The following is a 139414-nucleotide window of genomic DNA, read 5'->3' as shown; positions in this document are numbered from 1 at the left end:
TGATTGCAAGTCCAGATGGTGCAAGCTGTTTGTATCGTTATGGAAGAGAAATGTTGAACACAGAATGCTTTTTGGATCGAGCAGCTGCTTACTTCTGTCTTCTTTGTATCAGGACCACGGCGCTCTCCGCGACATTGTCATAAACGCCAACCCAGCACATCCACCTCTGACCCTGCTGGTGCTCCACAGCCTGCTGTGTAAGCGCTATCGGGTGCTGTCCACCGTCCACGTCCACTCCTCAGTGGCCGACGTCTCGTCACAGCTCCTGTCCTGCCTCGGCCCACGCCACGAAGACAGCTATGCGCGCCACCTGTTCCAGCTGGGCTTCACGCTCATATGGAAAGATGGTAAGGCCACAGTGAGAGGGAAGGTGTGTGTGTGTTAGTGGATGGACAAGAAGGGACAAAGAGATGAAGGAAACATTCTTGTAAAACTGGTATGACTGGTAGGAGATCAAAGCAGAAGGTTAACATAGTATAAATATAAAATTTGAACTCTCTGTTGCGTGGCATTTGATTGGGAACCTAATTACTCTTTAGAGCTTTGAATTCATATGAGCAGTAATAAGCATATTGACATGTGTTGGTAATGCTTCTGTCCTCGTAACAATGTGACGTCTGTGCTCTATCCACAGTCCCCAAGCTGCAAATGAAGTTTAGCATCCAGAACATGTGTCCCATCGAGGGTGAAGCCAACGTGGCACGCTTCCTCTTCAAGCTGCTGGCTCCCTACCCCAGCGATCCCGCCCTCGCCACTATGGTGGACAGCTGGGTGGACACAGCTTTCTTCCAGCTGGCAGAGGGCAGTGCCAAGGAGCAAGCTGCTGTCCTGCGGGCGCTTAACTCCGCTCTGGGCCGAAACCCCTGGCTGGCGGGGCCGGAGTTCTCCCTGGCTGACGTCGCCTGCTACTGCTGCGTGCTGCAATGTGGCTCGGCCTCCTCTACCCCCGCTAATGTCCAGCGCTGGCTCAAGTCCTGCGACAACCTGGGCCACTTCACCCCCGCCAAGGCAGTTGTGCAGTGACTGGTGCTGTCCCAGGAGCAGACACCAGAGACGGTGTCCTACATAAGCAAAGTGAGATAAAGGCATTAGAATATTAAGATATCCAAGCCATGTCTGGAAAGCTTTCTAATGCTTCCCTCCTTATTGTATTATAACACTGAACTGACAGAGACTCAGTGGAAGCAAAATGGTTTATGGGTAAAGTAACTTAAAGAGTATTTTTCTCTGCCATGCTGCTTTTATATCACAAGAGATCCTATGCTGCTTTTGCAAGGGAGGAAGCATGAGAGGACTGTAGAGACAAGGGCTTGATGATGGATTAAATCAAAGGTACTGACTACACTTTCCACCCACTTTGTGCCTAACATGATCCTGTTCTCAATGTGTGTGCATGTGTGTGTGTGTGTGTGTGTTAATGTGGTGGCGGGTATTACTGGTTTGTTTTCAAAAGTAATACTTTGTACCATTTGTTTTCCTGAAGCGATTAAAACTTCTACTTTGGATCAAAGTTTGAACTGGGGCCTGAGCTTTGTTTGAATTTTTTCATTAAAGGTATTTTCCTTGAGTAACAAAACAGGTGGCTTTCACTGAAGTTCACCTCTGTGTCCAACAGGTGGCAGGGTTGTCATAAAATCCTTCATGTAAATATTTGCTCTGAGCAGAGGTGAGAATCAGCTCAGATCAAACAAGAATCTGTTGTACTTCAGTTGTGAATCAGTCACCACTGTGTAGTTTGTCCAACAAAGACTAGAGACACATTTATGTTTTAACTTTGAAATGTCCTGCCCAGAACATTTCGAGCCCAGAATTGATTAAAAAAACAGAATATTTAGACATATTCTTTAAAATCTCAAATATCAAGACAGCCTCAAAACTCAGGCTGTATTTCATATGACAATAGTATAGACAAAAGAACTGAAAATATTGACATCCAGGGCAGATAAATGTTTATTTATATTCCAGTTGAAACCATATAACGTGTAGTTTTATAGAGTTACCAACATGACAGTCCCATTGACTCCACTAAACATTTCCTTCCGCAGCTGTTGAGTGGAACTTTGTGGATGTTTATCTTTTCTGAGCAACCAGTTGTTTGAGGTGTTTTCTCATCAGCTGAAGTGTTGCAGAATGGAATCCAGGTACCCGGTCTGTCTGGAAAAGGAATATAGAATTCGGAGCAGCTCAATTTCCGGTTTATGTAAAGTATAATCTCTTGTGATTTTCAGCTGACAGATCTTTATTGATGACTGTAACGATGCCTCTGCGTTACCGTGAGCTCCTCGTCATGAACACAAGGAGAGGTGTCGTCAATGTCTCTCTTTATTGGCTCCACACACACGTGAACAAACATGAACTTAAATCACAGAAATCGAGTAGCTCTTCAGCTTCGTGTCTCCGTTTCCGGGAGGGAACCCCATAGAGAGGAGAGCGTCATTAGCTGAACTGGAACACCTGTGTATAATCAGACTCTCTCCCTGGCACCTGGCACTGATCCCCCCCACCTCCCTCCCCCTGCAGTTCATGGCATTTAATTCCCTCTGTGGTCAAAGAGACCAAGTTGATGCTGTCAAAGTAGTCGTCGGTCAGAAAGTTCGTCTACGACGTGACCAGGATGCCCTTCTGATTGAAGAGACGCTGGGAATCACGGAGCACGTAGCTGAAGTCCTCCTCCTCGATGGTGGACGGTTTCCGGCTGGGCTTCACAGGGCACCGATATCCTGGTTTCACGGAGGAATAACACACGCAGCCGTCATCGGTGTTTACCTGAAACGGTCGATGCTGCCGAGTCTGGTCATGAGCTCCTCCCGCATCCTGGAGAAGCCCTGTTCCATCTTTTTGTTCACAAGGTCACCCTGTCCATGAAGTTGTGGATGAGGTCGTCGACCTTTGCACTACTCGCGTGTCCTCCCGTGTCGAGGCCTCGAAGCGCGTGTCGAGTAATCGAGGATGATTCTTGTGAAGCGCGTATCGAGCCTTGTGTTTGATGACGTATGTGATTCGACCTTCTATTTTCTGCGATGGAACCAGCGAGGTAGAGAAGATGTCCCCCTGTCTGGGAACTCCATGAGCTGATCGCTCCTAATAAGGTATGAACAAAGTAATAACAACTAGTGGAATATACTGTAAATAAATGTGACCACACAGGGGATCACTTGTTCTAATGTGTTTCTTGTAATTGCTGGTGTTTTAGGTGAAGTGTCTGTTGTGTTGACAAGAACTCGGATACAACTATACCACCTCGTCCATGCTGAGGCATTATAGAGCGCTGCATGAGAACATGGAGACCGACCCAGGTGGACCAAGCTCAGGTAAGCCATTTCAGGATGCAATGATATAAGACAGAGCACAAACATAAAATGGCATGGAACGTTTGTATTACACACCATTAATAAATATTCAACATGTGAGTAATTACTGAGTAAATCTATATAGCATTTTTTTTTGTGTCATCAGGTCTGAAGTATGATGTGGAGGAGGCCTTGGTGAATATGGTGATGGAGGATTCTCAGCCCTTCACTATTGTGGAGGACAAAGGGTTCAGAAAGCTTGTTCAAGCTTTCAACCCAACCTGTGTTCTCCCCACAAGGCAGGTGTGTGTGTGAGCACATGAAGCATGTCTCCTCATTTCCTCATATTTGCCATTCCTACAGTCTTCTTTTCTTTAGGTATTGAAAGCTATGGTGGAGGAGAGATATAAGGAGTCCAAGGAGAAGGCCATTGTGCCGAAGGCTTCCACAGTTGCTTTAACTTCAGACATGTGGACTTGTATCAACACAGATGCCTGTCTGGCTGTGACCTGACATTTCATAGATGACACCACCTCTTTGCATAGTGTTGATTTAGGGGCCCTTCATTTCCCTGAGGCGCATACTGCCGCAAATTTTGCAACAGTCAAATCAGCACTGATGTCACAGTGGGGTCTAACAAACAAAGTTACTTGTTTGTTGATGGTGCAGAAAATATGGGTGCTTGTGCCAGGGAGCTTTGTTTGCCTCACACAGTTTGTGTGGTGCATACTTTGCATTTCCGAATAAAAAAGGCTCTTCAGCAAAACGCTGTGTTGTCTGACATCCGGGCTAACTCTAGGACGACATTGGGCTATTTCAAGAGCAGCATCACAGCAAAGATGAATTCCTTCAGTTTTGTGTAAGTTTCTGCTTCAGTGACACTTGAATGACTCACTTTTTGTTACCAAATTTGATAGGAGAAGCTGACACAGGTGCAGGAGCGAATGGGCCGGTCGGTACTGAAGCTTTTTCAAGAGGTGGATACACGCTGGAACAGCACCTACCATATGCTCCAGTGTGTGTGTATGACCTCAGGGAACCTGTAGGAGCAGCTTTGGCCGGCCTACGCACTGATGTTGTCCCACTGTCATCAGAGCACTAGGCAATTATTGCTCAATGTCTGAAAGTGCTGGCCCCATTTAATGCTGCAACAGTTGGGCGGTCAGAGGAGAAGAGACTGTCGGGATCAAAGGTCATTCCCTTTTTATCCATGCTACACCACTCCCACGAGGAGGAGGAATGGGGAATTGTCCAGACTCCAGAGAGAACAGTAATGGCTGAGAGTCTGAGGAAACATAAGGGAGAAGCTGTACACTTTTACCGTCGAGGAGCATCGTGTCCCTGGCGACCCTGCTCGATCCAAGGTTAAAAAAGAGGCTTCTTTAGTCCTAATAAAGATGCTGTGAAAAGGCTCACTACTGGATGTGCTGCTGATAGTGGAAACAGTGCGTCCTCGTCATCATCACAACCGCACACATCAGAATCTTCTCAGCCTGTGACTCAAGGTAATGGATACTGGATACATTCTTATTGTATTTAGTCACTTACAGCCGGTTTGTCTGTCTTAGGTAGAACAAATGTCACGACTGACGCAACAGGAGAGGTCCAGCAGTTCCTGGCTGAACCGAACACAGAAAGATTGGAGAATCCCCTAGACTGTGGTAAACAAAAAAAATATATATTTCCTAACTTGTACAAATTTGCGGTATCTTTTCTTTGTACCCCAGCTTCATCTGTGCCCTGTGAGAGGATCTTGTCTAAAGCAGGTGAAATTAGTTCTAAAAAAAGAAACTGCCTGAAACCCAGCACTGTTTTAAAAGCTCTGGTTTTTAAATAAAAATGAACTGTTATCCCTATTTTACGTGTTACATTTTGTGTCCCCACACACAAGTCACAAACCAAGTAACACAAGCACATTCACATCATAACCCTCATCACCTTTCACCCACTTTGTGCCCAACATGATCCTGTTAAGGTGTGTGTTAATGTGGTGGCGGGTATTACTGGTTTGTTTTCAAAAGTTATACTTTCTACCATTTATTTTCCTGAAGCCATTAAAACTTCTACTTTGGATCAAAGTTTGAACTGGGGCCTGAGCTTTGTTTGAATTTTTTCATTAGAAGTATTTTTCTGGAGTAACCAAACAAGTGGCTTTCACTGAAGTTCACCTGTGTCCAGCAGGTGGCAGGGTTGTCACAAAGATTTTCTAAACATGTAGTCGAACCTTGTTCACCAGATGATCCTGTGGCACTTGTTCTCTTTGACACTGGATCACATCATTGAGGACATTTGAGTTAACACAGAACATGTTATGAGAATCAGCTCAGATCAAACGGGAATCTGAAATACTTGAGTTGTGAATCAGTCACCACTGTTTTAACTTTGAAGTGTCCTGCTCAGAACATTTCTTTCCCAGAATTGTTTTAAAAAAACAGAATTATGGTGATTGGTTTAATATAGAATATATTTCTAGACATATTCTTTAAACACTCATATCAAGACAGCCTCAAAACTCAGGCTGTGTTGCATAAGACAGTGGTATGGACAAAGAGAACTGAATTATTATATATTATATAAATGTTTGTTTATATTCCAGTTGAAACCATATAATTCAAGGAAGTAATTTTAAATGTAACATGTAGTTTTACCAACATGACAGTCCCATTGACTCCACTAAACATTTAGTTCCACACCTGTTGAGTGGAACTCTGTGGATGTTTATCTTTTCAGTGCAACCAGTTGTTGGAGGTGTTTTCTCCTCGTCAGCTGAAGTGTTGCAGAATGCAATCCAGGTCTGTCTGGAAAGGAATATAGAATTTGGAGCAGCTCAATTTCCGGTTTATGTAAAGCATAATCCTTTGTGAGTGCAGCAAGCAAATTCAAACAACACATACATATTTATACGTGTGTGTGTGTGTGAATACGGTCGTACAGGCATAATGTTGAAAACTAGATAAAAAAAAACTCCCCTGGTTCTTCATGCTCTCTAGAGATTAGTTTAGCATCTTCACAAGTGTCATGTTTCCGACAGTTCCGCCTGTGTGTGTGTCTGTCAGAGTGTGTATGTTTGTGTGTGTGTGTTTTGACAGTCTCCTGTTGGTCTCCAGGCAGCTGTCAGAGGACACCAAAGCTCTTAACTGACATCTGGGCACATTGCAGAGAAAATCTTTCAGTTTTCCATCAGTTATGTGATCACTTGTGATTTTCAGCTGGTGGAGGAACACGAGGTGAGACTACATTGTCACGTATATCTTTATATATGATATAAAACATACAGACAGGAGATGCATTCTCATTTAACAGCCGTAGAAAAAACTAACTGAAATGAAAGACCAAAAAAAAAAAGATCACTTCTTTTTAACCCTGTGGCTACTTCAACTCAAAACGACAGCACGCTGAAAAAGATAGCGTCAGTATATTCAGTCCTTGAATGTCACTGTCAATGATTGTCAATTCAGATTTTTTTTCTTTAGGCCATTGTGGAGTGGGAGAAATAAGCAACGCCTATTAGAGCAGGTCAGGGCTCCTTTAGAAAACACGTGATGAGATGATGAGCTCGGTGGTTTCCTGTGACGGTTTAAGCACAATGTGGTTTGATTCCGTGTCAATGAAAAGGCTGAGCGAGAGAGAGAGAGAGAGAGAAACAGAGTTCATGGCATTCAATTCACTCTATGTTCAAAGAGAGCAAGTTGCTGTTGTATCTCAAAAGTTGAATGCGCTCAAAGTAGTCGTCGGTCAGAAAGTTCCTCTGAGACGTCACCAGGTTGCCCTTCTGACTGAAGAGCCGCTGGACGGGCGCCGTGGACGGCAGGGTGGTGTTGTACTTGAGGAAGAGCTGCTTCACTCGGGGGAAGTCCTGCAGGCACTCCAGGCTCTTCCCTGTTCCTTCAATGTACTTGCGGATCTCCTCCATCACCCCCCGCTGCTGGATCTGCGCGTAAGGCTTCGCGGAGCCGTAGCTGAAGAAGTCGTCCTCCGACTTGATGGTGGACGGGTCCCGGCTGGGGCTCGCCTCGGTTTCGGTGCAGGGATCCATCAGCGACGCCTCTGTGGCCAGCAGGGAGCACATCTCCTCCCGCTCGGACGCAGCCATCCACCACAGGCGGAACTGTGGCGTTGTAGCTGTTGCGATCTTTGCCTCCGTGCTGGCAAACAGCTCCAGGAACCGCACGTCAATACCCATCGCGATGGCGTTGATGACGTCGCCGAAGTAGGTTGTGGTGTCTTTCTGCTCGTTCAGCTTGTTCTTCAGACTGAGCACGGTCGGGATGACCAGACCCAGGTAGCATTTCTGCTCGGCCTGGAAAAGTTCCAGTGCAAAAGCGAGCGGGTGGAAAACCGTCACGTATTCCTTCAGGAAGGCCATCTCCTCCGGCTGCATGCGTGGCACCTCCAGGCGGGCGCACAGCTCCGTCAGCTCGCGCTCGGTGAGGGAGACGATCTTCTGCACGGCACAGTACTCCACGTTCCAGCGGATTACTGAAGGGACCACGAGCGCCATCTTTCCTATCTCCTCCGCTGCGTCCATACCCACCTGGAGATGGTGACATTTGCTAAATATGGAAAAGACCTTGGCCATGGTGCTGTAATGCAGCTGGCACATGGGCCCCTGGGACACCGCCTGCCAAAAGTCCTCGGCCACAATCTGCTCCAGGGTGTGTGAGGCGCAGCGCTGCACCGTGGGCAGGAACAGGAGCAGGCCCTTCTCCGGCTCGCCCTGCAGCACAGCGCTCACGTTCTCAAAGAACCCAATGTCATCGTCGCTGTCATGGCTGTCCACTGCAAACTCCTTGAAGACGCTCGTGAAGGGGCTGCCGTTGTCCGTGACCGTGATCTGAACCTTGCTCTCGATGTTGAAGGCCACGTGGATGTCATGTATGCGCCCAGCGATGGTGTCGTACGTGATCTTGCCCTGCAGCCGGGCGAACCCCAGAGCGACAGACTTCCTCTCCAGAGAGAAGCTGTCGATCCAGTGGCAGGTCATCCCGAAGAAGCTCCTGTTGTTGGCTGTCCAGATGTCAGCCGTGGTGCACACGTACTGGGCGCTGCTGAGCCTGGACATGAGCTCCTCCCGCATCCTGGAGAAGCTCTGGTCCACCTTTGTAAACAAGGTCACCCTGTCCATGGACTTCAGCCCCTCAGTCAAGCCTGCGATCAGCTTCATGAAGCCCGGCTGCTCCAGCACATAAAACGACAGGCAGTCCTCCACGATGAAGTCGTAGATGAGGTCGTCGACCTTTGCCTGGGTGGTGTACTTGGAGATGATCTCTGCCTTGAGCTTCTTGAGCTGGCAGTGCCTGCTCTCCTCACCGTTGCGTTCCTCTTTCTTCCTCCCCCTCTTGACGTCAGGGCAGGCTTCGCAGCCCAAGTGTGTTCTCTGAAAGACAAAAACACCCAGAGGGTTTGTGTTACGGGTTGTGTGCGTGTCAGTTGTGTTCAAATCCGTGCGCAAACTTCAAATTGCAAAGAAAAGAGGGTTGAAAACAACACGCTGGTGGAGTTTCGTGCAGGAGTGTAACGTGAGGAGGCTCCAGCGACACGAGTGGGTACTCAGCACCATGTAACGTGGTTAATCACGGGGGGTGGGGGGGGCTGCTGTTCATTCATTGACTCTTGCAAACATTAACCGGACCTGATCGGCACAGTCACACGACTTCCTGAAACTCACGTCTAAATGCTTCTTGAGGTTGGACGTGGAGGTTTTCGACGTGGACAGCAGGTTGACCCTCGGCAGACACAGATTACACTGCACGATGATATTCTTTCCCTGATCTGCCTTGTACGTGAAATGGTGGCGAAACCGCCAAGTGTGCATGGCCGACTTGGTCTCGCCGCTGCTCTCGTGCTGATCCGCATCCATCACGGACGCGTTCCCCTGCGGTCAGCGACGCCTCGGGAAAATAAGAAAAAGTAGCGTAATCCGATGTAGTAATCGTGATTACTCGTAAAGTAACGATGGCGGCAGAGAAATCCTCATGAAAAAAGGGGCAGGCCTTTGTTCAGACGTTGTGCGCGAGACACACGGGGAGCCGACACTGACGTCATGGGACAGATTTACGCATGCGCCCTCGCAGCCAGATGAGCCCACGGCGAGGCCACAGTGGAGCTGTGCGCATGCGTAAAACACACGTGGAGGCCCTTGCTCCATCGTCACAGTCCGATCCTTGTGATGTTTCCTCCCATGCACAGGAGGATCATGGGTAGAATTCCCTCTAACTCCGGTGGAGCAGTGGTTTAGCGCCACCATCAGGTAGCGGGAGTAAAGCTCAACATGTTTTAATTGATGCATCCATTGGGTAATGTTCAGAGAAATCTGTGATCATCTGGGTTGAAGATAGAGGAAATAACCATATCAAGAAAAACAGACTGAGACAGAGATATAGAAATAAAGAGCTGAATCACCACTGATTTATAAAAAACAATCTTCAGCACATGTTTATTTCATTTACATCGAAAAGCTTCAAGCCAAAAGAAAACATTGATTTTCAAACACTTTAAACTAACACTTTTTTTTAGCTTATTTATGGTCTCAACATTACACCTGATATTATCTCAGTCTATTGTTATTGGAAAAGTTTCACAACATTTAGATAGATAGATAGAAAAATAGATAGATAGAAAAATAGATAACAAATTCTCCATTTCTCTGACTCACTCACACAAACACCTCCCACTGACTTTAATCATGCAGCTGACCATTGGTTCATAAGATGCTAAATAATAATTAAAAAAAACATATCACAATATTCATGTCAGTTTGAACAAAGACAGACCCGCCTATAATGCATCCCTGAGCCAGATGGAATCATTCACAACCAGCAGGGGAAACCAAGGGCTATGCTGCTGTGGACAGCTTCCACTCGAAAGATCCCTGCTTGATAATAATAATAAACCAGACCTGAAAACTGGCATTAGATAGTAAATAAAGATTGTCTTGGCATGTTTTGTGAAGAAAAATGTATAATCTAAATATTAAAAAGTATTGTTATGGTACCAGTGCAGACGTTTAAGAAGCTACCATGTTGGCACAATTGGAGGCCCTATTGAAACATGCTAATCTATATACCCAGCCCTACCAGGAACAGCATGTGATTAAAGAGCTTATCCCAGTAAGGCCATTAGGCCAATGACTGAAGCTTCGAACCAAAAATAACACAAACTATGTAGCTCTACATAAACAAACTATGACACAAACTATGTAGCTCTACATAATAAAAATACAAAACATTACAATTAACACTTTGAACGTGAACTCACCTCGTGTTGAAGAGCAGCTTTGTCTTTATTTGAGTTGTTTTCAACTCGATAGGGGACGTGTGTGTAGAGCAGCCACCTCAAGGGTCAAAGTCTGATCAGCTGATCTGATTTCACTTCAGGTTTTTGCTTGTCAAAATGTTTTCAAATACATCCAAACTCAAATCAACCGTCACTATTCCTGCACTCAACTGAACACTAATGCTACACTAATAAAATGTCACTTTATTTGGGCAACATGATGAATCGCACCACACGAGCTCTCGCCTCTGTGCTCTTGGCTGCAACACTGTTTACCCCTCAAACTCCAAAAGTCACCCACCCCTCCACTGGCAAAGTGGAGAGTGGATAATGAGGGAATTTCCAAATTTTTTTGTGTGAACTACCCCTTTAAGCACGTGTGTTTTTGTTCATACTGCCATGAATGTTGTGTTTTTTAATTTGATTATTTTGCATCTTTAATTATCCAATTTGTCAGCTGCATGATTGAAGTCAGAGGAAAAAGAGGGGAAGAGTTTGCCTGAGTGATTCTGAGAAAGGGATATTTTGTAAATTATTCACATGTCTTATTTATTTCTCGTTAATGAACTGATTTTTTCTCAGAATGTAAAGTGACAGTGTTATTATTGATGAATCCATCTATCTGTCTTTCCGTCTGTGTGTGTGTGTGTGTTAGTCTTGTACTGCTCTCATCAAGCATTTAATTGCTTTTTTAATAGTCGTTTCCGCAGGGAAATGGATGTTTGGCGTTAGTGCACCACAGAGAGACACACCACTGTGTCAGCCTGTCGTTAAGTCTCTCCCCCCACTCCCTCAGCCTCACCCTGACAGCTGACTCTCTGGATGTTTGGTGATAATCATATATTCTGAGACGAGACCCTGGTTTGTTTGGCTGATTAATATTTCTCCATACATTTTTTTAATTTAGAAAAGCATTCAGTTGTAAATTGAGATGTCACAGCTTTTTTAATTTCTTTATTCAACAGCACATCCCCTCCATTGGTTCGATTTGGTGAGGGTGGGGTCTCACTTAACAGCCATTGACGTAGCCCTCTCTGTGGCCATGGCTATTAACAGAGACGCAATCAGTGTGGGAACAGAGGGGAAAGTGTTTTGAGACAAAGATAAAAGAGGGAAAACAGAAGAGAAAGAAGTGGTGAGGAGATTTGAAGGCGTCTGAGTTAGTGCATGATGCTGCTGCCCTGCTGTCCTGTGCGCTTCAAACCCGTGTGGAGCTTCTGGAGTGGACACAACTGGTGTCATCACTCATCCACAGCAGCAGCCACCAGTTGGGTTTGAGCATCAGGTGCACGTGTCACTCATTCTCCAGTCCACTTTCAGCAGATTGGAAGAAATCTGTGCATACGGACCTGATCCATTATGAGCCAAGGATCCGCGCCCTGACGCGCTCTGGTGCGTGCACGCTGGACCGCTGAGAGTGTGGACTAGTATGAAGCGTCATGGCTTGGTGTGACCGCGGGGTTCAAACGCTGCTGGCCACCGTGGGGGCTTTCGCTGCCTTCAGTCTGATGACCATCGCCATCGGAACGGACTACTGGCTCTATTCGCGGGCGTACATCTGCAACGCAACCAACGCCACCTCGGATGACACCCAGTCTCAGCCCAGAACCAAGAGAGGCGATCTCACCCACTCCGGGCTGTGGAGAATCTGCTGTATTGAGGGTGAGTCTATTCTCACTTTTGATTCATATACGACATGAAACAATGTATGTATATTATATATGTGGTGATTAAACATTGACCACAACGATGTTAAAAAAACACTTTTATTTTCCCAAGGATGAATCTTTCGTTTCTGTGTGCGCACAGCCGCTCGAGCGCACGAGCCAAGCTCTCCCTTTACGCACGGCAGATGCAGGGAGATAGGCGAACTGCAAGAAACACATCACACGTGTGGAACAACTTTCAATGGCTAGAGATATCAGATGGAAAAAGTGTGGATAAAGCACGCGAGTAGGGATTTTTTATTATTCACATGGTGAAGTGGCAGATTAAGGGGAATCAAACGCACGGAGTACCACTATACGCACTCAGCTCAAGCTGTCTGTTCACTGTTCCATCGCATTGTTCAAGCCCAGACCCGCACAATACATATGGCTGAGTGAAGGATGAGGTGCCCAGCCGGCGCGTCTGAGCCCATTCACCTTTGAGTCAGGAGATGTGCGCGCTATCAGTCAACTTTCATTCATGTCTCCATTGTATCCGATGCTGTTGCTTGGCAACATCCCTGAAATTGCTATAGAAACATGCCCAGTGCTTTAAAAATAGAAGACTCCGAGTTCACGTCATGCCCATGCAAAATAGAAATTAATATTTTTTTGTTGAAGTTGAGAGAAACGTCTTTCAACTTTTCATCCTTTTGGAAAACATGTTTTGGATCATTTTTACGCAGTAGATGTTTGGAACAGAGTTGCGTTGGCTGTGACGTCTCATTCATTGACCAACCTTTTTTCCCGGCCACCACTTCACTCCTGAGCTTCAGCTCTACATGAGTGAGTAAACGTGACTGGTGGTTTTCTTCATGGCACAAACGTCTGTCGTGACGCAGAGAAAAAACCATGGAAACTGCTTCACTTACAAATAAAACCCTGCAGCATGAAAGTAAAGCAAAACAATTAAAGAAAAAAACTGCATTTTAATTTAGAGACAATCTAGAAATACATCAAAACTGACTAAATGTACCTTTAAAGTCATCACATATATAGAATGCAGAAACGCCATATGTGTGTAATTATAAACTCTCTGTCAATAAATTTACATTAGTGGTAGAGTTAAAAACTGTGTGTCCACACACTCAGGCAGGCACCACGTTATATGTACAGAGACTGAATATACAGGAGGAGGTGTGGACCATGAACAGCACATTGTGTTCCAGCAGCAGGTTGAATGGAGCTGCTCAGAGACCTGAGAATAAACCTTATTCTCTTTTCTGGAGCACTATTTTAGATACAGAAATAACATTCAGAGGCCACATTCGAAAATGTAATTTTGTGCATTCTCTGTGGATCATGTTGTTGTTTGTGTGGATGTGCAGTGAGGTGTTTTCATTCATTCATTTAAAAAGCACCTGAACCACTTTGTGCCCTTCTTCCTAGAAGCAGCTGAATATGTTGCAACCAAACGGCAAAATAAAAATTGGCGTTGCCTTTGTAAAAAACAGTTTTTGTGTAGGACCAGGTGTCTGTAGTTCACTCTGTGAATTGTTGAGTCACATTGTCCAGATTTTAAGAGACCCGCTGTCGTCTGTGATCAAACAGTTTCTTCCTCATCCTGTGCCAAAGCCGAACACTTAAGACACACACGAGTAACAACCTGACTTTCAATTCCTTGAGAGTCATGATGCTTGGCTGCACGTGAACTTCCGAGACCCCGAGAGAAGCAACAGTACATCACAAACACCGGGCAACTGTTATGTCAACCGTGATTTCCCGTCAGGAAATAACGTGGGGGAGTAACTCGTGGAAGTGGATTAAGGACAGCGGGGACTGAATCAATGGTGATGAGGCCGGGGGACAAAGGACCGGCTCCGTGCAGTGAGGCGTCTTTTTTTTGAAAAGCACAATTTGCACAAACAAAGCCACGAGTTACCATATCGTTCTCTCCTGTGTTAATAGTTTCACTTCTGTGCTTCTGCTAAAAGCTGCAAGCTGCTGGACAGTGGCTCTTGTTGTCATGGAGACTCATAAGTATAGAGGAGAAAGGAAGACCCCCCCCCAACCCACCCCACCCTACACACACACACACACACGCACATACATCCCTCTGTGCGTAATGACAAAAACACTGGCTTGTTGACGGGGGTCGGCTCTGTGCGAATCACAGCTACTGGGGAAAACATCAGCACATTTGGCCCGAACAGATTGCAGCGACTCTTTCTCTCGGCGACAACACATTGTGGTAACACTGTCCAGCACCCCCCCAACCCCCCACCCCCCTTCCTCTCTGTCTTTCACACAACCACCTAATGAATGTGTTCTAGTGTTTGTCGTCACCCCTGCTGCGATGTGTGCGTTCCCTCTTCCTCAGCAGGCGTGCTTGACCTTTAAGGGACCGGCAGGAATATGTTGAATGGAGCGACTTTACTGTGAGGTCAGCGCCGCCGTCACTCAAGCAGTGCTTTTTCATTTCTCTGGATTTTTTTGTTTTCCTCGGTTTGTCTTCCCACATGGATTCGGCGAGGCCAGGGTGGCGCCCTTCAGTGCAACTCATTTGAATGGGAGTCGGCTGCACGCCAGAGGCTGTTGCTTATGTGTGACTTTGAGGATATAAATACTAGTTCTTACAGTGAAAACTAACCTTATGAATAATCCAATTAGCAGGTACATATTTACAGTTAACATCCAGATGGAGGTGGGCTGGCGGGGGCCTTGCTCCACAAGTCTGTAATTAAAATGCGTCAATTGAGAAAGCAAAGCAGGGGCAGCAATTAACCAGCAGGTAACCGACTTCCACCTCAGTCTCTCCGTCCGTCCTCTCTTCTGCTTGATGTGCACCCTCTGTTTATTCATCCCTTATTTAACTTGAACAACTCCATCCTCATCATTCTCTCATCCGCCCCATCAAAGCTTCCCCTTCTGCTATTCTGCTTTTAACCATGAACCCTCTGTCAGAGCACAAACCCTTAGTTCCTTTCAGTCATTGGTCCATTTCATTTCACCTCCTCTCCTCAAAGGTCTTTGTAATAGCAGGCAATTCAATAGGACACTTTAGTAAATACACTTAATGACTTTCTTATTGAGAGTTAGAGATCGATGCCGCTCTCATGTGCGCACACTCAGCATGGAGCTAACTAAGCAAGCTCTGGACAGTTAGCAGGCGAGCTGTTTCTTCCCGTTCACAGTCTTTGTGTCGAGCTAAAGCTAATGGCAACTGGTGCTAACTTGATACTCAACACAAACACACACACACAAGAGTGGTACAACTAAATATATTTCCCAAAACGTCATGCTCTTCGACATCTATCATCTCCAATTTCAACAAGATCCACTGAGCAACACTCGCCATTGTTCTGAAGTAAACAGAGACCCCAGAAATGTTTTAAATATGGGAGACACTCAAAACCAGCATAGAAACTCTACCGCCAGTCGCGTTTCGGCAGTGTAATTACAGCACCACTCTCATTCATCTGAGTGCAACAATGACTACTCGGCCCCCTGTGTAGGCTACGTGCGTACACACGGGCGTAGCTTCGATGCAGGAGCATGAATCGGGCTGGAGGCTGTGGGTAGACTTGCTTGTATATGAACACATAGTGGGTGCCTCACGTATCCTGTGCCCCTTCGTGTACAATCTCAGATATTTACGCTACACATCTGTAAAATGCATTACACGCGTGAATAACAGGGGCAGTGTAGGGGCCGTGTGTGGTAGGTTCATCAGCAACAAAACTCAGGAACATGGTTGAATTCAGGGCCTCACATCCAAGCTGGTGGCGCGGCAATTGCTTTTCGGCCATCAGCTCAGAGGGAAACACAAGCTGCCCTCACCCGGGCTTTCTATTCACAGCATGCAAATCTGTGGTGTGCCCTCTAGTGGTCATTTGCAATACAGAGCAAGTAGGTGAACAATGCACGATGCATCTCGTCTTCTCAAACGCGTGGATAAGCATTTTCTACTCATCACTAGATTGATGGCTTAATCAATATATTGAGTCTCTTCTGGTTCCACAGTTGCTTTTCGTGATGGACACCTGGTTCACCACATGATGATTTGGACAGAGGAAAGACAGGAATTGCGGTTTAACAAGAATAACAATATATATTGCATTATTTAGTAGGCCTATATAAATTGTATTATACTTGCTTGCTACTATGCTTTGAGTCTCAAGTTATTAACAATGCATAACAACTTTCACAACAGAGAAGCTACATGTGCCGATAGATGTTACATTTTCTCCCTAAAATCTGGCAACACCATGCAGAGCTGTGTTGGACTAAATTGCAGCCTGTTGAAAATTTAATTAGCAAAGCGTCAGACCCATCAACACTGAATCACTGATATCTGCACCAAATTGCTTTCTCTTATTTCCCCCCTCGCTTGCACTGAAAAAAGGTTTGTTGTGATTGCACAACAGCACTTTTATATTCTGCTCTGGTGTCCCCTGTTTCCAAACTAATAAATGTGTGTGTTGCGGTGCCTGTGCGAGCTGTGCGAGCATGTCTGCGTTTGATATCAAGTCGCAGAAGCGGTGCTCTATCTGTTTACAGCTTTATAAAACCTAATCATCCCACCGCCACAGAGCGTTCTCCCTCGTCAGTGGTCGCACTCTCCGTCGCGGATCTGAAAGCAGGGAGGATATTAACAGGGAGGTGGGGGGAGCAGAACAATGTGCCACTACCCCTAATTGCTTCAGATGTGTTAGGTGTTGCTTTGCCGAGGGTGTGTCACCCACCGGAGGCAACGCGGTTCAAGTGAAATGCAATATTAAAGTCACTTTTGATTGGTTTATTCATCAATCTATTTCCGGAGCTAACGCCGAGTGAAACCGGGGGACTGGAGGCCTGTGCCACACGGAGCTCGTTGTCATGATGCACTGTACTCCTGGAATCACCGGAGTGAGCAGTTGTCGGATTCAGTGAGACAATGCTATTGGTGTATTCCCCTGAGGCGGCTCCCTTATTGGCCGGCCTAATTCAAAATAATGACGACGTGCATCATCCTGTTCTCTGTGGCACCGCCGCTTGTGACAGCTGCTCCCGACACAACGTGCGAGTCTCCGGGTTGTGTTTGTGTACTGTTAAGTGGTGACAGCTCTGTGAAGGGAAAGGGGGGGTTTGTCTCCTATTGGGCGGGTACCGAAACTACAATGAAGATGTCAAAAGCGTCCTCGGAGGATGTTTATGTAAATGAGCTTATTGAAGACCAACAGCGGTTGGCATGGTGAAGAGGAGGTGATGCTCAGCGTGGGGCTTGGCAGCTCCAGTCAGGCCCGGGGAATCCATTACTCCCCATGTAATGTGTTGACTGTGAGGGGTTAACTCACGGTTTGACACAACGATCACCATGAAAAAATTCCCCCCCGCAAATCTGCACATAAAACACTTATTTATCATCTTTGTTCATCATCCACACGTTAAAAACATGTACAACAAGCTCCAGCCTGGACTTTAACATTTGTTACTTTGCCCAACTGACCATCCAACCTTTATTGCCCTGTCCTCGTTTTGTCCATTTAACGCTCTATCTTTCCTAATCTCTCCCTCGTTGCTTCCCTGCCATCATCCTCCGGCTGAGTCTCTCTTACATGTGACCACTGTCCCCATCATTCCTCCGCTCTCTGGTGTTTCATTTCCTCGCACCCCCATCCCTTGTTTAATCTCCACTTCCTCCCTCCTCCTCCTCCTCCTCCTTCCCTCGCAGCTTGTCAGTATTCAGACCTTTTATCATTTCATGAAGAGTCCATCTGACCCTGCACACACACACAAGCTAAACATAGACATTGAGCTGATAACTGTCACTCATAAATCACAAGCCTCCAGGCCGGGGCTTATAATCAGATTCCAAATCAGTTGCAATATTGTCTTCTGTTTCTTCCAATCTATATCACACACACACACACACACACACACACACACACACACACACACACACACACACACACACACACACACACACACACACACACACACACACACACACACACACAAGACGAGGCAGAGGAGTGGCTGCTGTCTGGACTCATACCTTGTGCACAGGTCAAAATTAATCTTTGTGTTTCGGGATGAAATAAACAGACAGCTGTCGACCCCCCCCCCCCCCCGCCTACCAAACAAAAATGTGCTTCTAAATGCAGTGACAAGCAAGCGTGTGGTGTTTACACAGCAATTAGCAGGATAGCAAAGGTGTCTGTATTTCTGTTATCTTCATTCATCATGTTTATATCCAACCTTGTGAGCCGTATGTGTGTGTGTGTGTGTGTGTGTGTGTGTGTGTGTGTGTGTGTGTGTGTGTGTGTGATTTACCAGGCACACAGTCTCACGTCGCTGCCTGAAATAGCTCACAGCCCTTTTTTTGACTAGACACAGAAACGTGTCCTCCATTTCCACCGAGCGATTTGATGCTAATTAATTTGATGTCCCTTATTAGGCGGCAGACCTAGTTAATGGAAGCGAGCGTGCCCTAATCTGTCCATTAGGGATAAAAGGGGTTCTTTGTGTTCTTGAGGTGGGATAAATAAAAGTCATTGGTGCTTTGAGAGATACAGGCTAAGTTTAAATGAGGTTTAACCAGCTGACCGGTCATCATCACACCTCGGTAAAACCTGAGCTGCAGGTCTGTGGCTGGCAGGAGGAAAAGCCGAGTTATCTGCTTGAGTAAGAACCAAATGCTCGACAGGAGGAGCAACGGTAACTAAGGCTGGTGGGGTTAGCGGATGGCCAATTGCTTCCATGGACTCAGAGATACACACGAACAGACACACACAGAAAGAAAAAAGCTGATATGCTTATGTAAAACTATGCAAATGAAGCCACAGCCCAGCACACCTTTAATACCGTGGGTGTTGTTTGCAGAATGATGAAGTGTTGAGGGGGACCACAGCCCAAATGTTGAACGCATAGCCAAAGAGCTCCCAGCATTCCCACCACTGCACCGAGCACATCCATTAAACCCACCAACCCCAACCTCTTCCCCCCGAGACAAGGTGTTGTCTGTAGCCCTGCTCGATTACTGCAACAGGCTTTTTTTTACCTCTCTCACTCTCACCCTCCTGTTCCAGCTCACCTGTTGTTCAAATAGGCTTCTTGTCCTCAACCCCCCCCCCCCCCCCCCCCCCCGCCCAGCAATCAGCCGTTTACCTGAGTCTGAGCTGGACACGGGCCACGACCGATCGAATCCCTGCGGGCAGTGCAAATCTTAATCACACAACCGCCTAGGAAGCGCCAATGAACTGATCCTCGTCACACCGGCGGTGCCCCCCCTCACGTTGATGGTCCCTGTTCGAATGTGTGTGTGCACTGAGCTGTGATCCTCAGTTTCAAATCAAAGATCAAAGGTCCCATCAGCAGTTTGAAGTGAAAACCAACTGAGCGTAATGAGTCAATCCCAGAAGAAGGTGTAGCTTTTGTGAGCTACGTGCAAACATCCAAACCAAAGAGGATTTAATGAATGACTAAAACAAAAGGGAAAATGGTTTTCATAACGAAGTGTTTATTAGAAAAGGGGAACAGCTTTGAAAGGACGATCCACAAGTTATTTTCACAGTGTTGAGCAATGAATAACACTTGCCTGCCTCGTAGTGTTACTCATTGCTAACAGTAGACCAACCGAACACGGCCCAGTTAGATGAACAAGGCCGTGTTTTCCTTCTATATCCCGCTGCTCCTGTTTCCTCGCCTTAGTACGTGAAGAGTAACAAGTTGGTCTGAGGGGCGACCCCCCCCCCCCGCACTCCATCCTCCTTTGAATGAGAGAAGACAAACAGCAGGGTCTTACTCCAGTGGACACAGTCACCGGCCAAGGGGAGCAGCTGTGGCTCCGACTCGGCCGCGCACATCCTTCCAAGCCGAGAGCAACCGAACAGAGAGTGAGAAATGAACAGAGAGAGTGTGACCCTCTCCCAGAGCATCGGATAAATCCAGTTTAATTTCAGTTTGCTTGAAAAGACAATTGGTTGTGTTGTATTTAGTTGTGAGTATTTTATTGTGTTGTATTTAGTTGTTGTGTGAGTATTTGATTGTGATGTATTCGGTTGTGCTGTGAGTATTTGGTCATGTTAAGTATTTGTTTGTGTTGTGAGCACTTGCAGTGCATTTCCTGTTTCCTGCGCTTGTGTTGGGAAAAGGATGTTTTCACCATTTGCATGTTTTCTTCTGTGTCGAGTTCTCAGGTCCATGTACTCATCCCCCAGTTCCTATACGACTGCTACATCTCCTCGATGTGTACAGTCTTTGGTTTTTCACATGGAGACTCAGTCTTTCTGTCTTTCTGTCCTGCAGGTATCAACCAAGGCAGCTGTTACAGAATCAACCATTTCCCTGACGACAACGACTACGACACGGACAGCTCTGAATACCTGCTGCGTAAGTGCATGAGCGTCTCTTTAGCTTTACAGGGTAAAGGGCACACGTCTTATCACCCAGCAGTTAGAGCAGTCTCCAATCAAGTGATGCCTGTTTATACAGAGGTTGACCAAAACCAGAACTTTCTATCATATTTCAGCTGTGCCCACTACAAGAAGATTTAATCTCATTTGTCTTGAAGACTCTTTTTGCAGCAGCAGCATTAAAATTCAAGGTAAAAACAAGTAGAAACAGAAACTTGTGATTAGTCGTTAGATTCAATTGGAGATGTTGAATCAGCAGAGCACCTCTGTTTGAAGCACAGTGAACTCAGGATCTGCCTAATATGCAGAAAGTAACAAAGAAGACTTATCAGACTTTAGACAAAGTCCAACCTCAGTGCATCACGACTACTGAATAAAAGGAGGGCTTAATAAAGGACCTCACAGCTGAATACGCTCATCCATCTTTTGGAAGTTGTAAAATGGCAGAGTGATTCATTTCTGGGGAGGTGATAGTGAGTCAGCGCTCTTGTTACATCCCACAGCTGATTAGCAAAGCTTTGTCACAACAAGGCCCCAAAGTATAAATCATAATGGAGTTCTCCAAAATGGATGGAGAGGAGGCGGAACTGGAGAGATGAGGGCTCGGCAGGGTAATGGAAATTCTAATGATTTAACAGAGTCTTCTTTTTCTTTTACAACCTGTGTTACTAGAAGAATGAACAAATCCCACAGCCTGATTGGTTGTGATAAATCTTTTTATGGATCTATGGATCTGTTAAATGCCTTATAGTCGAATCTAATGATGGATGTCATTCATTTGTGTCTGTGTTTCACTAACTAGCCCCTCCGTCGTCCAATCAAATATCGGATAATGAACTTTGTTTGAAGCATTCACCGTGGCCTTCTTAACGATCCCTTTGTCTCTGCAGGTATAGTGCGTGCCTCCAGTGTGTTCCCCATCCTCAGCACCGGCCTGCTGATGCTGGGGGGGCTGTGTGTCGCCCTGGGGAGGGTCTACAACAAGACAAACAACTTCCTCCTCAGCGCAGGCATTCTCTTCGTCGCTGCAGGTGAGCTGGAGGGTTTCATTACCACACCCCCCCCCCCCGCGCGCTCCTGCTGCGGGGGGGGGGGGGGGGGGGGGTCGTGTTCGGGGGCGGGGGGGTGTGGTAATGAACAAAGGCGGCTTGATGTAGCAGAGGTGCAATCATAAAGACTGAGGGTCAGGATCTCCAATCAAGTGATGAGGAGGTCATTAAGTAGGAGTCCCGTAATCATTGGAAGATTAAAGTGGTAGCTAGAGGGTCTGATTGTTTATGCTGTTTTATCCACATCCTTATGACCTTTCTCTGAATTGTCTTTGCTCATTTCTTGTCTTTCTGTTTTGTTTTTTAAAAATCCAGGTCTGAGCAACATCATCGGAATCATCGTCTACATCTCCAGCAATGCAGGAGACCCCAGTGACAAACGTGATGACGACAAGAAGTACACCTACTCCTACGGTTGGTCCTTCTACTTCGGCGCCCTCTCCTTCATTGTGGCCGAGGCCGTGGCCGTCCTCGCCATCAACATCTACATCGAGAGGAACAAGGAGGTCCGCTGGAAGGCGAGGCGCGAGTTAATCCGCTCGCTCTCGTCCTCCTCCCCTTACTCCAGGATACCGAGCTTCCGCTACCGCCGGCGGACGTCGCGCGCCAGCTCCCACTCGACGGAGGGGTCGCGGGAGAACTCCCCAGTGGCCGGGCTGAAGGGGATGGCGTCCTCCAGTGGTGCCATGGACGAGCTCTCCATGTACGCCCTGGCGAGGGACAGCGTGACGGACAACACGTACAGCCCTGAGCACGAGGCTGCTGCCGAGTTCCTCCAGGTCCATAACTGTTTTCCCAACGATTTAAAAGACGGGGTGAATCGCAGGACCACACCCGTGTGATGGAGCATTTTGCCGGGCTCGAGGACGACCAGGAAATGATGTGAAAGTCTCAGGGCAGACCTGCTGGAGCCTGAGCGCCTGTGATAGCCTGCCATGTTCGAGGCCCAGTTCTCAGAGACTGGTTCCTCTGGAAAATGAGCAGACGGAGGCCACAGGCCAGTCAGCTGGATGGAGGAGGAGCCGTTTGAGAGAACTCGATTATTTACCTGCTTTTAGGGACCATCACAGCAGGGTAGAGCTGCCATTGTCCGTCGCCAATGCAAATTTTGTGTTATCTTTAAACTGTGTCAAAAATACTTCGTTGAACAGTGTGTGGATCACAGCCCTTGATTGTGTAATAGTTTGTGTAATGAGAAAGTGAAGCATTGAGCCAATCAGCGATACTCTACCAGTAAGTTATTTAACAAGGTGCTACATGGAATCTTCTCTGCAACTTGAAAGTGTTGGATTTATTTGTGTATGTATGTGTGTGTGTAGTTCAAAGTGTGGACCTCTCTCCAAAGCTATATTGTGTCCTCATTACCAGTTTGGTCCTGCCTTACACCCACAGGTATGAAAGAGGAACCCGGGGCTCTGTCTTTACTCTCTTTTAGGATAAAATATGGCCTTTTAAACAGATTATAAATATTTTTAAAGCATCTTTTTTCCCCGTGTTCACCGTCTAAACAAAATGTTTTGGCTTGCTGAATTGTAGCATATTGAATGTTTTGTATTTTAGCACATAGTACAAGTCAACACGTCCAGTCCTCCAAACATAAGCCGTTTTCGGATTTTCTTTCACACATGCAGCAGGAGCAACAGAAATGTCTGTAGCGTCCAGTTGAGGGCTGATGCAGCAGGCAAATCACATGTTTTTGTTCACATTGATACCGGTCTCAGCCCTCATCTCCAGAAACAGTCTTGACATCTTCGTCAGTGTCTTCTTCCTTTAATTTCTTCTGGAGATATTTGTTTTTCAATTTATTTATTTATGCGTCTGTCAGAAACATCATCAACACACCCACTCCCTTGCTGTGAATCTCCTGCTGTGTTCTCTCTTCGGCTACTGCAGACTTTCTACAAGGGGACTGGCCAGAGAAGGTCCGCAGAACATCCGGAGGCTCTCCCTCGGACATTTGCATTCACACACACACACACAGCCCCTCCTCACAATGTCTGGAGGATCTCCGGGGTTCAGTGTCTGAAAGCAGCTACACTGAAGGATCTATCTCCCCTGCTGCCTTCTCCTTAATCCTATTCTTCTCTGACATTTGTCGGTGGAACACCTCCTCTTATTTTATTCACTTTCGTATCAGTCTGCCATCCTTCTATCAAAACCTCTCGATGGATGTGACATTGTGTATGTGTCATAAAGGGGGGGGGGGGGGGGTGGTCCCCAGAGCTGTGGAAACGGTACGGGTCAGGACTTCCTCTTGCTGTGAGTGGATCCCTGGCAACCATGGTGTTAAATGGATAAGGATCAGGGTCAGGGCGGAGAACGCATGTCTGTCTATCACACTGCCCGTTGAGTCCATCCGGCTGCCTTCACCCCCCCCCCCCCCCCCCCCGCCCCCACACACACTCTCATGTCAAACTCAGACAGAGGCAGAGGGAGCTGTCTCCAACCTTGTCCCTGAAGGATTCTGCTCTAATGACAAGACATGCGATGCGTGTCTACTCTCGTCCCTGCACGTCCATCTCTGCTCTTTCTTTTAGTTCTCTCAGGAAATACTGTCTTGTTGTGGCAGGTTGAAGGCTGTCGAAGTCCTCTCCTGTGTCGGTGGCAGTGCTGCGGGGAAATGGACCAGTGACAAAGACAAACCTGGTGAAAATTACTTGAGGACCAAAAAAAAGAAGAAAACGCCATTTCTGTATGTAGAAAAAATGGCTGTGAGGGAGTGTTTGCTTCGTCTTGTTCCAGGAACCAGCTGGGGAGGGAGGGGTTTTCTTTTTTCTGAGGGCTATTCAGTTGGTTCTGGTTTGGCAAGCGAGCTCACTCAACCGCACAATAGTATTTGATTGTATTTAGTGTGTTGGATATTCCATTAGAGATACCGCCTCATGTACTACACTGGGCTCGTGTAAGAGTCAGCCGGCAGTGCGATCCATTCTGAGTGTAGACCCGACACACTCTTATACTACAGTGTAAGGGAAAATATCAAAATGTGTTTGTTTGTAATGTAAAGCTGTAAAGTTGTATATAAAAGTACAATAAAAAATATTACAAAAAATAAGACCTAAGTTAAATGTGCAAAAACATGAACAGAAGCTTCAAAGCATTGTTTCAATGAATATATTCATAATAATGTTTTAATACAATCTGGGTCATACATCAATTTAAACGTCTTATATTCAGGTTTAACGAGCTAATATCAGTCAAAAATAAATCTAACACTATTTGATATTGTTTGTGTGTGTGTGTACTTTACTGTATGTTTTCATATTGATTCATGTCTTACTCTTGTTGTGAAATAAGTGCATGGTTCATTTTTGTCTAGAAATAAACACAAATACACATTTTAGCGAATACACACAGTGTGGAAGGTTTTAATTGGATGAGATGCATAATAAAAAAAAATAACTTTACATTTTATTACTTTACAGATTTTTACAGCAACAATTGCTAGGACGCATTAAACACAAAGCACACCTGAAGCAGGTGTGACTGTTATGGTTTGTCACAGACTGAATATAAAGATGTTAGACATGACTCCTCAACCTAAAGTGAATCCAAAGCCTCTTGATCGCCCCCTGGTGGCGGGCTGCAGTATGAGTTATGGAAATCACTCCTCCTCCATGTTAGCAGATGGGACACAGACCAATCTAAAATGTCACAGTGCACGTTAAATGCATTTTCCTCAAAGGTTTCTGTTATTTTATATTTTTGTGTTTTATATTACAGTGTGTGGTGAGTCATAAACAAAAGCAGATAACAAAATGAGAGAGCTGAGGGTGGCGCTATGGCAAATGTTATGTTTTTCAGATATTTCATTCTGAAAAAAATGTGGTGGAACAATCAATGAACAGATTCCACTGCTGGAGAAATAAATACAATTATCCTTCATTCAAAAATATCTGAAATGGAATTATATAGCATATATAATGACAAATGACAAAAGCTGCATTCATCTCAGTGGGGCTTGTTTTCCATTGAAGACAGTTCTTCAGCTGTCTGCGGCTGACCTTCTATGAAATCCTCCTCATTTCCTCTGCACCAGTCGGAATCACTGTCGCCTCAGAATGAGCTATGAGCTCCTTCAGCGCCAGAGTCTCTGCTTTTTTTCCTCAGAAACTAAATCATAAGTCAGCGTCCTGCTAATGGCCGAGCGCCTAGTTCTGAATGTTAAAAAGACGTCACTCTGGCTCTGAGAGATGCTTTCCTGACAAAATGGAACCAATTTTTTAAATCCCTTTAGAATCTCAACAGTCAGCCGGCTGATTGAATCAGTGGGCACAGAGAACTTGAGAGGTGGTGGGCAGAGAAATTGGGCCGGAGGTTAATGTATTTTTTGCCACAACATGTTTTTACTTCTCAAAGGAGAATAAAAGCTTTAAACACATCAGTGTAACAACTTTGTTTCCTCTGCTTTTCATGTGTTTCCTATATATGCAGCTGTAAATGGAAAAGCAGCGTTTTCTGGTTCTTCTTATCTGGTAATTCATGTAGAACCATCAACCAGGGATACAGCGGGGTGCGATGTGGCTCATATAAGATTGATGAATAAAACTAAATTTCCCTGTCTGATGTGTGTAATTGTGCTGGTGAGATTTCACTGGAGGAATCAGAGCTCTTTATCTGGCTGGGGAAATTATCTTTTGATTGTAATATCTGATGTTGCAGTACAACAGCTACATCAGCCCCTGTAATCGTCACCTAATTAAATTTTTCTTCAATCTGCACTCATTAACTCGCAAATTCGCAGTCCGACATCACCCAACCGCCGCTGCATGCAGATCCAGGGCCAGCGCTTTAGCAACAGCCGAGCGAGGGAGGCTGGCGTCACTGAGGCGAAGGTGCACACTAACTGATCCCGTTGTTTCAGAGAAGAATATTAACGTGACCCTCATAGAAATGGCCTCAGGGCACGGGTAATCTAATTTAGCTGGAGTGATGTTGCCTGTCATTAGCAGATGAACACAGGCGGGTCTCTCTGAAGGCTTTGCAATCTATTCGGCTACGGGTAAAATTAGCCGCCAATTAAGGTTGTTTTTCAGGGAAGCTGGCAGCTGTAATTGAAGTTAATCGCTGCTGCGTTTCGACGTGTCAATCCTGATTTCAGCCAGAGTGCTTCAGTATGTTTCTGTCGTCGCAGGCGGTTGAAAGTTAGCCAGGGATATTCCTGGTGAGGTTGATAACTAGTCCTTCTTGCCAGGTGCTGTCACCCGCTTCCTGTGTTCCACCTCGCCCTTCCTCCACCAGGACACGCTGGTATCGGCTCCTAGCTGTATGTTTGCTTGGAGACTTAACAGCTGCGAGGTTCTTCATCGCTTTACGGTCTCCAGGGAACCGTGTGACAAATGAAGCAGGTCGGGGGGTCACCCAGCGAGACAGGCTGTGTTATTACACACTTAGGAGACAAGCGGTCGCTCTCACAGCCTCGGCGAGGGATTCGTCCTCTGGGAGAATAAGCAGGTTTTGCTGCAAATGCATCCAGGTGGAACGTGATAATGAACGCAACCCGTCTCTCACTTCCTCTCAACCCCTGCTGTGGGGTTTCTAGTTATTTTTACAAGTTAGTGAGAGAGATGATTTGTCTTTGATGATCAATTTCCTGGCTCAGTCAACTCCTGATGGTGTTTGAATGAGGCACTTTGATTCCCTCACACATACACACACACACACACACACAGGCATCATCATGAAACCCTGTGCCTCCACCTCTTCCTTTACACGTCCTGCCATGTAATGTGTTAGAAAGCCGGAGCTGTGTGAGCGTTGTCAGGGCGGAAAATGGGACAGAGTCCTGTCTGAAGTGGGGCACAGTGGTTTATAAAAAGCTTGTCCGTTTACTCAAGTACTTCACAGGGAGAAGGCTGACTATCCCTCTGAGAGGTATCATGTTTTTATTAAACAGAGAGAGTAAAAGAGAGAAAAAACATGAAAATGATCAGGTCAGGTGTTTTTTTTTCTTCCAGTCACGACCATCAAAAGCCTCTGAGTGCAGGATCAGAATATTGTTTCAATTTAGAGTTACAGCTCTTCTCCTTGGGCTCACACTGCATCTGCGCCTGCCTTAAAAAGTCTGTCATAAATTCCCACAACCAATAGAAGAGGCCAGATGTTGATGATCTGTCCGAGAGCAAGAAGAGCAGATCTAAGCACAAGCAGGGCTAAATCTGAATGTGAAATCAATAAGTACTGCTCTCAAACTGACCACTCTTCAATAAAGATGGGGGGGAAGGGGGGGGGGGGACTCTCAGTGGAAAAGCTATATCTCAATGCTTTAGTAAAATATGTATCGTATGAAACCAATCTGATTTAAAACACAGAAGCCAACTAAACCTCAAGTTTCAGAGCTCCATATGCCGACACCCTCTTTCACTTTCCAAATCTGGATCAACTGCTGGAATCAGGTGGGACCCAAATTGCCTCAAACCATGACTGCTGATTGGCTGAGTATGTAGATCAGCTCATTCAGACGACAACCCCCCACCACCACCACCCCAGCCCAAGGAGTCCCCTGGCACGCAGAGCCCGAGACAACTGAGCCTGGAAACGGATCAGACTGATGGAGAATGTTCTGGACAAATAAAGGATTGATCACATCCGTCTCTGGAATGTCAGAGAGATACGCATCAGGACTGTCAAATATATTGCCATTAGTTTGCAGCCGCTGTCTTTGATCGTGTCACCTGGGTATTGGATCACGTCACCGTCAAATGAAAGCGTCTGATTGTGACCCAGCTCCTCTCAAAGGTCGAGTAATAGGTGTAATAGGTGAAAGCACTTCCCGGTACCTCTTCAAACCTCGAAGCCCATATGTAACTGGGGAGGAAGAGGAGGAGCGGAGAGAGGTAGAAACTAGGGCACCGTTATCTGGCCCCTTTTTTTTTTTACCAACCACCAGGCACCAGGCAGAGAAAGAGAAGGAAAGAGCGGTAGACAGGAGAGCAGGAGAGACGAGAGGACATCAGTGTATAGAGAAGCTTCAGACAAGAAGAGGAACCTCTGGATTCAACATCTGGCAACAAGGACCAGAAGAAGAACACAACCAAAACAACCTTGACTGTCCTTACCATCACACGCACACACACACACACACACACACACACACACACACACACACACACAACCACACGCATCGGGCAGCAGCATGTTTGATGAGCAGGCGACCAAGGTCAAGATCACGTCTGTGGTGATCGTGGTGGGCATGGCGGCGATGCTGGCGGCGGTGGTGACCGACCACTGGGCCGTGCTCAGCCCCCGTGTGGAGAAGCTCAACGCCACCTGCGAGGCAGCCCACTTTGGCCTGTGGAGGCTCTGCAAGAAGAGCATCTTCATCGTGGAGGAGGACCCCATGGGCAAAGGTTGCGGCCCCATCAGCTTACCTGGAGGTAGGGAAGCATGGCAGACATGTTTGGGCTAAGCATCTCTGTTTGTTGTATAGCTGCTGCTGACTGACAAGCTCCTCAGACTCCAAACAACCGGTAAAGTCACAGAGAGGGTTTTGTTTCTTATTGAGGGAAAGTGGACTTGAAGCGGTAAAGAAATATTAATGCTGCAGTTCTGCTTCATGTACCAGTGTAAAGATGAAGGTCAAAGCAGATACAGATTTAGGTGCTGAGCAGGGTGGTCTCTGCTATCATCCGGCTGCTCATCACAGTTATAATTGAGCCTCGACATTGACGTACTCGGCCTTCATCTCCACACTTTAAAAGTTTTCTTGTAAATGCACCAGAAACAGCCAATTAAGCAAACTACGAGGGTGTAATGATGGCGTATCGCAGCCGTGCTTCTCTGTCTGCCCTCACTGGCTCTTCATGCACGTTGAGGAGCAAGCGAGGCCCTTGTTCCTTTCATTCTCTCTGCTGCACCTTCTTCTGAGCTATTCGATCACAGCAGGAGGCGTTTCACTGTTTGTCAGCAGAGTGTTGAACTAAATGATGAGATCATTAGATGTGTTTTAACGTCTATGTCTCTTGCTCGGAGTGATCCGCAGTGTCAAAGCAGACCTGAGGATTCGCTTTGATCAACAGGCTGACCAGAGAGCAGTATTCTAAGGAGGTCACTTAATTCAATCAACTTTTTATTATGCCACTGAGAATCCCTGGCTAACACAATGTTCAGAGGCCCCGTTCCTTAGCCATACTCACAAGCTAATTACAAGCCATAAAACAAAATTGATCTTCAAGTAACAATCCAGTCTTGTAAGGTTCTCTTCCTTCCTTTAATACAGTAAGAAATTAAATGAGTAAATCAAACAGGTATTCAGTCGTGCTTTTCAAAGCTCTCCACAAGAGTCTTACGGCTTTAATCCTAAGAGAGCCAGCCCTGAGGTGAACAGCATCGTGTTGGCCACTGGCTGTGTGTGCGCGTGCCTTGCAGCCTCAGACAGAGATTTCCCTCGGACTCTGTCATTGACATCGCCTCCGGCTCCTCAGGATCAGTCCAGACCTTAATGAAGTGTGGCTTCCCACACCAGCTCATGAGTTAGCGTGCACCTGGGAGACTCAGGAGGGGCTGAAGGGGATCGGGGAGAAGAAAGCTGAAATGTGAATGGATGGTTTGAGGCCGGGATGCCACGGTTGATGGGGAGAGGGGGGGGCACTTTTACAGAGTCCAAGGAGGATGAAGACAAGGGTAACCGGACTAAGTTTTATGTCTCGCATGTTGAGAAGCCACAAAGCAGCAGGACCAGTGGACAGAAGCCTTTTTCAGTCATGAACTCAGGGTGAATTGGGTCTGGATATTTTCCATAGAAGCATTTCACATATCAGCAGGAGATAGTCTGGTTCAGACACGTCCTCAACAACAGGCGAAAGTCTGAACCCAGAGAGAAGGTGTGACAGGTGCCTGTAATAGAAATAGAAAGTGTTTCCTGCAGAGCACATTCTTTGTTAAGAATGGAGACAGAAATTTAAATTTGCTTAAGAGATTTCCCCCCCCCCCCCTCAAGTCAATCACCTGTGGTAATGACAGAAGGGCATATGGTAGCTGACAGACAACTCGAATATGATGAATGATCCATTTACAATCTCCACAGTCTGACAGCCGCAGTAAAATAGTTTGCCAACATCTGTGAAGGATCGCAGCTTTGTCTCTGATATTCAAAACAGCCTGAAATGTACACAATGTCTCGACCGGAGAAAAAACTTTTGATAGACTGAAGTTCGGTTCGGTGTTCAGGGATCCACCCTCCTTAAATCTGCTGCTGCCTGTCATCTGTGCGGCAAGAAATGTCAGCTTTTTTGTCAGAGACAGCTGCAGAGATATAACCCCAATGGGGCCTGCACACTTGGATTAGGACATGTGGCTGTTTGCTACTGAACCAGGCCTAATGGTTTCTGTTATAAAAGCCCATCATTCCCCATTTGTGGCCCAGCTATTGTCAGAGATGGATCTATGAGTGTGGAGCTGGACATTTGTTGAGATTAGAGATGAAACAGTGTGAAAGTAAAAGCAGTTCAGTGAAATCTTACACTGACCCCAACATGTTATTAGCAGATTCATGCTGGGACTGTACCAACCAATCAGTAACGGAATCACCCACTGACAGCAATTTGACCACAGCATACCGAGAAACCAGTTACCTTTTCTTCCATAAGTGAGTATGGTTATGGCTCTTTTCAGCATCCTGAAAGTGAGCTGATCAGGAGGAAGTCGAGGCTTGTGGCAGGAAACGAGTAAATCCAAACTAATCTGTTCAGTGATTGTCCTCCAGTGGCAGAGAAAAGGCCTCTCAAGCCCTGGTTCTCCGAAATGTCAGGTTCAGTCTCGGCTGACCCCCCACTGGTCAATCTTCCAGGTTGGTGAGGAGAGGCTAGAGAAACACAGCCGCTCTCTGAGCTCAGCGGTTGGCCTCCACATTTGATAGAGCGCTGTTAGGAAGCTGGGCAGCCCGGCTGAGCACCGACAGCTTGGATCGGCTGCACTCTTTCATTTTTACTCTTTTAAAACAAGCCAGCAAACCTCAGGCAACAGCTTTAACACCGTGTGACAAGGTCTGAAACATGAAGTCATTTTTCACCAATGTTCAACCTGTAATGTCAATGGAGTTAAAAATAAACACTGAGATGACTCATTTAGAAACAATACAATGGGACTAAATACCCTGAACATACTCTATGTTATAGGGTCGGTTATCGTTTGAGTATTTTCTGATACCAGTGCTATATCAACACTTTCAAACAGGTACCAGTTCCTAAACAATGACAGAACCTGCAGAAAGCAGAAAACAACAGTCGACAATAAGGGCAGCAATTATTGAAATATTAACTGTCAACAATTTAAAGTATACTGAACTTAAATATATTAAAATAAATAAGTGCTAAATTATTTCACACCAAATCAGTTTGAGTGCTTAAATCAAGCAAAATACTCCAAACTCGCCCACACTGTCAACTGTGGCTGCTGAATTTGTGTTTTCCATCACCGTGCTGTGTGGGACTTCAACCCATTCAGCTTTTTGTTGTTGTGTTGAATCCAGTTTGAACTAGTAACTAGCTAACTGTCAGTACGTGCTGCCAGACACAGAAGTGTGTTGCCACCATAGTTAAGTGTAAAGTTAACTAGGGCATGTGCTCAGGCACCGAAATCTTTAGTGTGCGTTAAAAGTCAAACAAATATTTTATAGTTCACGAAAGAGCATAAACAGTGCTTTTTTTGTGTTGCATGGTTGTGTTCCTGCACATATACAGCGAGTGTGCAAGGGAGAAAAGGAGTTTATCATCGCAACATATTTTCTGGTTCTCTAGTGGAATGAGAGTAACAAGGCTGGTGGCCTCAATTCATCCCCTGAAAAGCACCTTGACCCACCACTTCTACTTTTTTCTCAAACAGCCATTTTTTTTGTTATTCTTGTCTGCCAGGTCCCTGCTCCCAAACTGTGGAGGTGTGCGGCTGTTTTAGAATTCACAAAACAAGTGCACTTTTCAAAATGTGAATGAATCACTCCCTGTTATGTAAATCGGAAATGATATTCAGAGATTACTGTTGAGATCTCTTATATAATGTGATGCTGCGATGCCATCTGGGTGACCTTGATCACGACAGTCAGTCAGACTCTAGTGTTTTGAACTTCAGGATAAGGGTCAGGCCACATACACACTCATACATGGGAAAAGCTGTCCTGGCCCAGCTATTAAAGTTCCTAGTGCAGCAGACATTCAAATAGCCCCACTCATCCAATTCACACAGCACCCCCCTTCCCTTCAACACCTAAAAAAACAACATCCAAAGTCCTGCAAAAAGTGATAGAAGCTATTTTCAAAGTGTAAAATTGTCTGAACAGCCGTCATGACATGTAAAAAAGTCTCAGCATAGTTTGGTTAAAAGTCAGCACGTTGTGGGTGCGTCCTAAAAACATCCGAGGATAAAGGGACTGTGGGCGGAGGGAGAGATGTGAGCAGGGAAACCAAAGGAAAAAAGATGGAAATGGAGAAACCAAACCAAACCGAGAGAAAAAGCTGAGGTGACAGGTTTAATGAGAGGTGGAGAAAGAGAAGAATGTGTAAAGGAGAAGCTGCATGTCAAAGAGAGGAGGTGGCAGCGGCGTCTAATGGAAAGAGGCAAAACTAAAATGACAGGCGATGCCTCGTTCTTATCACGCTGCCCCCAGAACTAAATCTTCCCATTAGCCATGACTGCGAGGTTGATGAGGCACAACCAGTCTGAATCCTCTCCATCTACATTTACGACACACTTACAAGAATATGGGATACACACAATTTACTGTTTAACCTTGTTTTAAGCATCAATGGTTTAAAAAAAGAAACCATATATGTTTTTCTAATGAATCTATTGAAATTGTAAGTAGAACCACTCCTTCTGTGTGAAATGAACAATCTGCTGTTTCATTTAATGCAGATCTTTGTAGGAAAAAAATCGAGAACCAATGGACTGCAAACTAGGAGACATGAGCTGTGTCTTAAATCAGGAGGCTGCACTTAAGACCGATTTCATCACGACGGCACGACTTGGCCGTTCCATTTTCCGAGGCTCATTCAAATGCGTCCTCCAACCCCCAGGAAACGAAGGCTCCAACAGGTGGATCGGTCCTGACCCCACCTCTCCCAGGAGTCATTGCCCTTCAGTGATGAAGCGTTTTTTCAAAGAGGTCATGGTGCCGGCAAGTGACGAGACGTCCGATGCTTCGACTCGACTGAACAGCTAATTGTAAAAAAAAAACAACGGGCGTTAAATCTTTCCTGTCATGTCCAACCACAGCTCTGTTGCCCGGCAACAGCAATAAGGGCGTGACGAGCCTCTGTAGACCCGAGCGTCTCATTCGGGTTTGGCCTTTACGCTCTCCGCGGCACATAAAGGAGGTGGTCTTTGTGGATAAACCCTGAATCGAGACACAGGGATTTCAGATAGTAGCCAAACTAAGGAGAAGCGGGCTCATTGCTTCCATCTCCATCTACATGTGTCAGGATAGGTGGAGGCAGATGGACCCAGGATGCAGAGGTTTAACAAAAATAGAATTTGAATATAACGAGAGTCTTAATCAGACAAAAACACGAAACATAAACACTAAAGGAGGGGAAAAACTGGATAACACTAAAGGGTGAATAGTGGAGAGACGAAAACACAGGGGCCTACACTGGGGATGCAGAGGCAGAGCGGCAAGGCCACAGGGAACACAAGAGATCCGGACGGGGAAACAGGACAGGACAGCAGGACACAACAACACCTTGAACAACAACTAGTACAACTAGTACTAGACAAAGGACAAAGGGAACACAGAGCATTATATAGAGACAAAGGGAAGGCAGGGGTTATTAGCCACAGGTGCAACACATGAGGACTGGGGCAGACAATCACCGAGACAGGAAGTGAACACAAACGAGAAACAGAAAACACACTCAAAGAAACGAGACTACAAAATAAACAGGAAACAGAAAAAACTCATAACAAAGAGACTGAAATCTACAAACTAAAATGACAGAGCGTGACAACATGATCCTTTCCTAATTCATTGTCCAACAGATAAACAGTGGATCAGTCTTTTAAGCTCGAAGGTTTATATGCCTCATAGATACTTTATTGTGTTATATTGCAGCAAAAATAATTTACCATCTCATCATTCTACACTTATTACACAATAACGCCAGAGTTATAAGATACAGGTTGAAGGTTCATCCTCCAACAGGACAGTGACCCTTATACCCACAGCCGAGACAGTGCTAATGAAAATTATGTATTTGCAGATAGAACCCCCCCCCCTGCTCACACACGCACACACATACACACACGCACACACACACACACACACACGCACACACACATGCTGTGATATGCCTTTACATGAGCAAATAGATAACACTAGCCAAGACCTGCAGCAGCCTGTTGCTAGGTTACCTCTTTAGTGATTCTTTCTCATCCTGGATAACAAACAGCTCCACTGTTGCCTAGTGCGCACACACACACACACACACACACACACACACACACACACACTCTCTCTCTCTCAATCACACACACAAACACACAATGGGATAGAGAGATAAATAGAGCAAGAGAGAAAACACACAAACATTGTCCCTCTCGGTGTGGACAGAGAGAGCACCTGTCTGCTTTATGGGTTTAATCTCAGTGAGAACGGATGGTGAGTGGAGGGACGAGGGGACACTCACTTGGCCTTTATGTCCTCTCAGCCCTGGTCCCCTCAGAGACAGACGGCAGACAGATGAGTGTGTGGGAAAGGACGACACCCAGGAATCGTTTTCTCTGTATCAGGCGATATTGGAGATTGTGGTCAAAGGACTAAAGTTTGGGGCCAGCAAAGAGCTGAAATTCATTATTCCTATGTGAACTGGATTTCTGAAAAGTATGAGAGCACAGCCGACAGGACAGGGATGGATTTTAGTTTGAGACATTTGCTTTAGGATGATTGCAAAGCGGCAGAAAAAGGATTTGGAGAGCGGTGCTACATGTGCACCTGATCAAACACAAACAGAGGAAGGGGAACAGTTGTGAAAGCTCATTCTTTACCGATTTAGACACAAGTATAGATGTGTGGTTCTATAACACATACTTTTTAATTTCATTTTCTACCACAATGGGCACAAAGAATGTTTTTCAAGCAGGACAGTTGAAGCTGCTAGGTTAGCCAAGAGCTCCTGGGTATGAGTTATTAATAAGATACTATTAAGAATACTTATTCATGCTTTTCCAAGGTAAAACTAAAAACACTGTGATCTCAAAAATATAAGTTAAGAGTCAATAACTTTAAATTTGTAAGTATAATGATTAGGTTTCCTTTTGCAAGCTGATAACAACACACCTACCCTGATTTCATGGGTAAAATGTATTATATATTATAACCCTAACCCTATGTAACTATACATACTTTTTAAAGGTTTCTGTAAAGACTGTAAATTGATTTTAAGAACTATTTCCAGTTGTGAGTACATTCCCATATTTCCACATCCCCATAATTGAAGGTTAAGTGAAGTATGCTGGTAGAAAGAGTTTACTGCAATAATTATGGGGTGGGTTTTTATTATTTTATTCAAAAACTAAATTCTCATTTATCCGTTTGATTCCAGCCGGAGATTTAACTTTTACATAGAAGAGTCTGAGCTATGTGTCGTCTTCCCCTCTGATTTCTCTCTATCCCTCTCTTCCTCCTCTTTCATCCTGTCTTACTCTGCAGCAAAGAACTGTTCCTACTTCAAACACTTCACATCGGGCGAAGAGGCTGAAGTTTTTGAAGTCAAGACCCAGAAAGGTGGGTGCCCTCCCTCTACTGCACAGACTATTGAAGTGAATAACGGAAACCATTTTGACTAAAGTGAAAGAAAATGGGAGTAAATCAAATTTGCTACATGTGCAGGAGCTCAAAAATCACATACCCACATTGTACAACACAGAACTTGTGTAATGCATGTATGACATGTGCGAGACCCCAATGACACACGACAACCAGGTCTTGTACACTCGTTTTCTAACCAACTGCAATAGAAAATAGATAATGCTGCCTGGATTACGTGTTGTTTTACTGCAAACCATTGTTCACATCAGACAAGTAAAGAAATCTGCTGCCCTGTCCTCTGATTTTCATCACTTTATCTCTCCTGCTGCAGCGAGATTATTATATTCAAAGTTAACGTATTTCCAGGGAATAGCTCCTCTGTTCCCTCCTCTGTTCCCTCCTCTGTTCCCTCCTCTGTTCCCTCCTCTGTTTCACGACCGACAGAACACGGTCTAAGTCCTATAGTGGTGTGTTGCTCACCACGTTAAGGTCTGTAGGTTGAAAACCAAAGAGGACAGGGCTTTATAAGGACAAACATTTAAAGTACAATGCAGAATAAGAGGCCAGAAATAAATGCAAATCTGCATGTAACCTAACAGAGAGCAAAAGTAACAGCATTCAGCACAAAGATGCACTGGTGAGGTGTCATTCGTGAAAAAACTAATAATTTATATCTCTTGTGTGAGAACCAAGTTGGGCTTCTCGAGCCGTTCCTTTTATAAATGTGCTTAAAATGTCGCAGCCTTAAACGATACGCAATTAGCTCTAAGTCAAAACCTGGAGCCGCCTGGGGTCGTAAACATGACTCCTTCCACCGCCCTGCGAGATCACAAACTTTTGTTTTAAGCTCATTGACCCCACTTATCGTTCTCAAATCTGGTTGTCTCTCCAAGTTGACATCTTATGCATCTTCTACGTGTAGTCACCTCTTTTTCATCCTGGGAGAATTATGTTTTTTCATGGGGGCTGGCCTGAAAAACCAAGGAGAATATCCGGAACATATCCCCTCTTGAGCTTAATATTAAACAGAAAAACATGCATTCGTACATGGGTTCTAACAAGGAGCCTAAGACGCTGAGACAGCTCCACAGTCTTGAGTGGAATCGGATCATTTTCATCACAGTTGGAGCGTTACAGAGAAAAAAAAGAGTAGATTATCTAAATCTGACGAACAGACAGGATGAGAGGTGGGCGGAAGGAGGAAAAGATCCTCTAATCATCTTGTTCTAAGCCTGCAGCATCTCATCCGTCATGGAGTTTATATAAATGACTGCTGCTTTTCAAGCGAGGCTAATTTAAAGGCTAATTATCCGTGTCACAACCCGCCCGAGTGCAATATCGAAACAATAATTATGTCTTCTCCATCTTGCCGTCTCCCTGGCGTCCCGCCTCTTATTGTTTTTCCTCTCTTTCCTCAGAGTACAATATCTCAGCAGCAGCCATCGCCATATTCAGCCTGTTCTTCATGACCCTGGGAACTGTCTGTGTCGTCTTCTCGTTTGGGAAGGGCCGTGACTACCTGCTCCGACCCGCCGGGATGTTCTTTGCCTTCGCAGGTCAGATGAAACACACGATGTGGATCACGAGTCAGTTTTTCTTTCTGGTTCTCTTGTGTCTCTCTCACAGCTCAATCTGAAAAGTAGTGCGTCATCGTCACACACACTTTTTTTCTTTTCTGCGATGAATAATACAGATGCAGCTAAATTAACAGAGTTGAAAGGGTAATTTGTTTTGGGGTGGTCTAGTGGCTGAAACTTGGACTATGGGCAGAGAAGGTCTCTGGTTCGTCTCTGGTTCGACTCCACTGAGAGACAACAAAAAGATGAGTAAGGTGCCCCTGAGCAAGGCACCTTACTCCCCCAACATCTGCTCCCCGAGTGCCGTACATGGTCGCTCACTGCTCTGTGTGTCCTGCACCAGATGGGTCAAAAGCAGAAGTTAAATTTCCCTACCTGCATGAGTGTGCCTTTGCATGTCTGTGCATGTGTTTGGGACTAATAAATGCATCTTAATCTTAATCTTAATCTTTGTGGGTAGATGAAAAGTAGTGATTTAGCTGATGTAGCTCTGGGGCAACATTTCCATCCAGTATCTGTATGAGGGATGAAATTAACTGTGACGAGTGTGATCTCCCAACGAAAAACACATTTACTATGCTAAAATAAATCTAAGAATCCTGCCGTTTAAATGTGGACTTGTACAATTGGTTGATTAATCTGTTTTTGCCCTTTACAATGACTTCTTTCTGTTTTGGAACCCAGGCCTCTGCATCATCATTTCCGTCGAGGTAATGCGCCAGTCTGTCAAACGTATGATCGCCAGTGACGAGACCATCTGGATTGAATACTACTACTCCTGGTCCTTCACCTGCGCCTGCGCCTCCTTCACTCTCCTCATCCTCAGCGGAGCCGCCCTGCTTCTCATCTCCATGCCCCACATGCCTCGTAATCCCTGGGAGACCTGCATGGACGCCGATCCGGACACCTTAGAATAGACACAGGGGATGTAACAGGCATAGTTGAAAAATGTAAATTCAATAAAACACATGGGATATATACGATCCCACACATTTATCAATTCTACTATACAAAGAAAACCGTTCCTCTGGTGAAGATAAGGACAAACATGCCCCTGACAAAATTCAGCTATAAAAAATATTTATATCGTTATACTATTTCACATTTCCACTCAGTTAATAACAGTGAAATCAAAGAATGCTGTTAAATGGTTTGAATTCTGACATTTCTATCTATTTCCTGTTGATAGTGGAGTATTTTGTGTACACAGTGTATTTGAGTCATATTCCACAATTGAAAACATTCCACAAAACTTACAACAACACAACCAAAATGAGAAAAAAAGGTAAAAAACAGAAAAAGACAAGAAAAGAAATCCCCAAGTTTAGCATCAGGGTTAAAGAGGTTGTAGTCTGGTTTCCCAAGGATGAAAATACAGGCATACAACAAACAGATAAGACAGGTTCGAACCTTGAACGTAAGAGAGATTAAAAGTCTGTGATCATGCGAATCACGGATAGCAGATGAGCGGAAGAACCATACACTTGTGATATCACATTTTAATTCCCTAGATCTGGATTTTCAGTGCATGACATCATGACTGCGGCTCTCTATAACTGTGGGTTATGTAGCAAACCTTCACATAAAACAAACCATAAACATCCATTTAGAATTTACTTCAAAAATATTGATGTTTGTAATTTTGTATCATTAAGTTACATTACTTTTATTCTGTTTGCCCAGAGCTATAAACATATTTAGGGTAAGTATGCTATAGACTTTATATACTTTCATTATTGCATATGATTGTAAAATAGTAGCTTGAAGATTGCTCCGTTCTGTAGACTGTACATTGTTGCTGTCAGAAGAAAATCCAATTGTATTTCTTTTTTTAATTGCAGTCGCATTCAAATCCCAGCCGACCTTTTCAGTTTTCTCATTTTATTTTTCAATCTGGTTTCACCTGACGGCTACAGGCATTTCTATTTCCTGTGTGTGCGTTACACAAAGGTTGTATATTCTTAGCTAAACAGTCGTCTTCGTCCTCACCAGGTTATATTTGAATTATTTCTCTGGCCCTGGAGTCAGTCAGCTGGTGCAGGTGCAGTGGAATTAAAGTTCCCTAAATAATGCAGCTTCACAGGGAAACAAGAAGTGATTAGATTTGGCTCTGGGGTCCGACTGAGAAGAACATTTCCATTTTTCTAACTGCCATAAAAAAAAATGGGACTTGGACGTTGTACAGGTTTATATTTTAGAAAATTGAAACAATAAGCCGCCAGTTTTCTTCTTGACTATTTTATATAATTTGCACTGTCATGATCAGCTGGACAGGAACCAGCTGTTGATTAGAGCGGAACATCGTAAAAATAAGATTTTTTTTGTTTGAAGAAATATTCACCTCATTGTTAACAAATTGTCAGACTATTTATTTTAGATTTGTGAAGTGCATGTCCGTGATTGTCTTTTTTTCCCACATGGGAACTTAAATAAATCTGTAAAGGTCATGATGGTGTGACTTTTTGTGCACAGTGCAAAGCAAAAGACTTTTATAGCATTGGTTTATGTTAAGTTAATATGAACTAAGGCACAATCTTGTTATTCTTCCCTCTGCTTTTCATTCTGTACACACAGTATAAAATCAAGTAAGGTTGCAGATTTCCTTGTTTGGCTTTTATATGTTAATCTACCGACAAAGTCAATGTATGTATTTATTCAGGAAATAAAAAATGGCTTTTTCCAGTCTTTTCTTTACCAGACGTTGGGCCATCCTTGTGTCGTTGCTCACACATTCACACACAAGACTCACACTCAGTGCAGGAACCTCTCAACCAGAAGAAGTGGTTTAATCGAGAGACAGATCCATTGGAGATGCTCCACCTTACACACTGCAGGTCAGAGCTTTCCACGAGAGGATGTAATAAATGCATAAAGTTCCTTAAATCATTCATCAGATCTTAGATCAGTGAGAAGAGCACGGGCTAGAGCGACCACTGAATCACAGCCGTATGTCCTCGCTAACAACTGCATGTGTTCAGATCCCTGGAATTGAATGTACATTTACAGAACAGGAACATTGTGTTCCGTATTCTGTGACTGAAAATAACACACAGAAAGGTTGTGCTCATGCATCACACAGTTTTTGTGGCCAGGCTGGAATAAAAGCTGGACGAGGACCCGGACGAATGGAAGCAAATGTTTTTGAAGATGATGTTGAATGTTGACTGTGCAAACTAACCTGGTAAAAACAGGATTTGCACATTGTGCACAGACGGTCCTTGCTCTGTAAATAATTCAAATTTGCTAAACAGAGAGAAAAATCAATAAAGCAGCTAAAATGGTTGTCCAGGCTGTTGAATGTGTAATTGTTGTTGTTGTGGGAAAGGTCAAGTAAATGCCTGTTTAGATTGCTTTCATAGGGAAACACCTCTTGTGTGTCTCCCCCGTGTTAGCGCCTAACTCTTATCTAATTACATGTTTACAGATGCTTGGAGTTACTGTATAGTATTGTGTGTTTTTCAACCTTACAACCTTGTGAATGTCTTTGAATGTGGCATACAGGTAAGTAGAAGTTCATCATTAGAATAACTTGAAAATAAAAAGTGAGAACAGGTTTCGGGTGATTTATTCGATGGATTTGTGAAACAATGATGTAAAAAAAAAAAACTTATTTGCTTGTAGATGTGAGTTATGTAATAAGAGTTACTCAGATATCTTCAGTGCCTTCATTACCTCTGCCAAGAAGGTTATGATGTCATTTAAATTTGTTCACATAGCCAAATTGTGTTAGGACCAGATTCGGCCCACATCCGCCCACATACTGCGATGGAATAATGGCGATGGGCCGGTCCGCTCCTGTTTGCCAGAGCTGGGTCGCAAGTTCATCATAGGATGACTGCATTTCAACCAAAGGTGCCAAAAATATGTTTGGTGCTTTACCACATGGGCGACTTTAGGTTCACATCCAGATTACACCCCACCTAGAGCACCGCGTGTTAGCCAAAAAGGCCCATATTTATTTTTGGAAATTCTGGGCACATTTACGATTTTACAAGTGGGCCATTTTAGGCTCACATCCATTCTGTCCTGGCCAGAAGTGCTGCATCATTGCCTGAAGTGGCCCACATCCCTATGCTGTGTTTGTTTGTCTGTAAGAGCGTAGGATTGTCAAAAAAGTACTTGACAGATTACCACAAAACTTGGTGGAAGGAAGCAATATCTTTTTGTCCCTTTTACATTGTGATGTTTGATTGTGGTGCAGGATTTCAGCCGCTGTATGATAACAAATAGGGCTAGAAGATGCAACCACTGATGTGTAGCTGAAAAACAGATTGTGACAATATTAAACATTCATATATGATATAGCACCTTTCAAAAAAACACAGTTACAAGGTGCGTTATGGGTTCAAACTAAAAAGTTTATACCAAACAATAGGAAACAGTTAAAAAGCTATTTGAAGATCACACAGCAATAGAGCATACAGACAGATACAATGTCCCTGCTCACATATTCTACCATTACTGGAAGTAACGCCACCATTTCAATTGTCATTGCTGCTCCCTTTATCTCAGTCAGATATTTTCTTATGTATAAGTACTTTGAACACTGACACGCCTCAATTTCTTCAAATCAATGTTGTAAAAATTGTAATTCTGTTGATTCATCGATTGCACTTCTGTCCGTCCTGGGAGAGGGTTTCCTCACATGAGTTTTAAGACAGTAAGGTCAGCGGAGAGCCGGAAGCTGCCGAAAATTAAGAAAATAACATTTTATAGTGAATTTATTAGAAGTGCACCCGGACACATGAGCCCAGCTCGGCCTGAGGTCTGCCCTGGCTCCTGCTCTCTTGTGTCACTCTGTCGATGAGGTAAGCTGAGTCACCGCTATGAATGTAAAGCCGCCGCTCCCTCTCATGACCTCTGACCTCTGACCTCTGAGTGCTGTCAAAGCTGGTCCTATCCTCCACGCACAGCAGTACAGTACAAGCATATTCCACTCAGGCGTGTCCCTCAGAGAGCGTATGACCTGGCAATGTTTTATTTTTATTTTTTCGTAAAGTCCCAGGGTTAGATTTCTCGCCAGTCTGGTGGACAGGGAAGACGAGGAACGTGAATCGAAACCGAAATGATGAGCGCGATGTGACCGACAGACAAAGCTAAACCCAAATCTGGAAAAAGTGCAGATGGACACAGGGAGTGACTGTCAGAGGCAGACATGACATGCCCAAGAGACTTCCGGCTCTGCCAGTGAGAGGCACCGACAGCAGCCAACAGACGGAGCCAAACTTTTCACCATCGACACAAAGTGCACCGTTTTACCTCTTTAACTCTCAACGTGCTCCGAGTGCCTTGTAAGATCACAGGGATTTTTTTATCAGAGGTGACGTGGATGCGCCCGAGTCTGTGTGTGTATCAGCCCGAGAGACAGAGCGAGAGAGAGTGAGAGGAGACAACAGCGAGTCACTGGGAATTCTTACTACACAATTCGATCGCACAAAAAAGGACTGATCGGATTACCATGGAACTAGGGGGCGGGGGGGGGGGGGGGGGACCGGGTCAGGGAAGAATTTGGTACTAATTTGGATCAGTGGGGGGGGGGCAGATCCAAATAAAAATCTGGATCTAGTGAAGTTAGATGTGGTTTCATGAGGGGACTCTTGGGTCTTGGCAGATCTTTTGATAATATTGACTGTATTCTCAATTCAACCTGCTCCATTTACCTTCATGCTCAAAAAGGTTTCAGTGAGTTGAAGCCAGAGAGAAATGAAACTGCTTTCAAAGAGAACCCATCCACTACTGAACACCAGCTCTTTAACTCAGGGCAACAGAGACAGTGTCACTCAAGGCTGCCTGAAGTTGTAGTTTCACCTCCACCATCTTTCTTTACACGCTGCTGTACCATATTCATCTTCCTCTCTTCTTTGTCCTCTTTCTTCTCCGACAGTCATTTTGTACCTTCCTTGTCCCGGGTTCACTCTTTTGTGTGTCTCTCTCTCTCTCTTTCTCTCTCTGTACTGCCCACACTCTGCTCCATTCACTCTGTGTCCTTCTCTCTTAAAGCAGAACTTTCCGGATTTCTTATTCTATCTCACAAATCTCCAATTCTTCAGCGGGTTCCCACCATTCTCCATCCGTCTCCTTCATTAATCCCTGCGTTACTTTGTTTTTCCTTCTTCCAAATAAACATCTCTCTATTTTCCTCCTCTCCCCCTTCATCTCTTTCCCCCTCTCTTTCCACTCTCTTTGACATTGGTTCTCCTTCTTCTTTTTATCAGCTTTTTCTGTCCTTCTCCCACCTACCTGCCCTGCCTCCCTCCCTCCCTCCCCCCCTCCGCTGTTCTGCTCTGCTGCTCTGTCAAGCAGCCACTCTGCTGTCTAATGACTTGGATCGGTGGGGACTGTTGAGTGGAGAGATAGACCCGTAATAAGTCAATCCGACCAAGCGCAAGAGCCCGACGTGCTGCCGGTGTTACATCTTAACCCTGCTGTGCTCCAGCCGGGAGGCAGACTGGAGGGAAAGGAGCTGATGGAGAACGGGTCTGGAGATGAAAAGTCCTCTGGGTTAGGATCGGATTTCTTTAAATCCCACTGTAGAGCACAGGGTCACCACCGTCGAACCTTAGCACCAACAAAAACTCTCCTTTTTCACGTGATTACAGAAAGTGGTTCTACACATGTAGGCTGTGGTGTGTCTCCACTGTGATGGTGTGTATTCAGCGACTCCTCAAACTGTTGCTGATAACCGACACATTAAACACACACATATTATACTGAACAGATCCACCCACCGTGTTCAAAGAGAAGATTGGATGGAGCGATATCAGTATCTGTCCTGTTCAGAATGCTGGAGTTTGTGTAAAACATACAATTCAAATACAACAACGCAGTCCCAGGTACACAATAAATGCTCCAAAGGACACACAGTCGATGGATGTAAACACACAAACATGCAAACACATGCTATGGTCTCGCTGCCATGGGCAACAAGAGCAGTCCAAACTCCCTTCCTGTTTTGTTGTTTTTTGTGAATTATTAATTCAAGTCTGTTTTCAGAATCAATACGGAGGAGAGGTGGTAGAAAAGGTCAGGCAATAACACACACACACATGCACGCACACACACACACACGGTCACACACGGTCACATACACACACACACACACACAAAAAGAGGAAATAATTGTTAAGAATGATGAGCATGGAGGCGTTATTCAGTCCACCCCCTGTGGAAAAATAGATTTGAACACTACCATTATGCTTGTTTTTTTTCTATTATGTAAGAGAAAGGCAGAGACAGGAAGAGAAGAAATGAATTGTCCTCGCTCTGACTAAACCAGCGGGGAGAGGACTGCATATTTCGGCAAAGTTAACAGCAACAGGGTGATAATGATTTCTTTGTTCCCTTTGTCTGAGTTTGTCTTTCTTCCATTGTGTTGTACCTGTTGTCACTAAGTCTGCTCTCTATACCAATTGTTAAGTCATCGTGGAATAACTTTCCTCTCTCCCTCTGTTTATCTTTTGTGTTTTATGTTTGTACGTCATTTCTTTTATCTGACAGATAAAAACAAAGTAAACTTTATAGAGAATGGAGATAAGGTGTATAGCACACAGCATGAGTAAGAGTATATATTCAATTCCATGCCACCTGTAGTGGCGCGAGAGCCGGTTTACATCCTGGAATATAGCCGGCCTCACAAACGATAAATCCTTATATTCTCCTGCACCTTTCCAGAGAGGGTGTATGTGCGAATGCAAATATCTGAGTCAGTGGCTCCAGACATTTTCCATAACCTTTCCTCCCAGTAAAAAACTGAGCCCATGTGAGAACACGGCAAAAAAAATCTCAGGATGGGGGAAAAAGCACAATTCATGAATAAACGTCAACGAAGATGTCAACTTGGTAAGACATGTAGATTCAAGATCTTTTGGTGATTGGAGCCATCATGTCCTGCCTCCTGCATGCTCCACTCAAGTGCCCCCCCTCACCTGATCTGGACATGTTCCCATTATAATCCAACAAACCATGTCCCTGTGAGCTGCACTTTCTTTTGATCATCAAAGGATGGTAAGCGTCTTTTTTTTCAGACACAAACAAAATGCAAGCACACATTCACATTACCTCACAGCTCATGGGCTGATTGAACCGTTGAATGACGCTGGCCGCCACCGTTTACCTCGCTTGTTTTGTAAAACGAAGGCCCATGACTCACTCGTGGGCAACGTGGGAGGAGAGCACAAAAGTACAGCCAAAGTTTTTCTCAACTTTGATTTTAATTTTTCTCATTATACTGGTATGTATGCCTTCATAGTCACCATGGAGACTGCAAGCGAGGGAGAGTGAAAGACAGAATCAGAGAGAGAGAGAAGGGGAGAGAGAGCGAGAGAGAGAGAGAGAGAGAGAGAGAGAGAGAGAGAGAGAGAGAGAGAGAGAGAGAAAGAAGGAGGGAAAGATCATGCTGTTTTTGTTGGACACGAGAAAAGGACACAATGGATTATAATGATAACGGGACGACTCTTGAAAGTTTTGTTGAACTTCCAGAATATTGACAGCATTCACTTGCATTTGCACCAATGAACAGAAGGAGTGAGTAGGAGAGAAACGTCTCCGCTCACTCGCACAGATGTTCACCTCCGATCTTACACATTCAAAACTCTCTTTCGTGGTTAAAGATGCTGCCCCCCCTCCTCCCCGCCCCCCCTCACGTCCACCAGCCGTGCCACAGCCTGATCTGGGTACGGACAAATTTCCTCTGTAACACGTGGAACTGTTTCAAGGTTGACAAAAGCTATTAGCAGCTTTGTGTCCAATACAAATCATGTGAACCGGATTAGTGCTGCCACACTTTCCCATTATGATGCTTTACCCTGCTACTGGCTGTCCACCCACCTGTGATCAGTCCTGTTTGGGTAACGCTTCTATTTTAACTTTGTTTTGATGGAACAAGAACGCGTTTTGTGCGTCAGAGCCATGAATAGTGCATGTGAGGGCCCAGCTGCTTCTCTTACATGTCTGTAATTCCATCTGACTGTCTCTCCGACGTGTGATTTCTTAAAGGTTGTCACTCTGCTCGCCGCCTTTTCACTTCTTCTTCCATCTCGACTCTCTGATCTTGAAAGGAGGAAACCACTTTCATGACATTTGGGGTTTTAAAATGTTCCCTGTCAAAAGAGCAGTTAGACCATACACTCATTTATGAGAAAAGAAAATATTATATTCACTGCAAATTTCCTTTAAAAAATGAACCGATTCACAACTTAAACATACCACAAAACAAATGACAACATAAAGCATAAAGAGTATTAACGCTGATATTTGAATTCTCAGCTTAAAGGTTCAGTGTGTAAGATTTAGGTGAAAGGGAACTATTGGCAGAAATTTTATCCAAAATAATTCTAGTGATGTTTCCTCTAAATTGTACAAATTGTTGTAGCGGGTCCAGCAGAATTTATAAATCGTGGCCGGCCTCCTGCACGCTCGACCCCGGCGCCCCTCTTCGTCTGAATGTTCCTGAAATGTTCCGGATGTTGTGGAGGAAGGAACTCATCAATTCATGGTGTGTCTTTGTCCCACTCCACAGGTGAAAGGGAGGGGGAGGGCTGAGGGGAGGCCTGTGTGTGTATGTGTGTGTGTGTGTGTGTGTCTAACGTTCATCAAAGTCTAGACAGCACCTTAGAGCGCCTCTATGATCTCATTAGCCTCCATCTGAAGGATCATTAGCTCATCTTTCTCCTCTCTTTCTTTCTCTAACCTCCCTCGTTTGAACTCTTCCTCCTCCTCCCTCTCCGTCCCCTTTGTCTCCCTCAATTCGTCCCCTCTTCACTTCCAGTTTCCTTTCAGCTGCTTCCAGTTATCGTCTGTTAAAAAGCAACCACAGTCCTCTTAACGTTCACTTGAGAAAATGCAGGTTTGTGTGCAGGGCCGGCCCTAGCACATTTGGCGCTCTAGGCAAGCTTCACTCCTGGCGCCCCCCCCCCCCCCCCACACACACACACGAAAACTTATAATAAAATTATTTATTTCTTCGTTGAAGTTGCTTGGACACACACACTCTAACCATAAGCCTCAATGTGCTAGCATGTTCTGACAACACCAAGGAGGTTCGTACCTCAATTTTTGCCTCATTTTACGCTAATGTTAGATAAAAAAATGTAATGTCAAGTATTGGTTGGAGATATATGTTATGGGTCCCAAAATTGATACCACAGCAACAAAGTATATCTGTAGAATACAGCATGAATGCAGCAGCAGTAACGACACGGAGCATTCAGTTCCACATCCAGACTGCATCTTATTCAAATTAAACACAATTTCAATTACAAGCATTTCTTTGAGTGTAACTGCATTTTTAAGTGCATAAAACACACGTTCAATTATTATGGTGTCTCTTTCCTCCAAACATCTTAATATACATCATCACTCATAAAGAAATATAAACATTTACAATATAGACCTATTGAACATTAGCTTACAACTGGTCTTTATAAGGCACAATAACAATACATGAATTACAGAGTCTGTGTGTGTCGGAGCTGTCATTTACTGATTTCTCTAATGAAACTACTTAAATTACTGTCAGAGTAATTAAATACAATAGTTTTGGCCATACCACATAGAGAATGGGAGCGCCTAAAACTCTGCCTAGCAAAAAAAAAAAATATTTTATTTTATTTTAATTTTTGCTCGGCGCAGTTTTTGGCGCCCCCCTCTGAGTGGCGCCCTAGGCAACCGCCTATGTCGCCTGTAGGAAAGACCGGCCCTGTTTGTGTGAATTCTTATGAAAGGTGAAAGTTGAACCGCAAAGTCGCACTTCATATTTAATTGAAACGTGATCGCTCCTCATGACCTTTCCTCTTAATCCGTGGACCCACACAGAATGAAACCAAGTGAAGGACCTGAAACATACCAGGGGGCCCTGAAGGGCAAATCACGTAGACAAAAATCTGTTGTGTGTTCTGATTCGCTGATCTGTTTTCCCATTTGTCGTTTCTTGAATTGCACTTCAGGGTCACCGTAGCAACCAAGCACCAAGATTAAAATAGACAGATGAGGTAATCTTTTGTTGAGCTTGAATTTTAAACTCTAACTGAAGCGGCTCTATCGCTTATTCATCAGCACTTTTCATTTTTCAAATTGAGATCCCATCCTCCGCAAAACAGCTTCTCTGCATCAAGATATCACAATATTGTAAGAAAAAGACACAATGTGACACATACACAGACAGACCAATTTCATGGGCGTAAACCCAACAACACAGGGAATCTTAAAAACGACAACTTTTCAACATCTCCCACTCTGCAGTGATTGGCTGATGTATAGCAACCAGTGTCTCCATAGTGACATGGAGGCAGCAGCTTGGCGGTGAGCGGATTGTCGGCCGGCCGAAAACGCACCGGGGCCACTCTCAAAAGAAGCTGCAATTTTACCACACACAGTCACGAGCACATCTGCACACACACACACGAGAGCACACATGCACAGGAAACAACCGCACATATCACTGCACACCTCTCCCTTCAAACGTTACACCCTACCAGCTGTGTTATTGAGCGGTTGTCGTTTAATCTTAGAGGAGAAATGCAAGCTGAGTCCCAAGATGAAAAAAAAAGATCCCACATCTCTCTCACAGCAATATCTCTGCGCTGGCAATAACTTCAGATTTCATTATACATTATGCAAGAGACAATCTTCTGCTCTAAATGAAATGTGCACGACACCTAGACGGCTGTCTGACCCGCCGGATTGGGAAATGGGAAGCCTGATATTACCTGGATAAAAAGGCACATTATGGCTCCTCGTTTATAGGACTGGCACACTTTCCCCGTCATGGTAATTCTGCTCCTGAAGTGCCACCACTCTGAAATGTTTTGGGGTTTTTTTGGAGCGGTGAGAGGGAAAGCTGAGAAATGGATTGGATCACAGGGTAGCTATGGAAACAAGTCTTGACATCGCCGCGTCAATCACGGCCTCTTAAAGGTTGCATCTGCATGATTGATAAGGACGAGTGCAGATGCTGCGAGAGAGGAGGGGCACTTGCGAGCGATGGGTTAGTGAAAATCTCACCACCCTCATTAAGTAAATTATCCACATTTAACAGCGATGCAGAGGGCGGGGGTGCTTGGCGCTGCAGCCGAGCGGGTCTCGTGGTTGTTCCTGCCGTGGCCACGTTTCCTCTCTCTGATTGTGATCAAGTGTCAACACAGACGCACTTAAGAAAACGTGTCCATTTTGGACAAATCAAGTCGGTTTTTTAAATCTATTGAATGTTTCGATTTACTCCACTGGAGACAAACAAAGGATTGTTCCCTTAATCTCTATATTAATCATAATGCAGATTGTGCAAGCTTTAAGGAGACATATTATATTCATATTCAGGTTCATCGTTCAATTTGTCTTATTACTTGAAAATGTTTACATGCTCTAATGTAAAGAAAGCGCATCTCTTTTTTTCATACCATTCATTGCTGCAGCTCCTCTGTTCAGCCTCTGTCTGAAACATTTGATTTTAGCTCCTGTCTCCTCAAGGCCGCCCTCGATTGGCCCGCTGGCTCCCTCTGTTGGGATTGGTCAAGCGCTTCCAGCACATATAGGAAATGTAGGTCTGCTCTCGCTTTACCTGGCTTTGTAAGGGGTTGGCCTAACCAGCAGCATTGGGGGGGTTCAGCAGCAGGGTAATCTATGGGGGAGAGGAGATCCCTGAACCACATATATTAGACTTTTTAACTTTGCAGAACTTTTACAAACACAAACAACCCATTTAAAACACTTTAGGGAAGCAGGGAACAGGTGCTATTGTGCAAAGTGCTGTTTTCACTCTGCCAGAGAAGCAATACAGACAGAGAGCAATTTATCTGCAGTTAAACTCCGTCACCTCACCTCGTAAAATCCCTCAAAGGTGTTCTGTCATCAAATCGCTGTCAGTGTCACCGTTAATGTCGCCTGTCAACGCTCACTGGTGTGCATCTGACAACACACCGCAGAGAGTTGGAGTGAGTGAAGTGTCTGGTGCTTCGTGTGTGTGTGTGAGAGACTTTTTGTCTTACAGCGCGGGATAAGTGTGTCCATGTTTGTATCAAATGCTGAATATCAGCAGTCTTCTCTAAGTGTGAATCTCTGTGGTGACAACACACATACAGCTGAGAGCAGCACCCTCCATGATTTCCAAATTATACTGACATAATCACCTCACACTCTGCAGCCACTTCATCAGCCAGAGTCTCCTCTCGCTAATGAACTGGCCACCATTGGCCTGCAGAGGCCTGATCGGGCGTTCATGGTGCCTAATGCCTGCTTAATGGATGATATGGAAGCAGACACAGGGAACTGTGTCTGGCATTAGGGTAGAGTGGTCGTCCTCCAATAAGAAGGTTGCCGGTTCAACCCTCACTCTTCCCCATCTGCATACCGAAGTGTCCTTGGTAAAAAAATGGCCCCTCATAGATGTTGAATGCACGCAATGTAAGTCGCTTTGGATAAAAGCGTCTGCCAAATGACATGTAATGAAATAATGTAACTTACTGTAAATAACTATACTATTTGATGAGTAAAGATTGATGAGTTTAAAGTTTATAAAGAAATCAAATCTTCTTTTCTAGGAGCAGTGGCTGATTTCATAGTTTGTGAAGGATTCTCTGATCCACAAGACAAGTAATGAACTGTTATTTTCTAGACTATAAAACGTGATTCCTTATAATATCTTAAAATATTTTTAAATGATGATGGCTTTTAAAATGTTGAATACTCTCTATGGTCCTAATGTTTGACAGCCAAGTTACAGCCTCCCTGTTAAACAAGAAGGTTACATCCAGCTTCCTCACCTGGCCGGCAGTGCTCATCCGATACCAGTGTCGGATGAGCAGGAGGCCCCCCCCTCGAACCCCTACCACTGAGCAAGCCGGGGAACCAGCTCCTCTCTTTGCAGTGACAGTGGACTGACTGGGCTCAGGGGTTAGCAGAGTGACAGTGAAGGCCGACTAATGATGCTCAGCAGCAAGAGGCGAGGAAGCCATGGTTTCTTAGCAACAGTTTCTCCTCTGTCGACAATGGTACCAGCTGGAATAAACTGATTTTGGCGCTTGTGTGTGTGTGTGTGTGTGTGTGTGTCTGTGTGTGTGTGTGTGTTTGTGTGTGTTTGCTTAACTGCTGCAGGTGTCATTAATTTGAAACTACAAACATTTCTGTATATTATTTCACTTTTAAATCCACTTACAGAGGATTTTGAGTGCTGCATGTCCAGGTATTATATCTGGAGAAAAGTGAGAGCAGGTGTCCTGACCGTCACACTTTAACTTTCAACGCACATTCAAGTGAAATCTGGAAGGAAGAGAAATCATTCAGATTAAACTAAATGCTGCTGGGCCGGACAGGAGCTTCAGGGTTCAGCTGTGTTCCACTGTGCAGCACCGACTCCCACACTGGGTCACACTGGGTCTACATGGAAACGTCATCAGACAGAAAACCTTAAACCTCCACATTACAACAATGAGCATCTGCAATCTGCAAAGCAACGAGGAAGTATTCTGGATCAATGGGCGCAGAACATTAAACAGATGAAGGTGAAGTTCAACGCATTAAATATCAGTGAATTGTGGTTAACACTCAAAAACTGTCAGGAATATAACAATTATAAAACAATTAAGAGGTGAGCCTCAAATTCCACAAGTTGTTACTTCAAGAAACACAAGCAGAAGTTTTCTGTCCCCTGAATTACACATCACTAAGAAATATACTTTACCATCAGATTTTCTGTTTTCGCACATGCATGTTTATTTGCTGTGCTCATGAATCTGAGGCAACATCCACACTACTGTGTTCTCATTAAATGTGTTTAGTCTTGTTCTCAGACACTGGCTGTGTAAGAATTTGAATTCAGATACACAACACAAGTGCACCCTCTGCAGTTGAGACGTATTCACTTCTGTTTCCTTCATTCACAACACAGAGGAAATAGTGGAATCCTCCAGCTACAATACCAACTGTCCACTGGATTGATATAAGCAAAACCAATTAACTGTCAGGTTACTCATTCATAATTCATTTTACTGTTAACATTAAGTACACGTGACTTTTTAAACAACTGCTGGTATGAAAATCTAACTCCCAGTGTCACTTTTTTTTAACTTTCGATTGTCTTCCTCTTTAAAGATTAAATCAATCTATTTTTATATAACACAGCTATTGATTTGATTCATACGTTTTATTATTTGATTACATTCATTGTCAAGTTTTCAAGTTTTCAATAACATACACACGCTGTGCACTGTACAGAACCATTTCACACTGTGAAGATCTTACAAAGAGATGCGTGATGGTTACGTTGAACACATCATTTATGTGTCTCTGGTGACATCTAGCTTCTCAAACAAGCATTGCAGATCAGATTATTAAGACTAACAACATGTATATTGAAGAGTCAATTGTAGGGTTCGGCGATATGGCCAGTGTTGTGTAAGTTTACACCTCTCATGAACTAGTTCAAATTTCAGTTCATACAAGTAAACATGAATAGTTCACGTTCATAGTGCACCATTTAAATTCTGAACTAGTTCATAGTTCAGTTCATTTCATAGTTTAACGTTGGAAAGTGAGAATGAAAGACTTCTCTTGTTAAAGAAAACCTTATTCATCATTACTCCTTGCCTTTACTGTCGGAATGTTTATCAGACAGTGTGTAAAAAATCCCTCTCATCTGTATATGAGACCGAGAGCTGTTGTGTTGCAGGTATGGCCTGCCCCTTTAAGGAAAGTTTGTAGTGTGTGACGTAGTGCACCAGGGTATTGTGGGTAAAAAACGCTAAAAGTATGTGTATAACGTGAAGTGACGAACCAACTGGAGGTGAGGAGAGTGTTGCTCCGGCTGTATATCCGAGAAATAGAGTGGCTGCATTCCAAGTAAAGAAACATCTCCTCCTCCTTATTCACGGAGCGATCCGGACGGCTGGTTACCGTTCAGACAGCGAGCCAAGATAACCAGTGACAGGGGCGGCTCCTGGTACAGGCGACATAGGAGACTTATTTATCATGACGTGACATATGCAATGTAAAACAATACATTAACGTCACACCATCATTCTCTAACCCCGGGGACGCACCGGAGGTAGAAGCGCTGCGAAAAGCGGTCCACCTCCTTTCCTCGCCCATGTTAAATACTTGGGCTGTTCGCACCGGGAGGAACCGGGAGGCTCCGCGGCCACACACACCCACACATAATCTGGGTCTGTGAAGACCAGCATCATTTACCCCTGAACCAGCGTGGAGAAGTGATGATGATGATGAAAAATTTTATATAAAAAAAAATATATATAAAATTAAATATTAAAAAATTGAATAAAAAATTAAATTAAATTAAAAAAAAAAAAAAAAAAAACTGCGCGCGCACATCCTGCGCAGAAGCCCATTGCGCACATGCTGCGCAGAAGCCCACTGCGCACATCTGCGCAGAAGCCCATTGCGCACATGCTGCGCAGTAGCCCATTGCGCACATGCTGCGCAGAAGCCTACTGCGCACATCTGCGCAGTTGCCCATTGCGCACATGCTGCGCAGTAGCCCATTGCGCACATGCTGCGCAGAAGGCTACTGCGCACATCTGCGCAGAAGCCCATTGCGCACATGCTGCGCAGTAGCCCATTGCGCACATGCTGCGCAGAAGGCTACTGCGCACATCTGCGCAGAAGCCCATTGCGCACATGCTGCGCAGTAGCCCATTGCGCACATGCTGCGCAGAAGGCTACTGCGCACATCTGCGCAGAAGCCCATTGCGCACGTCCTGCGCAGAAGCCTATTGCGCAGAAATTGCGCGCGCAGTTTTCTTTTTTTTTTTTTAATTAAATGTTTTCCTTTTTTTTATATTTAATTAAGTTAAATTTACATAGTGTAAGATATTTAGCAATTAATAAGTGATATCCCACAAATTTTAATAGTTATATATATTTCCAGCTTAAAGTTGGGGAGGAGTGGGATTCGAACCCGGATCCTTCTTCATGGAGAACGGACGCTCTACCAACTCGGCCACACTGCCTGATGATTACTTTCGAGAACTAAACACTATCAGACGATGGCCAAGTCATCATGTGTGTGTGTCCGTGTCATGTTATGTTGCTTTTGATACACTTCAGAGAAAATATTTGTACTTTACTACATATATTTGACAGCCTTACTTAAAAGTTACATTTATATTTTTGCCTTTTAGATACTGGATGATCGTTAGAGATTTAACCCAGTACGTTTTCCAACCTGGTCTTTGAACGCCTTACAAGAATCACAGTCTGCTGTGATGTCCTGAGGCTGCCCCCTGCTGGCTGCTGGGTTCCTCTGCTGCTCTGGCTTGGTTTGTGCAGCTTGTGATTAACTAAAGTTGTCCATAAAAGAAAATCTTTAATATCCTTCAAGGAGAATTTGATGTACAACCAGCAATCAGTGCACAACAAAAATAAACAAATATAAACAATTAGCTTTTAATAAATTAATTGATAAGTCGACCAACAGAAAATTACCCGTCAACTATTTAGATATTCTCGACATTTCATTGTACTTTTAATTTCCTGTTGTGATTCTAATAATTATTAATGTTGGTGACATTTCCTTGATAAATGGATGGAGGTTTTATTACCTCTGCTAAGGTGGTTATGTTTCCATCTCTGATTTGTCAGTCAACAGGTTTATGTAATAAACTACTGGACCAATAACCACACAGCTTGTTAGAAGGAAGCTGCATGGATCAGAGATGAACCTACACGGCTCTGTTGAGCTCTACTGAGTACCAGTCTAGTGAATGAATCTGGAATCTTCTCTCAAAAAACATTTACCCAGCCCCATAGGGTTTGTAGTGTGAAGCTAGTGAGGTGTTTTATAAAGATGTGATCAAAAACGTCAGATAAAATGAATCCACTTTATTTCAGCATGAAGAGGAAAAAAGGAGTTTCATTTCACTTCACAACAGTTCCTTATAGAAGCATGCTGCATACAAAGAGATGTATAAAAACCTACTCATTTTGGCAGCAAAGTAGGGACTGCGGTTAGAGTCAAAGATGAATCAAAAAAAGATTAAATTAACAAGTGCACAATTCAGAAAGCACCGCAAAGTAGAGGAGGAGAAGAAATAACAATATAGAGGTAAGAATCACCCCGATTGTGGACATCATTAATGTTTATTTGTGTCGACATGACATATATGCTATCAGTACAGGACTCTTTTGATATATTTTATTATATATTTCTACTGTTTTTATAGCTTACAAATTTGTCTGCCTGTGTGTGCATCTGTTTACAGATCAAAAGTTCTTGGGATGCATGACAGTTTGCATGTGTATGTTGGGGGTGCCAATTTTAAATCTCGCCTAGGTAGCCAACATTACCAGGGCCGGCCCAGACCAGTGAGCTGAGCTCCCAACTACGGTTCGGAGCCGAGAGAGTCAGCTGTGGATTTCCTCTTGCAAACAGGATGTACGAGCCGGAGCCAAATTTCCTGCTTCCATGAAGTACGGAGACGGTTTGCTGTGAAGACCCTCGTGATGAAGAGTATAAGGGTGAAGTGTTCTTCACCCTTATACCGTGGAGTTTCCACACTACTGCTCATCTCCACCGGTAAGACTCCATCATGTTTATCCAGGAAATCACGTGTTAGAAACATCCTCAACTACTCTGTGAACTTCCTACTGGTTTTCCATAGTGATTGTTTTATTTCCATATTGATTGATTTATTTCTATATTGATTTATGTTTATACACACACACGCGCACACACACACACACACTCACACACAAAGTGGGGTATATTATTCACTACCTTTAGGTTGGTTCTCATAAAATAAATAAAGGGGTTTCAGTTGAAATGATGATGTAATAAAGAAAAACTCATCAGACCTGTTTTTCTTCTAACTTCTAACTTTGTTTGGAAATGTGCAATATAAATAAAGTGTATATGAATTCTAATACTACAATGCTGCACTTTCACATTTCAGGACCAAGGTCTAATGAGACGTGCCAGATATTTAATTATTACTTTCACACATTTTAAAAGTCTCTCTCTCTCTCTCTGTCTCTCTCTCTCTCCCTCACTCTCTCTTGTGTCAAGCGGCCAGAAAGAAAAAGGACTTCCGGTTTCTTTCAAAATAAGATCTTATCGAATGTTTGGTGTAAAAGCCCAATTATGAAAATGGATCAATCCATTGTATTCTGACCTATAGGCTCACATACAATACACTTTTACGTGTAATGCACTAGATCAATAGTGGCCTCCTGTTATGCAGAGGTGCTTTTATGTTGCGGGGTGAACTCCTCTGTGTTTCCGGTGCAGCGCTGCCTCCTGCTCGCTGGTTTGGAGCAGCTGCTCCACAAGGCTGCGCATCCTTGGAGGGAGTTGTCAGGAAAAACTCACCGCAGCCAGTGAGGTGCATTCGTGGGGGGTGAACTGATTTTAAGTGATCGCAGTGAAACGCAGAGGGTTTTTAACCACGAGGAAAGAGGTTCGAGTCCCTGTACGGGGCAGGAGAAGCTGCAGTGAAGCTTTGCGGTTGCAGGAGCGACTTGTTCTGTGGAGTTTGGTGCGATTGGACACTTTCCTCCCTGCAGAGGACACACTGTTTGGACATCAGTGAGGACATTGTCCCAGCAGCTGATTTCTGCAGGAGGATTATTTGGAGGGAGCCTCTTGGTATTTGGGGACTTGGTGTGTTTGTGGTGTGTGTGTGTGTGTGTGTGTGTGTGTAAGGAAGCGGAGGGGCTGTTGTTACTGATGCAGAAGTCAGGAGTGTTCTGCTGAATCCCTTCTCTCCTCCCCGCGGACCAAATTGATCCCAGTTCCAGGATTGATTCGCAGGATCGAGCCCGGCACTGACGCCCCGACCGCCCAGCATCTCTCCTGCACCACCGCCGTGCAAGAAGGGACTATGTTGATGAAGGAGTACCGCATCTGCATGCCCCTCACCGTGGAGGAGGTAGGTGAAGTTTTTCTTGTGATGCCTCCACACGTCTCCTGCACCCCGGTCCTCTTGCACGGGTCGCAGCGCAGCACGGTGCGTGCGACCCGCAGGTCCGTGCGATGGTTCTGATGTTTGTAAACTTGCCAGTGAAGCACCGCTCGTCGTTTTGCACCAAAGGGACATTCTGAACTCGTTGCGGCCGAGACGCGCGTCCGAGGATCCGCCGCGCGGTGGAGCTGCTGCTGTCCCTCATCCAGCGCAGCGAACCGTGTTTGTCAGTGTTGTGTTGTAGGTGGAGAAGGACAAACCGTGCACGTGCTTCACTCTGAGTGTGTTAGTGTGAGCTGGTGTGGAGAGATGCTCGCTACAGCTCCCTCTCATCCAAACATCAGGGAACACAAGTTCCCTCTCCACTCGGTGTGTTAAGGAGTTGGTCCCTTACGCAACCACTGCGTGTATTTTACACAACCCTGTGTCAGTGTGGATTTAATGCACACGTTTCCTTTGTGGCGACACATTCCCCCCTCTGTGTTTGAAGCCTGGTATATACTGTAGGTTGAAGGATGAAGGAGAGTTCCCCTCAGGTCACAGTGGCACAGAGGCAGAAGACACACTGCTGTGTTTGAACATTTGACGATGCAAATAACATCCAATATGTCACCAACAGACAGAGCTCCTTGCTTCACCCTATCTAACCCATTTGTGTTTCCTTTGTATGTCATGGTATTCATTGCATGGAGGGACACTCGAGTGGAAGTGCATCATAAAGGGTTTCACACACCATTCAACCCCGGTTACGATGTAATAGCGTTTACAGGGAGTCAGCACGCTTGTGCACTGAGTGTGTTACCGTGGTATTTCATTGACACTGTGATTAAATTGTATCCTAGCTCTGCTCTTCGTGAATGTACAGTCCTCCTCTGCAGCCAATCAGAGCTTTGTGCATATAGTTCTAAGTTTGGGACAAGATCAGAGCGGCCTCTCCTGGTGTCGGATGATCCTGATGTTGTTTGATTGTCCTGGTTTGGACACTAGTTTCTGTGAGTGTCATGTTTATAATTACCTTGATGCTGCTTCATCACATCCTGTCCTGAGCCTGATTGGCCCCTCGCTCTGCCGTGCTCCAGTGGTGATGGAAGACTCTGTTGTCCTCTGCGGCCAGCTAAGGGCTATCACATCTGTTGCTGTAATGACAACAATCTATTGATCTGTCACTGATTTGACAAATGAACATTTGTAATCTATTAATTTAGCAGAATGCACACAATTACCCCCCCCCCCCCCACACACACACAGACAGATCAATCACCCAAGGTGTGTGTGTGTGTGTGTGCTTGTTATCTTACATTATCTCTGAAGTGATAACGATTAGGAGTTGGGATGCCAAAAAACATCCCAACTCCAAAACCAATGGTATTTCTCTTCTCACAGCTTCAGATTTCAGGCAGACCATTTTTACCTCCACCAAGGAGATAATGTCTTTTGAGTTTTGTCTGGATTATTCAAAAACACCTGAACTGATTTTCTGGAAACTCAAAGGCTGCGGTGTGCGTCAGGAAAGGATCCATTACATATTTTGCACCGAGGGGTCAGATCCACGAATATTTGATCAATTTCTTTATCATTTTCTCTCATGTCCTAGGGAATAATTCATGGGTCATGATGGACAAAATCAAGCACATTTAGGGAACTGATATTGGTGCGTATGTTTGCAATTTGTTGTGGCTTAATGGGACTGTGTGTCCTAGGTGTGCACTCTAGCTTTCTAATGTAAACAAACCAGAGAAAAAACATTTACTGCTCCTTATTGCTCTTTCCTATAAATCAATGCACCAAACCAATGAGGTTTCAGTGGTGGTGTCATCTGGACTGGTGCAAATCTATAAATGGTAATGAGTTGTGTATTGCTTTTCAAGTCTTTGCGAACACTGCTGGTCACACCCATCTTTTTTCAGTGCCTGTCAACAAACACACACTCTCACACTGGTTCAGGGGCAATTTGGGACTCAGTGTCTTATACTCGGGAGGAGAGATGGAACACATCGGAGTCAGGTTACTATCTTTTCCCTCAGATTCATGATGAATAAAGACTAACTCTGTGCTATGGCGATATCATATTACACACTCTGCTCAGACAACACATCATAGTGATGAATCTCCTCGTGTGGCATTGCTGCATGAGGACAACAGGCTGCTCTTCAGATACACGTGAGTGCATTAGTGAAGTGGAGGAGAAGACATGACTAGACAGCTCAATAATTGTATCATGAAGGAGACTGTCATCTTTGAATGGTGATTAAAGTTCAAGCACTGCTGAGAAGAAAAGACACTTTCATCTCATCGCGTTTAGGCAGTTCATTTGACTAGTGCATTAAATATTGAGCTATAGAGTTGCAGAAACTCTCTCTGTTCTAGAAAATGCGATAAATACGAACCTGTTTTTGCTCCTTTTTTTTGTTTTTGTTTCACTCATCTTACAACTCGCAGAATAAGAGACAGACACCTGTTTTGATTGAGGTGAAATCAGGCAGTCAGTGTAAGGTCAGTCTCTCACAGGGGGGGGGGGTTGTTTCCCTGCATGCTGAGACTCTGCACGGCACGTCCAGGCCCAGAGCCACGAACTTGTTTACGTCCCTGGAGTCGAAGCTCTGTGCTCTGACTAGCGAGAAGCCTCTTCCTTGGTTGTTCCCCCGAGGAGCTCGGAGCTCGGGCAAACAGTGACCTGGCTCCGAGCTCCAGATGGAGAGAAACATCCACACTCAGATAATCTGTCGGACGTCAAAGGATGAGACAGGGAGAGAGAGAGAGAGAGAGAGAGAGAGAGAGAGAGAGAGAGAGAGAGAGAGAGAGAGAGATAATGCATGTTTTAAGAAGGTGATTGATTGCTTTGTGGGTAAATGACTCTGCCTCGATCAGCATCATTCTCTCAGGGCAGCTGTAATTGTTTTTGAAGTGTCTGTATCTGAATGCAGTAGAGCAGCAATAAACAGATATATGGATCAGCTTGAAGACTTTTCACTTTATGAATGAGACCAGGTTCTGCAGCCATGAGCCCCCTGCTGAGAGCAACACGATCAATAGACTCCAGGTTAATATCCTCTGACATCATTTGAGCGACAGACAGACAAACTGAATCACAGATCCACCAAAACAAAAGGGAGCTATAGCGGCATCTATCGACCAGTCTGAATTCCAGTATGTTTGTCTATTTATCTATTCCTTGTATTTTTTGCTAATAAGCCTCAACGCAGGGACACAACAAACAAACCCATTTGGATAAATTACTAGTTTATAATATTGTGTAATTATATCTTCAATGCGTAAAAGCTTTCGACACACTCGAGTAGATACGACGACACAAGCCTCACCATGACACTGGTTTTCAGATTACACCGAGCAGAGCTTTGAATAGCTCATCAATTACCACGCAGATCCTCCTGCAATTAATTACCCCTTCACTGATTAAAGAACAGAGTGTCTTTTCTGCACCTGAACAGCAGCCGAATTAGTCGGACTGCTTGCTTGATCAGCTCCTGATTAATAAGCTGCGGCGCGTGGGCTTCAGGGAACAAGAACTCCACAAGACAGGAGGCGTGTCTGTTTCCCGTCTTCATTTAATAAGGGGAGCAGACTCAATTAGAGCCGACAGTCGTGAGGATGGAGCTCGGTCTCCACTTTCAGTCAGTGCTGATGTACAGCTACAGATTGGGTGGAGAGAAAACTGTACTCAAGTAAAGGTACTTATACTCTTACAAAAAGTACAAAAAATTTAAAAATGTAGAGGAAGGGATAAACAAAATAATAAAGTGATAACAAGGATACATCTGTTTGACCAGTTCCAGCCCATTGAAGACACTCTAGCAATCCTGTGACATGAGAGAAGGCAGTGAATGCACTGGGGACGATCCACCATCACCATGTTCCAATTCACTGTTCCTTAAATGAAGTCCCAGCAGGAACACAGAGCAGCTGTGAGAGCAGGTGAGGGTCCTCGCACTGAGCAGCAGACGGAGCAAAGTGGAGGAAAGACATCATTGTAACAGCATCAACAACAGTGTGCCATGTCAAAGTGACACAGGGAAATTGTTTTTACTGGTCAGAGAGAGGGTTGTAGTCATGTTGAGGTGAACAAATATTCTTCACCTGCTTATCTGTGCAGCAGTTTAATTGTGATATTTACCTGTCAGTCACTGCTATGATGATGCTCTGGGTGTTTGACCTTCGTTGAGTTAGAACATGTGTGCAGACTGGTGTTTCCTTTCGCTTATTTATCCCCCTCATCTCCGAAAATCCCAAACCAGCCTCTCTCCCCTTGCCCTTTCCGATCCCCGTCTGTTTGAGCATTCAGGTGGAGGTTCGCCAAGTTTTCATAACATTGAGCTGAAAAGCTGCAGTCACATGAGTGGTTATCAAAGCAGGAAGGTGGTGCACACCTCACTGATGAGGGATGAGGGATCCACTGTCCATATTTAAACATTTAGCCATACCCATCATGCACCTGTTGGTCTCGCAACATATGCGCTGGAGCACTGATTCATTAAATCAGTGATTAATGAATTTTGTGCCGAGGTAAATGACAATCAATTGTAGTCGTGACCACAAAATGATGCCGTCCTCATTTATTTAGACACATTTTAAACACATGCCCAGTTGTAGTGGAACCTTTCACCCCCTGTACCTCGGGGAGCGATCCCATCGAATGCAAGCCACAGACAAAGAGTTCTGGATTCATTAGATATATGTACCTTGAAGCAGTAGGGGATCCGACTGAAGCTGGTATTTCCTGAATTAATCTTTTTGTCAATATCAACTATTGACCTGGCCTCCGTGACAAACGGTCAAGCCACCGGCTTCTCCTGCCCCCTAAGGAGCTGCACAGGAGTGTAGAGTAACAAATAAGGATCCATAGCTTCTAATCCATACACCCTATGCTGATGCTCAAATCACAAGGACAGGATATACACAACCAGAGAGGAGCAACTAGAGCCTCTTTCCCAGGTAGATATGTGGTAGGGTTTCATACTGAAAGGAACAAGCAGGCAGAGATGACCCAACTGCGACGGCTCCGTAATAACATTATAATATGGTCAACATGGAGGGTCGACAGTTTTCTATTTGTAAATTGAGAGCAACACATGGAACAGCTGGTCAGATGACTGGAGGTAGTGGGAACTCCTGAAGAGTGAAAAGAGAGAAAGTCCATGAGTTTGTCCATACAACAGTTAAAATGAAACCGTGACCCCTTAAGTGCACCTCCATGTTTGTTTTTCATCGTGAAGTCACGTTTGTTAGTTCCTGTGAGTTCGCAAGTCTCTGGAGCCGCGTCTGGAAGTGTGTTGGCCGGAGCCTCGACTGGATCGTCTAGTGTGTGAGCTCTCAAGATTAAAAGATTAAACATCGATTACATTTAAGTCTGGGTCTTCCATGGTTCTAAAATCAGTCAAGATTTGAAAATCCCCCTGGTTTGCAGCATATTTTCACCATTGGCATTGATGTTTTTATTCCTCCACCTGTAGCTTGTTGACAGTGTAGAGACTGAAAAGGACAAGACACGATGACATGATACCAGAGATGAATGCATCCATTAGCTATAACGTCTCATCCTCCAGAGAACTATAGACTACATGATGCTATATTTAGAAACAGGTCTCCACAAGAACTGTTCAGTAAATGCATCAGTCACATCAATATGATGATGAATGCTCGAGCTTTACGGAAGAAGATAAAAGTCAGAGAGACGAGTAGAAATGTTCAGTAGAAAAATGAAAGATGAATTAGAAAACTAAAGAAAATACATTAATTCACGTCATCGGTGGAAAGTACAGTCACAGCAGTTTGAACAGGCAGATTTGGGATCTGCTCCTTGAACATCCGTGAACTGTCTTACATGATAATCATGTTGTGTGGCGAGGAGGGTTTGTGGCGTTCTGACTTACACAGCAAAGTTCAGTGTTGTGTGGTTTTTTGTTGTTACAAAACACAAACCTTTCTTCATCCAATGTCAATACATCTCTGATCAATGTATCTGAAAATGAACAATTTGTCATACCATCAGTAACTGTCTCACGCCAACGGCTGACATCTGCTGTGCCCCCCGTTAATGCTGCTGGCTGTGTGTGTGTCTGCAGCTCCACACATTGCAGCACTGAGCTTCAAACAGAGCTCGTGAGGGGGTTAGAGAAAAGCAGGGACACGTCTTTAAATAGGCCCTCGCACATACACAGACCACTGATGCACATTGTCGCGACTATTTCTAAGAAGACGGGTACATCGCTTTTTTGTTCCAGGAAGTAGCAGCCCTATTGATGTATGAATTATTTTAGCAGGATTGAGTGGAATTGTGCATGTGCAGAATGGCAAAGTGAGGATGTTTCAATTAGGCCGGTTCGGCTCTATGCACTTTGCTTGTAAATGGATGGACATCCCTCTTCTTAATCTGCAATCTGAAGATGATTGTCGGTAATATTCGAACCCTTATTATCTCCTTGAGTGAAGCTCCACTTTTACAGAATACATTTCCTGGCACTTTTTAAAAGATTAATTTCCTGTTTTGGAGAAATAGCCTTGAGCTTTCTTGCCGTGAGTTAAGATCAAATCGTGGTTTCTGCATCGACATGACATGACTGGACCATGTGGGTCAATTTTGATTATATTCATTTTATTTGCTTATTTGAGCACAAACAAGTAAAATGGACGAACCTGTTGTGTGTCCTTTTCTTGGTCACGTTGACTCGTCCTTGCTGTCAGATCACCATTTTTTGATACGTTTGATACGTATATGGAAACAGAGAGAGCCTTGCGACCTTGCTCTTTGTTCAAAATGACTCTCTCTCTATAATGTGCACTACGTTGGGCAGACACACACTATCTAGCACTTTCTTAATCCGGATCTCACAGCCTCTCATCTCCAATTTCCCATCAGTGCTCATCAAGTGTCCAATATCAGCCTGATTAAATACAGAGTGTCGGTTTTGTGTTATTTGTGTGTGTGCTTGTGTAAAATGTGTCCATGAAATTCAGAGAACAGTTTCTTCTGGTTGCCTGGCAACTTAATGGCAATGACAAGACCATTGGAGAAAGCTGGGTTGATGTATTTTAATTGTCAATGGAAGAAAAATAAATTGTGAGTAACTGAATTTTATCTTGAAAATAGAAAAATTGTGTTGCTTTTAGATGGAAGCAATATTTCCTGTTTCCCTTTTTATTTAGTATTAAGGTTATTATGCTAAAATTTGAATCAGAAAATGTCACCAAATGTCAAATTATTTATTCTGAAAAAACTGTCTTCTGCTCCTCAGATATGTTGCTCACTTGATACAAAATGCAAGACTTGTAACTCGTCAGCTCTGTACCTCTGCTGGGAATTCAGACATGGACTAAAATAAGAGGCAAGCACACGCATGTAGGATTCCTGAGTGTAGTCTAAAGAGGATGAAGAGCAGCTCTTGGTTATAGGAGCACCTGAGAGCGTGTTATGAAACATCCACTGAGGCTAAAACTCCATTGTTCATTGCTTTTATCTTTTTTGGATCAAACATTTTGAAGATGCCATAAACAACTGAAGCCTTGAAGAGGATGATGAATATTTAAAAAAAATGGATCGGTGGTTGGGTGGATAGAGTTATTTCTTTCTGGATGAAATAATGAAATAGTCAAATAAACAAATTGTTTATTTGAACTGAATTAAAACAAATCTCCATTCAGATTTGGTCGGTAAGGACTTTCAACACAGGCTACACATCTCTTCAGCATTTAACTTCTCGGTTAAATAGAAGCACCATGCCTTGTATTTCCTAATTGACTTTTGTTTTCAAATTTCGGCGTGATGGATTAATTGAGTTTGCCTCAGCAACACTGGTGTGAACAAAGCCTGCAGGTGTTCTTCTGTGTGTCTGCACTGCTCCCAGTTCGATCGGAAGACAACATCGTTCACCTCATCCCAACAGGAAACGCTAAATCGTCTCCATCCCTCCATTTGTGCCCGTAACACACCTCGTCTCCCTCTGTCCCTCTAAACCTCCCTTATTGTCAACATCCTGTCTAAACAAGGAGAAACAATGGCCACTGAGAATAGAAGCTGCGCTGACACATTGTGAATGTGTCAGAAGAGTTATGGGACAGGTGTTAGGAGAGATGCAGCACAACAGGGGCAGCAGCTGGGCATGCCGCACTATAATGTGATCACAATGTATAAGGACTCATTGTGCGCCCTGGCTGGCGATGAGTTGTGTATGTAATCAGCCTTAATATACGATAATAAACCGTGATGTGTCATTTGGCATTTTCAAATTTACCCAGATTGACGCAGGCAGGGGTTGGGGGGGCTGCTAAAATTACATAACTAAAAATGTACATCCAACGCAGAGGAAATTTCTCATCTAGAAATTCTGTCTCATATTCAGCTTTCTATTTTTTCTTGGGGAAGTTTTTTCCGAGTTTGAATGTGTTTGTCATCATATCATCACCAACCACACGTGATCGCTCAGCGGGGACGTGCACCAATACCCTTCAAGACACTTTAGGGAAAAGTCGGCAGATAGATAATAATGTCGCCCGTCTTGTCTTTAGCTGTGTCTCAATTCTGGTGCCGCATCCTTCGGAGTTAACATTTTAGGACCAGCTAAGCTGTGCTATCTAGGGAAGGTGAAGAAGCTAACAAGCCAGCTATCTGTGTCTCTGAGCCGCTGTAAGTGCAGCTGCTCAAAGTAGCTCACAATGCAATAAAGAGCTGGACAAGCTTGGAAATCCTCTGTAGACCGGACCCTCTCGTTTCGGATCAGCCTTCTCGGTCTGCAGGGGGCCGCCTCCCTCGTAGACCGGACCCTCTCGTTTCGGATCAGCCTTCTCGGTCTGCAGGGGGCCGCCTCCCTCGTAGACCCGGGCCCTGGAGCTGGACACAACTATCGCCTCGTCCATTCATATTGATAAATTCAAATTCTTTCATGTTTGTATAACGGATAATTCTCTCTCATTGTGGTGAAATTGATTTTTATTTTTGTCAGAGTTTACTTTCAGAGGGCGACATTCATTCCATACCAGCCTCTCATAAACCCCATCAGCTCCCGCCCTCACCATGACACAGTCACCTTCTGGCACGTGGCTCTGTAACAAGGCTACAGCAAGTCAATGTGCTGCTTCACAGCGAGATGCTCCCTTTCTGGCTCTCTCTTACTCTCTCTCCATCTCAAACACACACACACACACACACAGACACACAAGTGAATGTACGTATCCATCTACAGTACGTGGGCGTGTGCAGACATACATGCTGTGCGCACTAGAGTGCAGGTGCGAGTGTCCCTGGTTGCAACAGGAACATCGGCAGCACACAGCTGATTATAAATCTTTTTGCCTTCTGTATGTGTGCAGTGTGTGTGTGTGTGTGTAGAGTTGAACTTGGTGTAAGGATGGGACATGGTCAACAAAGACCCCATTTCACTGGATCTGGGAATCTAATTTATTACCTTGATTTCCCAAGGATTCATTCAGAATCAGGCTCATTTCGGGAACTGATTGACTACGAGTGTGTGCGATTGGGTGCAGATTGATTGAGTGTGAGACGACTGATGGGCCTTGACGGAGGTCAGCGCTCTATTGAGTGCCACTGTAGTCGACCTAATGTGCTGCCCACGTTTAAAAACAAACAATTAATCATGTGGTCTTCTGCAGGGTTAATGGGGGGGGGGGGGGGGGGGGGGGGGGGCATCATGCAAACCTGCATCTAGTACTTGGAACTTTTATCATAACTGTGGACCGGTCAAAGACGGTGCCCGTGGCGGAGACGCTTCACTCGGAGGAAGAGAGAGTAGCACACGAAGACGGAGAGAGGGAGAACATCTCTGATTGAACTCTCGGGCGAACGTGTGCACAAAGGGCCGGGAAGTAATTGGAACAAGCGTTTCCATGACAAATAAGACATTTCAAACCGCCCACTCAGAAGGAGCGAATCCTCTCATGCTGTGGAGTCGTGGCTTATTTCACCTTCATTTTGTCCACAAGCACTTTGTTTAAAACAGAAAATGTGGATTTTTTTTCCCACATTTATTTATCCCTGCCTGTTTTTCTCTGACTCAATGTTCCTTGGCAATGAGTCAATGCCACCAGTGCAGGTGGCCGGCAGCTTGGATCCTCGTCTCTCTCCCTGTGGCGCCAGCGTGTTTTGTCAACACCGATCTGAAGTTGTCCTCTCTTCTCCAAATTGTTTTTTAATTGCAGCGATGTGAGTCCTCAAAGAGCTGCTCTCAGCACTGTTTGGTTGTTAAAGTTTCTGTGAGTATGACTGAGCCCTTGTGTGCGCGGGAGCCCCGTGCGTGTGCGTGTCTTCTTTGAGAGGGTGCTTTAAAACCTCTCTGCAGCTGCTGTGGAAGCCGAAGAACTGTTTATTTTTGTGTCCACGTCTCTTTCACTCAGCTTTCTGCAGTTAATTAGATATTTAAACATCAAGAATCCAAACAACACTTTCCATCATCAGGGGATTAGAGACACATGATTGTTTCGATTTAGATTCGCCTGGAATAAAAGCCTATTTTTCGGCCATTTGCTATAAATGCATAACTCACTCGTTACATTATATATCCAGTGTTACGTTGTGTTCTCAAGACTTGAGGCTCATTTATGCTCAACGTTTGATACGTAAATGGAAACAGAGAGAGCCTTGCCTCTGTGCTCTTGGTTCAAAATGACTCTCTCTCTCTATATGTGCACTACGTTGGGCAGACACACACTATCTAGCACTTTCTTAATCTGGATCTCACAGCCTCTCATCTCCAATTTCTCACCAGTGCTCATCAAGTGTCCAATATCTGCCTGATTAAATACAGAGTTACGGTTTGTGTTATTTGTGTGTGTGTGTGTGTTATCACTTTGAGCAGAACAAGATTTGCAGACACAATCTCTGTATGAAATAATATCCCACACACATAGGTGCAGATGGCCCTTACATCAGCTCGCCCTCCGAGCTGTGGTGCTCGTCCCTCGGGGCCTCGAGTGCCCCCCCCCCAGCTGTGACATGAAGTGTGTCAGTCTCCATAAGCAGCAATGTGATAACCACTGATCACGTGGCAGTGTCTGGGGCCCTATTAGTCACTGATGTACACTGTGAGGTGCACTTAAATGAATGAGGGCTCCAAAAAGAGGCTTGAAATAATCAGAATGATTTAACATAATTACCCTTTCTTTCTTCATGGTGTTAAATATACAGAAACTGTCACCCTCACTTTCACTTTGTTGTTATGAATATATCGTCGTGACCTGTTTTAAATGGTTTCTTTAAATTATAAATGTCTCATTGATAAAAAAAGGAGCTCTGTGATAAAGCATCAAAATGACACATCAGTCATCGAACTGAAAAGATATATATAAAGGAAGTACAGAACATATTTTGGTTTATGAATTGAGAAACAAAACACAATACAAATATTCATGTTAAAATCTAAGTTTACTAAAATATGCAAAATACAAACTTGATTACAATTTGCCCCTTTTCTGAATACTCGGCATTTCATTTTGCAGCATATGGGAGCTGAGGACAAAAATCAATGCAACATGATATTTTGTGTGACTATATCATGTTGATACACAGATGATAAGTGTCTCTCTTTCTGTCTTTGGTAATAGAATAATATAATCAAATGCACCAAATGAGGCGAGATGAGAAGAGTGTTTTTGAATGTTTGCACTCATTTTGCTTCTCAACTCGAGGAAGGGAAGGAGGATGGCTATGACACTCGCGATTTGCAAGGAGTGTTGTATGAAAATAAAATACAACGAGCATGTGGCCTCACCTCACACGCCACCATAGAGAGATACGTCAGATTGATTAAATCAGATCAACAGAAAAACAAACCAACACTTATCTTGATAAAGCTGCTTCCCACAAACCATCATCTACTTCGAGATCAAACATCTGTGTCCATACAATGTGGAAAATTATGTTTTTATAAATAAATGCTCAAAGCAGTAGAACCCATGTGATTGTTTTATTCACAGACACGGTTGTACAGTAGACTGCTCTTTATCACAGTGAGGGCTGGCCACAGTTCCTAAACCAGATCAGTACACAGACGTCACGGCGGGTTGAGCCGACCTCCTGCAAGGTGCTGCACGAGAATACAAATACAAAAACATGGTGGTTGTCACAGACATTGATTCTGAGATGACCGATGCCAGTGTGTGAGTGAGATACCTGCATGTGAAGTGCTTCACTCGCAGGCTCAATCTGGCGTCACAGCGGGGATTCAATCTGCTCATGGGGAGAGTGCAGCTGCACAGAGGGAAACTGAAATATTAAAGTCCCTGACGCACAAACTCAAGATCTGATCAGCGCTACATGTTCTGTAGTTGTGTAGAAAATCCTCCATGTGTTGTGTCATAGTGATGAGCTTTGATAAAACACAAAATCTAACAAATTCATCGTTGCCCAACCAGTAATCGCTTTGTCTCAGGAGAGGGAAATGCAACAATATACAACAGATATTATTTTATTGTCTTTATGACAGTTCCTACTAGAGAAAGATTACTGCTGTGACGCTGAGTCTTTGCCACAAATAAATCATTAAGAGGACCAGTCGTTTCCTGTCACACCCCCTCACCTGCTCTCTTGGGAGGAAGAAAGATTATTAATATGTAACAGCTTCACGCCATCGATTGTGAAGCGTCACCTTAAAGGGAGAGTTCACCGAAAAATGAAAGTCCACAAAACACTTTAGGAGTTTCAGGGGTAAACAGTGTTTTAGCCAGGTGGCCGCTTGGCTTCCTTCACCTTGCCCTCTCTCATCAGCTCGGCCTCATCAGCTTACATCGGTCTCCACTGTAGGGCAGGGACAATTGAGGTGGTAGCAGGTAAATGAAGAAGTTCATACTTTATGCAAGAGCAAACCAATGAAGCAGTGGTGGCCTCTCTCGCATTCTTCCTCCCTTGCTCTGCTTGTTTTGTGCTCTTATTTCCCCCGTCTCTGTCGATCTCAGCAGGCCTGTAAGACGTACACTGAGCTGGCTCTATGCATAATAAATGAGATGGATTTCCCCAAGCAACCTGAAATTCTAGTTGTACCAAAACACAGAGGGGACATAAGGCTTATGTAACATGGAGGGGAGGGGGGGGGGGGGGGGGGTGGCGGACTTGTTTATCAAAGAACTGAACGAGGACTGTGAAAAGAAATAATACACCTGCTTCTGACACAAGGCTTACTGCTTTGAAAAAGTGCAGATGAAGAATGTGATCGACTTGCAGTGTTGTGGATATCGTGAATTGCTACAAGAATAAATCTTTCTTCGGTTGCAGTTGAAAAACACATTGTGCGCTAAGGGGCGGCTTGGGCCACATTTCTCTGTGCGAGCCCGACTCCTACCCAACAGGCATTCTGTTTTCAGTGTCCTCTCCCGACCGAGCCTGATGCATTGCTTATTATAGAGATATGCAGTGTAAAACATCAGACCAGACAACGTGACCAACACAAATACATTTTTGGCCGAACCAGGCCGGGTATCCACACTACATGCATGTTATAGTTTAGGCACAAATAGCATCCATTGCAAGTCAGTATTGCTGCTAATGCATGTCACCCCTCATCCTTCAGTTCACAGTGAGATGCCTCAGATGCCTTCAGAGTTTTATGTGATGTGTGAATCTTATTTCAATAATCAATTCCATCTTCCGGACTTCAAGCACCTTTAGAACAATCCCTGCACTCCGGTGAACCAACGTCACACGAGTGTCAGCAGTTCAACACCGAATGCAAAATGCCATGACGACAAACACAACATAGACTGTACACAAAGATGGCCGTCTTCTCTTCCTCCCACTTGCCAAAATATTCAGAATGCGGCCATCTTTTGCCTTCAAAGCTAGAGTCTGCGCAGTAGAAATGCTCAAGGAGAGAATGAAAGAGAAGAGGAATAATAGTAGTTTGAAGGTTAAGAGACAGACAGCAGTCTTCAATCACGTCCTCTTATGCAATGTCTGTCAGTCTCCCTGAACGTCCAGCCTCAACATCACTTCTTTAACCTCTCTCATTCCTGTTCATCTTCTCTACCCTGTGTTGGACCATCCACCTCAGTAGAAGCGTCTCCCGCCCTTCTCTCCTCTCTCTTTTTCCTCTGCTCTTACATGCATGCATATACGCCCATCCCTCCGGCAGACCACCCGTGTGTGTGCAGCCCGGCAGGGAGCAGAGATGATGCATAGCGGAGTGATCCGTAGTGAGTGATCTTGAGTTCAGTGACCTCAGACACTGCAGAGAGGCTGGGTGGGAGAGGGAAGAGCGCAGGAAAAACGGGAAGACAAGGGAGTGCTCTCTCCAGCTCCAGCCATCAGTATTAATAAGTTACACCCCCACAAGTCTTTCACTAAGTTTATGTAACATGCAATTTTGCTCCCAGCAAGTGGCCTCAACAATATCTCTGTGCACCTCAGGGCTGTAGTGAGATCCGCTTCAATCCGTTTTAGTGGTTGCCCCTAAATTAGTTTTGAGAATTCGCCCATTTTTAATTATACAAATTAAAGTTCCCTTCACGTCCCATATACACTGAGGTGGAGGCAGAAATCGTAAAGGTTTTATTAACGATATTCACTGCTGCTAGCATCTCAAACCAACGCAAACGCTTCATCTGCAACACCTATGCCTCCCTTTGGGTTCTCAGAGGGTTGCCTACACCCCTTAATACACAACCAGAGGAGCAACTGAATAAAGTAAGGATATATTTCATTACATCTATACATTACCCATGAGATTAAATGTTAAGAACAGTGTTACAAAACATCTGGCAAATTCAAAAAAATGTTTTGACTATAGTTTCGAATAAAATACTTTTTAGTGGAAGTAAAACCAAGGTAACAAACAACTACAATTCAGAATAAAACGGTTGAACTCTGAGCTTCTTGGGTAGATTCTTTCTCTACTGTATTACTGGATTATCTTGATCTCCGACCTTTCACTATCTTTCCATTTCTCTGGAACCCGATGAAAGAGAAGAAAAGGAAGTGTGAATTTTTGCGTGGCAGATTTGAGCTGCAGCGACGCAGCGCCTCACCTCGCAGGCTGACATCCTGGGCATCTTGCTGTGCCAATTTATCAAACTGCTACAGGAGAGTTAACACTCACCTTCACATTTGGCTGACTCAGCACAAATGGAGCAGATAAAGGCAGTCATACTGTACTCACTCCCTCTCTCTCCGCCTGCCTTGCTGCTGAGCCAGCAGAGCTTTGTGTGTGCTTGCGTGTGTGTGTGTGTGTGCGCGTTCATGTGTGTGTGTGTGTGTTTGTGTGTGTTTGTTCTTTAGTCCTTGTGAAAAGTAGTTATAGTTCTAGAGTGTGAGGCAGCATTGAGTGAAGGAATTTAGGAATTGCTGTTTGGTTGAAGGGAAGTATTCAGCTTAGACAGGAGTCAGCAATGAATTCTGGGATGGGTTTGCCAAGAATTTTCTCCGCCTTTTGGAGCCTCTGTCGCTCTCGGATGACATTCAGAGGACCCTTCGGAATGGGACGGCCCCCGGTCACGCTGCGTGACACGATCGGTCTTCTAATGAAGCTTCTGAAGGACGTGTCCCCTGAATTGGGACACAGCCATCGATCGTGGTAATCTTGAACAGGGAGACAAAACAAACAGGATGTGCTTTAGCTCAGATACATGAACGTTTGGAATGAAAAGTCTGATACAAGGTAGAAAACTAAACTTTGCAAAATAATGTTTCAGACCAGTCGCCACAACAGTTTCACCGCTAGCCTCTTTCACCACCCACACAAGAATCATGTCAGACAGTAAAGAGAGAGTCTATGGACTACAGCCCTAAAGAACAGTTGAGGGCTCAAAACAAACCCCAGATTCAGATGTCGGAGGAGGATTTTGCCTGCAGCACAACATATGGCAGAGTATCATGAAGATGGACGGAGATAATGGCTGCTGTTATCTCAACTAACATCTGCGAAGACATGGCCACAATTCACAAAGTAGAACTGACATCACATTTTGCGGAAAATGTGATATATGGTGATATGTGTCCTTATCTGTCAGGATGAGACATTTTTTTCATGTTTCACAGCTTCATATCTGGAAAAAGGAGTAAATGTTGAAATAATCCTTGGCCAGTGCCATGTTATTCATTCAGAATATTAACATATTTATGGTCCAAGTTCTGGAACATGTTTCCTAGCATATTGTTTGGTTAATTTGTCTCCATTTACATTTTCCTGTGGCGACTATTACTGTGCATCTGCTGCGAGAGGCAGGATGTTTCTCACTGTGTCTGCCCTCTGATATTAAAACAATTCATCCTCCAGATGGGTAGATGCAATTAAAGACAATAATAAATTGTATAATAAATGATGGTGTTCAGTTAGGAACACTATAACTAACAGTTAGGAAAACACTATAACAACCATTATATATATATATATATATATATAATATATATATATATATATATATATAATATATATTATATATATATATATTATATATATATTGTTCAAGTGTTATAGTGTTTTCCTAACTGAACACCATCATTTATTATATAATTTATTATATATATATATATATATAATTTGACTATACAATGATTGCTGTATTAACTGGGCCAATCATTTTAATAATGTGAGAGTTTATTGATTTCCTTGGTGTCAGTACTGGGTTAGATAAAGACATTCTGCCTGTCTGTGCTGATAAAGATCGTTCCTTCTCTTCACACAGACACACACACTCGCACACACACACACAGACACACACGCACACACAAACACTCACACACAAGCACACAGCCTGACATGGACATCAAAACGTAGCTATCTCAACCAGAGCACAGTCAGTTATCAATGAATACTGAGCGCTCAAAGCAGTAATTACTCTGTCTGTGTCGAATTTTAATTACATCTTGGCAATATGTCTGGTGTTGTCTGAAGTCGGTCTGTCTGTCTGTGTGTGTGTGTGTGTGTGTGTGTGTGTGTGTGTCTCACACTTACACACTCCTTGGCTGTAACACAATGGCCACAGCTCCCAACCACCCGCTGTTGTGTTAGAACAGAGGGACAGAGGAGAGTTTCGACTCAATGCTTTCATCTTTAAACTGTATTTGATATAATTCTACAATGAGCAACAGTGACTCGGTTTCATATCAGTGGCAGACAGCATGTATTGTTAATTTTGGACATTTTTGTGTGTTCACCTGACACGGTGACGTCAGTGTTTCATTTTCTCTTTCATTGTTTGTAGGTTCATAGAAACGTTTCAGTTCGAGATGACTGAGCTGAGTGAGAAGAGGAGTTCACAAAGGAGACAGATGAAATGAGGGGGAGGGGGGGAAGTGGAGGTGGAATGAAGACAGTAGAAAATCGACACATAATGCATGGCAGGTGGAAGAGAAATGTATAGAGCGATAATTACAATACAGTTTTCTCTCTGCCGTCAGGCCGGCATGTTCTTGCCCAATGGCAGCGCTGCTGTACGAGTGAAAGACAATAACAGATTATTCATGGCCACTCTCGGCCGAGCGAGGGCCACTTCTCCCTCTGAGTCATTAGAACCAGATTTCTAAGGGCACCAATGAGAGCAGAGAGTCATTCATCGACCGCAGCTCTCGGGTAGGCCGCAGTGAGGGTTGCTGGGTACAAGGGAGCGTTGGAGGAAGATAAGCACAATGGCTGACATGTTTACGCCATACGTCTGATCCCGTGAATGAGCCGAGGGAGAGAGGGGAAAGATGGCGCTTTATGGTAATGCCACAGTCATCAGTGTGATCGGAGTGGCGCTCGGAGCCTCCTCTCAACTCGTACTCCACCTTGATGCTTTTCACGCAGCGGGGAGATTTATGTGTGCACGGTCTCGTCCCATTGTCTGTTTGGTTCTTTCTGCACAAACAGGACTCTCTTTAAATATAATTATGATTTGTACAATAACCTAATCCTTCCATTAGCAGTCTGAATGTCATGAAGTCCCCCACTCTCGGTCTTTTGTATTCACAGATGAATTCAAGACCTTACCTTCACTCTCCATTTTGCTAAAGTTCATGTTTGTCAATTGCTGAGTGGAATGATTTTTTGGCAGCTAAACGTTGGCTGTGATCACCAGGTCACTAAATTACCAATGAGGCTGCATGGGAGAACACAAAAGAATGAGTTGCTCCCGAGCTTTTCTGATACTTGAACTGTCAGTCCCTTGATGTCCGGGAAAATGTCCAAGATTCCAAATATCTCAGGATTAAAAAGAAGTGCCACAAGATTTGAAAGCTTTTGGCGATAAGAATAAGAACGGTGTCAATATCCTGTAGGAACACAGTATTTCCACAGCAGAATTTACACCTCATGTAATGCCTTCTATATGCTCCACCCAGACGGCTTTCGTAGCCTGAATGGATCCAACATTTTCCAGTTGTTGTGGACACGTCTGACGAGGACAATCCCCTTCTGCGTTCTTCACACGTGAAAGACAAACTCTCGAAAATATCCTTAAAATTGACGATTGATGATAACTGCCTTTATTAACTGATACTGTCTATAAATCGTCAGGGAACAATGAACAAATGGCCATCACAGCATCCTTAACACAAGGTCATGTCTTGTTTTCAACAATACAAAACTTTTCAAATTCATAGTCACTCCAGAAAAAGCTAAAAAAAAAAAAAATGTAAGCAACTAATTCTCACATTTGAGGAGCTGGAACCAGACAATGGCCTTTTTGCTCCATTGATTGATGGCTCTACTGATTGTTCCTGCTCTAAATGTGAGTGTGACTGGAGACAGGTTCCTCCTGTGCTACGCGTGGCCCGTGTCACTGCAGCAGAAACATCAAGCCGGACTCCAACAGCTGTTCAGTCGGAAAACACCGCCATCAACATTCCTGCTGGGAATACTTTATGGCTGCCCTTTGCTTTTTTCTCTCATGGTCGGCAGATGGAAAAATCTGGCATTGTCATACGAGTGACAGCCTGAGCTTGTTTACTGGAGCACACCTATTTTTTATTTTTTTTCCACTGCACTATCACGTTTCTCTTCTTTCCATTCCTTGCTTTTTGTGGATGAATGCGGGGACTGAAGTCAACATCCCTCCCGGCAGTCCTCATCTTTTTTTCCATTAGCTTAACATAGCTGTCCGTGTGTGTGTGTGTGTGTATGTGTGTGTGTGTGTGTGTGTGTGTGTCTGTTTGTGTGTGTGGTGTGTGTGTGTGAGGGGTGGGGGCATATCGATTTCCTCAGGTCGGAAATAGGCCTACGAGCAGTCGGAAATCTCCTTCCCGGAGCGTTCTCCCTCCAGTGTTTGTCGTTTTCCGAATGTATGGAAAATAGTTACGAGGCGACACCCAACCCCTGTCTGCCAAGCGCCCGAGAGGGACACTGTCTCTGGGCCAAGTGGGTCAGCCGGTGATGAATGAAAGATCGTGGCTATTGACAGATGTGTCACCCACCTGTCCCCTGATGCTGCTGTTGCTCGTGTGGTGCTGCTCGGTCCTGACCCGATGTGGGATCTATGTCACTGTGCTGCAGACAGCTCCTAATCCCCCAGCTCTCTCCCGCTATGGAGAACGTCCCCAGGTGTCACGACCATATGTCCCCGGGCTGTAATCCTGCCATCTCTGTGCGTTTATTTTTACGGCAACTATAAAATTATACCGTTGCGTCAACTGTTGGACTTAAGGCGAGAACATGTTCTTTCCATTCCGAGCCGTCTCATCAGAGCTGTACCAGAGACCCGCACCTTACGGGAAAGTTTGTTGATGTTAATGTGTCTTCTTTCATCTGCCTTGATCGTCCCGCTAGACTTAATAAAGAATAGATTTGATCTCACGCTTCTCTATTTTCTCCTTTTGTTTTTGTTTCCTGTCCGTCTCTTAGTACCGGATCGGCCAGCTGTATATGATCAGCAAACACAGTCATGAGCAGAGCGAGCGTGGCGAGGGGGTGGAGGTGGTCCAGAACGAGCCGTATGAGGACCCCGAGCACGGAGCAGGCCAGTTCACAGAGAAACGAATCTACCTCAACAAGTGAGTGTCTTCCTCTTCCCATCAACCACATGTTCAAATCAGTCAAATTCACAATTTCCATGATATATACATTTGTTTTTTTGTACAATACTCCCATTGATCACCAAAGGAGAAACGTGCCTTTGACTGTCACCACAGAAACGTCAAATCCTTCTGTAAACTTTCCTTCTACTTAATTTCAGATCTTTTTACTACTTTATTTCATTTCTTAGTCAAAAGCCTCATCCTTCCATCGCAGGTCAACATTCACTTCTCAGCAGCTAATGAAGCCGCTAGGGGAGACTTGGCTGCCACTCAGCACAGCAATCATTGATGTAAACACGAAGATTAGCCATTGGTTAGATGTCTAATGATGTGTTCATATCAACACCAGGAAGCAGTCCTTTATATTTTATGTAACAGGACCAAATTTCAAAGCTGAACCATGAGCATTGCTGTTGTCTCTCAGGGATAAGAAAAGGGGTCAATGTAGTTAAGTGGCTCTTTTCATCTCTGTCCAACTCTCTTTTCCAGCTGCTGCTGTAGCTGACCCTGTGCTTTGTTAAACAAAAGTGTGAAATTGAATATTTGATTGTTCTGTAATGTATGTTAAATTGAATCAGTCTGAAGTGTGGTCTCCTCAGTCTCAGAATGAATTTCCTCTGAATGCTCTGAACTCCTAATTACACATAGAAAAACCTTTTATCTGTGCAGCGTAAAAAACAAAATTGTATACGTTCTGCTTCTTAATTGACTTAATTTAATGTATATGATGCATTTTTTAGGTGACTGTTTCCTGGCTTAACTCCTCATTGATTTCCTTTATTATACCTACAATGATTGAAAAGGAGAAAGTGTACACCAATTGGTTTTAAAGAGTAGTCTGCCAGATAACATCTGCGATAAGATTTTTTACATTCAGTGACCACTTATCATAGGTACACATGGATAACACCTGGATAACACATGTATAACACCTCTATAACACCTGGATAACACCTGGATAACACCTGGATAACACCTGGATAATATATATAGAGCAGTGTATATAATCGTGCAGGTGTACCTGATAAAACAGACCAAGAGTGTAAACTGTACAGAAACATCATAAGGAACCTATGTTATCATGCAGGCTTTAAATTTCTCCGGTTCTTGATCCTAGTCTGAATGTTTTTTTTATTTTTAATCTCACTAGTTGCTGGTGCATTAATCACTTCATGGCTTACATCTACAGCAGTAATTCATTTAGCTCTTGGCCAGTCGTACACTCTATGCCTATCATCACCTGCTCCAATAAGTCCAATAAATCCACAACGGAACAGTCGGCAGGAGCATAAACCCATCAATATGGCCAACTCCAATCAAGTAATGTAATTTGAAATTATTGATTTCCACCGAGGGCTCAGAGCTGCAAGCAGAGACCTGCACTTGACTTCATGTAGGCTCAGTGTTTAGCTCAAGCACTTGACAACATGGACGACTGAGTGTGGGGCATATGGGCTTTTACCAAAATGGAAGACATCGCCGACAATTTAGCCAAATTGATTCAACTAGTCAGACTTAGCTGTTTGCATGTTTGGGTTTATCAGATAATTGGAAAGACAAGTTAGAACTAAATAAAGATAGTTTTTATAAGACTGTATTGATAGTAATGCATCTTGTTATGTCAATCATATGAAACTATAAAATATCTCAATAAGCCATTTTAGGTGTAACCTTTATAATATAAAGGTTCTGTCATTACAATAATAGTGATCGCCATTTTCTCCACTTTTACATCTTTAAAGGTAAACACTTTAATTCCATTTCCTCTTTTTGATGCCACTAAGTCCTCTCACTCCCAAAAGTAAGACAATGAGACAGAGGTGTAAAGAGCCACATGGAGACACACAGTGAGAGGCAGAGCGGCTGAGGGTTCGTGGTCAGAAGTGACAAGTAAGTGGGCCTTTGGGAAAAGAGAAGAGTAGCTGACAAACTCAGAGGAGAGGAGAGGAGGGTTTGAGTGAGTGTGAGTGTTTGTGTGAAATGTGTGGTGTGTGTGTGTGTGTGTGTGTGTGTGTGTGTGTGTGTGTGAGTGCATTGGCTTGGGTATCTGAGTGTTACTGTGTGTGCGTGGGCAGAGATGAGGTCAGTGTAAGTGATGGTTAATTTGAGCAGTCACTGTCGGACGCCGCGCCTGCGTCTCCCCACCCACAAACCACCTGTTACCATCTTAGAGCTGCAGTCTGCGCGAGTGTGTGTGAGTGTGTGTGTCTGTGTGTGTGTTCTGTGTGTGTGTGTGTGTGTGTATTAAAGGAGGCAGTGTGAGGACAGTCTGCTGTGTCTGGACACTCTTACGGTTGAGTGACAGGACATCAGAGATATTTCCCAGTGGCCCATACAGACAGTCATTTACAAACCAGTGTAATCTCCACATTCAATTACCACTTCTCCAGACAGAACAATGCGTGAGTAAAAATAAGCAGTGGCTGGATTAAAAATTAATTATCCTGTGGAATTTGTTACATATTATTTATGGCTTTGTGTCCTATTATGATGCTATTTTCCATTTTGAACCCTCTCTCAACATCTTCTGTCAATCTGCACTTTGTTCCGTCCTTAAAAGAGTAAAAAAGTTTGAGATGGAAATCTGCTGTATTCACCTGTGAGATTTTCTCCCTCCAGCTACACCAGGCCCTGTCTCTGTAATCCTTCACCTCTTTAATAGGACACCCAATAAGGTGTTTAGATGCAGCTGTCGGCATGTAGAATCCATTTGTGCTGAGTAATAGCTAGTTCTGTGCATTTTCCGCCCTCCCTGTCCTTCCCAGATCGATCACGGTGCAACCTCTGGTCCACTTTAGGGAGCGGGGTGGGGTGTAATCAGTGTAATTAACTTCCCCAGAGGCCATCACGGCTGCCCTGTACATCTTCCATCGGGCTGCACACAGCTGGAGGATTATCATTTCCTGCTCTGGGTGATGGAGCAAAAGAAAGAGTGGAGGACAACTGTGATTGTAGAGAAGAAATCTACATGTATTTATCTCATCAGTGATTTTCCTTTTTCTCCCGTCCACTCTTGTTTCCTTGTGTTTCAGCAAACTGCCCAATTGGGCCAGAGCAGTCGTCCCTAAGATTTTCTATGTCACAGAGAAGGCCTGGAACTATTACCCTTACACCATAACAGGTAACGGTTTAACCATTTCATCCAGTGGCACGACTTAACATGCACTTTCGTCCAACTGTCTACAGTACATTATATTATGTAACAAAAACAAGCACTGGTGTTGCAGAAAACTTCTGTATCTCATAATAAGAATCTCTCTCTCTCTCTCTCTCTCTCTCTCTCTCTCTCTCTCTCTCTGCGATAATATGTCCTACTGCTGATTCGTACAAAAAGAACACACTTCCATTTTCTGCAGCTCTTTACAAAAATGTTTCACATCATGGCAGCCATTATATGGTATTTTTGTGCAAGAGCAAGAGGGGAGGAGGGGTTGGAGAGACGGAGGTCAAGAGGGATGCTGGATGGAGAAAGAGAAGAATAATAATAAAGTGTATTGAATGTTGTTGTTTCTCGACAGTTTGCATCATTACTTTGCTGCTGCAGCTTTTGAAGGATCAGTTCAATGGCTTTGTTGGTTTATTCATCCGCAGGATTATTAAAAAAAAGCCACTGAACAGATTTCCACTAACCTTGGGCCAGGGACGGGGCCACGGAAGAACACATTTCGTTTCCGTGTGGATTTAAGCCTCGTTCATGCTTGTGATTCCTGTCGCTGCACCGCGTCATTAAAGCTGGTTGTCCCCAATTTGTTTTCCTTGGAATATTTAGCCAACAGGGACAGAGGCAACAGATCTGCACGACCGTCAATATTATTAAGAAGGGAGCGTAGAGGTTCCACGTGGCTCCTGAAGGAAGATTGTAGGTTAAAATGAAACATTCTGCAGGAAATTGTGTAAGAACCACCATGACGGTGTGCCAAGGGAAACAAGTGTGCACAGGTGCAACTGGAAGAAACAAGCCAGGGCCAGAAACCGTTTTTTCTATATTTTTCTATTAGGACTGCTTGGCCTTGGTGGACGTTTGCTTTTTACTGTGTTGCTCTCGTTTAAAGCTCCGTCACTCAAACAACTCAGACTGTGCGAATGAACCTTTAACAGAGAAGGAACTGATTTAAATGTCACTAAATTCCGACAGGTTTTTAACTATCAACATCCCGCAGACGCTTCATGGCCTCACTGTCATGTTGAGAGCTTTCCAATGAGCATGTTGACATACAAAACCCACACATTTCCTGGGGACCTGCAGCGCCTACAGTCTCTGTGACAAAAGCATTTGGCCTCTGTTGGACTGACAAGTGTTATTACTGAGGCTTAACGGTCCTTTTCCATTTTGAGCTAAATGATTTTTTTCTGCTCTATTGTTTTCTTGTCTCTCTCATACCATTTCATTCCTTTGTTCACCCCCCCCCCCCAACATACCTCCCATTTCTGTCTGCTATAATGATGGCCTCTGCTGGGAATATGGTCAGAGTACACGGTGAGTAGTACATCACAGGTTGGGGTCTGTCAGCTGACATGTAAAGTGTGGTGAGGGTTAAAGGAGAGCATGTAGATGTGTGGTGTGCGTTCTCTAATAACAACCTATATCTCCAAAGTCCCAGAATTAATGGTCAGTTAAAACTGTTACATGTAAATGTATTGGTGCAGCATCCTTAGTAGCTGGCAGACATTGGAATGGTGCCACATGTTGATTCTCACACATCACAGATGGTCTTACATTGTCTTGAAACAGAATATATAACTGTTAGAAAGATGGTTCTACACTTCCTCCCAATTTGAATAATCATGAAAAATGATAATAACACAGCTTACGCGGAAATAAAATTTCAAAAAGTAAATTCACAGTAAGTGAAACTGAAAAGTATTTTTAAAAGGGTCCTGTCGAGACGGTAATAATCAACATCAACTGTTGAGTCTGGGTCATGGTGACAGCAGATGTTCTCATGCAGGCACAGCTCCAGCACCTCCTGGGGACGATCCAGTTGCTCCTAAGCCAGGAGGAGATTCTAATCCCTCCAGTATGTCGTGGGTCCGGTGTCATCTCACAGTTGGATATAGCTGGACTACCTCTGTAGGAAGGTCCTGATCAGAATCTTGATCAACTCACTCTGGTTGCTCCATCCATTTGGCTGATGAAATTAGAGCTGAAGTGATCCATTCGTTAATTGATGAAAAGAAAATAATTTATTAAGGATCTCCTTCACGATGATAAAGGTTGAAATATAGACATACATGTAAGAGCTTCACCTTCAGGCCCAGATCTCCTCCTCACTGTTAGCTCTCCGTCCCTGCTCCATCCATCCACCTGTCAATACCCACTCATCTGGCAAATTTCCTATTGAAGACATTAACTAACCCCACAGCTCTTAGAGGTAAAAAACGATTTCATTGACTGTCGCTAAGAAAAGCACTAATGATTTGCTCTGGGGCAACAGATGGACATTAGCATGTCCAGCTTAGGCAGCGAGGTAACACCAATGAGACTTACAGGACATCAGCAGAAGGCCGGTCTCCTCCCCTGAGACTCCAAACACACATGGAACATCTGGATGTTTGAGGAAGGTCATAGCAGCTCATGTGCAAGTGAACGAATAACTTTTTTTATTAGAGCCCTCTAATAAGAAAAGGTCCACTAGTAAGTTAAACAAGTGTTTATAGTCTGTGTTCATGGTGCTTGTGCCATCACCGCCTCATGACACACAAACTCGCAAACACACACACCGACTTTTTCTTCTGAGACTCACAAGGCCAGTAATCTCAGGCAGCACTGATTACTTCACTGTGCACAGTAATACACATCGTTTCATACACACACACACACACACACACAATGTTTTCACTATGGGCTCCCAGCATCACGCCTATAGCACATTCTTTCCTGTGGTGTATTGCAAGATTGATCCATTGTGTTGTCTCTTTCCTGCTGTGCTGCACACGTAAACACAAACACACACATATAAACACACACAGTTTCATACATAAACAGTTTATGTAACCAGTATTTCTGCTCTTTGGTTTGTGTAATAATTAAACTGCTGTGTTTAAGAGATGATCAAAGGCAGTCAACTTGCCTTGAGGCAACATTGATAGTGTGTGTGTGTCTGTGTGTGTTGCTCATGAAAAATAAGAGCAGCTGTAAATCTCCACAGTGAGAGAATAATCATTAGTTCTCATTCGGTTCAGGTGATAAACGAAGAGACACTTTCACGTTTATCCCCTTTTTCCTAAATCATCTCATCCTGTCGACACCTGTGGGATGTGATGTGGTCCAACCCTACATTAAACTGGGCAGTTATCATGAGACAAGGTTATCACCGTCCATGTCTCAATTCCCTTCTCGTTATTGATTCAATTTGAAAATATAAAAAAAAATATAATGTATTGCTTTGCAAGATGCAGTAGTTGGAATAAAAAGCACTGATACATGAGAAATGTACTTAAGTAAATGTTCTCCACCTCCTGAGCCCAAGGGCGGCACGGTGGAACAGTGGTTAGTGGTGTCCACAGTGGGAACGTTCGGGTTCAGACCACAGCTCGGCCAAGGACATTCTGTGAGGAGCTTGCATGTTCTCTGTGCGCCTGTGTCCTCTGGTTACCCCGTCTTCCTCCCACACTCTGAACATTGACTGGCAACTTTAAATTGCCTGCAGGTGAGAACGTGTGTGTGGGTCTGTGTCAGTGCTGTGATAGACTGGCAACTTGTCCAGGATGTACCCCCCCCCCCCCCCTCCAGCGCCCCTTAAAAAGATAAACGATATAGCTGATGGATGGACATTGATTACTTACTGTCTCCTCTTCTTTTGTCCACCCTGCAGTGCTCCTTCCTGCCCAAGTTTTCCATCCACATAGAAAGCAAGTACGAGGACAACAAAGGCAACAACGATAACGTGAGTAGAGCTGTTGTGTGGTCTAGTGTGTGTCGCTCAGCAGATTCTGTGACATTTTGCCACAGAAAACAGGTACAGCGCAAACACGTTTCAATAATAGGAGGGGATAAAGGGAATTGAACATAACAATATTCAATTAATAAGTGTTGGCTTTTCCCTACTCATCAGACACAAACACACACACACACACACACACACACACACACACACACACACACACCCCTTTCCCCAGTGCCACTTAACACATTGAGGCAGCAGAGGAAAGGTTATGTAACGCTGCTTGGATCCAAACTGCAGCCGAAGACAAGAGGACGCAGCTCCTCCCAGTGGCGGGTCGGAGGCATTGCACACAGATTCACAGATGGCCGTGATCTCACATTTGGAACTGGTCTTAACAAGTGTTTTTCTCCTTCTCTCAAATTTACACCACCACCCCCCCCCCACCACCACCACCACCCCCACCCCATTGCCTTCACCATTTGTACAGTTATTCTCTTCTCCCCCTTTAGTCTTCTCATCTTCATCGTCATCCCTCTCAAGGCCCTTTCTTGCTCTTCTGAGGCAACCTGTGTAAAAGTTTGAAGTTTATATCCAAGCAAGTACAATCAACGCTCAGTGACTCAGTGGTGGTGAAGGTGTCCTGAAAGAAGCAGATATCTAGACGGCATGGCTCTGTTGTTCCCGTGTGAGTCACGCAGGAAGAAGTCGCTGACCACATGGTGTGTCACCGACTGTGTGAGTCACATCCATCCTCACGGTTTAGTGAGGATGGATGGTGCTCATTGTGTCATCAGCGCTCGCGTCTCCAAAAGCCAGCAGGAAATGAACACATTGTCAAAACCTCTCCGAACCTCTGCTTTGCTGTGCGACGTCAGCACATCATCCGACAGCATTTGTCAACCCGTAGAGTGAATTTGTGATTCAGATGTCCTTGCTCACACCTCGAACCTTTGCCTCCTCCTCAGATATTTAACAGCGAGCCCAGAGAAGAGGAGACGGAGACGTGTTGCGTGGACATCGCCTACGATGAGATCCCTGAGCGCCACTACAAGGAGTCAGAGGTGGGGCAGAGCAAGTCACCGACCTCGGCACACAGCGTACAGGAGAGGGAATGAGGGCAGACGTGGGAGGGAGGGAGGAAGGTGGGAAAGAGAAGGAAGACAGGGACTGGGGACGGACAGAAGAAGAAGCTGCAGGGAGGGGGGGCAACAGATCAACCGAAGCCATGTGCAGAATCGTGTTTTATCTTCCCTGTGCAGTGACAGCTCATATTTGACAACCAGCCGGTCACCTGCCTTCTCTGCGTGATGGAAGGAAGGGATGTTCATGTTTATGTGTGGGGGGGGATGGACATTAGCTCTGTTGTGTGTTGGTCTGATGTGACATTTGTGTGCGTGTGTGTGTGTATGTGTGATGCAGGCCTGTCGATCAAGATGTGGTGGTCACAAAAAGCAGAGCTATTAATAATCCAGAGAGGTCATGACAACACTGCAGTGGTGTTTCATTATTGACACCCCTTCTTACACACATATACACACACACAACTTACACACACAAACAGACATGCACTCACACGCCTCCCCCCTCAGAGCTTTATGGTCTTCTGCTTTTATCGACTCTGTGCTAAGAATAGCTCAGAGATGCCGTCCCCAGCTAAAAGTGGATGTCACACGGCTGATTTAAATACATAATTTGATTTAAAGGTAAATGGATCTTGAGTCGGACCTCACTGCACAACAGGGTCCAGTGTCAAACGGGAATCGACCACCGTCATTGCTGGGGATGTCATCCATTTTAAATAAGACAGTGGATAAATAACAAACAAGGAAGCGTTTCAGGGCCCCTTAAAGCTGCTCCTCCGAGATCATAGGTAGGTACGAGAAAGAGAATAAAGCCCCAAAGCGTTTAAGCAAAAGTTAAGACATCTAGTAGACCAAGGCCCAGCTGTCCCTGTATATACAATGAAGCTTTACCAAATTGTACACACTCATAGATGTCAGCTCCATAAATGTGCCAGATGTCATCAGATCCATGAATTCTCTGGGAAATCTGGGAAAATGTTGAAATAACTCCTCCTTGTCAAAAAATCTTGGATCCCTGATGTTTATTAAAAACATTAACATTGAATTTTGATGCTTATTTGGTTTACTTTCTCCCACATTGTTGTTTATTTCCCAGAAAATCTTTTCCCCTTTTTGTTGTCCCTGAAACTTCAGGTAAAATATAAACCATTTACCATTTCATGTGCAGTCAACTGCAACAGGCCCCTTCAGACCCCCGGCCAACAGGGATGGAGAGAGCTGTGTATCTCCCCCACACACTCCGTCACAGTCACACACATGACCCCGAGACAAATGAGCACTACATTATAATTAGTGTATGGGGAGCGGTGATTAACGCATGCAAGGTTTGTGATTAGGGGCTCCCACTGTGCCGCCTAGCTGCCCTCTGCACGAGGCCCATAATGAATCTAGGTGACGCTATGCTATATGAGCTTGTGAGAAATAATGACAAAAGACTTGTTTTTCTCAACGTGGCGTAGGACCCGCGTCACTTCCAATCGAAGAAGACGAGCCGAGGCGTCCTGCAGGAAGGATGGATCGACTCGCAAGACCCCATCATGTGCTCCTACAAACTGGTCACAGTGAAGTTTGAGGTGTGGGGCCTGCAGACGCGTGTGGAGCAGTTTGTACACAAGGTCAGGATAAATGTGTGTTTTTATTGTTTTGTGATGGCGACGTGTTGGTACCCTCTCCTTCCTCAGACAAACTTTTGACCTCATGTTTGTCAGAGCCCAAGGCATTTTTATTTTCTGCTCCGAGTCCACGTGATTCAAGATCCTGAACCAAGTGAGCCTTCGACAACATCTGCCCTGTTCACACTCCGCAGATTGCCTTGCACCTGCTCTCCTTATCTCGGCTCCAGAGTTTATCCCCTATTTCCTAAATCCATTTCACCTAGCCCTCTGCAGCGTCTGTCCCTGGGGGGGGGGGCATTACTCACATGGTAACACCACAAGTGAGTCATATTAATCACAGTCCTCCAGGGGTGAACAGAAACATTTAGAACTTAAATGAGAATATTTATGGCCTTCAGAGTTAACTGAATTCTGAGTCACATCCTCTCTCCTTCCTGCCTCTGTCTCTCTCTGCTTGTCCTCCTCCGTGTTCTAACCTCTCATGCTTCCCTTTCTTCTCTTTCCTGTTCTTTGTCCGACTCTTCTCAGGTGATTCGAGACGTCCTGCTGTTAGGACACAGACAGGCGTTTGCCTGGGTGGATGAGTGGATCAGTAAGTGTCTTCTAAGTGAACACAATGGCAGTGCTCATGCACCATTGTGTTTATTCTGTAACTCCCAAAGCTCAAGGTGCCAGCTCGGTGTTTGTGGCACATAATCTCTATTGTATCAGATGTACAAAGGACTGAAGTTGAACCGCTCAGTATGACTCATCTCAACTCCATAGATCAGATGTTTCCAGTCTCTGGATTCATGTAGATCTGAACTCAGACTAATGTAAAGTCAGAGTGAAGATGACCATTACTGCTGTTGTTTTAATATTACTTACTGACAGAGCAATAACTGAACTGTTTTATTAAGTAAAATCAAAGCCAGGATCCATTTCATCAACTCTTTCAGTTTTATCGAGTATCTTTACATCGTCACACACCAAGCACTTCTCATTGTCTGCATTTGATTAGATTTTAGTGTAACTTCTCTTCCTTCTAAGTCTATAACTCTTCCATTCCCTCAGACATGACCATGGAGGAGGTGAGAGAGTATGAGCGCGCCACACAGGAGGCCACCAACCTCAAGATCGGCTCCTTCCCCCCCGCCATCTCCATCTCCGAGACCCCCCTGTCGTCCTGCGCCCGCAGCGGCCCCAACAGCGCCCCGTCCACTCCCCTCTCCACCGAGGCCCCCGAGTTCCTGTCGGTGCCCAAGGACCGGCCCAGGAAGAAGTCCGCCCCGGAGACCCTGACGCTGCCCGATCCGGGGCGCCGGGATTCAATCTTCAAACTGCCCAGCTTCTTCTCCTGGAACTCCAGTCCCCAGCCGGAATGAGAGCGGTGAACTATAAGGCCCTTTGACCTGTGGATCAGTGGAGGATGCCTGCCCAGCACATCCCACAACAACCCCCCACCCCCTGCAGCCAGATGACATGAAGCAGAACTTTTCACCGTCCTGGTGTTACAGCAAAGCCAACAGCTCTTAGGCTGCACAGGTCCCGACAGGCGGCCTGATCTCTGCAGCAGAAAGGCCTGCGAGGTCCTAAGGTGTAGGGCGTCCTATTGAGAGTCAAAGCAGCTGGGAGGCTCCTCCTTCTCCCCCTCTCCTCCAGAAAACAGCCAGCGCTGTGAATCCGACAGTGTGGAGTTCAATTAGTCAGATCGAGTGTAGCGTACATTCCTGAAAACGTTTTATCCCTCGGGAGCATCGGCTTATTTTCATCCAAGCTTGATGAGGGGCGTCGAGATTCGGTCACTGTACATAACCTCGACATATTACGATTCGAAGTCTCCGGCTCTGGTAACTGGAACGTGTGGTTTGACATCTGTTTATGTGGTGGGGACGTTTTTTTGGGCCACTGTATCAGTTGAATGTTACGATTTCCACAGGCAGGTGTGAGGTGATTGTGTATTCTTGTGTATATAGAACAGTACGAACAATAAATACCCAGTAAAGTGTCCGTGCTTCATATCTCGTGATGCTGCTATGAAACGTGTATTTTAAAGGACAGGACTATCATCCGAAGTCCGTCCTCTTCTGCAAGTGTTTATATATTTAATACAGTGACTTCTGTCGGCCAGTGTCTGTAAATGACATTTCTGTATGTAACAGCATGATTTTGACTGCGGAAGCTGCTTTTAAATATTTTGTGAAGTGTTTTCTTGGCCTCATACTTGTTGATGTTGTGTTTTAACTGAGTTCTCAGACTGGTTCGTGTATGATGTTTTACTGTTTTATCCATTTTTAGTCATTGTTGATGGATTTTGTATTTAGTGAATTGAATTAAATGAAACACTGTTGTATCCATACTTGTGTAAGAGATCTTTGTTGATAGCGCTTATATGAATGGAATTAAGAATAAGAGTAATAAAGAATAAAGGAATAAAATCCGAAGCAAACATGATCTTTTTTCAAACGTTAAACCTTTATTTTAAAAATAATGACCTGACAGTTAGTGTTGGACACAAACCCAATCCCTTTATAAGAGATGGACTCTGAACAAGCAGAGCATTTGGCCTATACTCAAGAGAATACACCACAACACATGAATATTCAATGCTTTGTCCCCACACGAGCCCAAAGCTTGTTTTGCTGGATTCTCTTCCCCCAGTTAAATGAGTGAATGTCAGGATGAGTCAGCGTTAGCGATGGAAAAAGTTGCGGCTCGATTTGGAACAAGCATCCATAAACCCTAAAAGACCCCAGAATAAAATATTAAAATATACATTTAGAAAAAAGGAAAATCCAAAGCTTGTACAACACAAGGTGCAGTGACAGCACAAAAACAGGTAAGATGAGGTCACAGCGTTCTTACATGTAAACACAATAAAACCATCACCAAACATCGACCCAGTTATATCTCAGTGCAAAGAGCAAGGCATACAGGAAGTGCATCAGCGATGTGCGTGATTCTGTCCTCGTTACATTTTCCACTCGGTCCTCTTTCCTAGAGCTCTTTGGCGAGGTCGTCCGTTCTCCGCCTCCGCCTGAGGTCACGCATGACATTGAGGAACAATTCATACCAGAAGAAGGTGAAGCCTGTCGAGAGCGCGGCCTTCACGAGGCTCGGCGAGAGGCCTTTAAAGAAGCCGCGCACGCCCTCCTCTTTGGCTATCTGCACCATGCAGTCCACCAGGCCTCTGTAGCTCCGCACCTGCACGTGAGACACATCAGACGATAGAATGTGAACTTTAGACATGTGGAAACGTGTGCAGCGTGTGGTAGAAGAGCTCACCTGTCCAAAGTGAAGTCTGGCTGCTTCGAAGCCGCCCACCTGCAGCCTCTTCTTGAAGAGGTCAAACGGGTAAGTGATGGCTTTGCTGATCATTCCGGCTCCGCTGCCGCTGACCAGACTCGTCAGGCTCCCTGGAAAGGAAAACATGAATAAGTCACGGTACCTGGAGCGCTAGACGCTGCATGTGTGGGCTCTAATGTGCAGGACGTAGAAGTCTGAGCTCCACTGACCTCCAGATTTCCCAGATTTGGCCGGCGGAGCCAAGAGATTTTTAAAGACGTTGTAGAAGAAGAACTGCAGCCCGGCATAAGGAAACACGGCCATGAGGGTTGGAGACAGGCCGCGGTAGAAGGTCAGGACTCCCTCTGAGCGGCACATTGTAGACACGGCGTGTCGCATGTTCCTGTACACCTGACAAGACAATCCAGATTTCACAGCAGCAGGAAATAGATCCGTGGGTTCACCAGTTAAAAACAATTTGCCTGTTTAACTTTAAACTTTTGCTAAGAAGGACTAAGCAGGTGACTCTGAGCACAATCCACAGTCACAACCATCCCAATTGTTTACCCCTCTCAAGGTGAAGCAACATTGCCTAAACGCGCTGGAAGTGGTTGACTAATCACAACAGAGCGGGCCAGCTGGCCAATCAGGAGGGAGGGGAGGGCCTTAAAGAGACAGGAGCTGGAACCAAGCGTTTCAGACAGAGGCTGAATAGAGGATTTTCTAAATTTGTATGTGAAATTGATCGAATGACCATAATAGCAAGTAAACTCAAGATATAACCCCAATTAAAATAATTAAGATTAAGATTAAGATATGTTTATTTATACCAAACACATGCACAGACATGCACAACACACTCATGCAATGGTAGGTAAATTTAACCTCTGCATTTAACCCATCTGTGTGCAGGACACACAGAGCAGTGAGCGACCATGTACGGAAACCTGAAGATGAATGTTATACGTCTCCTTTAAAACAAACTTTACTGCATTTCCATTCAGTTTCTGCAGTTTTCCATTGTAACAAACAGAGGGACGATCATTTTCTTTTTAAAATAAAATCTCATACAATCAATCAATAAAAACATTGACTTTTTGTTGCCCTAATAAAGTCTCGACTACCATCATAGATAGTCCATGACAGCTACAGTAGCACTGGTCCCACCTTGGGTTCTCCCTGAGCTGCAAGGCGTGTGCGCAGTATGTCCAGAGGTTGGCAGACCACTGTGGCAGAGCAGGCCGCCAGGCCGCCACACACAAAGTGAACTCCTGCTGTTTGGCTGTCATACGCCGTCGACTTGTGGACCGCCTCAGTCAGGAGCTCGAAGCTGGCGAACTGCAAAGCATGCAGACAAAGATGCATGAATATAAGTGATGGCATTATTAGGATGGTTTTGTGTGAGCGTGAAGTCGACAGGCTCCACCTGCACAGCTCCGAAGCAGATGGAGAGGATCTGTGCCGGGACGTGGCCCTTCCAGAAGGCAGAGAGACCCTCCTCCGAGTGAATGCAGCGCGACGCCTGAAACAATCCCCAGTACTTCCCCTTCGGCCTCTGGGAAGACACACTCTCAATCTGCAGCTGGTGGAGGAGAGAAACACAAGCTTTGGATTTTTATTCACAAGCTAAATTTAGACATTTAGAGCAAACAATAACTGATTTCCATACGTGAAGGTCAGATATATTAAACAGTATGTTGCCTTTTCTTCGTCAAAGTTCTGAGCTAAGCTTACATTATACTTGTACGTGTGGTTTAGAAGTTTGGAGCACAACTACCAGTAACTGCGATTAAAGAAAACCTGTTTCATCGTCTACCGTAATCTTTTAACATGAAATATCATTATTACAGAGATCTGATCACAGGGGATGATGACCTGCACTCCTCTCTTCCTACAGCAGTTGATTAACTACCACCCAAACAAAGCACTCAGCTATATCCATTACCTGAAACCTGATTTTGAGGACGTCGAGCGGGCTGATGATCGCTCGGGTCACCATCCCAGCGGCCGACCCGGCCAGAGCTGCCTCCTCTGGGGGGTGAGCTGCCCCATTAGCCCCGGGGTCGAAGCCCACCATGTCTCCACGACCTCAGACACCCGTCAACACTGCACACAGGAGTCATTCACCACTTGTGTTAAGTAAATTAACCATCAGCTTCGTTTAATGGTAACACACTGACATTTTCAGGTGTGTAGAAGACAAAAAAATCTTAACGTAAGATCTGTTTTAACACGTTTAAGTTTAGTAAAAACAAGGGATCGTCTAATTTGTATTTATTCACATTTATCTAGCACTCTAAGGTCATTACATTTGAGTTCAATTAGCAACACCACAGTGGGACTGTTGATTTATTCCATTACATTAAAAATACTGGCAAAAAAAACTACTAGTTGAGCACAATGGTCCCTTACAAATTGTTGTATTATGATATATACGATAAATTACCCAATATGGGAAATACAGCAGGCTGAGTCAGTAGCTGGTGGTTTGTGTTGTTATTCTTTCATCAACTCTTTCATGACTCGTGTTTTTATTTGTATTTATGTAATTTTGTTATGTATTATCATTTGTCATTGTTTTTAGAAGTGCTACGTAAATGAAGACAAATATATATACAGATGTAAGGCGAGTAAACAGCTGTTTGGTGAATGCACATGATCTTACTGAGCAGGAACCTGCAGCAGATGTTGTGAGGATCAGAAGATGCAGCGAAGTAGAGGACATGACCGGAGACCTTGACACACCCACAGGAATCAACAGGGACACGGGGCGGGGGGGGGAAGTGGAGGGATCTTACCTTGTAGCAGAACTCCGTCATGGAAGCAGCTCACAGGCTCTGATGTGAGGAACTCTACAGGAACAGATCTGGACCCGGAAACTTCAAATCCAACATATCAGGACGAAAGTAGCCGCTCATCGCACGCAACGCACCGCGGGTATTACTTCCGGGTCAGGTTATCCTGTCGAAGAAGAAATATCGCGGCAAGATCACTCACTGCTCCGCATACGATACAGTCTCCTGTGTATCACCTGTATGATTTATTTGAATCACTCCAGAATAAAAACATGATTTATTCCAAGTCACACTGTATATACCGCTCTTTTAAATCAGAAGATATAGATATTCTTACAGAGATTTAATTTAGAAACAAAAGCAGTAAGTCCTGAAACTGTGCGACTGTCAATTTTGTGACGAGATAACGACTTTATGACATTTTTTACGGGCCTATCATTCGATATTCATCCATTTTATTTCATTCCTGTGTATATTTTATGTTTCTGTACAGGAGCGTTTTCTCTTATTGTGATATCAGCTCACTGTCATTCCAGCCCAGCTTCAGAATGTTGGGCTTGACTGCAGAGACTCCTCTTGACCGCCACGCTCCATCTTTGATGGGCTGGGACGGGTCCTCGGACGGAGATCGGATCAGATCACAGTCAATGGGAAGAAATCCGTGATTATCAGGTAAAAAACAATCACCAATTATCGACGTGTTGAAAACCAGGGATGTGTTTTTGTGTTTTCTTTTGACTCAACCTGCAGCTTCTCGTCTTTGTTGCTTTGTTTTTACGCGCGCGGCTGTAGCGTGAACGTGTATTTGCTGAAGCTAACTCGTAATAACATCAGTTAGTGTAGCTGTTAGCTCCTGAGAAGCACAAACATGCTAGCATATAACTTGTCTGTGTGTTGACGAGACAGCCAACGTGTTGTATTCACTCCTCGCTCACGTGGCGGTGAAGCAAGTAACGTTGAGCTAATGTGGATGCTACACGCAGTTAGCCCGAGTTAAGCTGGTTAAACTTACTACACGTTGTGTTGTGGGTGAATTGTGTTGACCTGGCGCAGGGAGCAACCTTTTCACGTGTAATCCCCCCCCCCCCAGTGAATGAGCTCTGTGCAGCCGCCCCGTGTGATGACAGCACAGGATTGTGTGCTTATTGTTGTGCTCTGCTCAGTGATGAGTATTCTATGCAGGCTCGGGATCTGTCAAACGCTCCACTGATTTCAAAACTGCTGTCAAACTCCGCCTGTCCGTCTGTTCCCAGGTGTGATCGAGCGTCCACGATGGAAAACTCCACTGACGACTACAGGATCCAGTCATTTGACCTGGACACTCAGATGCTGCTGAAGACAGCCCTGAAAGGTCAGCGTGCCCCCCCCTCCTGCCTCCAGTGGGTCGAGACGATAAACTCTCCCTCCAAACAACCCTGTCCTGTTTTCCCTCTCTGGCAGATCCCAGTGCGGTGAACCTGGACAAAGTTTCGGACATCATCGTGGACCAGTCTCTGAAGGACCAGGTGTTCAGCAAAGAGGCCGGACGCATCTGCTACACCATCGTGCAGGTCTATACCGACGGCGCCGTGAAGGGCTTATTGTCCACGTTAGGTGTTTCATGGCAGCGCACTGGCTAAGACACTGAGCGCCATCGAGGGTGAAGGATTTAAGAAACTAGAACAAGACTTAAAGATCTGATTGAGTCTCTTACCAAATTCTCAATCCTCTTACTCAATCAATGTGCAACCGGGAGGGTACACAAAGGCAACGGGAGGCTCTAAAGCCAGCTTACCTACATCACTGTGTCTCCCCCTACTTATTGTCCATGCTCCACCCTCTCTCATTGCTCTCTCTCTTTCTCTCTCTCTCCTTTGTCCCGCCGCGCAGGCTGAGGCCAAGCAGAACAACGGAATCGTGTTCAGGAGAAACCTGCTGAACCGACTCCAGCAGGAGTTCAAGGCCCGGGAGGAGACCAGGGGCCGCTCGCTGCAGGAGTGGGTGTGCTACGTCACGTTCATCTGTAACGTCTTCGATTACCTCAAAGTAAGAGCCTGGAGGGAAGTTGTTTTCTGATTGATGCCTTTGATTATATATCATTTAGCTGAATTAATATGTTTGCTGTCATGACAGTTGTGCTCCTTTTTAACGTAACTAAAAGTCAGATAAAAAAAAATGCTTTGTGTGTTGACATTTAGGTGAACAACATGCCGATGGTGGCCCTGGTCCATCCTGTGTATGACTGTCTGATGAGGCTTTCTAAACCTGACGCTCTAATGAATGAGGAAGAGGTGAGGAATCTCTCTTTTGTAGTAAAAGACTAGACATATGTTCTGTTATATTTTGACTTGGTTCCTCATTGTTATTGACGTGGAAATGTTTGCACGGACATTTATTAAGAACATTGTTTTTTCTATTTAGCATCCTCTGTCACATCATGATTCGTCTATTTTCATTTAGATAAACTTTACAGACCTAGTGTGTATCTGAGGTGTCACCTCTCCCTCCCCCCATGCAGGTGGACTGTCTGGTAGTGCAGCTGCATCGCATCGGAGAACAGCTGGAGAAGGTGAGCAACCAGCGGATGGACGAGCTGTTCTTCCTCCTGCGGGACGGCTTCCTGCTGCAGGAGGGCCTCACCTCCATGACCCGTCTGCTGCTGCTGGAGATCCTGGAGTTCAGGGCCGGGGGTTGGATGCTCAGCGGCACTGCCCACAAGTATTACTACAGCGAAATCGCAGACTAGGACAGTCGAGAGCGTGTGGAGTCGCCGGGCAGCTTTTTTGCAGCTGCGTTGGAAAAACCTTCAAGCACCTTGGAAACCTTCGTGTTCGCCACCGAGCGCAAAACCAGCAAATTCATGACCAGCGGTGAAACCTGCCAAATATTCAAGATGGCGGCCCGTGAAGTGTAAAAAGACTTTGATTTAATCCTGGAGTGTTCCCTGCGTTTGATGATATGACTGAGACGTGCCGTGGATGTGGACCGTGCAATAGTTCAAAGGGAGCTGAAATTCAATTACCGAGGTTTAGACACTTTGTTTTAAAGTGTGAAGCAATGTTTTCTGTTGTTGATTTTATTTTTCTGGCATTCCTGTTTTGAGAAGACATTTCAGCCTATTTTATACCAAATTTGAAGGACATTCCAGTCAGATACAAGCTGATATGGTCTTTGCTTCACATTCTGTTGTTGTGTGACCAATGTTTTAATCAGTTGAAAGGAAATATCTCAATTATTTAGTTAAATATTTTATAGTGCAGAGTGGAATTTGACGAGAGTCTTGATTTGCAGTTGAGTGGAAGTTTCGGTCAAACCTGTCCTGTAGGATTTCTGTTACGGTTTCTCTGCCGCTCTGTGAAGCTCAGATGAGACGTGTCTTAATTCAGGGATTTAATTTTTCTCATATTTCTTAAAACTTAACTTATAGATAAGTGAATGGTTCACTTTCATATATAAAAACCGGGGAGAAAAAGTTTGACATTTAATTGATTTCTGGGTTCAATAGTTCAGTTTGTTTAACAATCGTGCCAATGCAACACACTCCGTAACCGACGCTCTTAATTTTGTAGTCAAGGTGCTAGTTAAGTAGCTGTTTAACTTCCTTCACATAGACACAGGTATACAAAATAATGCATTTGAATTCAGGTTGACCACCAGCAATGATGCCGATATGTAGCTGAACTCAAGTTTTATGTTGGAGTCTGCTGTTACCTTGGTTTATTGTTCTCAGATATCCGATATCCGATATCCTCAACCAAAGCTGTGCCTTGGAATCAGACAGACACAAGCATACGACTCATGTCACGTGGTTCAAATATTACCACAGTTATTTTGAAAACCTGTTTGTGTAAAAGTACATAAAGCTTAACACAAAATGTACTTTAACAGCAAGTGGACCAATCAAACTAGCGTGAATTCCCAGTAATCCTTTGTTAAAAAAAATTAAGTGAAACATTAACTTTTAAATCCAAGCATTGACAGGATTTAGGACATTTTGTAGAATATCCCCCAGAATCTTTTCTCTCGAGTAGAGTTTGACGATTTAGACAAACTTTGGAATTTGTCACTACAATCGGACTGAATGTTTAATAGACTTGATTAAAGTAAAAAATACCAGGTTACATGCTGTAGACAATTAAAGTCCCTGAATGGCAGGGCACAGACCTGACTGCGATATACTGTATGTTTCTATATTTTATTACAGCGTTGCAGCATTTCTACTTCACTTTATGGTTGAGTTGTACATTGAATGCAAATTTATTTGTTCTAATAAATCCCTGGAAGTTGTTCCTCAAATCAGTTCCATGTTTCTTTTTTTTTTACTGTGTTTCAATTTTATAGTGCAACTGAGTACAATTATCATTAATGTGATTCCTCAATGCAAAATCAGACAAGGCTTTCAGTCAGTTTGTGTATATTTCAATTCTTTAACATCACTTTGTACAGAGTGGTCCTTCCACCGAAGCACTATCGTGGTGGTTACTATTTACAGTGGCGCTTTGAGTGACACAATGTGTCACAGAATATTCCGTGATCAGCACAACGTCTGCTCGGTCCCAGTCCTCAGTCCAAAGGAATCTCTTTCTACCACCAGCGGTAGTGGGCGTATGCTCTGTTGGCTTCGGCCATTTTGTGCATCTCATGCTTCTTCTTGATGACGTTGCCCTCCTTGATGTACGCTGCCATCAGCTCCTGGGAAAGTTTTTCATACATGTGCGTGCGTCGGTGTTTGTTGTCCCGACACTCTGTGATCATCCACTTCATAGCGAGGAAGCGTTGTCGGTTGTCACTGAGAGGGACGGGCACCTGGGGGAGGAGAATACAGTCAGACTTTTTTGATGGACCTGTTCAGACCCGATATGAAAATCCGTCCACAGAAATCCAATCACAAGAAGACAGTACTAAGTCTCTCTGTTCACACTTAACATTCAAATAAGCCATGAATGTGTTTCCAGTGACCACTTGTGATCGGAATCTGAACAGGCTCTATGCTTGTGCTTTTTATTGCAACAGGATCAAATCAAACCTTAGTGACCTAACACTGACCTGATAGTACTTTCCACCTTTCTGTACACTGGCCAGCCCAACCACAGGCTTACAGTTGTCCAGAGCCTTGTGGAAGATGGTGTAGGGGTTACACTCAATCTCCTCCTTCTTCCCCTGTGGAGTTTTGTGGTATTTCTCCACCTGTTTCCTCTTGATGCTCTCTAGAGTCTGACAAAAGACAAATGAAAGCGGTTTATTAGACAAAATTAAATCGTTGAGCTATAAGAGATTCAAGATGTTTCTTAAGTGTTGTTTTTTTTACCTGTGACATAATATCTCTGGCCAGAATCTTGTCTCCATGTTTCATCATCATGTTGATGAATTTACTGAAAAGCAAAGAGAAAAAAAAGCTTTGACTGAGCTGTAGCCAGGAGTGTTGGCTTCCTACAGGGACCTGAGACGGTTTGGTGGCTTCACCTGAGGACCGGGTCGTTGAACACCGAGCTGGTGATGCTGTTGGTCGCTGCCTTGATGGGTCTGATGGCTTTGAGCTGCCGCTGCTCGTTCTCCTCGGCGCTCAGCTCTACCTCTGGTGTGCTGTACGCCTCCTTCCTGACCTCTGGCTCCAGGTAGTAAGGGTTGTACCTGCTCCATCTCACCAAGAACACTCTGCGGACAAAGAACACAACATGAAGACAGATTCAAGAACCAACCAGTGACTTTATGAGTCCATCGAACTCTAGCGAAGGGTGGGGATGCTTGTTGTCGTCTTCCTCTCTGCTCACTGTTTTCTTTATGTATTATATATACTTATATTATATATACACTTTATAAATAAATAAATATTATCTATATAGATGAATGCATTTGATTGTGTTTCAATACTACAAACACTGATGTCCTAGGCAACTTCCCACTTGGACAATATCAAATTTTATCCACCTGCCACTAAATAACCACATCAACCAGATTAAAAATATTTTGCTGGGAATATTTCATTATACAGTAAAATACTATTATTTAAAAAGATCGACTCTCGTGACATTACTAGATCAATGCTGTATCTACTAACGATAAAACATCATGAAACAACATTGCGGGGTTTAATATGAAAGATTAGTAAAATACGTCAGTGGCGTAATCGTTTTTAAACCGAAGAATATGGTTTGGATGTTCTTAAAAGTAATTTTTGCCAACCTTGGTAACCAGGGTTTCAACAGTCCTGACACGGAGGCCGCCATCTTTCCAATGTGAGTATCAGGTAGTAGGACCCCGTCTTAGATATCCTGCAGGGTGCCTGAAAGCAAAGAAAAAAAGAAAATGAAATAAAATCACTTCCTCATTCAGTAAATTCTTTACCTCAATGAAAAATACGTTTTTTAATTTACAAATTTCACAAAATGTATAATTATTCTGTTTATAATTCCCGAGCATCAATCTTGGAGTCCGGCGCACACGCCGGTGACATCACGCGCTGTTTTGAAGTGCTATGGCGTACCAGGAAGAAGAGTCGCTTGAATCCTGGCTCAGTGAGTGTTTCATCACATTTTATGAATTAAATAACGTGTGGAGTTAGCAGGAGGGGGTTGGTGCGGGTGTCAGAGCAGCGAGAGGGCGAGAGGAGGTGATGTCAGCGGGGATGGAGGCTTCAGGTCCCGGTGTTGGTCAGCGGCGACGAGCTGGAGGAGGATGGGTGGAGAGATTTAATACAACACACACACACACACACAGACAAACGTATAGACTAATACACACACACACACACACACGCACGCGTATAGACTAGCAGACAGAGACACACACGTATAAAGCAACAGACAGACACACACACAGGCACAAAGACTAGCACACATACACTTATAGACTCACAGACAGACAGTCACACACACCTTTGTATAGACACAGACAGACACACATGTCTAATATACATTCAGGGTCTAGCAGACAGAAAGACACACACATTTAGACGAACAGACAACACCCAAACCAAAGCTCCAAACCCTCTGAAGCACATTGATTAATTGAGTGTGTGTGTGTGTGTGTGTGAGAGAGATGAATGCGCTGTACTGATAACACAACACTACACCAGTGTTCACTAAAGAGGGAGGGTGGTAACAATTACTGCACGGTCATGTTGATCACCAGGCTCACAGCGATGCATATCCAGAATCCACAGTCAGTGTTGGATTGACAAAGAACATTTACTCAGTTACTTTACAATTTTGAGGTACTTTTACTTTGCTTTAATGTTCCCATGTTAAGATTTATATTTTATACATTTTGTATATTCACGCCAAGACATTTCCGTTTATTTGACATATTTTGCATGTAATACTACCACCACCACCACCACTACTACTACTAGTAATAATAGATGTTTAAATATTGTAATTTTGTTGATGTGTTGCCCGTCTGTCCGTCCTGGGAGAGGATCCCTCATATCACATGTGGCTCTCTCTGCGGTTTCTGTTAAAAGGTTTCTTTTGGTAGTTTTTCTTTACTCTTGTTGAAGGTTAAGAACAGAGGATGTCGCACCTTGTTAAGCCTGATGAGACAAATTGTGAATTGTGAAAATGGGCTACACAAAAAAACACCCTACTCTTAATTTAAATCAAGCTGCATCAAATCATAAATATCAGTTCCCTAAATGAGCAGGATTTTTCCATCAAGCTCCATGAATTTTTCTCTGGTAAAAATAGTAAATACTCAGCCTCTTGTAATGTCAAAGAAATTGGAAAAAGATATATCCTGAATTTTCTGAAGATAATAATCAACTCATCATTGCGGCTTGACAACAGATCAGTTTAAATAAGTACTATATAAATGTATAAATGTCCTTCTGCAACAGATAAAGCCACCCATCCATCAAACAGACAGGAGGACTGGGAGTACATCATTGGCTTCTGTGACCAGATCAACAAGGAATTGGAAGGGTACGTCTGTGAGATACACTTTTTCTTACTAGACTTCGTTCAGCCCAGGAACATTCTTTCACCTGGAGTTTCTCCTTGCAGTCCACAGATAGCTGTAACTCTGCTCGTCCACAAGATCCACTCACCACAAGAATGGGAAGCACTTCAGGCTCTGACCGTAAGCCAGAACTCTGCCCACACTGTAAATGTCAACAAGCTGTTTTTCTTTTTCTCCGACACTGAACCATTCACGTTAAATGTTTTGCGTGCAGGTTTTGGAGGCGTGTATGAAGAACTGCGGGAGGAGGTTTCATAACGAAGTGGGAAAGTACAGATTTTTGAATGAGCTGATTAAAGTCGTGTCTCCGAAGGTGAGTTATCACATGGGTTCGGAATCTGTGACAAGCCGGCTGATTGTTCATCCTAAGATTCAGCCTCTTTCTCCTCACCCCTTGTTTCCAGTACATGGGCGACAGTGCCCCTGAGAAGGTGAAGCTGAAGATTGTAGAGATGCTGTACAGCTGGACCGTCGCTTTTCCCAATGAGGCCAAGATCGGTGAAGCATACCAGACGCTGAGAAGACAGGGTGTGTTGAGATGTGGACGGACACCCAGCAACTTCTCTTTCCTCTCACTTCCTCCTTCAAAATAATCGTGTTAATCCGCTCCACACTCTTCCTCAACAGGGCTCGTGACACGTGATCCAGAGCTACCACTGGACAGGACTCTGATTCCCTCCCCTCCCACACGACCCAAACACCCGGTGTTTGACAATGAGGACATGGGAAAGGTGAGGCATTACAGGAACACAAACCCTGCTCTGTACTGGGAGCAAAAAAACACAACTCCTTTCTAGATCCACTCTTTGTGTCTTCTGTCTTTATAAAGTTAATTGCTGGAAATGAAGGCAATCACCATCATCATTGAACACACGCAAGAAGAAAGCATGACAGAAAACTGACTGTCAATTTATATGTGAAGTTTGGATATGTCTTACTGCAAAATCAAACTGATCTGTGTGTGTGTGTTTGTGTGTGTAGCTGCTTGCTGAGCTCCTGCGCAGTAAAAATCCAGAAGATCTCCAGGAAGCCAACAGATTAATCAAAAACATGGTGAAAGAGGTGAGGCATTTAACATTAATGATTCATGATGTTACACTGGTGTTATTTGACCTGCTCGCTGCTATGGGGACACGTTAAAAGGACTTAGACCCTGTTGGACTTTGGCTGAGATATATATATATATGTTTTGTTTTTTTTCGTATGTGGCATCAACAGTTTTACATTGTGTATTGTTATCTTTGTCAGGACGAGGCCCGAGTGCAGAAGATGTCAAAGCGCCTGAACACACTGGACGAGGTGAACATCAACGTCAGGCTGCTGACTGAGATGCTGTCCCACTACAATAAAGACAGTTCCTCTGACTCTGACAAGGAGATCCTTAAGGTGTGGGTCTGCACACACAAACACATACACAAACACACACACACACACACAGACACACAAGTGAGATAGTAAACTGACATCAGCTCCTAGATACCTCTCTTACACCAAAATTAGCCGAATGGGAAACTATTTAAACCAGAGTCTACTGTAAGGTAACTTGACATGAGAGTGAAGGCCAATCTTATCTCTTCCTATTGCACATAATAGCTGGATCTGGATATACATTATCATATTACGAATTTGTCTGTCCTCCACTAGACCTGAGTACAATTTTTGGAACAGACAAGATCGTTAATACTCCTTATTTTCATGAAAATAGTGGTAGTTTTTAGCTGCTTTGCACAGCTGCATCTTGACTGCTCAGCACCTTCTATGTGTTTCTCCTCAGGAACTCTACGAACGGTGCGACAAGCTGAGGCGTTCTGCTTTCAAAATGGCCACTGAGACCGAGGACAATGACACCAATTTAGGTTTGACAGTTTGGGTATTTGTGTTAACTGAAGAAGTCCCATCTTTACATTTGGTTCACGTCCCTGCGTGTGTTCTGTAACCCCTGCGTTTGACTGCTCAGGTGACATCCTGCAGGCCAGCGACGAGCTCTCCAGAGTCATAAGCTCCTATAAGAAGATAGTGGAGGGGCAGCCAGTCAACGGAGACGGTGAAGAGCCTCGATCCACAGCTGGTCACAGTGAGGGCGGTGAGAGATTTGAACCGTGCACATGCTTATGTACCAGACATGCTGCCTTTCTGTGATGAATTCAGCTGCAGGAATCAATTCTCCTTCCTGTCTCTCTCTCTTCACAGAGACCACGGACACGTTGATCGACCTCGCCGGCCTTGACACTCCAAGCCCTCCTCAACCCGTCCCCCCTCCCTCTCAGTCCTCACTACCTTTCTTCTCCGATCCCACCGTTAACCCCATTCCCTTCCTCCCCCCTCCTCCCAAACGCCTTGCCGGCTCCCATGGCAGTCCGAGCAGCAGCCCGAGCCACCCTCCCCTAAACACGGCCTCCACCGCGCTCTCGCTCCTTGATGATGAGCTGCTCTCTCTGGGTAATATATCTTAACGTGTGAAGTGTGATGGCTTTGAATGTTGTGTAGCCTGAACATGGCATTCGCTGATGTTGATACCTTCACTGAGTTTAACCAGCTGAATTGAACAGAGCTCTGCTTTTCCAAGACAGTATGAGAAGAAAGTATTTCTCTTGTGATGATATAAAATGCTTCTTTCAGGGCTAAATGATCCCCCTACCTCTCTGAGCAGCCAATCAAATCCCAAGTTGAACGACGTGTCCAATCAGTGGACTTCCTTGCAGGTAAATCTAATAAGAGATAGTGAGCAACTTTCACCAGACGACCTGGTGTCATTGTGTAATAGCAGAGATTCATTCCGTCCTTTCCTCGTCTCCTTTGCAGGCTCCGGCACCCAGCATGGATTTGTTTGGCAGTGTAGCTTGCTCGGGTCCAGTGGCGCCCCCTGCTGAGCCAGCCGCCAGCGTAAACAGTCTCCAGAACCTGCAGGACCTGGCCATGATGGGCTTTTCAGATCAAAAGAGGTGCAGTTATCCATATTGTTTCTCCCTTTACTGTTGAATTGAAAATCTGCACTTTCCAATGTAACAAGAGCACAATGTGATTTTCAGTGTGACGAGCCAGATGACGGCCAGAGGAAGCAGCTTTGGGGGAACGCCTGCAGCAGCACCTCCTCTTCTGACTGGACAGGGCTCTCCCTCCTCAGCCTATCTTCTCCAGGGGACCATGCCCGGCTCTCCTGCCCTGTCCCACGCTAAGGTCCAGAGCCTGGGCTCGGCCCCGGGGAGCCCACTGTTCCGCTCTCTGTCTCCCTGCCACCCCCCCTTCCAAGGCAGCCCTGCCAGAGGCACAGACATCTCCCTGAGCAATGTGCACGTCCCTCTTGAGGCCATCAGACCAAGTAAGGACAGAGGAGGAGAGAGGGAGCGAGGAATGTGGTATAGCTTGTGTGTGACTGTTCTTGATTGGCTGTCTGTCTTCAGGTAAAGTGCTCCCTGTGACGGCCTACGATAGGGATGGCGTTCGCGTGCTGATCAACTTTGCGTCTGACTGCCCCCCCGGCAGGCCTGATGTGCTTGTAATGGTGGTGTCCATGCTCAATACAGCGCCCCTGCCTGTTCACAATGTGGTACTGCAAGCTGCCGTTCCCAAGGTTGTTCAGCTGCAACATGACACTTCTCCACTAGAAGTCACCAAATTCTACACAATGATCCTTTAATAAAGACATACATGGAAATAACTTTCTTTCATCCTCCACTAGTCGATGAAGATGAAGCTGCAGCCTCCATCAGGAACAGAACTGGCTCCATTCAACCCCATCCTCCCTCCAGCCTCCATTTCCCAGATCATGTTGCTGGCTAATCCAGCAAAGGTAGGTGACATTAATACACAAACCACAGAGTTTCTGAGCCACAGAGCAGTCAGACGTAGTGTCAGGCCCTGAAACGTTGTGTCTTCACAGGAGAAAGTGCGTCTGCGCTACAAGCTGGCTTTTACTCTGGGAGACCATCCGTGCAACGAGGTTGGAGAGGTGGACCAGTTCCCCGCACCAGAGGCATGGGGTCATCTATAGCAGCGTGCAGGCTTGATAACGTTCAGCAGGGACCGACTGGTTCATCCTCCATGAAGGGGTGTGTGTGTCTTCACATGCATCCCAGAGAGAGAGAAAGGAGAGGAGGCTTGGGGAATTCAGCAGCGTTGTTACAGTAACAATAACTTTCAGCTTCACACTCCTTATAGTCGTTCTTCATTTTCTGGTCGTTGTTGTTCCTGGCAGTGAGAGACTAACAACAGACACTAAACGTTTTATTCATGCAGAGCTTGTGCTTTTCTGCAGAAAGCTGAGAAAGATAATCGCTGGTGTGTGAGTTAGTCGTGGTTACACAGGTCGATGGTTTAGAGACGAGAACTTTTATGGATTTTACTGAATGTACTTTAAATAATAGAAGCAGTAGAATTCTGCCTCAGACTGAAATGTTGCACTGCAGCGTCACAAGTGTTTTTAAAAGAAGTGAACCTCTGCATTAACAGAGCCTTAGAGACAATGGTTGCACTTTTATTTATTCCTCTGAACACGTAACCAGCCTACAACAAAAAAATACTTGAATATATCGAGAAATTTGGAGATTAGTATCTAGATTTCTGACGAGGGAGTAACACACTGGAAAATACATGGTTTGACTGAAAAGTACTGTCACATATTTGTTTCTGCAGGAAGATAGTGGACTGATATTTACTATATAATTATTTTAGCAACGTCTTTTTTTATGGTTAAATAAACATTGTACAGGCTAACGTAGCCCTCTACTCGAAATCGAGGACCAACAATGTTAAATACTGACGAGTAAATAAAAGTGAGGCAACCAGCACTATACACAGAATTTTATTTTAAATTCAGAAGGCCCTAAGTAGAGTGCAAACTTCCGCCATGGCCCAACAGTCCCTTAGATTCAATCAAGCTGCATCTGATTACACACACTCGTAGAAATCCATATATGCCTGATTTTTTTCTATCAACATCCACCTCGGAAATCTTGCAATGTTAATGAAAGTGACTCCAACTTCCGTGGTAATCATTAATTTTTGCAATCCTGCAAATAACTTGACCAACAATTGGACATGAGTGAAAACATGTCCTCCTTGGCAAAGGTAATAATGGACATTCCACTAGATAAGTCGACTGAAATCAACACCGGTTGGATTTAACGTGATTCGTTTTTTATTTTAAAAATAAATCAGTCATTTTGGTTGTATTTAAATATGTTTACCAGTCTCAGTATTGGGAGTATTTGATTGTCATATTTATTATTTTCTGTTTTAGTGTTTCAGTGCATCACTGAACCTAGAAAGTGTGAGTTTGGGAGATCTGTCACCAGGCAGATCATTCAGCAGTGTGTAACAGTGGGATGGAGAACTGTGTTGTGAGCACATTTTCATCAGTCCTCCCTAAGGTTCCCTCTCCGACAGCCCTCAGCTTATCATGTGGGAGGTGTTTAGTGTACATAGTATGTAATGTATGTTAAGTTACTGTATGTAAGTTTGTGAACATGTGACGTGTAGGAGAGTGTTTGGTCTGTACATAGCGTATGATGTGCCATTTGTTCGGTGCATGAAATAAAATAAATATCTCTTTCCATGGATTTCTGATTCGCTGAGGTTCATTTGATTTGTCGTATAAATGATCACAAAAGAATGAAGGAAAAATCGTTTATAGTTAAAGTTTTATTATCAAAGACCACGGTTGGATTACTTGAAGTTTATATACAGTACAAAAAAAATGCAAACACAAAGCCTTCCTCTTTAATGTCACCGCTCATGTTTCCACAGTTCCCTCTTTGACGATAGCCATGGCCAGGTTCCTGGCCAGAGCGAGTCTCAAGAGCTCCACCTTGGTCAGCTCAATGTCTTCCTCCTGAAAACACACACACTCGAATGAGAGGTGGAGTAAACAGTACGTCTTTAATATTGCAGTCAATCCTTGTATGGTGGATGTAGAGCAGGAGGTAGACTTCACGACAAGCTGATAGGAAACAACAGACGTCTAAATAGTGTGAATTTACTCAGGCACAACAAACAGCTGCTATTGCCACTTTCCCAAGAGGTGCATTAACAGAACCTCCTCCATGGTCAACAGGTTGTGGGTTAGGGTTGGTCTCAACTCTGTGCTGCCCTCTTGTGGATGTATTGCTTAACAGTCATGCCAACATAAAGGACGCACGGAAATACGTGAGCAGTGACGGTTACATTGTTTTGAAACGGAAATAATCTCTTTTCGTGATACACACCTGCATGGGCCTGTCGGCGCTGGGAGGGGCGCTGTTCAGTGAGGAGGTAAGTTCCTCCAAACAGAACATCAGCTCGTAGGTCTGGTCCGCGGAGAAGATCACCTAAAATAAACAACAACAAAGACCTCTTTGATTTCAGACCACAGAACAACCTCCCTCCATGTGTTCCAACATCTAACAGAAAAACAAGTTTGTTGCTTGACGATCAAATCTGCAACACAACAATAGTCAACACTTTGTTCCCCTTTGGAACAACATGAAGGAAATTGCTGATGACAATTAGATTAGAGTTTTACAGAACATGAATCAACAACTATTTTTGATTTATTCAATTCATCGTTTAAGTTGTTTTTCAATTAATCAGCATAATTGAATAATCTCTATTTCCAGCTTCTGAAATATGAACACTGGCTGCTACTCCTCTAAGACAGTAAACAGGATAGATTTCATTTTACTGTTTTATGAACCAAACAATTGACTAATACTGACATTAATCCCTAATTTCAGCCTTTATTTCATATGTTTATTTGTAGTCTCATTTATGTGTGATAAGATAGCATATTTCAAAATGCATTAAGTTGAAGTGTATCTCCAGCAAAACCATTAATATCATTCTCCTACATCAGCATTAGAATGAAACCATTATAACCCAAATGCACTGACCTCTTTCTGCTCGAGCAGTGGCAGGGCGTCAGTCAGCAGTGTCATCCAGAAGCTGCGGGGGGCGATCTTTGCCGTCATGAGGGAGAGGAGCAGCTTGGCCGCCTCCCTGAAGCGCTTCTCTCCGTACAGCTTGTGGAACTCGCGGTACTTTCCTGAGAATAGAAAGAGGGCAATGTTTTCAGACAGGGACTCATGTTAAAGGTTTCTGATCACCAGTTAGTTTGATAACGGAATCATGTTACCTTTGATCTGTGTGAATTAAGAATTGTTCCCCCTCTTGTTTACAGCTAATCTACTTTAACTAAACTGTAATTTGTCTTTGCTCTTCTCAAAGTGCTTTAGACATCACTGATTCTCTACTAAGAGACTTGAATGAAACACATGATTCACTTAAGTTCTTAATGAATATGGAAATCTTTTACAAGCTAATGAGTCGCTAACATTTATTTAAATGTGCTGTAGATTTTAGACGTTTTTTCTAATGATTAGGCTCTTTTCACTTTGTTTCCTCTAGTAAAACAGTCACATGCTGCTGCTTTAAGCTTTATTTATATCTCTGTGTGTGTACACATGAGTCTGAGTCTCATGTGACAGCCTGAGACAGATAAGAGAAGCGCTGCAAGTCACAATCTGCCCTCACTGAATATATATATATATATTGATATGCGAATTCAATTTGTGAGAGAGCTGCAGAGACAGATACAAGTGGAGGAGTGCTACCGATGCTGCAGTGTGTGTGTGTGTGTGTGTGTGGGGGGGGGGGGGGGGGGGTGCGTTTGTGTGTGCTCCTTGTCCATACCAAGGAAAGTGAGCCTGTCGCTGAGCAGCATTGCTGGACCCAAGTTGTCTATTAGGTCAAGATCAGAGAACATCCCCTTGGCGCAGTAATCCTGTAGGAACCTGTCACACAGACAAACATATAAACCACCTGAACAATGACATGATGCTCTGACCACTTCAGACTGGATTCATGAACATGGTGCTTACTTTGAATCATCAACCCATTTTAGATAAGCTGGAACTTATCTGTATTTGTAACTTATCTGGCAGAACATGAGAACTAATCAATATTTCACCATCAAACTCTTAAGAGTTAACTGACCAACCCTCTTCACTGATGGTGTTCTTTTAAGATTATTCTCCTCAAGTTTCCAGCACAACTATTCAGCGTGACGAGAATCAAGAGCAAGTATCGTAAAGGGATCTTACCGCTCTGAAATGAGAGTGGCAAAGGCAGCATCCTTGGCCCTGATGCTCCAGGAGAGAGCCGAGCCCAGTCTGTTGTTCCTCAGACCCCGCATAGCCATGATCTTACAGATACTCCGCACTGAGGGAAGACAAAACAATGAAGGTTGGAGTCATCGCTGCACTGGATAATCAGATGGTTTGATCTCTTTATCTGCATTTGTGTAACACAGGATGATCGAGAACGTGATAATGTTACCTTGCTCGGACATTTGCCTTTGCTCACAGATCCTGAGCACCTTAAGGGCTTTGCGCTCCGTGTCGACAGGAACACGCTCGATCTGCAGCTCCAGGTACACGCGACCAAACTCTGGACAGTGGTCAAAGTAATCCACCGCCAACTGCCAAAGACTTAACACACACACACAAAAACATCATATAGGGTCATCACAACAGCATGATGCAACCGACACCATTGAAATGAAAGCAGTCATCAGACAACCCCACATACCTGTGATGAGTGAAGAGGCCGGATGCATATTCCAACAGGAGAAACTCTCTCAAGTTGGAGCCAAAGCTGAACACACACACACCAGAGAGATATGGTTAATGTTCCTGCAATAAAGTGCATTCAAGTACAAACTGGGCCAAACAGAGTGCTTACTGTAGATTGTGAGACTGCAGGAGTTTGCAGTGATCCAGCAGATCTGTCAAATGGGCCACAAACCACCAGTTGTTGAGAGCAATGCTGGAGACACCGGGGGGGAGAAAAGGGGGAAGTGGGATGAAAGGTTAACACACCACAGACTGTAGGGAAGTACAGTCCTCAAATATCAACACCTAGTTATTTTAGAAACTATAAATTTAAGAAAATACATTACAAATATTACAAATTAATGGTGGAATGCACCAAACTTTGCAGCTCCTACTCAATCCTATGTCCTACCTGCAGTCCTTGATGACCTGATGGATGTCAAACTCAAAGGCTGCTAGTAAAATGTTATCCAGGGGCTCTGGGACGCTCCTCGAGTCCAGGAACATGGTCATGCACGACTGAAAAATACACAAACAAGATGAATAAAAAGAACGAGGTGGCAGAGACTTCGAATGTTCACTGGTGCAGCAGCAGTTAGTGATGCGTACCTGTGCATAGTAATGTAACTCAGTGGGCTTGACTGTGGGCTGGCAGAACAGCAGCCTCGTAACCAGGAAGTGGTACCAGGTGCTCAGCAACTCCTTGTGTTCAAGCAAAGTGTCTTCATCCCCAACTAAGATCTAAAAAGAGGCGTTGGATTATTAGTTGAAGATTAAGAAACTCTGCGTTCACTTTAAATGAAGGAAATGCAACAGGACATTGCAAATACCTGAGAATGGGAGCTCCAGTGGCATGAATAGATTACTACAGATACACAGAGAGGGCACTGACCTTACAGATGATCTCCAGGTGTCTGTTGCTGGCGAAAGAGCTGTCCTGCAGGCAGCGGTCCACCTCCTCGTGCCAGTGTCTCCACTTCACATCGAACTCTGTCAACGTCTGGGTTCCACCAGGCTGAGAGAGTTCAGAGGTGAGAGCCACCGCAGTTTGGTTAATGAGCCGACATGTCGTTTAAATTGCAATATCCCTGCAATCAGTCATTCTGAGGAAACAGTCTTTCTGTAACTTACATTGTAGAAGGGCATCTTGCTGAGCAGCGAGTCCATCAGCTTGTACATTTTTCTAGCAGCAGGCTGTAGGGTGGCCTGCTTCACCAGCATGTGTCTGGCTTCGTCCAACCTGCCCTGCAGCACATAACTCACCACCTGCACAACACAGACACACACACAAATGTGACAACTGAGATTTCACATGGAGCTCTACACCAGATGTTTGTTATTGCAAGTTTTAAACAGACATGCATGTGTGCATGTGCTGCACCTACCACATCCCAGTAGTCGTGGTGCTCAGCAGGGCTCTCACTCTGCAGAACTTCTCTGGCCTTCTCATCCACGTCAGCCTTGTGTAACCTCACCCAGTCCAGGAGGTGGAGCAACAGGGAACCCGCTACAGACACAGACACCCATGCACTTCTTTCAATGATATGTTTTCATCATCACAATAACATTTATTACAAAACATAAGGAGGGGATTTTGACAACAAGCAGAAGGTCAAACTCTAACCGGGAGCTGCGTCGATGAAAAGCACTTCACACAGATTCCAGATCAGCTCTATGGCCAACAGAATGGACACCTGGGACACAACAAAACTGAGGTCACGACAGTGTCACTAAAACACAAAACAATCCCCAAAAAGAATTCTGCTCATAAAAACAACTGTAATATTGTTGCATGTAGCAGCACTGATGTACACAACAGCAGTACATACCTGATTTCCATATTGTGTTGCTACTTGAGCATCTTTTGTAGAAACTGCAGAAAGAAAAGACAAATGGGGTAAATTGGGCTGTCCTCGAGAGAGAGCAGCCTGGTCTTCAGTGTGAATAAACTGTTGTGGTTATATTTCTGAATTCTCACCTGCAACTTGCTGAAGTTCTTCCATACATGCTCGGATCACAGATCTGTAGTTTTTACTGATGCTGACAAACCTGTGACGTAAGAAATTGACATGTTTGTGCAGTCACTTATCATTTCCAGTTACCGTGACCTGGCTACGATCTGTCTTCACTGGCACGTGGATGTTGATGTTTGAATGCTGCTGCTGATTGTGTTTGTTTTGTCTAGACTTTGTTGGTGATTGGTAGACTGCCAGACTAAATTGCCCTTCTGGGATAAATTTAAGTTGTTTGAATTGAATTGAATTATGTCGCTAGGAACCAATACAGTGCAAAAGACTAGAAGACTTACTGAGGTTTTTTGTTCTTGCTCGGCAGGTCTTCTCTGATCGTCTGCAGGCCAACAAAGAGGTGGTGTGACTCGTTGAAGAGTTTGCGCAGAATAGGGGAATATATGTCCTCGTCTTTCCTGACCTCGTGGATGAAAGGACAAGCAGCCGACCCGGCACTACCTGCAAACACAAGGGGAGAAAGACATGAATGTTGAAGGAAAAACACTGCAAAAACATAGAAAGAGAGCCTGTGTTTGTATCGACACATACCTTTGTAAAGGGTCTCATACACCAGGATGTCACCAGGGCCCCACGCAAATCCCAAGTGCTTCCCATGACTGGCTGCGGGAATATTCTGCAGAGAGACAGGGTGATTACACTCTAATATTATACTGGGAAAGACTAAATAAACTGGTGAGGACAGCCAGCTCGGTCTTGTCTGTCCTCAGGATTCCACTGAGAGGAATATGTTGGAGAAGCTGAATTTCATCATGGACAACACCTCTCAGTGACTGCTCCACCCACAGTGTGAGACAGACACTTCCCACGGCTGTCAGACTGTACAACACTGGTTATGTCACACTACTTATATTTGCAGTGTCTCTAGCAGAAAATAACTGTTGCATATTTGTGTTTCTTGTGTACAAAGTTTTGTTCTACTTGCTGGAGCAGCCATCCTGTGCCACTGCACTTTACTTTATACCATTTCTATACAAACCATTACAGTGAAAAGTGTGTTATTAGATTTTGTTATTCTCTCGTCTACCTCACACTGACTTGCCTGCTGCTTTAATATATCTGAATTACCTTTTCATATCTTATCTTAAAAAGCTGAGGGAAAGATGACACTTGAATGCTGCCTGGAATTTGATTTCTTCAAACACTTCGTTTCAAATTCCAGAGTGATTTGTTTGATTTTTGACATAATAATTGAATGTAGACATACTATAACGCATGGGTTGACTCTGGAAATCATAGTTGTGACTTTCACATTCAGGTTTTTGTCAGATTGAAATGTCCTCCAGCCCATCGCCTTCTGTTTGAGTTCAGTTCCCTGACGGATCTATTCTACTCTTCAGCCTCACGTGTGTCTCTGGTGTTATTCCTCGTGGGGTTGACACCCGTTCCAGGACTGAGTGGGTTTGTTCAACTTAGATTCATTGACAGTTAGTTCGGCTGCAGTTAGCTTGTTAGCATAACTGACAAGTGGCGGTAAAACAAAAGGGATCAAACCGAGCTACAGCGGCTACTCACGGTGATCGCCGGCTCGACGTCAACCTCCTCCATCTGTGAACAACGTTATCAGCGCAGTAGAATATGAATCACGCCAGAGTTTCCCGCTGTGGACGGTTCACGCCATGGACAGGAGGAGCGGTGCTGCTTACGCGCCTCAGTCATTCAGCCCGAAGCCCCCCGCGGCGCATGTGTGATGACATCAGAGGGCTGCCCTCCCTGCTGCCTGTTCTGTGAGCTGCTGTTTATGCTTCATGATGCCACCCCGCCGTTACACAAACACACAGAGAAAACTGAGAAAGACGGGATTGATGAATATGTAAAAAAAAAACGCGAATAATCAGTCATCGTAACGCTCCGTGGAACCAGGTTCACACACGAGGGGGATTGAGATGATCATCAAAATATTGGGATTAATTTTTTAATTTATTGACTCAAACAAGTCAATAAATGGAGTGCGATCCGTTCAAAACTTGTTTCTGTGCAAATACACAGTCTCATGTAAACATGTTCCTTTAATGGAGATTCAGTTCTTGTTCGTCGTCAGACAGAAAAACAAGATGGCTGCTGGGGTTTGAGGTTTGGACAAGAAGAGAAACATGAGGTGAAAATGGGACCTGTCCTGTGTGTGTGTGTGTGTTGCTTGGTGCGCTGATAATGTCCAAGAAGCTTTAATGAAGGCTCTATGCTGCGGTGCAGAGAGAATTATGGGATCAGTGCCGCCATTAACCTAAGAAAACGTGAAACCTCGTTGTGCGCGTGCATGTGATGCTGAGTGCTTCTTTAACGCGCATCGAGGCTCTCCCGCCCACGCACAGGCCGCGCTTTGAGCCACATGACAACCAGCAGCCACTCGGGGCCCGGCGCTGTGGGCGCGCAACGGCACGGGGCCGCGCACGCTCGATTGGAAATTTTAAACGGGGACGAGTACGTGCGCGCACCCGTATTCTTTGTGTGTCAGCATAGAGAAGCGCCAAAAGAGTGACCATGGCTGATGAGAAACCAAAGGTGAGTGTTTCCGCTTTGTTTGAGGAGAGCTGCTTTGCTCCAGCAGGTCGGTGGCACCGGGACTAGTGTAAAAACCCACATTTCCGCCTCTTCTATTTCACCTGCTTAAAGTTAGGAGCCGGGATTCAACTAGCAGCCATCCCGCTTTGGTAGACCGGAAGGTTTGTGCACGCGCATCCGCAGGCGCGCACATCGCGTTTTGGTTGATCGCACAGCCTCAGCGCGTGCCCCGGTCCAACAACCTGTGTGTGGGTGTGTGTTTCTGTACTTGTCTCTTTGTGAGGAGCATTCAACACCATACAGATTTAGGACATTTGGAGGGTTAGGATAAGGCATTTAGTTTGGATGATTTAAGGTGAAGGGCTAGGGGATGTATCGTGTGTATGAGAGTCCTCACTAAGATATAAGTACAAACGTGTGTGTGTGGTAATTGTGGTGAGTGGAAGGAAGTTTGTGGTATCTTCTTTTCATCTGTTTCCTCTGTTTGCTGACGTCAAGCTGTGGCTTGTTTTGATCATGAATTCCCTTGAAACCAAGTGTAAACAAAAGGACTTATGCTCCAGGAAGGGTTTTATAGTTAAGTTCAATGAATCCATCTATAAACACTTACGGATGTCAGTTTTTTGTCAAATGCAGAAATCTAATTTAACAGTTCACATTTGCATCATGTTGCATAAAAACTGATTTCTCTGCAACATTGCTTATAAGTCAACCAGGGGCCATACAGGGATATTTGTGTTGGTCTACGTACGAAGATCAGTCACCTGTTGTACTTTTCTCGTATTCACTGGTGTTCCTATTATTCTGCCTACCCATTCAAATCAGTGTTGGTATGTGAAGATGGACGACTTGACAGCTCCCCTAAAGTGAAGCCAAAGTCTCTCAATCGCCACCTGGTGGCTGGCTACAATATAGGTCAAAATTTCCTCTTCCTCCATGAAGACAGATGAGACATGCACCAACCTATAAAGTAGTACATGTCAAGAGGGTTTCTATAATTTTAGGCAGATCGTACCATTAATGTATGTCCTGACTTGTGATTGGTCGAAAATGTGTGGAGCCTCGTTATCACAGCTGTGTCACTCATTTGCTCCTGTGCAGACTCAAGATGGCAGCGTTTGTACCTGCAAACTGTTTGCTTCATGATGATAGATTGAGGAAGAGGAGAATTTTTGTCCATCTTTGTTTACAATGTATGGGGTTGGCATAGTAACAAACAGACAGCAGCTTCCTGAACTGCACCAATCAAGCTTCCGCAAAAACCTTTATAACCCTCACGAATGTTGTGTTATACTGCATTGGTTTTAGGGAGGTGTACCTAATAAACTGACAACTGTGTATATGTCATACTACCCTACTTACCTTGATGATGTGTTGGAGGAGATGCTCAACCAAACATATGCAAGCACCTGTAGCTCTTTATACAACAAACTGATTGCTCTTCTTTCTTTAATCATTAATCAATGAATTGTTTAGTCTGTAAGATGCAAACAATAATAATAGCTGCCTATCATGAGTTACGAGAGCACAAATTGATCACAAGTATTTAGTTGATTATGAAAGATAAATCAGTGTAGCTCTTTGTTTTTGTAAAGGTGTAACCTAGGTGGTATTCTGCGAGATCAGGGCTAATTGTTTTGTTTTTGTTTGGTGGATCAACTAACCAATGCATCAATATTCCAGCTCTGCTTCTTTTCATGTCCACATTAACCGTGCTGTTCTCTCTGCCTCTGTCCCTCAGGAAGCCGTCAAGACGGAAAACAATGAACACATTAACCTGAAGGTAGCGGGTCAGGATGGATCCGTAGTGCAGTTCAAGATCAAACGACACACGCCGCTCATCAAACTCATGAAGGCCTACTGCGAGAGGCAGGTGGGCATCGCTCACTATCAGTGAGAAGCAACTAGAACCTTCATGATGATGATTATGATGGTTTTTTCTCAGGATGATGGTTTAGTTGTTTCCGGTATGGGGACCACTGGTTTAGGATTTCTCTTACGAGGTGGAGCAGAGAGTTATTCCACAAGCTGGAGAAGCTTAAATTGTGCTACAGCTGTTTCAGGACGGATTTAGGACGTCCGTCAGACAGTTTATAGAACTGCTCTAACAGCTGGCACCAAGAAAATAGTTTATCCTTGAGTGTTAATATTAAGGAAGGTCCAGTTGTTTGTAAGAAGTCCCTTATGTCCATTTATGGCTTGTTCATTTTGTTCAAAAGGAATTTTGTCACCTTGCTTCAAGTCGGCTACAAGCGCCTCCTCTATAACATCTACGTCACATAATACATCATCTCGGATATTATTAAAGTTATCAGTTGCACTCGGTGGTTTTTCCTACTATTACTAATATGTTTAAATGTCTCCTGGAAAAAAAGGTCTGTTAGATTGAATAACTTTTAGTACAGCAGAGACCTCATAGGACTAAATATTTATCAAACAAAACAAAATTTACTCAGGTAGGCTCCTTCAACCTGAAAAGCAAGATTTGTTGCCAAATTATGCTACATTTACATCAAATGGAAATAATTATTTGCATTACTTGATGGTTCATAGCAGGACCTTCGAAGGATGCGTGTTTTATGTTGTTCAAAGACATGATGATAAGGGATCACTTTCAGCCTTTCACACTCATCAAACATTCACTCAGTGATTGGTGTTTGGAGCTATAGTTTTAAACTTTTCTCAATTATGCTAAATGAACCTCAGCCAAAAGAATAGTCTAATGAGTTTAATAAAGGCATGGGCGTGCTACTTTCTTCTTTATTTTGGCAGTGTACACACTGATGCTGCACTTTTTCCTGCGCAACCTGTATGAGCATCTGGGCGTTGGCGAGTAAATAACCTTTGTGTCATGCAAGATGCAATGCTGGCAAACATCGAAAGTCATCCTGACGTGTTGGTGATGTCAAACATGACTCACCAAATGCACAGACATTCTCTAATGTCTGTGCATTAGAGAAAAATGTGTAATCAAACACAACCTCTGACAACCTTTGAAAGTCCACCTCTCTGGAAGATGGAACATCTAATCCCCATATTGTCTACTCCATTGACTGCATGGAGGTCAAAAGAGTCATGTTTGTCAAGCAGCTCATTTTTTAAACTACAGTGAAAACCAGATGTTTTTCATCATTTGTGTTTCACCGCAGGAGACAGAATAACTTGTGTTTCTTTGAACCTCAAATATCAGAGGACACACCTTAAACAAGGCAAGATGTGCTTCAAGATATTCTTCAGAACTCCTCTTTACTGAAAAGATCTGCTGGTGCTGTGTGCAACAGACAATTGAGTGGAACAAATTCATACTAATGCTAATTTTACTCGATTTTTAATGCGATTTAAAGTGATTTAATCTGTAAAGATATAAATTAAGTTTCTTTTCTTTTTTTTATTGTCCAAAACATAACTTGTATTTACTCTTCTGGCATCTGTATACACATATCTGTTACCTAACTTTGATAAAGTATTTGTATTAATTGTAGTTTTAACATTAGTGTTCCTTAACTCTTCAATTGTTTGGTCCAGCCAAAAAATAACAACTACATGTGTGGTCCTCACAGTGAATCTCTGTTTGTATCATGAATTCACCAATCACTTTGGTCAACCTTTAGCATACTACTTTAATTGTAGAATGTCCCTACCAAATAGCCTTTGATAGTGGGCACTGACACAGTATGATAATCTTTACAGAATCTGCTAGCCTTCCCTTGACATTCTTCATATGATATCACTGTGTGAAATTTCGTTGGGCTTTTAAATGATCCCATTGCTTGTAAAAGCCACCTGGTTAGTTCTTCCTGTGATATAAGTCATTGGAAGGGGTGAAGGAAACGTTTTCTTCCTCTACTTCACTAAAAGGTTTGCATGTCTTTGTCTCCCCCAGGGAGTGTCGATGAGGCAAATCAGGTTCAGATTTGATGGACAACCAATAAATGAGACGGACACACCATCACAGGTGAGAACTATTGAAACAGCACAGGACACAATGTTAACTTCAAACATATTTCGTGCAGTTTCATGGGTGTCTTGACTCATGCTGATGTGTTTGTGTCATACTTAATCAATAAGGCCTGCATATTCCATCGGTATTTTCTGTCCCCTTTCATGGGGATGCTCATGTTAGTTAGTCATTTGTGGTTTAGCAGTCGATACTGAGGCCATGAAATGTCCACTATTCTCGATGCCAAGGGAAGAAACCAAACAATAAATCCCAATTACCTTATATAAACATTTTAAAACACAAAAAACAAAAGTGGGTATGTAGCCTTCAAGTAATAAATAAAAAGAAAAGACTATTAACATTATAAAACAGAACAGCTCAATGACTGCAAGATAACAGCCGAGGCTGCACACGCAATGTACTAACACATACACAAACACATATATACTCAAAGTATCAGTACTGGTGACATCCCTAGTTTGTGTGATAAAAAATATTGGCCGAGGTTTAGAACATGTTACCACAGGGAGCATGTAGATGCCTCACTGAACACCAAACTCAATTTTACTGGGTGCTTTCACAAACCTGTGTGGAATATGACACTGTAGGTTGAGGCCAATGCGCTCGCTGCAATTCAAAGTTGGAGATGACACAACTTGCACATTACTGAAATGCTGTGCACACCTTTCCATGCAGGCTGCGATTGTCAAAGATGTGTTTTGATCGTGGCTGCATTGCTGTTGTTTCCTATTCAAAAGACAAACTAGAGTTTTTATAGACTTACACTGTTCAATATTGAGGGGGGAAAAAACACAATCTGAAACATTTGTCTGTGCATTAGAGGACAAAACAATTCAATAAACAACCCAATATATTGTAGACGCATGCTCTTCCCCCTTCTGTCGCTCTACTATAGATTTCCTGTCACTTAATACTTTGAACTTTAGCGTTTCACATTTTTGAATAACAGTTTTTTTATCTCAACAGTTGGAAATGGAAGACGAAGATACAATTGACGTGTTTCAACAACAGACGGGGGGCCTGGTTTAATGGACCACATTCTTCACCATTTCCCTCCTCGACACAACCAACTCTCTCTGCCTGTGATGCGCAGCGGCTACTTCTTCGCAACATGTCCCGTTGTCGTGTCAGAATTCCTCTCAGATGAACTTGTCATTTCTCTGCCACACATAACTGCTGTATAGAATTATAATTCTTACTTCCGTTCCAATTTCTGTATTGTACATAAACCACATCCAGATCGCGCTGAGTTCAGGTTTTCTTTGTTCATGCTGTATCGTGGTAAATATCAATGACATCCTCTCCCAGTTTGAACCGCTTGATTCCAGGTTTGCAGACGGAGGGGACTGGTGATGGAGTGAGGATTAATTAAACTAACTTTACTGTTCAAATGTGGATGGGCTATGCTAGGTCAGGGTCCAGCAAATCTGTTCTTACAGTGTTCTATTTGGGCACCGGCTATCACTTAGTGAACATTAATGTCCAGTTTGGGAATGGGGCTGGATTGTCATTTGGTTTCTGTCCTCTTCAGAAAAAACACATTTGATTTTATACATTTTTATATAGTAGCTGATGTGTAGAGAAAAGTTTTGATTAATCATTTGACTTGGCCAAGCTTCAAAGTCCTGGGAAGTCTGAAGAGATGTTTCAGTTCATAAACATCTGTCTTGTCTGTTCAGATGCCTGTTAAAATAAAGCTTTTGTCTTTTTCCAAACTTTCACTGTTTTCTTCTCTCTGGCTCTGCAGTGTAATTGTCTGACTCTCTTCTGGGCAGAAATGCAACCAAATTAAGACATCTGAAGAACGGCAAAAGCACAAAAATGTGCTTTGGTTATATTCATTTTAGATGTTTGGCCTTTACGAAGTGTAGACATGATTTTTAAGAATTTGTAGGCACGTCATTGAACTTGACCCAAATTATTACAGAATGTACTTTTATTCATCAGACAAAAAAAACAAGGAGTGTGATGAGACATGTTCCTCTGTTGCTCTTCAGTTTGGTGATTCAAAAGGATTAGTGAATCTGAGGCAATCGAGAAGGTGGTACGTTAAAAAGCCCTTTAATTCCCCTCAGCTATTGGATCATACCATCAGTAAAAACATGTTTGTCCCAGCAAAGAATGTAATGTCTGGACGTACCAGGTTATGTTTTAACCCATGATATGACTCAATAGTCATAATACTTCAAATGTTGTTGCCACCTGCTTCCATCAATTTACGTATACGTTTATATATCGTCCATATAATATATTCGACTGAAGATTAAAGGTCCAGTGTGTATTTGCATGTTGCAGCTGCATTTGTCATAAAAACTCAATGTGTTAAGTTTGGTCCAGTTTGGACGACTGTAAATATAAAGTATTTAAATATAAAGGGGCCAATTCTGGGGTAAAGAAAAAAATACTTCCTACAATTTAAATGAAAACATCATTAGGTATATTTTATCATATACCTTCCCACTAGATCCCTTCACCTAAATCTTCACCAGTTCTTTACCCGTGTTCGTCTTCTGCCCTCTGAACCGATCCGAACATTGTCATAATCAATAATCAGATGTGAGGGCTGATTTGACACGAGGCCCCCGGGGGATCTGGACTCAGCCACCAACAAGCGAGGCCGATCCCAGGGGGGTTCTGTCCAATGAGAGCGGAGTTCTGCGGCGTCCCGTCCAATCAGCGCGGGACGGCCGCCGGTGGGCTGGGCCTGGTGGGCTGGCACCGCAGAACCAGCGGATCTGGGAGTCGTTATGCTTTTCACTGACGGGCGGAGCCGACATCTCGTCGCATCTCTGCGGGAACCGAGGAAGACATTTCCCCTTTATCACCACCGTTACTTACCCCGCCACTGACCGTTTGTCATCCGCCCGAGACACCGAGGCTCTCCCTGAAGATGACGACGACAACCACCTACAAAGGAATGGAGGCTGGTGCCAAGAGCAGTTCAAGGTAAAGACCAAAAAAAAAACAAGCCGAAAGAAATGGAGCGGTTTGACGGAGGAACAAAAGAAGTGGGATGCGGAGGAGCCGCCTAGCCGCTAGCAGAACGCCTCCTTCCCCCCTCCCTGGTTCGGATTCAGAGACAGCTAACTAACACTAGCCCGCCGGTGGCTGCAGAGGGGATCTTTGTGGATTTAGCTAAACTGTCACATAGTCTTGCTAATTAAGTTAATCTGATTGGGAGACCGATGCGCCACAGCCGTTAGCTTCGCCCAAGTTAGTTTCGTTAACCTGCGCGAGCTCCGCAGCACGAGCGGACACGCGAGTTTTAATCAAGAAAATGAAATGATCCGAATCCCACACGCGGCCGGAGATTTGTGATCTGTGGCTGTTTATTGGTTATTAAGCTGACTAATGCTAGCTCGACTCTGACTTGGGGCCCACTGCATTACAACTTTTTTCTTTTTTATTATACTTCCAGTCACAGCTCACTTCCTGTTGTGACTGTAACTGCGATTCAGGGTGTCGTTGAAAAGATTTTTTTTAAATATATATATATACTTGTTTATTCTCTAAACAAAGAAACTGCTCATGAGCCAGAGTCCGAATATGTGATTGATTACAGGAAGAATCCGAGACCAGACTGAGGGTCTGCATATCTCATTATGTCTGATTTCCATTCAAGGCTGGAGAAAATCTGAAGGATCTTGCATTGAGTCCATTTTTAATAGATGAATCTGATGAATGCACAGTGTCTGTTAAAGCTTTATATTAGTTGGGGGGCACACTGAGATGCCCAGTCATCCTCCAGGCATGCAGTCATAGCTTTCCAGTAAGTGATGCGTCTCGTCTGGATGTATTCCTCCCCCCCGTGCATCGAAAACAATGCGAAAAGAGAGAAAATGGCTTCAAATGATGTCAGCGTTAGTGTATCTGAATCCGACTTTAAGGTGAGGCCGGGTCCTCAGAGCCCTTTGCTGAGTGAGCATGTCAAATGTCGGTCAGTGATCAAGCGTTGTGAAGTCGCTTGCTGTTTGCGGATGATGATGATGATGATGATGGGGGCTTGGGCGGGGGCTTTGAGCAAGCTAAGCTCATAAATCTTCCCTTAGCTCTTTTGCTTTTTGCCCCCCCCCCCCCCCCCACCCCCCCCCCCCCCCCCCCCCCCCCCCCACCAATGCGAGCTGCTGGTCATTTCTGCTGCTGGCTGACCAAAGGGATCCATGCAGCAGCCGCAGCAGCCTGAAGCAAAATCTTTGTAGGCCATCAAAAGCCTCCCCACCCTTATCAGACATGCCATCTTTGGCTCTGGAGCTCAGCTTTATCTGCCCTGGCTCCACCTGCCTGAAGCTGCCTTCTCTGCCTCTAAACATCCAGGCCATTTGATATTACTTGCTGTGTCATTCTAGGGTGGGGTCTCCTGCCAGGCAGCTAAGAGCTTTTCCCCCTGTCGCAATCCGGGTGGAAAGCATGAGCTCATCCCCTCTGGCCGGGAGGTGAAGTCTGGTTTAGGCTTTACTGTCGCATCACAAGTGTCACATTAACTAGTGGATGTGTGTGAGTGTGTGTGTGTGTGTGTGTGTACAGGGATTGATCGAGAAAATTGGGAGCAGTCCACGTGGTGTGGATCTTGTCTCCTGTAGTCGCCTTCTTTGTGGTGGTGCCTCCGAAGACGAGTTGTTTTTTTGGACTCGATATGCCCGCTTGGCCCTCGGACAGCTGCTCATGTGTCAGCTGGTGGCTTCAGGGACTCTGAGGAGAGGAGAGTGTTCTGGAAAAAAAGAGGGAGGGGTCCAGCAGGGGCTCAGAAAACAAATCAGTCTCCCTCGTCCACCCGACTGTCCTTCAGCACAGCACAGGGAAAAACGGGTTTTTTCTTTTGTCGAGCTTCTGGTGGAAGGAATGTTGATGGGTAGTGGTCATTGTTAACCACGCACTGGCCTTCGTGCAGCCTCTCTAATATTGTTCTCCTCTGTTTATTGGGTGACCTACATTGACTGTGGACCTCAGACTTTTCACCTCTATTGTCTAGCACTGGCCCAAAAGTGACATTTAATTGTATTTCCTCAACAAATAATTTGATAACAACGCTACCAAGAACTGACACCAACCCCTAGTGTGTCACTGCAGAGGAATTTGTGCTGAGGAGAGGCAGCAACTAGCCAGCTAACACTCTGATTATATGCGACTGGAGTCAGCTGCAGGGCAGAGATTGTGACTGGCTGTCTGATAGGCTGACAGCCGGCGCTCGGAGAGTGTAGACCTTGCTGGTGGCCTGTGTGTTTTTCATGTATGTGGACTTTGATTGAACGGGTTCGGGTGGAGCAGGGTAGACTGCTGTAAGTAGCTTAGGGCGAGCCCATCTTTTGTTTTGCTTTATAGATTTTTAGTTTATGTGTGCACTGTGAAGCTGATCGATGGCATGTGACATGAAGGCCTTGAATTTTAAATTGGTCTAAAGAGTGGGGGGGATGGGAGCCTGGTTGCCAATGGACATTATATTTTTATAATTTCTTGCTCCACAGGGTACTACGACCGCCAGGTGGAGAAACAAGCTTCGTCTTCGGCACAGATGAAAACACGACCCCCCAGCGCAAGAACAAGATGGCCTCTAGCATCTTTGGAGAACCTGAGGATCCCCATGCTCATCGGAGGAACAACCCACCAAGTAAGTCTAATATATCTTTAGTTAGCTTAGTTAATTTTCAATGTGATAACATTAGAGACAAGTGAATGAAAACAACAGAGTTTGGACTTACATGGCAACATTTGTCATGGTTTAAGTCCTACAACGAGGAGGGTGTCTAAGTACTTGCAAGTTCATTCTTGCAAAAGTAGGCAGAACCACCAGAAGTCTTAAGTAAGCAAAAAGTCCCATGGAATTAATTCCTTTAACTAGAGCTAGGAAAACACACAAGCTGAAGTGTTATTTAGTATTTTTCCATTTAGGCTGTCAGAAAGAACATCCCACTAGTGTTAAGGCCAAAAAGCCTTGGAGCAGCGGCATATGGGTAATTTGAAGCTAGGCTTTGTTACATAGGAGGAGGATCGAGCCTCGATGGAAAGAAATGGGTCAGATAAAATGTGTCTATTGGTTAAATGTGTGGCTATCTATAGACACATGGGAAGTTTTATTTTGTAGACATGAGGAGAGGTATAAGAATGCCGCAGCGGGGATATGAGACCTGCAAATGGCTTTGAGTTGTCAAGGTCACAGCGAGCATACAGCCACAAGAGGCTTAAATGAGAAATGAATATAGGCTGACATAATTATCCCAGCCGCTATCTTTTTAATGATCCAGATAAATCTTTAGCGTAACATACTCACCTTTTAGTTCGTATTATTTTTATTTGTTGTAATTAGGGATTGAAATTTTTACACAGCTAATCAGTCGGTGTGCGCTCACAGATTCGATAAAGAGGGAAAATTCAAGCCGTAGCCGAAGTAGGATTCATTTCCAGCTCAGGATTGTGAAGCTGCCGGTGAAGCCGTGTTGGAGCTGGTGTTTTCACAGTTGCCACTTGAGTTGAAAACTGATCACATGGTGAATTACACTTTCTGTGTGTGTGTGTGGACAATGAGGAATTGACCCTAAAATCATCACTTAAGCCTCTGACCGCTGCAGCCAGCAGCTGCTCACAGTAAAGTCTTTTCCTGCTTGTATTGTCTCAGTTGGGTCTAGGTCGATTTCAGTTGTCCCACTTTAACAAATGCAGCTGGATGAGGATGTTTGCCTGAATGAGCAATACTATATTGCATTAGCAGGTTTTAAATGTATTCTGCGATCCCTCTGGCCTGCGTATGAACTCCTCATGCAGATGGACAGGTTTGTCTGGTTTGGCATCCTGTCCTGTCTAGATCATTTGCAAATGACCAGTGAATCCTTATTTATAGCACCTTCTCATGCTTTACCCTTTGCAATAGCTATTAGTATTGCACAGGTTTGTCAACAGTCTGGAAAACACTCCTTTGCATTTTGTTTTTTCCTGGTTTCAAAGTCACAAGAAGTGCAGAAAGGACAGTGTCAAACTACATGTTTTTTAAATGGTATGGCACCAGACAGCCCTGGTATTCACGTGCACTGTAGGTCTGGGGGGGGAATTATTTAGGTCAACCTGTAAGCACAACTTTAGTCTTCCCTTTCAGCTTTTCAGAATGACAAAATTCTTCTCCTGACCGCTCAGACAATGTCAAAACAATGACCAGTTACACCCTGTTTCTGCTTTGTAAATACTTCCAGTAAAAGCTTTTAAAAGCAATGTCTGTGAATCATCCAAGAGAGACCAGTACAACATTTAGTTTTTCAGGTGTCATCTCTTAATGCTTTTGTTTGAATACACTTAACATTTAAAACGTTTGTTAGTATTGTGTATATACATGTATATAAACTAATGGTTTAGGTAAATGTTTAAAAGCAGTTTGACTGTAGGAATGTGCTGATATTCTGCTTATGAATACACATAAGCATATTGTTATTCTGCCAGAGTCTCTGGCAGGTTGCTGGTCTGGATTTTAGGATACCAGAGCTGTTGGATTTGTTGAACTGCCGTCAGACTCTGGCCCCATAATGAGCAGAGCCATACGAGAGGAAGCCAGAACAACCAGCAGCAGCATGGCGGCTTTTCCTGTCTCAAAGCTTGTGCACCAGTGTTTTCGTACATTTATATGATGCACCCAGGAGATCTATAAGATTAAGTAGACGGCTGTGTTATAGTGATGATAACATAATGCATCACTGTCCGGCCCATCAATCTAGTTTTATCTCCTTCCATTTGCTGTGTGTTGTTCACTCACCATTGATGAGATTCAGAAATGTGCAGCCTGCAGTGAAGGAGCTCTTGTTTGCTCTCTGATCCACTTCACTCCATTAACAACAATGGACACTCCTCTGCTTCTTCAGCAGTCGTTGTTCTCCTTCATGACAAAGACGGTCTGTCCCCTCCCTGGCCCTCTGGGGCTAGAGCTGGGTTGTTACCTTATGTGGCTTTGGTTATCAAAGCCTGCCTCCCCACAATGGGCCAAACGCAGGGTTTTAATGCTCTTTCTGCTAAAGGAGACTGCATGCGTTGCAGGGTTATGAGAGATTTGGCATTCAGGTTGTCTGCCTGGAAGTATTCCACTGTGTTTCTGGGTCTGTTGCAGACGCCCCGAGTGGATTTGGTGATGTTTCCTGTTGATTCTCTGTGATTTTGTCTCATGTTATCTCTGTTAATTCCCCATTAAAGCTGATGTTTAGTCCAATCTAAGAAGATGAATCTTGTGGTGAGCATGGGTTAGAAAAATCTGAGACTGGGGTGGTTTTATGAATAATTGGATTAGTGTCCTAATGGCTTGACTCTGCTGCTCTGTAACCTGACGCATGTTTTATCGTTTGTCCCTTGGGTTTCCTGTCTGGCTTTATTATAATCTGTTGAACAAAAAAAATTAAGTGACAGCTGATGTTTTAGTGCCATTTCTTGTCAGTCTTGTAATAAAGTGCTTGCTCAATTCCTCTGTCTCTTCCTTTCCCAGCTGGGGCAGCAGCAGGGACCCTGTGCGGGGAGCCCTCTGCCCCATTGAGGCGGTGCCAGCAGCCTCTCCTGTTCCCCAAGAACCCTCAACCGGAACTGACCACCATCCACAACTCTGGTGCAGCCTTGGTGTGGAACCAGAACCGAGAGGTACCTCTCATTCAGACTGACACTTTTCCATAACAGAGCCGTGGCCTAGTTTAGAGCTGAGAAGCACATGGTCATAGATTAAGTATAATTCTGAACAGTTCAGTGGAAAATTCAGTGGTGGATGTAGGGGCTTCATCCATCCAGTTGAAACAGACCCAGGATGTTATTTTGATAGATATTCTCCACTGACATTTGCAATCCCAGTTGAGGTTTAATTTTTATTCTGGGAATGAGCCAGTCCTCGCTTGAAGACACAGGCTAAATGGTAATACTGAGAAATTTGAATGTAGAATGAAACAGGATGCTAGTCAAACAAAGACTCGCCTTATCTTTTAAAAATATATCACATCTCAAGAATCAGAAAGTTGAGAAATAATTCACTGGCAAGATAAAGAAGTCTTTATTTTATTAAGGGACTTCTGGATGGAGATTTCTAAGAATGATCCTCGTCTCTTGGCTTAGCGGCATGAGTAAGAGCACTTCCTCGTAGACCATGACAATTTAGCAGAGGAGCTGTTATATCTCGCAGCTGTGGCAGTTTTATTAACAGTGTCCAGAATCTGCCTGCCACGGTGTCGTTGGATTTATGTAGAGGAAATTCAGGAAGGCTATTTTTCTTGTATGTGCAGTTGAAAACGTAATTTTGTTTAATCTGACATTCTTGTCTCATGTTTTCCTCGTAGGGTGAGAATGGCCAAGAACAAGTAAATGATGGTAAGTAGCCTGAAGTCTTGGACAGTCTATAAAAAGCCTGTCACACCCTGACGATGTCTAACCAGCAGTGCATGACTTAGATTATCCAGTGAATAGCTGCATGGGACAGTATAACAGATCAGGTACTTCCACTCTCCCTTGCCTCTGAATGATCAGATTGTGGTGACTGGTTCTGCCCCATATGTTGTTGGCATTCCTTGACTCTTTTTTTTTTTTTAAGATACAGTACACATGTTCTTGCTTTCAAAGTCAACATCACATGATATCCTTTATGTGGTTTTCCCCCTGTCATGATGGCGTGATGGTCTGTAGTCAGGCAGCTGTTCTTTGATGGCAGGCCTCACTTAGCATGAAAAGCTTTTTTATTAACCTCCAGGTGCATGTTGGTAAGAGAGTGGCTGGCTCCGCAGATAATGGAGGGTTCGACCAAACATCTCTATGAGATTTATTGTTTGCTCTGCTTTCAAATATGATTAGGTATTGTGTGTTTTTAATGATTGTATGTTATCAAAAACTTCTTGAGCACTTGTTAACACAGTGTGATCTGTGGTTTGTTTCTGCACATATCTCTAGAGCTGCTTTCAGACATGCCCTAAAGTCTGGACATGTTCCTGTATTTGAGAAGGCAAATATCTGTGTCCGTTGCTCTGGACATATAGGGGAACTTTTGCGCCCTCTTAAAAATCCAGTCTGTAAACTTGACAGTCAGGGAGTGAGCGTGTTGATGACACTAACATGAACTCTGACGTGAAAATGGAAAACTACCAATGTGTTGAGATGAAAAACTGGAGCCATACACGTAGAAGAGGCAGTGAAAAACATCAACTTAAAAAGACGATGAGATTCGATAGGTTTTGTTGATAAGGGCTGATGCTGGTGTCTAAACACAAATGCAGCAAAATATTTATGTCAGGTTCTGCCTCCTTTATGCTCTACTCCTTGTCTGAATGTTCCAGAAAGTTTCCTGTTAGTTTAAATGCGTCTGATCCAGATAATCTCCTGCTAGATTCTTCACATGTGGGAGGTGTACTCCAGAATATGTCCGGACCCAGTGTTTGGGATATTTTCCAGAGTTCATGACTGAACTTGCAGCAGGGAGTGGGTAGTTTTGAGTAAACAGTATCGAGTTGTCCTACCCAGATCCAGAATTTAAATCCGAGCTTCACCAGGTTGTGTAGTCCTAACATCTGTGGCACCAGTAACATAAACATGTGAGTAATGCCGTTGTCACAAAAGTGCCTGAACTCGCTCTGGTGTCAAGCAGAGAATATTTGGGAGTTGAGTGTCCTTCCCACCGCAAAAAAAAGATTTTAAATCGGTGGAAAAGATAAAGCATTTTCCTTCTTTGGGACATTTAAGTCAAAAGTCTCCTTCAATGTGCAAATTCAACAGCAATTCAGCTGCTAATGTGCAACAAGAGCTTAGTGCTTTAGCCTTGTGATATTAATACACAATGGGCTATCCTCTCTTATGTGCTCTGGCCTACAAATCAAAATGCAGTGACTAAATATTAACTCTCTTATATGAGTTGAGTCACTGTTTGTGTCGTCAGAGAATCTAAAAAGACATTAAATGAAGGCATTACCTCATATCCATCTGTTATTCAGTTTACCAGTTTAGATCAGCCTTAGTACGGCAGCAATTACACCAGATACCGTGTCGTTTTACTGTGGCTGGGTCCCAATGCATTCAATAATTCCTAACCTGATCACATGCACTGTCACCCAGACACCATCTGTTTTTGCACTAAGTGGAATATTAGCCTTTATTAAATCCTCTTTTTGCTCCTTCTGTAGATTGTCCTAACGACGTGGAGCCAGACGAGCAGCAGCCGGAGCAGCAGCAGGTCGCGCCACAGCCCTCTGCCCCGTCGGGAGGGGGCAACGCCATCGCCGGTGGCCGAAGAAACCCACCCGGGGGCAAGTCCAGCCTCATCCTGGGTTGAGACCACTCATTTGTTTGTTTTGTTTTGTTTCATTCAAACACTTTTTTTAAAGATGAAAACCCCCTCCCACTTTCTTCCTCGTCATCGACACCTTCTTTCCCTCTTCACTTGCACTCATGCTGTCACATCCCCAGACCCCCCCCTCCCCCACCCCACACTGTCCTCACCTTCCACCCTCAAACCTTTTGTTTTGATCCTTTTTTCAATAAAAGAAGAAAAATGTTGACAAAAGCACTTTATGTATTCCCCCTCTCCTTCCATTTCAGCCCATCCTGTAGTGCATCGCGCCTGCTGGGAAAGGCATGACTTTTAGCCTGTCTCTCATTCTTCCCTGTTGTAAATGGTAAAGGCAAAAAAATGATAAAAAAGATTTGATGCGTGGATTTCTAAATACAATAAAGATTGATATGAATTTACTGTGACTGATTTTTCTTCTTTTTCATGTCGTTGTGTTTATTATAAAAGGCTAAAATAATTTGATACAGGAAAAATCTAGTTTTCCTTGCGCCTGAATGGCTCCACACATTGTGCTGGACATTATTTATGTGCCCTGAGATGGAGTCTGAAGACTGCGGCGGCTGAGAGCAGACACAGGCGCTTTGACTGGAAATCTGCCCGGCCAAAGTAATCAGGAACGCTGCTGCCAATTCTGCTAAAGACAAACTGCCCAGTCGTTTCATGACATCATGCGATAGTTATTTGGCTCTTTTTTTTACACCGTTTGTGATTTAATGTGCGTGATGCAGTTTGTTCAATCTCAACTCTGATTTTTCTTTAAAACAAATGTCGGGTTCAAAAGGTGAAACAGGATTCATGCAAGATATTAACTTCAAAAGCGCTCCAGCAGATTGCTTTATTTGGGAGAGCTTGTCCTAATCTGAGGAACAGACGAGGGCTGCTGTAGTGCTTCAATAGTTCTTAACCAGTTCCTGCTGGTTTTGTAGCTTTCCTCTATGCAAGGAGGTAATGGTGTCGTTTGTATGTTTGCAGGATTATTCAAAAACCAGGCACTGGGTTTCTATGACATTTTGAGAAGGGTTGGGGCGTGGCCAAAGGCAAGGAGGAAACTATTATAATTTGGTGCAGATCTAGATTTCTATTTTGTTGATTTCTCAGATAATATATTTCATAGATCTTGATGGACAAAAAGAACCAGGCATGTTTAGGGGGATGGTGTTTATGTGTACACAGTCTGGTGCAGCTGATTGGCTGTCAGGAGACTGTTGGGCCTTGGCGGAGGTATGTTCTCTACAGAGTGCCATTCCAGTTCTGCAAGTTTTCATGTTGTGCTCATACTGCTTTAAACCCACCTTTATCCCTAAGAATATATTTTGCAAGCAGGACAATATAACAGCTACAAAGAGCACCATATAGTCAGACCTGAATAAAAGTCCCGGTCACAGTAGTTTCATTGGTTTTTCTCTTTGTCTTCTGAGCTATAAACCCGAGCTGCTTCAGAGCCAAACCCCGAGCAGCCTGTGAAGAGCAGTGTGGCACAGCGGTGCGTCTCGACCCTCATCTGCCGTGAAAGGCATGCAGAGGTCACTCGAGATCACGAACAGAACTTCCTGCCCTGGAGAGATGCCAGGACGTTGGAGTGCAGTCAATGACTGCTTGTTCTCTGTTAGTGCTGCGCCCTCAGGGGAAGGTCCTGTGCCTTTCATTACTACCTTAGTGCACAGAGTCAGCCTGGATCTCTGCTGCCTTCCTCCCTCTGCGTCTGCTGCACATAAGCACAGTGGTGAGAAGTAATAAAGTATATTTACTGGAGTATTTACAAAAACACATACTTTAGTGTTTTAATGTCATGCTTCACAGCGGTAGATACCAGTTAGAATACAGATGAAGATTTACAGGCGTATAATTCGTCCAACCAAAGCTGACTAATAATAAGGCAATCCCTACTTCAGCTACAATTGCCCTCAGTAGAGCACATACAGCATCCAAGGCCCAACCGTCCCTCTATGAAGCCACGTTTACATTCACTAGACACCAAATTGCACAAACTCACAATATCTATCACTCCCCTAAACATGCCTGATTTGTGAAGATCCATGATTTATTGTCCAGAGAAATCAATGAATATGGAAATATCACGATGTTAAAGACAGTGAAAGTAAAATTTCCTGGAGCGGCCCCTGATCCAGATCCACATCAAAATGCTATGGCTTCCTTTCTGATCCGTACTGAAACCTTCCAGTAGGTTTCATGATAATCCATCTAGGAGCTTTTGTGTAATCCAGCTAATTTACAAATAAACTAATGCAGACGAGAAACATCATCTGGAGGTAATGAGGATATAGTACAAGCTATAATCTGGTACTTTTGAGATTAATGATCGGATTACAACCTCAATTAACATAATAAACACATAGATTTGCAAAATGTTTGTTTACTTTTTAAGGAATAATGCACAGTTCTTGAGTTTCCATTGTTAAAGACATTGACATATTTCTACCATGAGAACCATTATGTTGAAGTATCTGTTGGTCTTGGGGGAGCACTCTGCTGTTTGTGGTATTGCTACTTTTCATTTCGAGTTCAAAATGCTTAGTGGACAACTACATTAGTTTTTGCTGTTGCAAACAAATGCCACGCTGCAGATTGCTCTTTAGTCCAGGTCAACAACTAATCAGTAAAAACCACATTAGATCCATACTCTCATGTCTATCCCCCTTGATCATCCTACTAATCTTTCTAGAAAGACGGGAGATTAGCATTTTCCTCCCCCACGGCCATATGCTGAGTTATTTAACTCATCTGTCCGGGATGGATCCTCGCTCATTTGCAGCTTCACAGAGAATTGACTTGGTCATTATGGACGTGTTCCTCCAGCTGAGGCCACGTGTCTCCAGAGGATCCGGGGAGAGGAACAGGATGTGCGAGGAAATGGTGTGAGTCATCTCCGAGCGTCAGGGCGAGCAATCAGTCAATCAATAAACCCCATTCACTCTGTCATGCTGCTCTGACTCAGCATCTGTGCAGCTCAAAGGAGAGGGAGGGGGAAACACAGTTCAATATGTTGATGAGTATGCATCAAGCATTGTGGTAGGTCGTTCTTTCTGTATTAAGGGAAGAATGAAACGATTTAATAAGCTTTGGTTCTGTTTTTTCTTGCTGTAGAGACAGATCCTCCTGATTATCCTCCCTCCCACCAGGAGCACTGGACAGGAAGCACTGGTCTGCAAATGGACAGGGTTGTTTCTATAGTGACAAAAGGGAGTGTCAATGCCCCCCTGCTCCTTAACTGGAGGAGACTGGAGGAGGGGAACTAATGGTGGACAGAGTGGGATGGACAGGGACCTTTTTAAAAATTCTGTCCCACAGGGAGGCGCAGAGAGCCGGGGGGGTTGGGGGATGTGTTATTTTTTTATTTATCCCCAAAGACTGTGAAAGCCTGTATTGATTTTATTGATGTAGAGTTTACAATTCTACAGTGACCACTTAATGGGGATTGTTGAAGTCATTTCAGCTGCAGACTACTTTGGTCCTCATCTCCTACTCATATGCACCTCTCAGAGTTTTATAAAGTAAAACAGAAGTTGCTTTATAATGTCAACGTTTGTGGTTTGAGAGAGATTGAAGATTTAAGGATAAGATACGTTTCACTTTTACCTCACTACATATGTAAGCAAATATCTGTACTCTCTACTCTTTCAGACATAGTCTGTTTAGTTTGTGTAGTATATCTTCACATTGTTTATAGTTTATTTTAAGGAATCATTAACGACAGTAGAATTAGTCAACTGATCCAATCAGGACAGGCAGCATCACTGGTGAAGACTCACAAGAATAATTGTATTGATGGACATTACTGTACTGTGCTTTACTAGGTCATTATTCGTTTCCACAGAGATATTTTTACTCACAAACACGTTCATAAACACTTTCATCTGCATATGACAACATTATAGTGTGCTGTTAACCACCTGTCTGAAAAAATGTTCTTGTTGAAATGGTGGAACTATTTCTCATCTACTATAACTGTTAGTCTATCATTCAGCCCCTTGAGGGCGCTGTACTCACCGGAAATGAGGGTAGTGCTGTACCTGAGGATTTAGCCTCATGAAGATGTTGATGTTAATCTGCAGTGCGAGTTGTGAGACCTCTGAGAAAAGTGCTTGAGAGAGCTAAGCTTAGTTAAATTGTTTTTTTAGTATAAATTATTTCAAGCTGTATTAAGCCTCATTATTATTATACTGCATTACATTGCATATTGCAATCTGACACTGTTCACTGTCTTTCATTTCACTTTTTACTTCACTTTTTACATCTTTTATCTATTATATATTTTTTATTTAGATATATTTTTTGTCTAAATAAATGTTACTTTGTATAAATATTAGAAAAAGTGAGTAAATAAGAAGTGAATAGTGAGTAAATATATATTGTTTCTTTTTATTGCTCTTCTTATGTGTGTTGTATTTATTGTGTTTGTATGTTTGTATGTTTGTATGTTTGTATGTTTTTATGTTTTTATGTTTTTATGTTTTTATGTTTTTATGTTTTTATGTTTTTATGTTTTTATGTTTTTATGTTTTTATGTTCATTGTATGCACCAATAACCAGAGCAAACTCCTCGTAGGTTTAAACCTACTTGGCAATAAATCCATTCTGATTCTGATTCTGATTCTGATTACATCATTTATTCAATCCAGAGAAGAAATATCAGGCTCATAATGCAATAAAATGGATTATCTCAATATTCATTATTGAGGATACAAAAAAAGTCCTAATGTGAAGTGAATCCATTTTCCAGCACTTCCTTTTGAGGGATGAGTTTTAATGTGAAGCTTATATTCCTCTTAGTGATAGAATGTCTGATTTCTGGTTTCTGATGGGTTGTACTGACCCGTTAAATTCAAAATACATAAGTATATGTCCGGATGTGACTCAACCACAGAGAGGTTGTTGATATAAGTCTACCACTCTATCTATGACAACATCTCTCAGAGTAGGCAGATACAGACACATTTCCTGCTCAGGAGTTTCGTGTGTCAGTCTCAGTCATTGTCAACATGTCTGCTGTCGGCCTGAAGCTCGTAACCCTCCTCTGCTTCTCCTGCACGGCCCTGAGTGACCCAGGTAAGGCAAATTACATGTGAAGCGACCATGTAAGTCCTTTCAGTCATGTGAGGCAGGTTGAAGTCATGAAGTCAATAAGTGAACATGTTTTTGTTTTATATGTGTAGAAAGGAGCCGAGTGGTGTGGAAAAAAGCTGGAGAAACCACCACCATCGAGTGCAGGACGTCTGACATAGTTCCAGACTTCTTGGATCTGTGCAGGGGTTTCTGTGAGAACGATAAAGTCCTTCACATGACTTCAACAAAAGTTAGTCCTCTGCCAGCACTCAGAGACAGGGTTCACGTCAATGGAGTATATCCCAATGTGGACATTTCAATAGAAAACTTGACTTCTGCTGACACAGCGCCATACTGGTGTGTGTACAAGAAAGTTGTCGGCACCATAATAAAGGAGAAGTCCGGAGGATCTGTCTACCTGGTGGTGGAAGGTAGGCTTCATTTATTTTTCTGCAAATTTGATTCTGAATCTTTTGGCTAAAAATGTCTCCTGAGCATAAATAAAACACTGTGACAGAAAGAAGTAAGTGATTTAAATGTGACATTTATTCAATAATTCAAGCATTTATTCAGTCACAGAAAGTAAACTTCTGCTTGAGCATAATTTTTTTTTAGATCTTCACTCGTGTTTTTTATCAGAAAGACTCCAACCAGTCATCACATTGTCCATCAGGAAAACAGATTTGTAATATAAGAATTTGATTTCCAGAAGATCGGGGTGGGTCTGCCGATGGAAAACAAGCATGTGAAACAGATCAACAGCTGGTGGTGACTGTTGTGATCTCTGCTGTTGTGCTGTTTGGCTTCATGCTGGGCTTCTTCCTCTGGATCACCCTCAAGGTATCTACACACAAACAAGGGACACACTGGATTTACTCAATTCCATTGTGGACAGTGATTGCACACAGATGGTTTGTCAACAATAACATGTACTGTATGTTCTAATAATAAGAGTGATACTTATTGATGCAATGATGCTAGTAATGATAGCAGCACCAGTTCATAATTATAATAATAATAATAATACGCGAGTCAGAGATACCTACAGAGAGGGAATTTTACATTTCAATTAAAAAGTTGTATTACAAAGATAAACTATGACCTAAGAGAAATTCCACGTCAAACTGAAGTCTCAATTGAGGTCGGGAAAAAACTCTGAAATACTACAACACCACGTATTGTTTAATAACCCAACAAATCTGTTGTTACCAGACCAAGACGTTTCGCCCGTCAGAGAAACCGAGACGTGTCCCCAACAATGAGGTTTACGAGGACATGCGCAGCACCATCAGACGCTGAGGACGCCTGGAACCTGAGACCATTCAGCCTCCGCTCCACTGGGGCGCAGCTGAAGTGATGCGTGCGAGGCAGTGCAGCAACTCAGCATGTTTTATATCAGGTCTCTTCAGGATGTCAGTGTGTCAGTGAGAAGCTGCAGAGACATTGCTAAATTTGAAGAAGGTGCAAGGAAGCAGAACAGGTCGTTATGGTTCAGCTGTGAAACACAAACATCACAATTTGAATATGGTTCTGTGAATAATGTAAATACATCTTCTTTAATGTCAGTATGTTTTTTTTTATAGTTTTGTAAAGTTTATACCGTGATGACAGATGATTTATTGTTTTAACAAAATACATTAATTTTCATTTGAATGCCATGTGAGATAGGTGCTATGTATTTTTTGATAATAACTGCAATTTGATATGCAATCAATAAACTTTTTTATGTTTTTCAAATTTGTTTTATTAGGGAAAGGCAATGTAACATATAGCACACAGATCATTTCGATGTCTTTCAAAGTATAATTTTCTCCACTTACATGTATATAAGCTTATGCAGCGTGGAGGGGTCATACCTGAGTCTCAGACATTGTTCAAGCTACAGTTTTCACTTAGCGGAGTACATGTTAAGTCATTATTTATCTTAATTACTTGTATGTATCGCTACTCCAATCAGTATACAGCTTTGACATTTCACCTTATTGCTTATTCCCGTCACACTCATTGTTCAAGACTGAATTTGAAACCCAAAACAAAAAGGAATAAAAAAAACAGCAACACCCAAAGGGAAGTTACATTTCTGCTTATTTGCTTTAGGAAGGGGAAAGATATTACCTTTTTAAAATATCTCCAAAATTATGCCCTGCCAATCATCAGATGTAAGTGGACCTGGATTCAGCTGATTTCTTGTGATGGATTTTTTACTTGCCGCCAAAACGGCCTGCAGCAGCTTTATGTCCCACCTCTGTCTCAAAACCAGGAAGTGTCCCAAAGGAAGGGTCTCAAAGTTCAGCAGATCTGAGTCTGAAACATAAACCTTTTTCATGCACATGTTAATCTGTGAAGAGTATATTTTGATATCCAGGCCATTCAATTGAATAAGCTGCATTGGAATGACATGAACAAATAACAAATGGAGCCGTGACACAAAGTTGATCGCGGTAAAACACATATATTTTCTTTGTGCCACAGACATGACACAGAATGGAGGATGATGTATTTGATGCCACCAGATTACAGTTTTTCTCCATTGCTTTGGCTCATTTCACGAAACAGAAATGACATTCTCAAGGCTCTAAGTGCAATTGGCAAAATAGCCCATATGGTTCAGCACAACTACAGAGATCACCTTCAAAAGGTCATAGCTCACCCAAAACAGTTAACTCAAGTTTCCAAACCAAATAATTTTCTCATATAAATAGTCAGTGCCCCCAAAATGAAGATTTCCTTCTCGATTGCTGTGGCTCATCTCTCAGAAAAAAAAGGACATTCTCAAAGCTTTAAATACATTTAGCAAAATAACATAGATGGTTCAGCAAATCTCCATAGCACACCTGCAAAAGGTCATATCTCTTCCCAAACAGCCAACTCATCAGTCAAAACTAAATCCTTTTCTCATACAAATAGTCAGTGCCCCCAAAATGAAAAGTGGCATTGTTTAAACACTACAGGTCAAAATGTTTAGATATTTTGTCAGGATGGCAGTGGACCATAGAAATATCCCTCATGTGCACATTTCAATCTTGGCTCAGTCCTTGAATGGTCACTGAATAGTTGCAGTAGATGTTTTCTTTCCAGAATATTATGTGTATCAAACAGAAAAAAGATTTATTCAAGGTTTCACATAAAATATGTTTATTGAACTCATACTGCCATGGGAATTGTTACAGTAATTGCCATACATCATGGTTACAGTAACAGAAAATGTGTACAGCACAATATACTGTCAAACAATAAGCACATCAAAACTAAAATTTGGTATAGTGAGATATGACCTTTTGAAGGTGATCTATGTAGTTGTGTTGAACCATATGGGCTATTTTGCCAATTGTACTCTGAGAATGTAATTTCTGTTTCGTGAAATGAGCCAAAGCAGTGGAGAAAAACTGTAAACTTACTGTGTGACTGGTGATCAGATGTGTGAAACTCAACCTTGATTACTAAAGTTTTAGTTGCACCTGAAAATTAAGCCGATGATCAAAGATATCCTTATTACAGTATATACCATGATGTTTTTCATGGTATTATGTGCCTGTATGATTTTGACGGAGTGAACTATTGTGCAGGTGATGATGTACACAATGAAATGATCCCAACATGTTCTGCAGAGAACAACCACTTGACTGAGAAGCGACAGTCAGTTTTGACCAGCAATATATATTCAATTGGTAATTGGGCTAACTGAAGGCAATTGTACCTAACCGTTTGCAAAGGTGTGCTAAATCATTTGAAATTTGTGCAAGCTGTTGGAGTACTTGTCCTTGCAAGGATGTGCTAATACAAGGGCAATTTGATTAAAGGAATGAGATATTCCAATCTGTTGTGAACAAGTGCCCGGTGGTTTGGAGGTTTGCACGTGTTGTTTTGAGAATGTAATTTCTGTTTCGTGAAATGAGCCAAAGCAATGGAGAAAAACTGTAAAATGGAGGATGCTTTTCCCTCACAGTAAGAAAACTCTTTGTAATGATCCCTGAGCTTTGCCTTCACACATGCTGAGAAATAGGAAAAAGTAACATCCGTGGGTCAACTTACACTCAAACAGCCTCACTGTTAAATTTCATTATTATTTTTCCTACTTCTTTGAGGTTTCACTTTTCACACAACATCAACATGTCAAATCTGTTCCTTGAATGCAAAATCTTAAAAAAAAAACTATCAACACTTCACAGTCAATGCCGACCCCACGAGAAGCAACCTGCTGTTGAAAAAAGAACCAGTACAATAATTTACTACCAGTGCCAAGTGGATCCCCGAGCACATGTTCACTAATGCAAACACTGCATCTTCAAACACTGTTAATCAAGCGAGAGTTCAAACAACACAAGTCAAGACGAGCTGCTTCCGAACTCAGGCCTGAGAGACGCCGCTCGAGTCAACACGGTAATGTCAAACAGGAAAAAGTGGCGCCGGCGAAGCTTGCAAAAGCGGCAAGTGTTTACTGGTGCGGTGTCTTGTGGTCACAAGCTGTGACATATTGTTTTCCGTGACAAAGCAGCAAAGATCATCCAAACAACCTTCGAGTGTGAAGTGAGGGTTTGCGCTCGTTTGTGGGTGCAAGTGACAGCGTTACACTTCTGCGAGTGTGCTGTGGCTGCATGTGTG

The 139414-nt window shown here is 43.9% G+C and overlaps 13 protein-coding genes and 1 long non-coding RNA gene across 17 annotated transcripts in view; 10 read left to right on the top strand and 4 right to left on the bottom strand.

Annotated features, from left to right (window-relative positions):
- Nucleotides 1-1522, top strand: part of aimp2 (aminoacyl tRNA synthetase complex interacting multifunctional protein 2) — a 3956-nt gene extending 2434 nt beyond the window's left edge. For both annotated transcript variants that reach the window (XM_062408518.1, XM_062408517.1), the window contains exons 3-4: nt 113-347; nt 635-1522. In XM_062408518.1, the coding sequence (XP_062264502.1) occupies nt 113-347; nt 635-1023 (624 nt within the window). In that variant the 3' untranslated portion in view covers nt 1024-1522. The remainder of the gene's footprint in view (nt 1-112; nt 348-634) is intronic.
- Nucleotides 1523-2523: 1001 nt separating this feature from the next.
- Nucleotides 2524-4004, top strand: LOC133971408 (uncharacterized). The gene is made up of 3 exons (XR_009924377.1): nt 2524-3089; nt 3194-3311; nt 3457-4004. It is a non-coding gene; the product is annotated as an uncharacterized LOC133971408 (long non-coding RNA).
- A 2524-nt stretch (nt 4005-6528) lies between these two features.
- Nucleotides 6529-9474, bottom strand: zgc:161969 (uncharacterized protein LOC569044 homolog). The gene is made up of 2 exons (XM_062408698.1): nt 8959-9474; nt 6529-8667 (listed from the first exon to the last, which is right to left on the bottom strand). Exons 1-2 carry the CDS (start codon nt 9148-9150, stop codon nt 6955-6957), a joined length of 1905 nt encoding a protein of 634 aa, XP_062264682.1. The 5' UTR covers nt 9151-9474; the 3' UTR covers nt 6529-6954.
- A 2255-nt stretch (nt 9475-11729) lies between these two features.
- cacng4b (calcium channel, voltage-dependent, gamma subunit 4b) lies at nt 11730-24004 on the top strand. Its single transcript, XM_062407247.1, has 4 exons — nt 11730-12227; nt 20501-20584; nt 21498-21638; nt 21972-24004. The coding sequence occupies exons 1-4, from the start codon at nt 12005-12007 to the stop codon at nt 22496-22498; spliced, it is 975 nt and encodes a 324-aa protein (XP_062263231.1). The 5' UTR covers nt 11730-12004; the 3' UTR covers nt 22499-24004.
- A 4613-nt stretch (nt 24005-28617) lies between these two features.
- cacng1b (calcium channel, voltage-dependent, gamma subunit 1b) lies at nt 28618-40639 on the top strand. Its single transcript, XM_062408519.1, has 4 exons — nt 28618-29032; nt 36295-36369; nt 37812-37949; nt 38655-40639. Exons 1-4 carry the CDS (start codon nt 28792-28794, stop codon nt 38885-38887), a joined length of 687 nt encoding a protein of 228 aa, XP_062264503.1. The 5' UTR covers nt 28618-28791; the 3' UTR covers nt 38888-40639.
- A 16616-nt stretch (nt 40640-57255) lies between these two features.
- Nucleotides 57256-89808, top strand: pitpnc1a (phosphatidylinositol transfer protein cytoplasmic 1a). The gene is made up of 9 exons (XM_062408723.1): nt 57256-57841; nt 77647-77795; nt 80852-80940; nt 82289-82296; nt 84635-84706; nt 85672-85767; nt 87249-87404; nt 87933-87996; nt 88458-89808. The coding sequence occupies exons 1-9, from the start codon at nt 57794-57796 to the stop codon at nt 88766-88768; spliced, it is 993 nt and encodes a 330-aa protein (XP_062264707.1). The 5' UTR covers nt 57256-57793; the 3' UTR covers nt 88769-89808.
- A 375-nt stretch (nt 89809-90183) lies between these two features.
- On the bottom strand, nt 90184-93613 carry slc25a19 (solute carrier family 25 member 19). The gene is made up of 7 exons (XM_062408722.1): nt 93467-93613; nt 92614-92774; nt 92095-92250; nt 91836-92006; nt 90899-91079; nt 90669-90799; nt 90184-90587 (listed from the first exon to the last, which is right to left on the bottom strand). Exons 2-7 carry the CDS (start codon nt 92743-92745, stop codon nt 90381-90383), a joined length of 978 nt encoding a protein of 325 aa, XP_062264706.1. The 5' UTR covers nt 92746-92774; nt 93467-93613; the 3' UTR covers nt 90184-90380.
- Nucleotides 93614-94044: 431 nt separating this feature from the next.
- Nucleotides 94045-97742, top strand: LOC133971623 (MIF4G domain-containing protein B-like). The gene is made up of 6 exons (XM_062409052.1): nt 94045-94135; nt 94717-94814; nt 94904-95013; nt 95333-95488; nt 95641-95733; nt 95961-97742. Exons 2-6 carry the CDS (start codon nt 94736-94738, stop codon nt 96186-96188), a joined length of 666 nt encoding a protein of 221 aa, XP_062265036.1. The 5' UTR covers nt 94045-94135; nt 94717-94735; the 3' UTR covers nt 96189-97742.
- Nucleotides 97743-97839: 97 nt separating this feature from the next.
- On the bottom strand, nt 97840-99976 carry mrps7 (mitochondrial ribosomal protein S7). Its single transcript, XM_062409051.1, has 6 exons — nt 99927-99976; nt 99626-99725; nt 98906-99097; nt 98751-98814; nt 98489-98656; nt 97840-98248 (listed from the first exon to the last, which is right to left on the bottom strand). Exons 2-6 carry the CDS (start codon nt 99667-99669, stop codon nt 98027-98029), a joined length of 690 nt encoding a protein of 229 aa, XP_062265035.1. The 5' UTR covers nt 99670-99725; nt 99927-99976; the 3' UTR covers nt 97840-98026.
- gga3b (golgi associated, gamma adaptin ear containing, ARF binding protein 3b) lies at nt 99885-106956 on the top strand. Its single transcript, XM_062409049.1, has 17 exons — nt 99885-99957; nt 101277-101361; nt 101443-101518; nt 101613-101711; nt 101803-101926; nt 102026-102129; nt 102380-102460; nt 102647-102784; nt 103173-103254; nt 103356-103481; nt 103589-103837; nt 104018-104100; nt 104201-104340; nt 104428-104717; nt 104800-104969; nt 105078-105188; nt 105279-106956. Exons 1-17 carry the CDS (start codon nt 99918-99920, stop codon nt 105387-105389), a joined length of 2109 nt encoding a protein of 702 aa, XP_062265033.1. The 5' UTR covers nt 99885-99917; the 3' UTR covers nt 105390-106956.
- A 64-nt stretch (nt 106957-107020) lies between these two features.
- nup85 (nucleoporin 85) lies at nt 107021-113703 on the bottom strand. The gene is made up of 19 exons (XM_062409050.1): nt 113526-113703; nt 112542-112626; nt 112292-112451; nt 111962-112032; nt 111813-111856; nt 111608-111677; nt 111369-111490; nt 111115-111249; nt 110876-110998; nt 110593-110724; nt 110396-110502; nt 110114-110197; nt 109961-110026; nt 109709-109860; nt 109474-109591; nt 109064-109164; nt 108265-108416; nt 107602-107703; nt 107021-107228 (listed from the first exon to the last, which is right to left on the bottom strand). Exons 1-19 carry the CDS (start codon nt 113556-113558, stop codon nt 107130-107132), a joined length of 1956 nt encoding a protein of 651 aa, XP_062265034.1. The 5' UTR covers nt 113559-113703; the 3' UTR covers nt 107021-107129.
- A 648-nt stretch (nt 113704-114351) lies between these two features.
- Nucleotides 114352-120188, top strand: LOC133971624 (small ubiquitin-related modifier 2-like). Its single transcript, XM_062409054.1, has 4 exons — nt 114352-114512; nt 116254-116385; nt 118396-118467; nt 119440-120188. Exons 1-4 carry the CDS (start codon nt 114492-114494, stop codon nt 119500-119502), a joined length of 288 nt encoding a protein of 95 aa, XP_062265038.1. The 5' UTR covers nt 114352-114491; the 3' UTR covers nt 119503-120188.
- Nucleotides 120189-121206: 1018 nt separating this feature from the next.
- Nucleotides 121207-130146, top strand: LOC133971272 (jupiter microtubule associated homolog 1-like). Of its 2 annotated transcripts, none has more exons than XM_062408560.1 (5): nt 121207-121419; nt 123936-124078; nt 126923-127071; nt 127755-127785; nt 129582-130146. In XM_062408560.1, the coding sequence occupies exons 1-5, from the start codon at nt 121364-121366 to the stop codon at nt 129728-129730; spliced, it is 528 nt and encodes a 175-aa protein (XP_062264544.1). In that variant the 5' UTR covers nt 121207-121363; the 3' UTR covers nt 129731-130146. The 2 variants fall into 2 exon arrangements, with proteins under 2 accessions (XP_062264544.1, XP_062264545.1); XM_062408561.1 differs by lacking the exon at nt 121207-121419 and adding an exon at nt 123601-123749.
- A 4513-nt stretch (nt 130147-134659) lies between these two features.
- si:rp71-81e14.2 (uncharacterized protein LOC100002239 homolog) lies at nt 134660-136543 on the top strand. Of its 2 annotated transcripts, none has more exons than XM_062408977.1 (4): nt 134660-134815; nt 134923-135243; nt 135525-135652; nt 136025-136543. In XM_062408977.1, exons 1-4 carry the CDS (start codon nt 134749-134751, stop codon nt 136109-136111), a joined length of 603 nt encoding a protein of 200 aa, XP_062264961.1. In that variant the 5' UTR covers nt 134660-134748; the 3' UTR covers nt 136112-136543. The 2 variants fall into 2 exon arrangements, with proteins under 2 accessions (XP_062264961.1, XP_062264960.1); XM_062408976.1 differs by having other exon boundaries at nt 135522-135652.
- Nucleotides 136544-139414: the final 2871 nt, after the last annotated feature.

This window comes from Platichthys flesus, chromosome 16, assembly GCF_949316205.1.
Source record: "Platichthys flesus chromosome 16, fPlaFle2.1, whole genome shotgun sequence".
In the NCBI taxonomy this organism is placed as follows: domain Eukaryota; kingdom Metazoa; phylum Chordata; class Actinopteri; order Pleuronectiformes; family Pleuronectidae; genus Platichthys; species Platichthys flesus.
This window is presented reverse-complemented; position numbering and strand designations above follow the sequence as displayed.

Coding starts and splice junctions, on each gene's coding strand:
- zgc:161969 (XM_062408698.1), bottom strand. CDS start 9,150: ATGGATGCGGATCAGCACGAGAGCAGCGGCGAGACCAAGTCGGCCATG. Junction 8,668..8,958: donor ACCTCAAGAAGCATTTAGAC/GTGAGTTTCAGG, acceptor TTTGTCTTTCAG/AGAACACACTTGGGCTGCGA.
- cacng4b (XM_062407247.1), top strand. CDS start 12,005: ATGGCTTGGTGTGACCGCGGGGTTCAAACGCTGCTGGCCACCGTGGGG. Junction 12,228..20,500: donor GAGAATCTGCTGTATTGAGG/GTGAGTCTATTC, acceptor TCTGTCCTGCAG/GTATCAACCAAGGCAGCTGT. Junction 20,585..21,497: donor CAGCTCTGAATACCTGCTGC/GTAAGTGCATGA, acceptor TTGTCTCTGCAG/GTATAGTGCGTGCCTCCAGT.
- cacng1b (XM_062408519.1), top strand. CDS start 28,792: ATGTTTGATGAGCAGGCGACCAAGGTCAAGATCACGTCTGTGGTGATC. Junction 29,033..36,294: donor CCCCATCAGCTTACCTGGAG/GTAGGGAAGCAT, acceptor CTTACTCTGCAG/CAAAGAACTGTTCCTACTTC. Junction 36,370..37,811: donor TGAAGTCAAGACCCAGAAAG/GTGGGTGCCCTC, acceptor CTCTTTCCTCAG/AGTACAATATCTCAGCAGCA.
- pitpnc1a (XM_062408723.1), top strand. CDS start 57,794: ATGTTGATGAAGGAGTACCGCATCTGCATGCCCCTCACCGTGGAGGAG. Junction 57,842..77,646: donor TGCCCCTCACCGTGGAGGAG/GTAGGTGAAGTT, acceptor TCCGTCTCTTAG/TACCGGATCGGCCAGCTGTA. Junction 84,707..85,671: donor ACAAAGGCAACAACGATAAC/GTGAGTAGAGCT, acceptor CCTCCTCCTCAG/ATATTTAACAGCGAGCCCAG.
- slc25a19 (XM_062408722.1), bottom strand. CDS start 92,745: ATGGTGGGCTTCGACCCCGGGGCTAATGGGGCAGCTCACCCCCCAGAG. Junction 92,007..92,094: donor TCTGCTTCGGAGCTGTGCAG/GTGGAGCCTGTC, acceptor CATGCTTTGCAG/TTCGCCAGCTTCGAGCTCCT. Junction 91,080..91,835: donor CAGCTCAGGGAGAACCCAAG/GTGGGACCAGTG, acceptor TTGTCTTGTCAG/GTGTACAGGAACATGCGACA.
- LOC133971623 (XM_062409052.1), top strand. CDS start 94,736: ATGGAAAACTCCACTGACGACTACAGGATCCAGTCATTTGACCTGGAC. Junction 94,815..94,903: donor GCTGAAGACAGCCCTGAAAG/GTCAGCGTGCCC, acceptor CCTCTCTGGCAG/ATCCCAGTGCGGTGAACCTG. Junction 95,734..95,960: donor CTCTAATGAATGAGGAAGAG/GTGAGGAATCTC, acceptor CCCCCCATGCAG/GTGGACTGTCTGGTAGTGCA.
- mrps7 (XM_062409051.1), bottom strand. CDS start 99,669: ATGGCGGCCTCCGTGTCAGGACTGTTGAAACCCTGGTTACCAAG. Junction 99,098..99,625: donor TTGAAACCCTGGTTACCAAG/GTTGGCAAAAAT, acceptor CTTTGTCCGCAG/AGTGTTCTTGGTGAGATGGA. Junction 98,657..98,750: donor CCAGAGATATTATGTCACAG/GTAAAAAAAACA, acceptor GTCTTTTGTCAG/ACTCTAGAGAGCATCAAGAG.
- gga3b (XM_062409049.1), top strand. CDS start 99,918: ATGGCGTACCAGGAAGAAGAGTCGCTTGAATCCTGGCTCA. Junction 99,958..101,276: donor GTCGCTTGAATCCTGGCTCA/GTGAGTGTTTCA, acceptor CTTCTGCAACAG/ATAAAGCCACCCATCCATCA. Junction 103,838..104,017: donor TGATGAGCTGCTCTCTCTGG/GTAATATATCTT, acceptor TGCTTCTTTCAG/GGCTAAATGATCCCCCTACC.
- nup85 (XM_062409050.1), bottom strand. CDS start 113,558: ATGGAGGAGGTTGACGTCGAGCCGGCGATCACC. Junction 110,503..110,592: donor AGTTACATTACTATGCACAG/GTACGCATCACT, acceptor TGTATTTTTCAG/TCGTGCATGACCATGTTCCT. Junction 107,704..108,264: donor CACTGCTCGAGCAGAAAGAG/GTCAGTGCATTT, acceptor TGTTTATTTTAG/GTGATCTTCTCCGCGGACCA.
- LOC133971624 (XM_062409054.1), top strand. CDS start 114,492: ATGGCTGATGAGAAACCAAAG. Junction 114,513..116,253: donor TGGCTGATGAGAAACCAAAG/GTGAGTGTTTCC, acceptor TCTGTCCCTCAG/GAAGCCGTCAAGACGGAAAA. Junction 116,386..118,395: donor AGGCCTACTGCGAGAGGCAG/GTGGGCATCGCT, acceptor TGTCTCCCCCAG/GGAGTGTCGATGAGGCAAAT.
- LOC133971272 (XM_062408560.1), top strand. CDS start 121,364: ATGACGACGACAACCACCTACAAAGGAATGGAGGCTGGTGCCAAGAGC. Junction 124,079..126,922: donor TCGGAGGAACAACCCACCAA/GTAAGTCTAATA, acceptor TTCCTTTCCCAG/CTGGGGCAGCAGCAGGGACC. Junction 127,786..129,581: donor CCAAGAACAAGTAAATGATG/GTAAGTAGCCTG, acceptor CTCCTTCTGTAG/ATTGTCCTAACGACGTGGAG.
- si:rp71-81e14.2 (XM_062408976.1), top strand. CDS start 134,749: ATGTCTGCTGTCGGCCTGAAGCTCGTAACCCTCCTCTGCTTCTCCTGC. Junction 134,816..134,922: donor CACGGCCCTGAGTGACCCAG/GTAAGGCAAATT, acceptor TTATATGTGTAG/AAAGGAGCCGAGTGGTGTGG. Junction 135,653..136,024: donor TCCTCTGGATCACCCTCAAG/GTATCTACACAC, acceptor TGTTGTTACCAG/ACCAAGACGTTTCGCCCGTC.